General features: G+C 40.7%; 2 protein-coding genes across 6 annotated transcripts; both read left to right on the top strand.

Moving 5' to 3' along the window:
• The first annotated feature begins 42,774 nt into the window (after positions 1-42,774).
• Positions 42,775-108,979, top strand: LOC138741054 (cystathionine beta-synthase-like protein). 4 transcript variants are annotated; one of them, XM_069894533.1, is made up of 16 exons: positions 42,778-42,853; positions 66,380-66,494; positions 70,581-70,687; positions 72,391-72,525; positions 84,352-84,431; positions 86,529-86,663; positions 87,162-87,231; positions 87,355-87,446; positions 94,020-94,145; positions 94,880-94,964; positions 97,868-97,973; positions 99,673-99,741; positions 100,518-100,652; positions 102,152-102,260; positions 106,208-106,292; positions 108,815-108,979. In XM_069894533.1, exons 1-16 carry the CDS (start codon positions 42,826-42,828, stop codon positions 108,898-108,900), a joined length of 1,563 nt encoding a protein of 520 aa, XP_069750634.1. In that variant the 5' UTR covers positions 42,778-42,825; the 3' UTR covers positions 108,901-108,979. The 4 variants fall into 4 exon arrangements, with proteins under 4 accessions (XP_069750635.1, XP_069750634.1, XP_069750636.1 ...); XM_069894535.1 differs by lacking the exons at positions 42,778-42,853; positions 70,581-70,687 and adding exons at positions 43,945-44,053; positions 47,166-47,222; XM_069894534.1 differs by lacking the exons at positions 106,208-106,292; positions 108,815-108,979 and adding an exon at positions 103,595-105,508 and having other exon boundaries at positions 42,775-42,853.
• Positions 74,352-79,041, top strand: LOC138741818 (uncharacterized). 2 transcript variants are annotated; one of them, XM_069896084.1, is made up of 2 exons: positions 74,352-75,870; positions 78,270-79,041. In XM_069896084.1, the coding sequence occupies exon 1, from the start codon at positions 75,040-75,042 to the stop codon at positions 75,685-75,687; it is 648 nt and encodes a 215-aa protein (XP_069752185.1). In that variant the 5' UTR covers positions 74,352-75,039; the 3' UTR covers positions 75,688-75,870; positions 78,270-79,041. The 2 variants fall into 2 exon arrangements, with proteins under 2 accessions (XP_069752185.1, XP_069752184.1); XM_069896083.1 differs by having other exon boundaries at positions 74,352-75,875.
• Positions 108,980-144,179: the final 35,200 nt, after the last annotated feature.

Here is a 144,179-nt window from a genome sequence, read left to right as displayed (position 1 = left end):
CTTGTTACAGTACCTTCTTAAATCATAAATACATTTTTTAATAATTGCCTTTTCACTGAACCACAAAGTAGAGACATTTTGCTTAATGAATTTGCAATGATTCCACTTCTCTTGCTGTACTTATACAGATAAGCAGAAATCAACTTCCTTGAGGATCAGTTCAGTGAGTCAGAGTTAAGTATTTGTCCTTGTTCTTTCTTTTAATTCATGATGGACAACCTGATCACACATTAGAAATACTGTAATCAAAATCCATTGCTCTCAGACTGTTTTGAGCCAGGCTCCAAGACAGGGGTGAATGTTTGATATGTCTTCCCGCCAGGCTAGGCTCAACTTACATGGTGCTCAATTGAGTTCTTGATGTTAATTTTCTACTTCCAAGTAAGCAAGAAAAATGACAGCTTTCAGTCTCATCTGCTGAGGCAGTGAGGGGGAAAATGTTCCCAGAGCAATAAGTGAGCAGTCTCATCCAGGGGGAATTCCTTGGGGTTTTTGTTTTACAAGCTGGGGCTTTGTGCAGCTCAGCATTACTGGACCCAATCTGGTTTAATTACTGGACCCAATCTGGTTTAATTACTGGACCCAATCTGGTTTAATTACTGGACCCAATCTGGTTTAATTACTGGACCCAATCTGGTTTAATGGAACCATTCCTCTTCTTGCCAAAATAATCTGCACGAGGGACTGACTTTATTCTGAATACTTTGTGATGTAAGTCTTATGTTCAGTCTTGAAATATTGCAACATTTAAATTTCCTTCCATTCAGTTTTATTTAAATATATTGGTATGGTGAACAATCTTAATCCAACCTTCCAATTTAGAAACTCATGATACCAAATGTGATTAAACCAATGAGGAGGTGCATGAAACCAATAGCCTATTTCAACTTGAGGGGTCCTCGTTCAATAAGTTAAAGTTATTACAAGCCTCCATAAAGAGTTGTTATTTTTCTAAACTCTCATCTGCCACTTACACCTTGCAAATGATTTTTGAATCAGCATTGATCAAAAGGAATTCCATATTAACCATGTTTTCATGATAAATTGATGCTAAACATTAGAACCATGTTATAATACAATTCTGCATCTATCTCTTAGTGTTCAAAGTGATGTAGAACGTTTGTAAAGCAGTAAACAATAGAAACATACCTTTAGAACACCTGGAAACCAGCAGCAAAATGTCCAAGGTCTACCTTTTTAATTTAACATTTCTATTGGCAGTCTGCAGAGTTCATAAAATAACGAGCTAAGATTGGAAAGACATGGGATAATTAACCTGAGATATTTTATCCATTAGCAAGGCTATGTCACCCCAAGGTCAAGAGACATTTGTGATATGGATGGAAAGGTAAAATGAGTTCCAGCATCAGGAAACTGATAGGCAATTATCTGACTTGAGACGTGAAGGGCACTGACCTATTCAAATAAGAAGTTTGCCTGTGCAAGAAATGTAAACACCTTTTGACATGCTAACTCACAACTTCGTCAGGGTTTCCTCAAATTATTTCATAAACTTTGAGCAGCTATGACTTTTATCCTCAAGATAATCTTGTAAAGATGTTTAATTAATTGTTATATGCAAAATAATATTCTATTTTCCTTCAGTGCTGGATACATAACCGAGAAAATCCAGATCTTTCAAAGCAACTGCAAAAGAAATAGATTGCAATGATTTGAATCAATATATTCTCTTCATATTTTTCTATCTTTAATATATTTCAAATACATTTCTTAAAAATGTCCTCTAACTCCCCTGCAGAGTGAGAATGATTCAAATTTAAATGTATAGCAAAGTTCATAGTGCTTAGAGGAGACCAACCAAAGAAATCAATTGAAATACTGAGATGTTATTGTTGAGTTTCTTTGTACAAATGAATTAAAGAAGTATTATCTTTTCCAACGACTGCATCATTCCCTTCATCAGTATATAAGTGACAAAAAGGCAGCTGGTGGGGTTCCTATTGATTCAATCACACTATCACTGTAGTTGAACAGAAGGGGTGTTTCTGGGTCACCAGTGATGCACTGAATGGCATGTTGATCTTACAGAATTTTCAGAGCCTCCCCTCAGTGGAATCGAAGCTACCCAGCTATGCCTAAGTATATTCCTGATGTCTGTATTCAAGGAGAGAATCTCCGAAGAACAAAGCTTCCTGCTGTGGGGATCAAGCCCCACTGATGGGAAAACCATGCGGAAGTTAAATGCCCAGCACTCTCTCTCTTACACTCTGCTATCCTTTATTTGTAACTAATTCTACAGATGACACATGACAGGATTTGAACAAGAACCCTGTGTTGGAGGTATCTGCAGTTAAGTTTCAAGTCTCGAGAAATAGAATTTCTGAAGCTTTATTGAAAGATTAAACTTTGAAGCTATAAATTGAAAATAAGGTTCTCTTAGTCTACTTGGAGCTAACATCTGGATTCTTGACTGCACCTGGAGCAAATGGTCACAAAATACATGATGAAGACAATGTTTAGAGTTGATATTCTTTTCAGTTGTCCTTTGTTTGGTGTTAATTTTATATACAGGAGTAACAGACATTAATAGGGTGATGAATCATATCAGAATGGCAATCAGCTTCCAAATGCAATTTTGGACCCTGAAAAAGATGAATGATGAATAAGAACAATGTTAGAACCAGGCAGCATCGTTGCAGAGGGAAAAAGAATTAATATGTCAATGAACTGATTGGAACAAGAAATAATTAGAGATAAAAGAAGGAGACAAATAAAAGGGTAAGTCCCCAATAAGGTAGAAATCAGGAAATGTGAGATATCAACAAAAAATGATAATACAAAAAACATCATAGGATTCAAAAATTTACTGTATAGATAGGGTATCTGAAAATTTCTTTTCACCCAAGGGCCGGTACCTTAGAAGATGTTGGATGCAGCTAGTATCAGCACATTTAGGAAACTTCTGGACAAGTACTTCATTTGCCAAGATATAGTAGGGTTTGGACCAGGAGCTGCATATGGGATTAATATTGATAGGTATGATGGTTGATATAGACATGGCCTGTTTCTGTACTGCATGAGTCTATGATGATACCATATGTACTATTCTCATTAGTCCTCCTCAGTACCTCCTGAGAGCAGGACACAATATTACCACAACTAATCCATTCTGTCCCCAATCAATGTGCCTTTTTAAATCGGAATTTCATCCAATAATTTGCCAAGCACTGATTCTAGACAATGAATGAAAATCAAATGAATGGCAAATGCTGGAAATTGGAAAGAAAAAAAAGAAAACACCAGAAACAGTAGTCAGGCAGCATCTATGGAGAGTGAAACAGAGTTACATTTCAGGTCGAAGACAAGTGCATCACTTCACACTGGAATGGATTTCACTAATCACATTTCGTCTGTCCCAACCAGTTCATCGATCTCTTTGTGTAATCCCACCAAAACGCAAGCCCATTCTGTTCAATCTCATAAAATGCTGCCTCAGCCATAGCTGGGGGACAGTAAACAGTCCCAGTCAGTACTTAACAAGATGTATGAAAACCCATTGATTCATGCAGTCATGGAGATGGAGGGTGCAAAAACAGGAACTTTGGCCCATCCATTTATGTCAACCATGGTACTCATATATGCTAATCCCATTAGCCCACATTTGGTTTGTATCCCTTAACTGTTTTCTTATCCCAATACCTGTCCAAATGTCTTTTAAGCATTGTAATTGCATCTGCCTCTCCCACTTTCTCTGGCAGTGTGTTCCATAACCATAATTCTCTGCATGAAAAACTTGCTTCTTAGATCTCCTTTAAATTTCTCTCCCTCACCAAAAAAAAAGACGATCTATAGTATTGATAATTTTATAATCCTTTATAAAAATATTCCTTCATCCTTATTCCCAGTGAGAATAAATGCATCTTACTCAATTGGTACTTCGAAATTCTACTCTGCATCTTGGTGAATCTCTTTTGCAGTCTTTCTAACATTAAAATATCCTGCCTGTAATGTGGTAATCAGGACTGTATTACAATACTCCAAAGATGGCCTGACCAATGGAATCTAAAGAGCAATGTGACACCCCAGTTCTTAGGCCATCATTGCTAAATGCCTTCTTCAGTCCCCCATCCCTAGAGAGCGCACAAAGAAATTTTCTGAAAATTTTGCCTGGATTGCAAAATATGATTTTGAGGTCTGCTCTGTTTTCTTTGCAGGCAAAATGTCAGAGTGCAGTTTTCTTTGAGGTGTATAAAATCATGAATGGTTAAAGAGAATTATCAGAAAATACCTATTTTTCAATACAGATTTAAGGTCTTGATAAGGATGAACAACCCTAGAAACCTGTACATTTTTTTGATCTATATTTTGGATTGCTATGTATACGTGTCGTTTGTGTGTTGGATGTGCACACAAACATGTGCGCACAAACATGTGAGTGCATGTGTGCACTATGGATTTGAGGGACACGGTTTCGACGGGGTATATGTGTATATGTACAATCAGATGACGAACTTTAATAAAAAGGGAAAGAAAATAATATTTTCCACTGTGTGGTGGGAGTTTGGAATTCATTGACTAAAGGTTAATGAGAAGAGAAACCCTCATCCCATTTAAATAGGTACTTGGATTGACTCATGTGTGCTGTAACAGACAAAAGAAGGAATTGCAATGTTTAGATTGTTTTCTTTGCCATCAGGGGCACAATGTCACTCATGTCAATTCCTATGATATCCAGCCACTGAGTGATGAAGGGAATAAAATGGAGGTAAAATATTAAGACTGGAGCATAATTAGCTAAAAAGCAACCATAACGACTTAACTATTTAACATTTAAAGAACTGTTCTCCTGTTCAGATAAAGCACATTCCATTTATCAACAGCTTTAATCTTACCACACTTGGCAATAAACATACCATTGCATTCACCAGCAACAATAGAATGGCGCAAAATACAATATGGGTTTGATTTACACCAAAGTGATGTGTCATATAGTTAAATTGAATTACTATTAACTAATTCAAAATTAATCAGACTGGTCTATCCCTTTATATGGACAATTGCAAAGTGAAATGACCAAATACAGGAAGCTCAGCTACTTCTTCCTCAACTGGTTCTTTCAGTTTTTGCTCTTGCTATAATTGTTTTGGTTTGTACCAGATTGAAAACAGCTATCACATCCTGCCTGATCATTTCAGAGTACATCAGAGACAATCTGCTTATTGGAGTGAGGGCAAATAAAAAAATACAATAATAATCTACGACTATGGTAAATTGTTATGCTTTCTTTTTCCATGTATATCCTCCTTCCAGTTTTAGAGGAAGTGCTTTACATAATTTCAGTTCCAAGGTTAAAAGTAACAACACCTTGGATCATCAAAACCAGGCAGCAAAACTGTTCTCTATACAGAACAGATTTCAATAGAAGTTGAAAAGGCATTTACACTCGTCCCTGATGTCAGTAACATCCTGCCCAGGGGCCCTGAACAATGGGGCATCCAATTAAAGCTGGCAGCTACAGGGAGGTCTAGGAAGGCAGGTGCAATTGGTTGCCTCTTTGTGCTTACTTCTTGGAGCCATTTTGTAAAGGCAAAAGCCTAACCATTACTGGTTTGCAGCAGCTGATAAAATCCTCAGTGTGGCCAGCTTTCCATTAATTGCTTCGGAAATCACCCAACCCTTCTATTTGTCAGCAACATTGCCAGGTGAGTTATTTCATCAGGAACAACCTAAAGAGCAGAGTGCATGAATAGAAATTAAATGGTTTTATTGATCATGTTTGTGACTGGCATTTCTGTTTCAGAAGAGGATTTGGTTGGACATTTATTCCTAACCCTTTGCAATGATGTGGAGAAGGAGCAAATTCAATGTGAAGTATAGGTTTTACTCAATAAATAAGCTTAACGACTGGAGTGAGGTGTGTAAATATGTACATGCAATGTGTATTAGAGACAGCTGATGAATATAGACTATGTTGAATGATTCGATATTAAAAGACTAAATCTTATAAACAGCTCAATTAAAATTTAAATTAAATCAATTAGATACTTCTGGTTGAAAGCTGCAGCCCTCACAAAATGTAAACAACTGTATTCTCAAAAATTTTCAATGAATTTAAAATGGTGCTGGGTAATTTTGCAATACATTCCACTTTTGGACATGCCATTGTAAAAAAATAATAGCATTTGAGGGCTGAGGGATAGCTGATTGTTGCACACTTCTCTTGAGCCAGTGAAGAGATTGTGAAGGAAGTTGTGGGTCTGGGGTCAAGCCTTGGTTTGGGGGGTTGGGGTGGGGGGGGGAGGTGAGGGGGCTGGAATGTAGGGCCAGAGTGTATCTGGTGCAACCTAAGTTTCAGTGAGGAGCTGTGCAGAAGATTGCATCTGTAAAATAGGACCTTATGGGCGGGTGTAGGGATCAGTGTTTTGGAAGGGTCATGACTGAAACCTGGAATTGGCGCTGGACACTGAGAAGGACACGGGTAACTGATGCAAGGGATTACCACCATCTGCAGGTTCCCCTCCACGTCCATATCTGGACTTAGAAATATATTGCTGGCCTTTCATCATCACTGGGTCTAGATCTTGAAATCCTCACAACATTGTTAGAAGTAGCTTCACTAGAAGGATTGCAATAGTTCAATCACTAACTTCACAAGACAGCGATGAGGAATGAGCTGTAAATGCTGGACTTGTCAGTAACATCTGCAACCAAGAAGTTGAATAACTTAAAAGAAATCAGTGAATTTCAAGGGAACATAATTAAATTTCAAGGCTCATGCATATACTTCCACTATTTTCTATTTATCATTCTACTGTCAAATATTTGCAATAATATATTCATTTAGTTTGATTGTATACCATGTTTATATGGCAATAGTACATGAGATGCTTCTTTTAAGTAATTTTAAAAATTGTGGTTTTTTGGTATTAACAATATTTTAACAACTCACAACCTTGTGGTGCAGCTATGTTTTTCATCTAACCCAAACCTGAAACACTCATCTCTGTCTCCCTCTAGTGTTCAGGAGTATCATTGTCACTTTAAGACTCTAGTGCATAATTATGTTGAGTGGAAATATTGGACAGTGCACCTGCCGATGTTCTTCCTGTGTCTTTGAAAGATGTACTGAAGAACTGCATCCAGATTAGGAAATGGATAGAATTTGGAAGTGAGGACAATAGTTATTGTTGGAAAGACGCAGTCGTGTTGGGACCACATCCCTTAGGATTGAATGGTAGAGCCGTGGCACCATACATTAATTACATTGAACATCACAAGCAGATGAAGCAAGGCAAGAAGGGGTAGCACCTTACTTGTTCTTTATGGTTGCTGTATTAATGGACATGACTTGTGATGCGAGTTGGGTGTCAGATAGTCTCAAGAAATTCTAAAAGTTTTTTTTTGGGGGGAAGGGAGATATGGAATTCAAAGCTGCCAAATTGCTCAAGGAGAAGGAAGATAATAGATATTGGAACGGTGAGATGGGTTGCTGGAACTCACTTTGAGGAAAGCTAATGATTAGATCTTTGAATGGAAATGTGAGCAAATGGAATATTTAAAAATGTCAGCATTGGATGATAGGAAAAGTAATAATGTTTAGAAATTGGGTGTTGAAGAAGTTAGTCATAAAGGTGAAGTTAGAGAAGGAAAAGGGAATGTGGAACCAATGCTACAAAATGATCAATAAATCGTGATTTTGTGGAGCAGAAATTTGGGACAAAAATGGAAGCTGAGAGGAATGGGAGGCTATTGGGTAGCTACTCAAGGCAAGGGTTGGAGAAAGTGATGTAGCCATTAGATCATGAAGAATAAGATGCATGGATTGTTCCTTTTCTTCAGGAAGTGTAAAATAATATGACCGAGTGAGGTGAGGTAGAGATTAAAGTGATTGTCACTTGCTGGGTCTGAATGATCATTGATCTTGGGTTCAAAGAAGTACAGTAGGTGACTCATTTTGCATGATTTCTGAAATGCAACACTTGGGTGTGAGGAAAAGAAAAGCCAAGATTCTTTAGTGTCAGTGAATCAATGGAAATATAACCTTGACTCTAAAGCTCCGAACACCATTTTGGTCAAAGTCTTGACATGATGTAAATCAAAACAGAAATTAACTAACCTTATCTTCAATTGACATTATTCACTCCCTGCCTTAATTCAATACATAGCAGTTTCTTATGGCAAACTAAATAGAGTAATGTGGCATAAATAATATTTAAAACATTTTCATCTTGTAACGTAAATATGTGCAACAGCTGTTGCAGATTGTTGCAGACTCGTGATAATTATGTCTCCTTTTACCAACACTGTTGTTCCAAAATGTTTTCTTTCATATCAGTCTTATGATGTAATGGAAATGATTTCCCTCTTGCTTTGTATCTTTTCCTCTGACTTTGAATATGATACAATAGAATACAATCCAGGCTTTGAGTGGAAAATTGATGCCTATTTCCCTCCTATGACTAATTTGGCTTCCAATTTTATGCCCTTTGGTAGCAAGTTTAATTTCCTCTGAATAGAATGTATATAATACTTCTCTATTAGGCCCACATTAACTATAATTTCTTCCCTATTTGTCACTGTAACCTGCTGTTAATTTATAATTGCCTTGATATTTGCTTTCATTCCAAATTCAACTCTCTGTCATAGTTGCAGTTGCCTGGGCAAACATAAATGTACCACTTCACTAAAAATTAGAGGCCAACAGCCAGTAATTATTGCATTTATGATTCCAGCTTTTCAAAAATAAACCTATAGAAGCCCACGCACTTTACCTGGATTTTCTGATGATAAGCTAACTGAATCTGAATTGCAATTGCTTGTTGTGTTGTAACTATTCCTAATTGAGGCTGCCTACATATAGTTAATGCATATTTATATTTTGAACATTAATGTGACTTTTCTCAGATAGATAACTTCTAGTTTGCCCTTAACTTATTGATTCCCGTTATCTTTAGTCAACAGTTCACAGAAAGGGTGAGTCTTAACATCTAAAAGCTAACGTTCATAGTTCTTAACCTCTAAAAGCTAACATACATAGTATGTTAAACACAAATAAATTGCCATTACAGGAAAACTACTGGTATTTGGCACCTATGGGGATTGGTAAATGCCAGATTAGTGTATTTTCCCATTGCTTAAGACTTACTCGTATAATGCTTAATACACCTGCATTAAGAATAAACAGTTTTGAAGATAAGAGACAAAACTTCATTTGCATGAACATATAAACCTTAAAGCATATCACTGACACTAAAGAATCTTGGCTTTTCTTTTCCTCACACCCAGTGTTGCATTTCAGAAATCATGCAAAATGAGTCACCTACTGTACTTCTTTGAACCCAAGATCAATGATCATTCAGACCCAGCAAGTGACAATAACTTTAATCTCTACCTCACCTCACTCGGTCATAAAATTTTACGCATCCTGAAGAAAAGGAACAATCCATGCATCTTATTCTTCATGATCTAATGGCTACATCACTTTCTCCAACCCTTGCCTCGAGTAGCTACCCAATAGCCTCCCATTCCTCTCAGCTTCCATTTTTGTCCCAAATTTCTGCTCCACAAAATCACGATTTATTGATCATTTTTGTAGCATTGGTTCCACATTCCCTTTTCCTTCTCTAACTTCACCTTTATGGCTGACTTCTTCAACACCCAATTTCTAAACATTATTACTTTTCCTATCATCCAATGCTGACATTTTTAAATATTCCATTTGCTCACATTTCCATTCAAAGATCTAATCATTAGATTTCCTCAAAGTGAGTTCCAGCAACCCATCTCACCGTCCAATCATATCTATTATCTTCTTTCTCCTTGAGCAAGTTGGCAGCTTTGAAAACTTTTCACTGTTGCGGCATCTGCAGCTTCCTCTCCCATCGCAAAGCCGTCCGAAAGATGAAAAATAACATTATAGTTAATTAACTCTCTCTGTCCCAAGTTTACAGCTAAAACCTCTGACTGGGGCCATCCTGATGAAACAGGGATAATGAGACACTTTAATAAAGTCACTCCAATGGTGAGCGACATCAACCAGCTCTTCATCCTGGGCATCGCTATCACTGTTTCACACAACTTTATTCAAACAGCTGCTATGAGGAAAGCATGACCAAGGCACTCTGCTGTCTGAATATTTGCTCTTCACTTCACCAAAGGTTTATGTGTTTCTTCAGAGAATGTTTACATTTACAATTTTAAACATACATTTTTTAACCTATTACTTGATTCATATTTATTTTATTTGTTAAAATTTATTTTCCTTGATTGTTTTGTCAGCTACATGAGACTGCTGGTTGCTTGAATTCTGGATACCAGGGGTTTTACTGTACTTCACTCTAAGTATTTCTGTAGAAGACACTGTATATAATTGTTCATATGAGATACAAATCCAAATAAATTGAGAGCAGATGAGTGCATCCCAAAGATGAAATAGTCTCTCTTAATCATTACCTTTCTTCACCTCCTTTCTCAACAGCAATGCAATTTTCACTTAATTAAGCCACTTGATGGGAGGATTGAAACTGCTGGAGGTAGGGAGATAAGGAGAGTAGAAGAAGGTTGCAGATTGGGACGAGAAAGCAGGAAGTTGCACGACTGATTGAGTGGGGAAATCGAGTTCATGAATATTGTAGGTGGGCAAGGTTCAAAGTTCAAGATTCCTCATAATGATGCTTAAAAATGTATTATACATGATATACTTCAATTTTTGTCCACTGTAAGGCAAGGAGTCACCATGAGTATTATCCGATGCCCATAACAATAAGAGAAAGAGAAGCAAAATAGAGAATCCCTTCAGAGTCATAGAGTTTTCATGGATTTGCCTCCATAACTTCTGCAGCCTCACAGACTTCTTGGAAAATGAGATATTTCAGGGATTATGAATTCAGTATGAGGTGTTGCCATGGGAGCTAGTAGGTTATAACTTTAGAACTGAGAACCTCATTTTTGAATATAGTTATTCTTTGCATTATAACCTGTGGTATGGTTGGCGGTATAATTACAACTGAAGAGGTAAAGAGTTTTAAGTTTCTCTGCAGAGATCTCAGCACAATCTCAGTTGATGGTTCAGTGTAATGTTGTGCATGTTCCTGAAAGGCTTGCTGTATTACATCAGAGGTTGTGCTTTAAAATGTACTTTGTTAGCTACAAAGCATTCATGATGGTCAAATGTACTATTTAAATGCAATACTTACCATAAATAAATGTTTTAATTGCATTATAAAACCACATAAATGTGTTAATTTTGCAGTGTGTTAAATGTGTGTATGCATTTCTGTGTCTCTCTTTGAGACCGCCTTGTACTACAGTATGTATCAGGTTTCAAATGAAAATTTTCCTGATAGAGCATTTTTTAAAAAAAAATATTTAAAGTTGAATATCACAAAACATAACAATAGTTACTACAATTTAATACATGTATAGTGTGATTAATCATTTTTATATATAAAAAAATCCAACCTCCCCAATCACCCAACTAATACCCTCCCTCCTCTCTGCCCCAACTACAAACCTTATAGAGCTTTTGTTAGCATATATACAGTGGGGTGCACATACAGCAATGCCTTCATTGGACTCTGTATATAGCATCTGCAACATAACAAAACTGATGCAACCATTTTCAGCCACAGATAAAAATACAGGCATAAACTATAAAGTTCTCTATCTTGGCAAACGGAGAGCAAATCCACAGAGAGAAGAAACCCACACCATTCAAGTAAGAAAAGTCACAAAAACATTTTGTTGTTCCTCATAAGCAGGTCCATAGTTGTATAGTCTTTATTTTTCCAAGATTCCAGTGTGTTCCTGACAGATTGAAATTTTCCTAGACAAAAATATGTGTGAAGGTTATTTTTTGACATTGTACAACAAAGGGCGCCATTCACAGTGTTCAAGAGGTACTGCGAGTAACCTGCATTCCTACCTGAAACAGCCAGTTTTCCCCTTTTGAGTTGGATTCGGTAAAGATGCCACTCCTTCAGTTTATTTGATGAATAAGTGGAAACCAGTTAGGTTAAATATTTTTAAAGAATTGTTTTTCAATTTTTTTTAATATCTTAACTAACTTCTCTGGACATCCCCGAATGAGCCAACCTCCTGAAATATAAACAAAATTTTTTAAAACACTTGACGACTTACCAACAATTTAAAAACTGAGCATCTATATAAAGAGAAAAATAATCACCAATTCAACATGATTTTTTTTTAATGGCAGCAGATCTTTACCTTGAAGAAAGGCCCAGGCCTGAAATGATGGTTATGGTTATATATCTTTACCTCCTATGGATGGCATCTGCAGACTTTCATACTTCACACTAACTGACTGAAGATCAGAAGGGATTAAAATTCATCTAAAATCTGGAATAATGTAATATAAACAGATTCAGGTCAACAATGTTAGTTTTTCTTTAGTTTCACATTTTTATGCTTTAAATCCCAGCTATTATTGGGAATTATTACAAATTTAGTCAATGATTATGGATGCCTGTTTGAACACCTTTTCCGTCTGCTGTTTCCATGATTTAAAAAAAAGTTGTTTAACAAAGGACCAAATTACTTGTTAATGGGAGAAGGGTTAACAATGGCGTGAAGCAAGGCTGTGTTCTGGCACCAACCCTCTTTTCAATCTTCTTCAGCATGATGCTGAACCAAGCCATGAAAGACCCCAACAATGAAGACGCTGTTTACATCCGGTACCGCACGGATGGCAGTCTCTTCAATCTGAGGCGCCTGCAAGCTCACACCAAGACACAAGAGAAACTTGTCCGTGAACTACTCTTTGCAGACGATGCCGCTTTAGTTGCCCATTCAGAGCCAGCTCTTCAGCGCTTGACGTCCTGCTTTGCGGAAACTGCCAAAATGTTTGGCCTGGAAGTCAGCCTGAAGAAAACTGAGGTCCTCCATCAGCCAGCTCCCCACCATGATTACCAGCCCCCCCACATCTCCATCGGGCACACAAAACTCAAAACGGTCAACCAGTTTACCTATCTCGGCTGCACCATTTCATCAGATGCAAGGATCGACAATGAGATAGACAACAGACTCGCCAAGGCAAATAGCGCCTTTGGAAGACTACACAAAAGAGTCTGGAAAAACAACCAACTGAAAAACCTCACAAAGATAAGCGTATACAGAGCCGTTGTCATACCCACACTCCTGTTCGGCTCCGAATCATGGGTCCTCTACCGGCACCACCTACGGCTCCTAGAACGCTTCCACCAGCGTTGTCTCCGCTCCATCCTCAACATCCATTGGAGCGCTTACATCCCTAACGTCGAAGTACTCGAGATGGCAGAGGTCGACAGCATCGAGTCCACGCTGCTGAAGATCCAGCTGCGCTGGATGGGTCACGTCTCCAGAATGGAGGACCATCGCCTTCCCAAGATCGTGTTATATGGCGAGCTCTCCACTGGCCACCGTGACAGAGGTGCACCAAAGAAAAGGTACAAGGACTGCCTAAAGAAATCTCTTGGTGCCTGCCACATTGACCACCGCCAGTGGGCTGATAACGCCTCAAACCGTGCATCTTGGCGCCTCACAGTTTGGCGGGCAGCAACCTCCTTTGAAGAAGACCGCAGAGCCCACCTCACTGACAAAAGGCAAAGGAGGAAAAACCCAACACCCAACCCCAACCAACCAATTTTCCCCTGCAACCGCTGCAATCGTGTCTGCCTGTCCTGCATCGGACTTGTCAGCCACAAACGAGCCTGCAGCTGACGTGGACTTTTTACCCCCTCCATAAATCTTCGTCCGCGAAGCCAAGCCAAAGAAGAAATTACTTGTAAATGAACCAGTAGAAAATCGTAATTTAAAATTTAAAATTTAGTCATACTGGACGATAACAAGCTATTTCGGGCCACGAGACCATGCTGCTAAATTCCCGTACCCCTGAATGACCTAAACCCTCAGTCCATTTTTCAATGGTGGGAGGAAACTGGAGCCCCCGGAGAAAATCCACGCAGACACTTTGAACCCTGGTCCCAACCTTTGGTACTGTAAAGGCATTGCACTAACCGTTATGCCAACCTTGATGCTCTGACAAAGAGTGTGTACAAAAAGCACAGTGGACAGGGAAATAGGCTCTGGTTATAAGCAATTTTTTTAATGCTCTTTGGATATGGATGTTGCTCTAAAGTTTCATGGTACATCCCTAATTACAGCTGAAGGGAGATGGCAGTTAAGAGTCAACTATATTGCTGAGTTTCTGATCCAAAGCCTGACGAGGTGAAGGTATTGACAAGAACTGAAGTGGTTACAAACTTTGATCTATTTTCTTACCATATCGATTTTTTGAATATTCTCCTCATAACCTTCTTATTCTCAGATGCTAGCTGGTTTAGCCAGACTTTTAGGCTTCACTGGCTTTTACTTCAGCAGTTTCAAGGTTTAAAAGCCTCCAATTCCCCTGTAATCTGGTGTCATTATTTTTTCTTGTACCTGTGGAAGGTCCCAGGCCCAAAACATCGGTTACCTTTTACCTCCGATGGATGCTGCATGGCCTGCTGAGTTTCTCCAGTACATTTGTGTTTTGCACTCAACCCCAGCATCTGCAGATTTCCTATTTCTAACTCTTTGCCAGTCCCATTTCACCCTTTCTCCTTCCACTTCCATCTCTACCTTCAATTACAACCACCATCAATTTCTCTACCAAAACAGTTTCTCCTAACATTTGTTCAACTGGGATTTCAGAACCTAGTCAATATTTTAGTCTCAGCATTGATTCTCCCTCCGTAAACTTTTCAAGGACATTAAATGGTTTAAAGTATTTTTCTCAACCTCCTTTATTACTGATCAACATGTTACATCAGCAGGCATTTGACAAAAAAAGCTTTCAATAGCCGGCTACATGCAATTCCTGTCTCAGCTTTTAAGAGAAATGTTTCGGGCATTTGTTCAAACATAATAGAGCAGTCTAGGGAGTTTTTGGTAAAAAATATCAAGGCACCTCTTAACTCAAGACTCCTTGCTGTTCAGGCAGAGAACCCAGTGTCAATTAGCATAGTTGAACTGTTCCAAAATAAAGATTAGAAGAAAGACCAAACCCAGTAACAAATCAAATTCGGAACAAGGCAGAGAATACCACAGCATGGCAGCAATTAAGAGATGATAGAAAACTAGAAACTGGAGCTCATATCGAACTCTGCTCTGCAGGCTTTAATCAGGTTGTAGGTGTGTTCAAGGGGCTAATTGAGTGGCACTTCTAAAAGAGTCGATTTTTATCTGGCTGCTAAAGAATCGGACAATTGAAATGAACAGGTGATTTCCAAATACGGATCTATATTAAACTGTTAGAAATGTGTTGGCTGACAGAAAAATCAATGAAACTAATATTGGCCATGAAGTACTGTTAAATCTAATCCATTAAAACTTCAGGCAGTTAGGCAAGATTGACTTCTTTGGCAGCCTCCTTTCCAGTTATGCTGAACAGTTTAGAGTTCAAATAATCTGCCCTCTAATTTTGATGGAGAGCAAAATAGGACAAACTCGCAGGTACAGAGGGAAATTGAAGCAGGAATAGGACAGCACGCTCCTCAAACCTACCCCACCATTCAATTATTATCATGGTTGATCAATGCTGGCTCCAACTCCTCTTTTGTCCTAGTTCTCCATCACTCTCAATTCAACCTTACAAATATTTATGTATCTCCACCACAAGTAGATCAAATGATCCAGCCTCCATCATCTTCAGGGCAGAGATTTCCAGAGAATCACTCCCTCTGAGAGAAAAAATATTGATCCACCTTCATTGTTTGTAGTTAGGCCCTCTTGCTAGTGGCTCTTCATTCTTGCATTGTGAACTTGGAACATTTATTGCATCTTTGACAAATGCATTGGGTAGTAAATAAAAATGGATTTCTAAAGAAATAAAAGGTAGCTCAGCAGTTAGAGCACTGACCTTGTATACCAAGGGTTGTGAGCCTGTTCCTCACTGGGGCCTCATCCCTGTGAAGGGTGCTGGACAAATTGACGACTGATGTATGTTACATTGTAAATATAGTATTATGTGACAATAATGGAACCTTTACCTTTAAAATGCTAAACAAATGATGAGTTAAAACATCTGACCAGTTGTCCTACCTCAGTTGAAATCTGAGATCACTGAAATGAATTCTAGTTGTACTGATTATGCTCGGTATTGCAAGGGAGAAGTTGGCAAAGACTGCACACTGTGCAGTGCATTACATCAAAACTATTTGCAAGTGAAACATGATTCATTTGTAACCTTGTGATAGGTTAATGATGAAGAAAAGGGAGTATAGAGCATTACAAAAACAAGGCACATATTCATCTAATATTATTGTCTCAGTACAAAGCCACTCAAATAGTTCGCACTGATGTATGAAACATAATGGAAATGCCACTGTCTCTCAACCAACTGTAATCTGAAGTGCCAAGCTTGTAAATGAAGCAATGATTTAGCATTTTAGTGAGTGTGTTATTGCTAATCGGGTTCAGGGGGACCATAATGCCTGAAATATTTGTCAAATCACAAGTAGACTGGCTGCAGCAGGAGAGAGTAATAAAACTAATTTCGACCACATCTCTGCCATTTTCCGGAGGAAGATGGGGGTCAGCATAGGTTGAGGCAACACAAAATGAGCAGCTGTCTCTTCGCTTCTGGGAATACAGATGCAGGGTTTTGGGAAAGTGGAGTGATTTCCCCAGTAGTACAAATGCAAATGTTTGTTGAGAAATTGAAAATCTATATCTATATATAAATACACACAGTCTTTATTTAATTTTTCCACTTCGTGAATGCCCTACCAATATTTTGCCTCCATATTGATTTTTTGCACAGTAAATTACTTATGATCATTGTTACAGACAATTTCCTTTTACTGCTACTGTTTAACTAAGAATTGACACAAAGTGAGGATATTGATTATCGTTTGAATAAATATTTAAGAGTGTATTTCTAAGTGGTGGAGAACCACTGTAGATTGCCAAGGATTGTGACTGAAGAATATATTGACTATTCAGTCCTTCAGGCTTTTATTAAGCAACTTGTAAGTTATATGACTTTCTCCGAAGTGACTAGTGTTAGTGTCATTACTCCAGGCTAGCGGCTACTTCTTATTCCAAATATTATATTATAAGAATAATTTACAATTGTATGACAACTTCTTTGTTGCAAACCAATACATGGCACTCTGGAGGAGAGGAATCAGCTATGAAAACCTTCTCATCAATGTGAAGATTTTTTAAAATTCATTTTTATAGACTTCTAGAATACATGTTTATGAGAGCAGCTAAAGTAAGTTGATGTAACATTACTAGATGCTTCCTTTGTATTGTAAAAGATCTAAATCCTAAAACAGAACACTGGAAGAACGCAATGGCTAAAGCAGCATTGGTGGAGGTAAAATGTGCCAGTTCTTTATTTTTCAGATTAAAACCCTGTATTAGGTTTGCGAGGCAACAGGAAAGATTGCCAGTATACTGCACGAAAAGAGGGAGTTGTGGGTGTGTTGGGAGAATGAGGAGGAATAGATGCTTGTAAAGGATTGATAGGTGGAACCAAAAATGGAGGGTTTGATGGGCAGGTGGAAAATGATGGGGAGGGAGGTAAGACAGGTGGTTGCAAGTGATAGGTGGAACCAAAAAGGAAAGGGATATTGGACAGGGGGAAGCTGATGGGATGTGGGACACAAGCTGGTAGGTGATAGGTGGGACCAAAAAGTGAGGGGTTGATGGGCAGGTGAAACCTGATGGGACAGGGAGGTGGGACAGGGGCTGAGAGGTGGAACCAGATGGCATGCATTAAATGATCTAATTTGCTAAATGTTCTAATTTATTTAACACAGCGGCAAATGCATTAAGCATTTTGGCAGTATAGGCACTCCTGACAAATGTTGATATTCTAAATTGCAAGAGTCTACCTAAATAATGGAGACTACCAGCAGTAATATCATTCTTCCAGCACTCTCAGTTATAAGTGGTTACAAATACAAGGTGACAAATCCTATATAGGTGTAAATGGACCTTTGTAATGGAGATTTGAAAATACAAATTAAATTCATGGCTTTAATTACATCTGTACATGTTGGTCTAATTAACCCCTGGCCTGTAGCCTCCACCTTTCCGGAAGACCATAAATTGGTCTTGACTTGTGTGCATTATTTTTTAAATCTTCATTATGCATGTGTACATTCAGTCTCCTTTTCCTATTGCCATATTTTTGGTCAAATGATTTATATTAGCACTTATCAGTATTAAAGGTTATTCATTGTTCTTTTTAAGTGAAGAAAGCTCCCAATGATGCTGCAATTGTAGACTGTGGCCACCAGATGGAATTTTGGTTCCACCGTCCCCCAATGCCTCAGACAACATCAAGGAATATTTTCTGAAACATCTGTCATTGTATAAATGTGGTGAAGTTTGCTTCATTCTTCTTTATTGGGAGACATGGACTCGTGAACTGAAATGGCGACTTTTACATGAGTCACATGTGATTTTTGGTCCAAAATAAATTGTGGGGGGTGGGATATATAACATGGGATTGGCTTCTTTCTTTCTTTTTCTTCTTTGGCTTGGCTTCACGGACAAAGATTTATGGAGGAGTATGTCCACTTCGGCTGCAAGCTCGTTGGTGACTGACAAGTCTGATGCAGGACAGGCAGGCACGGTTGCAGTGGTTGCAAGGGAAAATTGGTTGGTTGGGGTTGGATGTTGGGTTTTTCCTCCTTTGTCTTTTGTCAGTGAGGTGGGCTCTGCGGTCTTCTTCAAAGGAGGTTGCTGCCTGCCGAACTGTGAGGCGCCAAGATGCATGGTTGGAGGCGATATCAGCCCACTGGCAGTGGTCAATGTGGCAGGCACCAAGAGATTTCTTTAAACAGTCCTTGTACCTCTTCTTTGGTGCACCTCTGTCTCGGTGGCCAGTGGAGAGTTCACCATATAACACGATCTTGAGAAGGCGATGGTCCTCCATTCTGAAGATGTGACCCACCCAGCGCAGTTGGATCTTCAGCAGCGTGGATTCGATGCTTGCGGACTCTGCCAGCTCGAGTACTTCGATGTTGGTGATGAAGTCATTCCAATGAATGTTGAAGATGGAGTGGAGACAGCGCTGTTGGCAGCGTTCTAGGAGCCGTAGGTGATGCCGGTAGAGGACTCATGATTCGGAGCCGAACAGGAGCGTGTGTATGACAACAGCTCTGTACACGCTGATCTTTGTGTGTTTCTTCAGGTGGTTGTTTTTCCAGACTCTTTTGTGTAGTCTTCCAAAGGCGCTATTTGCCTTGGCGAATCTGTTGTCTATCTCTTTGTCGATCCTTGCATCCGATGAAATGGTGCAGCCGAGGAAGGTAAACTGGTTGACCGTTTTGAGTTCAGTGTGCCCGATGGAGATGTGGGGGGGCTGGTGGTCATGGTGGGGAGCTGGCTGATGGAGGACCTCAGTTTTCTTCAGGCTGACTTCCAGGCCAAACATTTTGGCAGTTTCCGCAAAACAGGACGTCATGCGCTGGAGAGTTGGCTCTGAATGGGCAACTAAAGCGGCATCATCTGCAAAGAGTAGTTCACGGACAAGTTGCTCTTGTGTCTTGCTGTAAGCTTGCAGGTGCCTCAGATTGAAGAGACTGCCATCCGTGCGGTACCGGATGTAAACACTGTCTTCATTGTTGAGGTCTTTATTGGCTTGTTTCAGTATCATGCTGAAGAAGATAGTAAAGGGGGTTGGTGCAAGGACACAGCCTTGCTTCACGCCGTTGTCAATGGAGAAGGGTTCGGTGAGCTCATTGCTGTATCTGACCCGACCTTGTTGGTTTTCGTGCAGTTGGATAACCATGTTGAGGAACTTGGGGGGGGCATCCGAGGTGCTCTAGTATTTGCCAAAGCCCTTTCCTGCTCACGGTGTCAAAGGCCTTGGTGAGGTCAATTGCCTTTGTTTTGTTCTCTGCACTTTTCTTGGAGCTGTCTAAGGGCAAAGACCATGTCAGTAGTTCCTCTGTTTGCGCGAAAGCCGCACTGTGATCGGCTATTGCACAAGTATATATGGAAAATGTGGCAAAAAAAACCCAAAAAGATCAATGTAATCCCTGATTAAATAATAAAATGGGAAGATCAGGATGTGTTTGAATTACCTGTACCATTCTCAGTACTTTCTACAATAACTAGTTATTGACCACTTTAATTTAAATCTATGTTCTGGTCGATAAAATCTGAATTTCAAGCTCTAACTCTGGCTAAAACTGCCTCATTTACAAAAAGTAATAACAATAATTATATGATGGGTCCTAAAAGTAGCAGAGTTACCGTTGACCTCTTGTTGGACTTGATGAAGACGTTCCTCAACTGAGTAGTGTGGCTTGAAGAGTCTTCAGGAGTTGTGACTCTTTTCAAGGCAGCAGATCTAAGATCTGCTCAATTAAATGATGGCTCAATTAAAAGTGCAATTTTTGTCATCTGATAAATATTCCTCTCAGCAACATAAAAAGGAAAATTAAAAGACATAAAAAATCAGTTATTTACCCAAGAACAGAAAATAACAGATGATACCCTAAAATTTAATTAAATATTGTTTTTTAAATTTAAATTTAGACATACGGCATGGTAACAGGTCCTTATGGCCCACGAGCCCGTGCCGCCCAAATATCCCAGTTAACCTACAACCACCAGTTTTGATCAGTGGGTGGAAACTGGAGCATCCTGAGGAAACCACAGACACGTGGAGAACATAAAAACTCTTTACAGACAGTGCGGGATTTGAACCCCCGTCCCGGTCGCTGACGCCGAAACAGCATTGCGCTAACCATGCCACCCATTTGTAAGATGGCCAGAAAAGGCAGTGCTACTATGAATAACTTCTGATAGACCTTAGTGATGGAAATACATAGAGAGATCACATTGATAAGCTTCTCATCAGAAGTGAAAGAAAAGAATTATCAAAAATATTGTCCATTGGATATTGTTGCTCAAGTCAGTCGAATGCCAAATTAAAGAGAAATAGTTTGTGGGAAAAGGTACTCACATCTTCATGCCTGCAAAACTACCTCATAACTATTTCTATTGAAAACAATCATATTACAACATAGGATGTAAATCTTACATTTCAATTATTTGGCCCTTGATTTATGCTTGTATATCGGTGATAGGAAATATATTTTAGCGTTCAAGCAGTACGGTGCTCAGTGCAATGTGCAAAAATAGCAAGAGGAGGAGATGCAAATGCAATTGACACTAAAGTTGCACTAAACCTCCCCATCAAGGGCAATAATGGATTAAAGGCTGCTGCGGAGCTACAGTTTTCCTGTCAATATTCTTTATTTCTTCCATGACCCCTATTTCAACTTCTTCACATACCATTAGAAGGAGTCGATTTGCTGTCAATTGCCATCTCAGGCAGAGGCATTAATGCAGGCTCACAAAAAGACTACACACTGCATTATCACTTCACTCCCTTTCAAATTAGAACATAATGCTGGCTCCTCACAGCTTGTGACATGTTAACACTATCAGCTATTTGTTGTGATTGGGCTTAATACATTGTGTCTAAAGATTTCATCAGAGGTTTGATGATAGAAATAAACCAGTGCCCACTGGGAAATTGGACTGATTAATAGAATTAGACATTGTGTGGAATCAATAAAAAAAGAGGTGGCCATGTGAGGCCCTTGGAGATTCAAAGCATCAAGGAGACTTCTGTCAACACTCAAGAGCTGTCAGCCTCTGTAGTAACCTGGAATCCTGTGTGTGTTCAGCTAATGGAACCCTCATTTCTATTCTGTTTATAAAAGCTAAGATCAGGCTTCTGAGACAAAATTTCACGTGCATTCTGGAAAATTTCCTTAGGCACGTAACAGTCCCTCGGAACGATGGTAATTTTCTATTAATGCTAAGACATTGCTTTAAGTGTCATTCCATTTTTTTTCAAGATGCAAGGCATTTTTAAATTTGGTCTTTAAGTTTACCAGGAGTGTTTGACTTAATTTGGATCACAATTCATTTTGTTTCATTGTCTAAATTTGATTTTTCAGCCAGCATAAAAATTTCCATTTGCAAGTTTTCATTGTACATATCTCAAAAGTTTTGTGAGAGGTTTCAGCTTACAGACTGTGTGGCCACAGACTGTGTTTTAAGGGTGAAATTGGATCATTAAAAGTTCCTGAAAATATGTCATGAAAAGTCTCATTATTAATATAAAATTAAAACTGAAACTGCTGGAAGGAAGCATCTGTGGTAAGAGAAATAGTTATAAATTCAAGTCTGCTAGCTGACATCAGATCTGAATCTCATTAAATCCCACTTACCTTCAATCACCTAATGTTCTTTACTAAAAAAGGATTATTGTTGATGTTTAATTCTACTGCACTACATAGTTTAAGCAAGTTTTTTACTGGACGTTCTGACAAATGGGATCAAAAATGGCAAATGATCAGAAAAGAAAAATGCTGAAAATATTCAACTGCGCTGGCAGCTTTTTGAAGATTAGTATTTTGCATTGATGTCCTTTTATCACAAAGTACTGAAACTGTAATTCTCTCTCCACAGATGTTGCATGACCTGTTGGTGGCTTCAAGCACTTTCAATCCAGATTTCTTCCACATGTGGTATTTTGTTCCAAAAAGTCTGGTTAGATTTTTTTTTAATTAACAATGTCTGATTATTTTTATGTTCCTGTTTCAGTATTGTTAGAACCTCCATGAAGTTCTAAATTTCATCTGACAGAGAAGTGCAAAATAATCTTGAATAAGGGAGTCAATTTAAATACCTAGCGATATTATAATATCCTTAAATTTAGTAACAGTAACAGGCCATTTCAGCTCATGAACCAATGCTGCCCAAATGCACCCGATTAACCTACAACCTCTGGTATGTTTCGAATGATGGGAGGAAACCAGTGATCCTGATGGAAACCCACACAGACACAGGGAGAATATACAAACTCTTACAGGCAGTGCAGGATTTGAACCCGGTCCTGATCGCTGGTGCGGTAATGGCGTTGCGCTAACTACTACGTCAACCATGCCAGCCTACATTGTATCATTTAATTTCTATATATATCATTTGAGGATTTATTCTTCTTTGCTTTACCTGGAAAACTGTTCCATATATTGAAGTAAAACATGGAATTCTGCAGGTACCATGGTTAAAGTAAAAATTTAGTGCTGGAGAAACTCAAACGAGTCAAGCGATGAACTTTATACAGCAAAGATAAAGCTACTTAACCAATGTTTCAGAGTTGTGCCCTTCATCAAGGAATGGACAAAATGTGGGCAGGTGCCAGAACAAAATGCTGGGGGGAGGAGTGCAGTCCGACAGGCAAGAGGTAATACCAGCAAACAAGGGGAGGTGGGATGGCCCTGTGAATGGAGAGTGAAGGGGATGGAGAGCTGGAGAAAAGAAGACAGAGGGATGGAGAAGAGAGAGGAAGAACAGGGAGTAGGCTAGCAGAAACTGGAGAAGTCGACATTATTGCCATCTGGCTGGAGAGTGACAAGACAGAAAATTAGGAGTTACTCCTCCAATTTGTAGGTGGTCTTGCTTTGCCGAATGTTTTAATACCAATTCTAAATTCACAATGATTTTACTTCAATGGTTAAGTTAAAAGTCCCATTCCAGGATAAATATTTGGGTACTTCAATATTGTACATTTGCATTTGATTATCTTTTAGCCAGCCTTTCCTCAGCCCAAATAAACAGACTCTTTTACAATTCTAAATCACATCCCAGATTATGGTCATTAGTCTGGGTTCCCTTAAACATTTAATGCTTGAATGTGTCTAAGATTTGCTTTTGAGAAATGAGTGCAGCATTCAAAATGTAGCTGTAGGGCATTAGCATTCCCTCCTCTGGCTTTTATTTTATTGTCTTGCCTCAACAAGGTATTGGGTTTAGAAATCAAAACAGCCGCTGCTAAAATGGGAAGTCTGGAGCATTGGAAACACTCATCAGATCGGCCAGCGTGCGATGGAACATGAAACAAGGTTAATGATTCATTTCTGCATCAGAACTAGGAATGAGCAAAATCAAGTTTGTTTTCGGTAGTAGGGAGGAAGTGCAAGAGGTAACTAGGAAAAGGGGAAATATCTCTGACATTGTGGGATTAGGATACTCTGGTGAACACCACTGAAGTCCTAGCCCCACCCAAGCAGAGATATTCTGCGAGAGACGGTGTCTGGAGGAAGCAGCCTCTACCATCAAGGATCCTCACCACCCTGGTCATGCCCACTTTTCACTGCTGCAATCAAGAAGGAGGTACAGGAGCCTGAAGACAAAAACCCAAGGGTACAAAATCAGCTTCTTCCCCCCCCTCCCCCTCACCCCCCCACCCCCGCCACTATCAGATTTCTGAATGGACAATGAACCAAAGGCACAACCTAATTTTTTTCCCTTATTTTTGCACTAATTTACTTATAATTAAAAATTTAATTTATAGCAATTTGTGCACCTGTAATACTGCCGCAAAACCACAAATTTTGTGACACGTGATCAAGACAATAAATTCTGATTCGGATTCCCCTTGCTCCATCCATCTCTCCCCCACCTCCTCCTCCATTACCACCAAGGCAATTCTTTCCTTACCCTAATACTGACATTCTCTTCTCTATCCATCCCCTATCACCCTCCCCACATTCCATCTGCAGCTTAAAATAGACTTGTTTTCAACGTGGTCAGTTTCTCTCTCCACACCGGCTACCTGAGTTGGGAGGATCATCTAAAGATATTGCCATTTGTTTATTGCTGTTCTGCATTGACAGGATGTTCATTGGCCAATGTACTGACTTCCAGGATGGTTCCTCTTTATTGTAAGCTAATTCGACAGCATTGAAGATGAACGTGGGTGAAGTGTTTTTGCTTCTTACCTTTCCCTTCCTCTCTATTACATTTCATCTATCAATTCTCTGTGGCTATGTCGATATACCCAACGCTGTCCAAAATTTTTTACTTTGTCTCCTTTGATTTAGCTTCTCCAGATAATTTTGTGTCATTTACCAACTTATCCACAATGTAGTCTACTGATAAAAATGTGAAATCTCAGATAAAATAGCAACAATCACAAAGTGAAATTGGGGTCTGAAGTGCTAAGGTAACACAAGTTTTCAATTCTTGTTCTAAGGTTAAGAACAGTTAAAAAAAAACTTGTACAATAGCCTTTCCACACTTTCTCCGTTACAATATTGTTATGCAATTTTCTGTTTTGTAATTTTAATTCATAATGAGATCCTTGCCAGTTCTGCAATTTGATTGATCTCATCCAGAAATGGTATGGATTTAATAGTAGTGTTAAAGCTCACCATGAAAACCAGGAGAAATAAATACTAGGAATATAGTACAAAAAGTGCATTGTATAAAACAGTTAACCTCTGATTGTACAGAAAATTAATATTCAGAACTATATCATATGTGACCAGATTTCACTCGCCTCTTACCTCAGGGAACTGTTATTCCACCTTTAAACCTTTGAAAATAATTTTGTAATTAGGCAGTTACTTTCAAGATTTTTTAAATATGCATTATTTAATCAGGGCACGTTGTTCTTTTTGCTTTGATCCCAATTACATCTATTCTCAATTTATATCACAAAAAACCTTTCTGAGACGATGCAAATAATTGTAAAAGAAGTGTTTGAAAATTATAAGCATGAAATACAAATCCTTTATTAATAGCAGATTTCCATTGACTTCACCAAGGCCAGAAATACATTTTCTTAGAAAGCAAACCCAGAACAAACAAAGAAAGGATAGCTAATGCATTATATAATTTTTTAAAAAATAGTTAATTTTTTTAAAGTTAGGGGTATTGCATGGTAACAGGGTCTTCTGGCCACCAGGCTGTGCCACACAAAAACACCAGCTCACCTTCAAATCCTGAATGCTTTTTGGTATGAGAAAGCACACTTCTGATTTCCAATCAATCAACTGGAAATGAATCATTTTCATGGATTAAACTGCACAGAATTTCAGCAGACATTAAAGTAGATGACATTTTGCAGCTCATTTCAGTGTTTTCTCACCAGCTCAGCCTCATTTAGTATCAGCAATGATAGAGTGTCCTCCACAGTTCTCATTGTGTAATTGCATGTCCTTAACAAAGAAAAAAAACTGTCTATTCTGCACCAAAAAAACATAGTGCTGCCAGAGCTACCAATGGTGTGGACCTGAGGAGAGCAAGGAGCGGAGGTACAACAATCCCCCATGGGGTCCTACTACCCAGTCCCACTGCCAATGGTTTTATTCAGCTTTAAATGGCCAATTAAAGGAGCCGACAGTGTTTTATTTAAAATCCTGCCAAGATAGTGGTGCCTGTGTTCAGCAGCGGTCTCAAGGGGTTGTAGACGCAAGGGGAGTGGCAGACTGGTGAAGAGTAGCAGTACAGGGAGAACATTTCCCATTGAGAAGAAGAAGCAGAGTACTTGACCCGAAGGACAGTGACCACGGGGGAAGACCGGTGAGGTGCTTTGTGGCTGAAGGGCACCCACAGACTGTAAGCTGTTGGTGACTTGCGGGCAAGGATTGCACACATCTGGCAACTTGAGGTCATAAGGCTCACACCAGGCTGTGGGCTACAGGAGAAGTAGGTTTTGGAACCAGGATGTTGAAGGAATAGGGAGCTCCCAAAGAACCCTGGGTGCTGACAGAGGTTTGGATCTGGGCTCGGGTTGCCGATTGTTTGAACTGAACTGGAGTCTTGTGCAGCTACAGAGGCTGTGGGAATGCTGGAGGCAAATCCACGGACACTGGGTGGATAATGAGTAGAGCAGTGGGCCAAGCAAGCATCCTTGGGGAGCACCTGTGTTTAGAATCAATGAGGAGTAGAAGACGTTGTTTCCAATTCATGGTCTTCCAATGAGAAAGTCAAGGGTCTAGTTGCAGAGCGGGGTACAGACGTCTAGAGTTTGCAGCTTCTTCATCAGCAGAGGGAATAATGATATTGAAGGCCGAGCTGTTGTTGATGAAAAGCAGCCATATGTATGAATTACTGTTTTTGAGGTGATCCAGAGCTGAGTGGAGAGCCAGCGATAATGCATCAGCTGTGGAATGATTGTGACAATAGGCAAATTGCAGTGGGTCCAGATCTTTGCTTGCGTGTTAATTCTGGCCATGACCAGCCTCTCAAAGCATTTCATTGCAGTAGAAGTTAGTGCTACTGGGCCATAGTCATTGAGGCAGCTCATGCTACTCTTCTTGGGTACCAGGATGATTGATGCCCTTTTGAAGCAGGTGGGAACCTTTGACTGCCACAATGAGAGGTTGAAAATGTCCGTAAACACTCCATCTAGTTGGTTGGTGCAACTTTTCAGTAAACGTGCCAGATGCACCATCAGGGCCTGATGCCTTGCGAGGGTTCATCCACTTGAATGATGTTCTGATGTCTCCCTCAGAGACAGATATCACAGGTCCTTATCCTTTTCAGAGATTCTAGTAGGCACTGTTTGGTTCTTCTCAAAGTGGGGATAGAAGGTTTTCAGCTCATCGGATAGTGAAGCATCACAGCCATCTGTAGTGTTCACACTCACTTTGTAGGCTGTAATGGCCTGCACTCCCTGCCATAACTCTCTGCCTCTGTCTCTAGCTTCCTCCAGAATTGCCACTTTGCTTCAGAGAAGGCCTTCTGCAGGTTGTACCTGGACTTCTTGTAAAAATCCCTGCCTTAAACTCCCTTGTGCTTGCCTTCAGCAAGATGCAAATTCTCTGATTCATCCAGGGCTTTTGATTGGTGAGCATCCAGTATTGGTGCATGGGCACACACCCATCTGCGCAGGTCTTGATGAAGTTGGAGACACCTGTTGCATACACATTCAAATCTATGGATGAGTTTTTGAATATATTCTAGTTCACCGATCCAAAGCAGTCCTGCAGACAGCTCAACAAAGAAAAAGGCAAGAGAACAAAGAAGAAAAGTTAAAATGGTGGCAGGAAGTTTTGGAGAATACAAAGAATTGGAAGACTGGCATGATTATATGGAAAGGTTTGATATGTTCTGTATTGCCCATAATTCAAGAGATACAGATGTCTATAGAAGGAAACCAGCTCTGCTTCTAAGCAAGGTGGGGAGCAGAACATACAGCCTGATGAAATCTCTCTTGGTACTGATGAGACCAAGTACTAGGTCTTATGAAGATTTGTATGCTGTGGTTGGAAAACATCTATCTCCAAAACCAGTACTGATCATAGAAAGATTACATATTGAGGACCTTTATTGGACACTAGTTCTATGGATAATTCATATGCTGTGAACAAATTCTATAGTCTCTCAGTGTCTCTTCTGTTGTTGTTTTTGCATATGTGATACTCTTGGCTATTTCACTAGAGATTTCACCAATACCAATATGATAGGAGGTTCATCTTGGTGACAGACAACTAACCACTGAACTTAATTTTAGGCCCTAAAAAGGGTATTCTGGTGCTAACTGTGACAAGAATTCAAACCAATGAAGTTTGCAGCATGCGATTATAATTTAAAACATAGACCAGCAAACCAAAGCAGCCAGGCTGATGCATTAACATGCTTACTTCTGCCTGAGGCTGAACAGAGAGAAGGGATTAATTGGACGGTGGAAGTGACAGCTATTAATCAGGAACCACTTCACCTCTTACCAATTACAGTAAAGACTCTCAGCAAATAAGTATGGAAAGAAACTACTCTGTCAAATGTTCTATACTTCACCATAAACGGGTGGCCCAAGGTTGACACTATTTGTCCTGAACCAAAAGCTTATTATACACAACTTATGAGATATCGATCGAAGAGGGTTGTTTATTGTGGGCCACTCATTATCAAAAAAATGGCAAGCAGACATATTATCAGAGCTCCATACCAATCATCCAGGAATGGTTCAAATGAAAGCCCTGGCACACATGCATGTCTAGTGGTCATCAATTGACATAGATGTTGAACAGACGGTGAGAAGGTGTTACATTTGTTATGTAATACAACCCAAAGCATCTCAAGCTGAAGCAAACCCATAGAAATGACCATCTCAACCACGGCACTGGATTCACATTGATTTTGCTGGGTCAGTACTATCACATATGCAACCGACAATAACAGAACAGACAACTGAGAGAATACAGAATATGTTTTCAGCGTATGGATTATCAATAGTACTAGTCTCCAATAATGGACCTCAATTTCTATCCGTTGCCTTTAGGCTATTTCTACATAATAACAATATATGACACATCTTGTTAGCACCGTACCACCCAAGTACCAGTAGAGAAGCTGAATGCTTTGTGCAGACATTTTTTAAAAAGTCATGAAGATGAAATCATTGAAAATATCATGAAATCACAAAATGGAAGATTTTCTATTGATGTATAGAAGCACAACACACTCCACAATGAAACGAATGGCAGCAGAAATGAGGTTGAGGCATAACTTAAGAACCCGGCATTCAGACATGGGCCTTCATATCCAACAATCAACATCTCCAAATAAGCCAACCAGATCACTGGAAACTGGGGATCGAGCACTGGTAAGAGATTACTGAGAAAATAAAGAAATATGGATAAGAGGCATGTTCATAGTCTGTACTGGTGGGAAGCAAAATATGGAAATGACACATTGACCAGTAAAGTAGATGATCCAGTGTCCATTTCAAAGATGGATGATCTCTGAGACACCTCATTTTGGGCACTTTTCAATGGCGACACTCCTAAGATAACTCTCTTACCAAGTGTGGAGGCACCCTCATCATGGGCCACTCAGGAGAGCAGTGCAGACTGGACTCCAGACAGTGAGAGCAGTCCAGACTAGACTCCAGACGGTGAGAGCAGTGCAGACTAGACTCCAGATGGTGAGAGCAGTGCAGACTAGACTCTGGATGGTGAGAACAGTGCAGACTAGACTTCGAATGGTGCCGGCCAACTGCTGAGCTCGCAACCCCTAGAGCCAGCTGATGAGGAGACATTACCTGAAAAGTCGAAGAGTCCCTTTCCGGATTCTTCATCTCCAGGAAGATCCAAAAGGGAAAGATGAACTCCAAACCATCTGAGGGACTACATACAATGACTTGGCATATTTCTTGCCATCATAATGATGTGGTTGTGTGAGATAGTAATGAACTCGATCAGTATTTGTATTCCTTAATCTTATCATAGTTTGTATATTTACTACTTAAGTGCCATTAAGCGAGATATTTATTTTTGAGGGGGGGGGAGAAAGAGTGCTGTGGGTATACACAGGTGTGTGACATCACATAACAGCATTGTATTGTGGGGCTGCGGGGAACCTTTTAATCTTTGGATGAAGAATGAACAAGGCATAATATTTCTCCTTGTACAGGTGTATTTAAAGAAAGAAATCATAATGCTTTTGATACTGAAAATGATATCTATTTTATTCTATGCCTTGGAAAATAAAACTAATCTGCATTGATGCTTTAATTTTTGGCACAGCAATATGATTCCTGCACTATTTCTCTTCCCTCCAAAACTTTTGCTTGGTCCACTGCTCAGAGTATTCTTCGCTGATTGTGTGAGCGTCCGGAAGCAAGGAATTCTGTTATCAACAGATTCAATTATAAATATTTTTTTAAAATATGCAGACAGATAGATGCTGAATTATGGGAACTTTGGCTAAACATCAGGAAGTTTGAGATTTATTCACAATAAAAGAGGTCTGACTGTAAGTTTGCTAGCTGAACTATTCTGGCAGTTACCCAGCTGTTTACTGAAGCTGAAGTCTTTGTGCTCAATGATGTGAGAAAACCAACCCTCAGGATGTGGTCAACCGTTAGAAAACAAAATTTATCTTATGTACATCTTGTGGTGAACTAATATCGCATGTAGCTTCAAATAGGGCTAGCTGATTTATTTCTGAATGACATTTAAATGCAATTAAGTTGCATCAACAATCCTACCGATCACATAACTTTCATTTTATCTTCTGTGGTTATTGAATTTAATAAAGCTCCCCACAGGTGCCCATTATCTTGGGTGTACATTGTAGTTCCTGATCAGACATCGTCATTCATTTAGCCTACAGGATGAAATGATAAAAATTGGAAAGATTTGGTCAGGAAGGATGAGTTTCACAGGCCGCTCTCTCCCTGAAATTGTTCCCTCCTGGAACATAACAGGCCAGTGTGTGAACAGAACGACTGAATAATTTGTTCTAAAATCACATTAACTGCTCCATAACCAATTGCTCAACAGACCAGTGAACTAAATTTCTGTTTGCTTTCCCTAACTCTATCTGAATGAAAATTCAATTTTTATTCTATGCCTTGGAAAATAAAACTATGTAATCTGCATCGGTGCTTTAAATTTTGGTATAGCGATAAGATTCCTGCACAATTTTTCTTCCTCGGTTTGTCCTTGCTGAATCTAGTAGGTGCTTATCACTGGAAATAGAATCTGCATTTGGACTCATCGTGGAACAAGCAATTAGTGCTTAACTGAATGTTTAACTTTGAAAGAGTAAGTAACCAGAAGTCACATAATTTAATTTCAAGCTTTTGATCCCTAGTAAATATAACTTTCAATGAAGGGGCCATCTCATTCGTAATCTATAAGCTTCTGTCTCTACTATGCTGAGAGATACACAAGCTCCTTTTCTGTGTCTAATGATTAAAGAGGCCCTTTGTGAAAAAAATCACCAAACAACAACTAATCCTCATTTTCATTTCTTTAGTAGCAAAGTATGGAAAAGATGAGAAGAGTCTCAGTGCCTTATCTAACTCCAACTTCAATTAATTTTCAGTGGTTCACATCTGATAGGCTTAGTGGGGCCTCGAAAGCTGAGCTTTGACTAATGATGGTTTGGCATCAGAAAGTATCTAAAACCTTTAGCTCATTTGTTTCAGCAAAGATAAAGAAAGCACAAAGCTAATTCTGTTCTGTTTTAATGGGGGAGGAAGGTCGTTGAAAACCTGCATTTCGGTCATATTTTACTGTGTGCAGCACAGGATGCACGCAAGTAAAAGGTACTGCAATATTTAAGAAATGTGAGCAGATTATAAATGTATCTTTACTCTGAGAAAGATGTCTGTATCTCTTGCCTGCTTCTCTCTCTACCTCTCTTTATTTTTCTACTTCTGTCTATATCTCTACCTCTCTCTCATCTCCCCACCTGCTTTTCTCTCCTCTATCTCTTTTTCATTTTGTTTTCTCATTCCCCCTTCTCACTCTTCTGCAATCCATTGCCAATGCAAGCCAAATAATGTTGCAGATGTGCTCATTATCCAAGCTCCAAATATATACATAATTCTCTTGAGGCTGTACTTCATAAATGTAGCTCTTTGGAAATTGCCAGAGGGTGATTAAGCCAAGAGTTCTTAAAGGAACCACTCACTTCTGCTTGGAAAACATGATGTAGGATTTTAATGTCATAGAGTTGCAGATCCACTTTGTTCATGCCCTGCTTTCAGTCTCTCTGCACTATTCTTCTTTGTCCATTTTCCCTAGTAGTCATTTTGCAGAAGAAAAACTGACAACAGTACAAAATACTAGTATGATCAGAGAACTTTAGGTTCACACCTTTATCACTAAAACCAACTTGTGACGTAATAACATTATCATGGCAAGTACAATCTCATGGCTGCAGTACAAAGTCCTAAAAGCATTACTTCTAAATGTTTATGTTTGGAGCCTAATTTAGAAAACAAAATAGTATTTGTAATATTCCAGAAATTAGAAAAAAATATGCATAAGTATTGAAATATAATCCAAAATGCCCACATGTACACTCAATTAAAACATTTTTCTTGTTCTCGGGGCCCCTCTCCTTTCCGAGCCCCTAGGCTTAAGCCTACTCCGCCTAATGGTTAATCCACCACTGGTCCTTCCCTATCGACATCTACAATACCACACATGCCCTCCATCTCTTCAAGAACTTCTAATTTCCTGAACTTGACCATCTCATTTTCACAATGGATGTCCAAACTCTCTACTCCTCCATCCCCCATAGAGAAGGTCTCAAACCCCTTCATTTCTTTCTTAACAACAAACTGAATCAGTCCCCCTCCATCACCTCCATCCTCCTCTGCCTTGAAGAACTTGTTCTTACCTTCAATAACTTCTCTTTTGACTCATCCCACTTTCTCCAAGCCATAGGCACCCTCAGGTGTCCCAGCTCTGCCTGCCTTTTTTTTGGATTTGTGGAGCATTCCATGATGCAAACCTATACAAGCAAGGCTCCTCAACTCTCCCTCCTCTACATGGACAACTACACTGGTGCTATCTGAGGCACCCATGATGATCCACCAACTTTATTCACTTTGCTGCTAACTTTCATCCCGACCTCAAATTCACTTGGTACATCTCCGGCAACAATTTCCCCTTTCTTGATCTCTCTGTCTCTATCTTGGGAGACAAACATTCTACAGATTTTTTACAAACCTATCAACTTCTGCAATAACCTTGACTGCTCTTGTTCACACCCAATCACTTGTAAGCATTTTATTCCTTTTTCTCAATTCCTCCATCTCCACGTAGGCATTTCAAGGATATAGCAGCCAGGGCACATGCCCGGGGGTGCCTCTGTCCTTGCCTCACCCAACTGCCTCATTCTTAGCCCCAGCCGTCCGTTGCCCCCCACATCTAAGTCCCAACGCGGCAGTGGTGGGTGCATAGGGTTGGATTGAATTGTTTACCAGGTTTCATTGCAGACCAGAAATACCAGCTGTTTGCATTGTCAATGAAGACTTGACCTTGACTCCTAATAGGTGACAGAGAGTTTAGGGCACAATGAAAACCTTCAGGAATGTAGAGCTTTGTTGGCGGTGGGGTACAGTTGGTGGTTCTCTTTTTCTCAACACTGCTTTCATAGCAATGTACTGGTGTGTGAGTACACAGAAAGTGCCAAACCAAACTGCAGCAAAGGAACAAAATTAAACTCTATCAACTTTAACAGCAAGAGAACAGCCAATGGCTCTCGTTCCATCCTGGTCCATAACAGCTGGAATGTGGGGGAATGACAGCTTTTCTTTCACTATTTCCACACAGGAAGTTGGTATTCTTGTGAAGAAAACATAAATGGTGTTAGTGAGGTTTTTTTAATTGTGTTTCCTTGATGAGCACGTGGTGGCCTACACAGGAGCTCCCGACGTCTGACTCCGAACCCTCCCCTTGGTCTACTGCGCACACACACACACCAGAGTCCAGTGTGCATGTGCAGTAGTGGGCTGAAAGAAGGGTTTGGAATTGGTGTCAGAAGCTTATAGGTCAACTGCTGAAAGGAGGGTTTGGAGTGGGGCATCGGGAGTTCCGTTGTGTGGACCGGAACTTCTGACACCTGACTCCGAACACTCACCTGTTCCCTGTTGGAGCCAGGGCTGAAAGGTGAATTTAAGTCTGGGCTTCAGCATTTTCCTGCTTCTCTCCCACCAGGTGCTCGGCGCCAAGATTTACCTTTCCACTGAAGGTAAGAGAGGGCACCTGGGGAGATGGTGACAGCCACTCAACACCTTTAACTGCTCTGGCCTGGGAAACGCCACTCGCTGCTTTCATTCAGTGAATGTTGGTATATTACATCGTAGTCACTATGGTAAAGAGACAGGCACAAAATTCTCTAAGAGTTAAAAACACAAGGTTTTAACCTTTACATTCTGGCCCCTAATTGATTAGGATTGAGACGTTCTACTTGTTGAAAGAATTCTCAGGGTGCAATGGTGTGTTCAATCTGATGTTTTCAAATTAAAAATTGTTTTGAAAGAATGGCCTTTAACAGAAGAGGTATTCTTTCGATTGTAACCTCCTTTGGGAATGATGACACCTTTAGTATTAATAGCCAAGAAAGTACTGCAAGAATTATGCAGAAGAAAATTTAGATGGGATGAAACTATATCCGAATTGATCGTACAAAGTTGTATAAATTGGATTGAGAAACTTAAAATGTTAGGAAATTTTGAAGTCAACAGATGTTTAAACCAACAAACTTTGGAATTTCCACATTTGCTCAGTTACACCACTTTGCTGATGCAAGCGAAGGTGGTTTTGGTCCTGTCAGTTATTTAGTACTGCAAAATAACCAAGAGCGAGTACATTGTGGATTTGTAATGGGAAAGGTCAGAGTGGCTCCATTAAAGACAGTCACCATACCTCGAATGGAAATGACTGTGAGCAAAATTGACACTAGGTTAAGAAGAGAATTGCAGATAGAGTTAGCAGACTCTATGTTTTGGACTGATAGTAGTCAGTGCTTAAATACATTAATAACCAAACCACAAAGTCTTGTACCTTTGTGACTAACAATTAATGGAATCTAAAAGGTTTTGCATGCTAATCAATGGGGATACGTTAAAACAGTGGATAATCCAGCTGATATGGCTTCACGAGGGTCAACAGTTCAATCTTTTCTGAAAAGAGCCAACACATGGGTGTTCACTCCCTAATTTATTTCACAATATCAAGAAGAATGGCCTCAAAATCAGGTAGAGTTCAAGGAAATTTCAATGGAGGATCCTAAAATCCAAGACACTAAGGCAAATAAATATCTAATGAAAATTATTCAATCACTCAATCATCATGAGTCTTCATGGTGTCTTAGATTAAAATCGTATCAAGAAAGAGAATCTAAAGACTCAAAAGAGCTATTACCTAACAATCGATGAGTTGACAATTGCTGAATTGGATATAATTCGATTTTGTCAGAAAAAGACAGGAAGCTGAAAGTTTTGATTTCTAACCTTATATTTACTAGATTTTCTTTGTGCATCTGTAATAGTAATTATTATATATTAGCCAATAATATCTAATTAGGGGCTGGAGTGTAAAGGTTAAAACCTTGTGTTTTTAACTCTTAGTTAATTTTATGCCTGTCTCTTTAAGAGAATTATTTTTTGTAGTGTTACCATGGTGACTATGATGTAATATGTCATAATATCAGCCCAGGCTAACAGCTTGCTCCTTTACTCTTCAAGATGTGAAAGATTTCTTGTGCTTACACCTCCCTCACATCTTGAAGAATAAAGTACCAAGCCGTTAGCCTGGGCGGATACTACAACATGTTACATCAGTCACTATAGTAACACTACAAACAATAGTTCTCTTAAAGAGACAGGCACAAAATTAATTAAGAATTAAAAACACAAAGCTTTAACTTTTCCAGCTTGTTCCTATAGAAGGCACAACATGTAGCAAATATTTTTCACCTTAAATCGTGATGGACTGTGTAATTCAATCAACAAAAAGGTCTGGTGCAGAACAGACAGCAGGAGGAATTGAGAATCGTTGAGGGCTATACTACAGAAACAAGCCCCCCAGCCCACCAAGTGCCTGACAATCTTCACACCAAGTGAAGCACGAAAGTCTGCAGATGCTGTGATTATATAAAAAAAACATACAGAAATGCCGGAGGAGCTCCATAGGAGGTAAAGATATTTTGACATTTATAGCCTGAGCCCTTCTTCAAGGTAAAAGCAAAAAAAACAGGAAAGTATAAGAATAAAGAGACTGAAGGCAGGCTGGGAGAGGAGTCCAGACCAACAAAATGTGTTAATTGGATGATAAGAGGAGAGGTGAGAATTAATTATGAACCTGAGAAAAGAGACATAGATAAAAGGGAAAAGAGAGAGAGAGAGAGCTGGAGGAAAGGTGACTGGTGGAAGAAGAAGGGGGGGCAGTTTAATGGAAACCATCTACACTCATCTGGACTAGCCCTTTGTTTTCTATGCACATTCCCATTGTTCCCTTAAAATACCACCACTCAGGTGCACGCTAGTGACGATGCTCAGTGGTCAATTAATAACTAATCAGTGCTTATTTGTGTATATGTCAGAATCCTGAGCATGGGGGGGGGTACTTTTGACACCGGCCAGAAGTTTCCTGGAGAAACTGAACCAAAGAACAAGAGCTGTTACATGTATCTGTAACATGAAGGTGATCGAGATTCAGTAAAGTTATTTGGACATTATTGTGACATGAACTCTTGACCATGAATTTTAAAAAAAATTACCAGCTGCACAGAATATAACTGCCCTGGCCTATTGTGAACCTTTCACCCTCAATTAATTCTTCTGCATTGTAATTGAACTTCCCAGAAGATTTTTGAAAGAGGCTTCAGTGCCACTTTTTCAATTGTGTCCACTTCAATAAGTCTGGAATTAATGACCGCTATCTGGGCAGAAACAGAAAACCTCATTGTGCGGATTCTGAGCAGAGGGAAGAAAGAATGTGGTGATGACTTAACTACTAAAAATTTAGCCATTCCTAGTTTATTTTATGGAGCTTTGACGTATTTTGAAAGTCTCATGAAAGGAGACAAGTAAAAACTTCAAGCGAAGTAAACCATTGGAGAGTTTTATGATAATAGATGTTTATTTTAGTGTTAACAATATTTCAAGCATGAAAACTAGCATTATAGAATAATTGAGTTGTGCAGCACAAAACTAGGCCCTTCAGCCCAACTTATTCATGGTATCCGTAATGTACCTGATCTAGTTTCATTTGCCTGCGTTTGCCTGACATCCAGCTAAACCGGTGGTTTTCAAACTTTTTCTTTCTACTCACATTTCACCTGAAGTAATCCCTATGCTATAAGTACTCTGTGATTAGTAAGGTGTTACGTGAGTGGTGTAAGGTAAAAACATCATGAGATGGGACCGGAGAAGGAGTCACCCAGTACTAAGGAGTAACAGAATGCAGATGTGACCTTGTACACTCAAGATAAGCTTGGCACTAACAAGAATGATGTGCAGCAGACTAACAGAGAAGGGTAGCAACAGTTTATTCATTGGACAATGTAATGGTATGATAATTTACTAAGTACGTATCCTGAGGTATAAAAAAAACACCACTTGCTGATAACGGCAGAATGCGCCTTCTCCAACTAACACTGTTAGTTGCAAGTGTTACAATCCGGCAATAAAGAACAAAGAACCTTGATTTCGACTCAGTCTGGTGTTTGACTCACTCATTCATGAACAAAGCAGACCTAACAGTGGGAAGGTTGAGATTCACTGCTCTCGACCCAATTGTTACTGAAATATTTTGCTTGAGAAAAATTGTCATTGGCCCATTTCCTTTGGAGTTCTCACTGACAAAAGACAAAGGAGGAAAAACCCAACACCCAACCCCAACCAACCAATTTTCCCCTGCAACCGCTGCAACCGTGTCTGCCTGTCCCACATCGGACTTGTCAGCCACAAACGAGCCTGCAGCCGACGTGGACATTTACCCCCTCCATAAATCTTCGTCCGCGAAGCCAAGCCAAAGAAAAAATAAATAAAACTGTACATAATGAGTCAATTAGGTTCAATTAAAACAATGGTTTTCAAACTTTTTCTTTCCAGTCACGGACCACCTTAGGTAATCCCTTCTAATCTGTGATTAGTTTGAAACCACTGATCTAGACTCAATGAAAATCTGGCACAGTCCAAGTTCTTTTTTTGGTTTCTCAAAGGTCAACTTAAATGCCAAATCAGTTTTTCAAGGGCCACCTTGTACGCCAGATCAGCGCAGATTGGATTTTGAGCTAAATTTAAGGTCTCATAAGTATATAAGTTAACCCCCATTTTTTTGAGATTTTTTTGTTTGAGGTTTCACGACTCATCTTATTCACTGAAATATAGGGCATGTGTTAATGTTTTAATTATACATGTACTTAAATTACTATTGACATATTTTATATACCTGAGAAGCTACAGCAGGTAAGAATTTCACTACATCTGCACATTGAGCATGTATATGACAACAAATTCTTTGATCAGTCATTCATATAAAATGATAAACACATTTAATACTTTGAAAATATCACTTTGAATAATTTGCACATCATTATTGAACCTCATGATGCATCTAAAACCATCAGGGGATTTGAAATATTTTGTTCTGCTTGAATTGGATTTAGACACATGCCTTCTAATAGTCCCAGTTGATCAATGCATGAACAAATGCTTCTGTTGTACAATAGCTAATACTGTTCAGAAAGAACAGCTGTTTGTCCTATTACATCATGACAAGCATTGTAAACAAATGAAAGCAAGTTAAAGAACAAAACACTTTCTAGAAAATTCTGTGGGTTGAATAGATAAATCTACTTTCTTGAGTCTTTTACAGAGCAAGGCTGGCCAGCAGAGACTGCAACAGCACAGAACTTCTTGATGAGTTATATATGTTCAATGTTCAGATTGAACAGTAAGCCTGTAAGGCAGTAACATCCAGTTTGCCATTTCAGAGGAGTTAAACTGCCGTAACCAACTGACTCGGGTGCAATCCCAAGGCAAGATCAACTGCTTACAGATTCATGGATATCTTTAATGACTTCATGCAGTAGGCTGTAAGTTCCCACCTGTCTCAAGAAGGACAGTACTAAGAAAAGCATAATATTTGGCTTAAATGATGGCTCTGAGATCCATCATCAAGGAAGCCTCACAGGTATCCTTGAACTACAATCTTCCTGGCCTTACCCTTGGCCCTGGGACATCTAGAGACCAAGAACCACCTATGCCAGACTATTGTTCATTGACTTTATTGGAAGAAGGTTTCCGGTATTGAAGCAGTTTGTTTGTAACATAAATAGGATCAAATTAAAGCCAGTGCTCCTATTTTGTGCTATTAATAAAATTGAACAAGTTCAGTGCCGTGACGTAGCTAGCGGTGCAGGAGGAGCCCACCAGTGCATCACAGGAGACTGAGCAGTGAGGAGCACATTTATAGTGGAGACGCCACTTTTGAAAAGGCGCCACCTTTGAAGAAGGTGCTCGGGGGAGCGATCTGGCCACTGGCATCTGGGGAGGAATAGCTCTGAAGGTAATTATTTCTCCTTGGCTTTCAAATTATGTAGTTCCTTTAAAGCTGCATTTTAATTAAGCTCCTTGTATTTTGATGTTAAATACAAAATAAAAATCTATTGTGGCGGTGCACATCCTCATAGCAAACCGGCCCCGCTTGCACCACCATGTGGCGGGGCGGCCATGGGGAAATGGCATCGTCAGAGGTTTCTCTCTGACTCCAGTATCCCTTCTAGCAGGCGCCCTGGGCAGTGTTATGATGTCACAATGCACCAGATGCCCTTAAAGGGGCGCGCTGAATTGAAATAAAAACAGTCATTAACAACCATCAGTGTGGTAGCAGTGATTTCCTTCAGCTCCTGCAATCGCTACAGTGGTGACCCTGATGAGCCCAGTGAACGATGGACGCAGCCAAGCTGAACACAGTAGCCATCAAACTTCCCCCTTCTGGCCCCATCCCCCATGGATGTGGTTTGGGCAGGCGGAAGCACAATTCCACCTCCGCAACATCTCAGCGGGCGCCACAAAATTTTACAACATAGTGGACGCGCTGGACCAGGACATGGCGGCGTGGGTGGATGACATCATTCACCGGCCACCAGCAGGGGGCAAGTATACTGCCATCAAAAATCTACACCTGGGAAAGTTTGGCCTCACTCCCCAGCAGCGTGCTGCCAGGCTCTTACACCTGGATGGGTTGGGGGAATCGCAGCCCCTCAGCCCTCATGGACGAAATGCTGGCCCTGGCGGAAGATCATGAACTGTGTTTCCTCTTCTGCCAGATATTCCTTGAACAGATGCCAAAAGATATCTGGCTCCATCTGTATGAAGAGGACTTTTACGGCCCCCACAAGGCCACAGCCCGGGCAGATGCCCTCTGGCATGCAAAACAGGAGAACGAGGCAGCCCTCAGCCAAGTCTCCAAGCCAGGGCCCCGCCATCCGCAGGATACCCCCAAGCACATGCCGGATGAAACCCAGTCAACATGGTGCTTTTATCATCAACGATGGGGAGTGAAAGCCTGCAAATGCCATCAGCCCTGCGACTTCCAGTCAGCCCTGCAACTTCCAGGGCTGCCACAGTTGGCCATGTGAACAGCCTCCTTTACATCTCAGGCAAGTCCACGGGCCGCTGGTTCCTGGTGGACACAGGGGCCGAGCTGAGCGCCCTCCTCCCTACAGCACTGGAAACTCGAACCTGGACCCCCAGTCCAACCCTGCGGGCTGCCAATAGTTCTGCAATCAAGACCCATGGCAGCCGTAGGGCACAGAAAACAGATCGGGGATGAAAAGTTCACTTGGAGGTTCATCCCGTCCTCGGGGCACCGCGCTGTTAGGGGCTGATTTCCTAAGGGCTCACGGTCTGCTGGTGGATGTGAGGGGCTGGAGGCTGCCCAATGCCTGCACCTTTCACTTGGTGCGCCTGGGCACGGCAGACAACGACAGACCCAAAATCGCCACGGTAGCCACTGCCACAGATGAGTTCACTGAGATTCTCAGTGAGTTCCCTGCCATCCTGGAGCCACACTTCAACGTCGCCTCCCCATGCCATGTAGTTTTCTATCACATCTCCACAAAGGTCAGCCAGGCAACAGCGCCACCTCTCCTATGTGTCCGAATTTACTACAGACATCCAGCACTGGGCGGCCAAGGACAATGTAGTCGCGGATGTGCTCTCCCGTCCGGCCATCAGAAAGCTAGCTCCTGGCCTCAACTACGCGCAACTAGCGCAGGCCCAGCAGCACTACACCGAAACTCAAGCTCTCTGGACCGCCATCTCAGGTCTCCAGCTTGAGGATATCCAGCTTCCTGACTCCACCCAGCTGCTGCTCTGCAACAGCTCCACCGGCTCACTGCGCCCGGTAGTCCCACAGGAGTGGAGGGCTAGGGTCATCAGCTCTATCCACGATCTCACACACCCCTCAGTAAAGACTATTGTGCGTAGGGTGGTGCAGTGGTGCAGCGATTTGTCTGGCATGGCCTCAAGAAGGAGGTGGCAGCGCTAACCTGCAACTGCATCAGGTGCCGGACATCTAAAGTCCACAGGCACATGCAGGCCCCTGTTTAACATTTCAACTCGGCAACACAGAGGTTCCAGCATATCCACGTCCACTCCCCTCCAGGGAGTCATGGTTCCTGTTTACCATAATGGACAGAGCCACCAGGTGGCCGGAAACCACCCTGGTCCGTGAGGAATCAGCAGAGATCTGTGCTAGAGCCCTAGTCAGCCAGTGGATCTCTTGTTTCGGTATGCCATCACACATCACGAGTGACAAGCGCCCAATTTACATCCACACTATGGTTGCAGCTGGCAAGGCTTTTAGGGGTAATACTGCACCACACCACAGCCTACCACCCATAGTCTGACAGGTTGGTAGAGAGGTTTCACCGACACCTAAAGTCCGCTCTGATGGCAAGAATTTCCGGCCCTGACTGATGGACAAGTTGCCCTGGGTTCTCCTTGGAATTAGAATGGCACCCAAGGAGGACCTGTAAGCCTCATCAGCAGAAATGGTTTATGGTGTGCCACTCTCCCTGCCAAGCGAATTTTTCAGCCCAGAGGCTGAGACGACGCACAATGAAGTTGAGTTGCTAAATGACTGGGCAACCTAAACCCACCACACTCATCGCACCACGGCACCTGACCATCCCATCGACCGAAAGATCTGGATATGGTGCAATTTATGTTCATCTGGAGAGGACCACAGAGAGCCCCGCTGCAGTGCCCATACGAAGGGCCATACAAGGTTCTTTGGTGGTCAGGTGGGACTTTTACTTTAGATGTGGGGGGCAGGGAAGAACCGTTTACTGTGGACCACTTAAAAGCTGCTCATTTAGATTTATCACAGCTGGTGCAGATGGCCGCGCCCAAGTGCGGGGGCCGGCTGCCAAAGCAACAGGACGTGTAGCCGGTTCTGGGGGGGGGGGGGGGGGGTTGTGTGGCAGCGCACATCCTCATGGCAAACCAGCCCCACTTGTATCGCCAAGTGGCGGGGTAGCCATGGGGAAATGGCGTCATCAGAGGTTTCTCTCTGACTCCAGCATCCCTTCCAGCGCGCACCCTGGGCAGTGATTATGATGTCACAATGCACCAGGTGACTTAGCTCATGCTGCCCTTAAAAGGGCGTGCTGAATTTGAACAGTCATTAACGACCATCAGTGTGGCAGCAGTGACTTCCTTCAGCTCCTGCAATCACCACAGTATAATGAATTATAAATTATTTGATATGCGTCATGGACGTGGCATGACTGATGTACTGCTACTGCTGTTCTTTCGCAGGTGTGAGGAAAGCCAAGAACTGCTGCTCTACCCAACAAAAATCTTGCCAGATACTTGTCACCTGTGGTGGTGGAGAGTAGACACATAGAACCTGTTTAGCCCAGGTTGAGGTTTGCTGCCCGTGCTGTTACTCTCCGACCTTTCTCTGACAGTTTCATTTCATATTTAAAGGTTCATTTTAGATTGGACGACATTGGGTTGCAGCTACTTCTTCTTTTTTTCTTTGGCTTGGCTTCGCGGACGAAGAATTATGGAGGGATAAATGTCCACGTCAGCTGCAGGCTCGTTTGTGGCTGACAAGTCCGATGCGGGACAGGCAGACACGGTTGCAGCTGTTGCAGGGGAAAATTGGTTGGTTGGGGTTGGGTGTTGGGTTTTTCCTCCTTTGTCTTTTGTCAGTGAGGTGGGCTCTGTGGTCTTCTTCAAAGGAGGTTGCTGCCCGCCGAACTGTGAGGCGCCAAGATGGACGGTTGGAGGCGATATCAGCCCACTGGCGGTGGTCAATGTGGCAGGCACCAAGAGATTTCTTTAGGCAGTCCTTGTACCTCTTCTTTGGTGCACCTCTGTCTCGGTGGCCAGTGGAGAGCTCACCATATAACACGATCTTGGGAAGGCAATGGTCCTCCATTCTGGAGACGTGACCTACCCAGCGCAGTTGGATCTTCAGCAGCGTGGATCCCGCACAAAATATACTTGCATGGAGGTTTTTTTTTCTTTTCATCTATTTATTTGTTAAGACCAACTTGCACCTTCCTTTCAGTGCAACAGGACAAAATGAATAAAAGATTGAATAAAGTAGCTTTGTAATGCTGTTAACTTTGAGGTGATTATTACATAAGATGTACATGACAAAACATGCAAAATGAGCTGTGAATCTGTGGGTCAGAGTTATAGTCACTTTGAATATTTTAATTAATTCTCAGAAATACTCAGTATGTCTGTGTACATCTACCTTCTTTGAAATATGATTAAGGCATTTAGTAACGATGTATCTTGAATGAACATGTTGCATATTCACAATGTTTCTTCATTTTACATGTCGTTTCCTGTTTTGAGAAATCTTTCCTTGTGATTTGAAATCATTTTAATATTGGAATTGATGTCATGGTTTAGAAATACTGTACAGTTTATGCACTGTGGATTTATTTTGATGATATCAAGCTTTGGTCTGAACGGATCATCTCCAATTTGCGGATGCAAGTGAGTTATTTTATCAAAGACAAACCACATTTTTGTTTCTCAGTCTGAACTTCCATGTTGTATTGTTCACTTTTTCTGCTTTCCTAGATCAGTACTTTAATACGCTGTATTCATTTATTTGTTGTACAGTGTTTTTTCTTGTTGAAAATGTTTGAGCTAAGTTCTACATGGCTCGAGGACAGTGTTTGATTCTGACCATATGATAGTAGAAAGACTTAGAGCTGGGGGAAAAAATGTTTTCCATATTGCAAAATGATTATGGAAACAAATAAATTGGAAGCAAAACCAGAAATGCCAGAAGAACTCAGCCAGTCAGGCAGACGGCTCAAGTCCGAAACATTGGTTATGTATCTTTATCTTTGCAATATAAAATACACAGTTTGACCGGCTGAGTTTCTCTCACATTGTGTTTTTACAATATTGTCAATTGGCTGTCTCATTAAGTTTAGATGCAAATAATTCATTTCAACGCTGAAGTGCATTTTCCTATGCCCTCCCTACGAAGTTGAAGCCAGATATGTATATTTGACTTTGAATTTGCAATGATGAGGCATTACTCCCAGAGGAATATCTTCATGTTGAATCAATGCCTCTTTCAGCTGGTTACTACTGAACTTACTGCAATATTAACATGGTGAAAGCAACTGTATATACATTTATAGGGAATGAAAAATAAATATCAGAGCTCTTCCCTGCTTCCTATTCAATGCACTCTTATGTGTAGGGCGGCACGTTTGGCACAGCAGTTAGTGCAATGCGGGACTGGACCAAGATTCGAAGCCTGCACTGTCTGTAATGAGTTTGTACATTCTCACCATGTCGGCATGGGTTTTCTCCAGGGGCTTCGGTTTACTTCCACCATTCAAAAACATACGGTGGGGAGGGGGGGGGGTGCAGGTTAATGTGGTGCAAATTGTGTGCCACGGATTCATGGAGTGAAATGTAGGTCTCCATTTTCTGTCATTTTATGTTCATCTAATTTGTGTATCTTGTTTTAAATGTTTGCTGTTTCTAATTTGCACTTGGTTCTTGCTGGAAATCCATATTATTAATTTAATCTTTTCTACTGTTTATTCGTTCCTCGGTGTGCATTCCATTTAATTATAAACCCTTGACTTCTATCTTATCGCTCCACCAAATAGTTCAAACACGTCTTCTCCTGTGTCAGCAGAAATGTATGCAGCATTAAAAACTATCCACTTATGTTTATTATCCTTAATATAATTGGCTGTTAGCTTTTTTCTGCAAATCCACCAAATTGAGGATCAAAAAGGTGCAAATAGATATTATAGACCAACTTAATAGTTTAAGGATGTCCTTGTTAAAAGGTAACAGGAATCATCATCTTTCATTGTAGAAATTGATTCTATGAGTGCAAGTGTCTTCACAGTGTGGTTTTGGGAAGTATGAAGGATTAGTTTGAAGAGTCTGTCACATTTTGAATATTGTGCAAGAAAACCCTCCAAGTTTATAAGAACACAACCTGGGCAGTTATCTGGAGTATGATTGGTAATTCAGGTGATATTCCTACTAATTTTACGAGTAAATTCATTAGATAAAATTCAGAGAGTTTTAAATATTAAGGTGAGTAATACTCCGAGAGGAAGAACATCCCTGAAATAATTTGTTTTCTTTAATTATGAGGTTAACAAGGGTTTATATTGAGTAGTTCATGGCAGAGCGGCTCAGACCTGTGGCATGGTCTGTCTGTGCTTCATGAGAACTGAGTTGCCTGGATAACTGGAGTCCTTGAAGCATGTTGAGTTGTAAGTACTGGCAAAGGCATTTTTCATCTGGAGCTGCAGATGGATGCGCTATAAAGCATTGTAATGTTGAGATGACCCAGTGTAACAGGATTAGTGGGGTGGTCGCACCACAAATAATGATAACACAGGGAGAAAGGGAAGGGGGACTATCAGTCAGATCCAGTGGTGGCAGAATTCCCGGTGGCCATCCACCTCTCCAACAGGTCTACTTCTTTTGGACATTATATGTGAAATTTCTGGCAGGATGCTATCTCTAATGTATTGGCAGGAAGACAAATGAAGGGCAGAGCTACTATAATTGGCTATTCAACTGTAATTGGAACAAAAAGACATTTGTGAGGCTGAAAATGTGATTCCTAGGTAGCATGTTGCCCCCCCCCCCCCTTGTGTTAGTGTTAAGGGTGCCATTGTCCAGCTGCAAGGAATGGAGGGGAAAAGGCACAGTATATATCAGTGCATCAGATGAGGTGAATTTAATGAAATAGGAGAGTCAGGCCAATTGAAACCTAAGTAGTCATTTCAACTTTACTTCCAGGGCTATGAACTAGTGAGGGTAGAAACAAGAGAATTAATCAAATGAACATGTGCATGGAGAGATGGTGCAAGAGAGAGAGTTTCTGAAGATGTTGGAAACAGATCTTGCGAAGATGAGATTTGTTCAAAAAAGTACAGGTTCACAATTTGGGTAGCACCAGTGACCTAGAAGGCTGCTTCCTCAAGATTTTGGGAACCTTAAAATTCTAGTGGCAGGGAGATACAGGAATATAAAATTGAAACAAAAGGCAGGAAGGGGCACATAAAAACCAAAGAGGAAGACTGAGAAATCAAGAGTGGAAAAGAATCCAAAGCACAGCAAAAAATAGGTTGAAAATCTTCTCATGGCTTCAAAATCCTTCCAATAATGAAGTGATCAAAATGGAACACAAAGGCGGGAAATCCACCATTAATTGTCCAATCTGCCTCAGTGCTATCTCTGGACATACCTTTGTGATTAACTCTTAAGCACCTTCTAAGACAATGGTTCTCACTTTTATCCATCCAACCTGGCTGTGTACAAAGTTGAGATCCTTCTGGGAGGACCTGGGGGACAAATTGAAATATTTTAAAAGTAACTTAATTCTCATTTTTAAATTTACAACCTACGAAAATTAAAGAGAAGCTAGTTTCAAGTTATTTTTCCATTAAACCTTAAGAGCATGGAAATGCTTAAAAAGGGAAAGTACAAAGTATGAGGATTCATGGGCTGGAGAGTGAGATCCCCCAAAGATAGGCAGCAGCTCCTAGCTACTGCCAGTGCTTTGTTGAGGAATGGCAGAATAAGTTTTAACTTCCCCTTTTACACTCAGATACCTGAACCTTTTTCAAGAGAAAGTCATCAGCTTCGGTGCGTTGATATTCAACTGGTAAGTTTCAGTGTTATTTATTTTTTATCTGATTCTGAATCATTGCTTTTAATTTTAATAATTGCTTCCACAAGAGATTTCAGCATTGACTTCATGGTCCAATTAGTTATTGTATTGGATAAACAAAGGGCATCACTGATTTTGTAATGACTGCCATATTTTTTTAAATTTACATTTAGAAAGCACGGTAACAGACCTGTTCAGCACATGAGCATATGTTGCCCAGTACTTTAATTAACCCCATATATTTTGAATGATGGGAAGAAACCTGAGCACCCAGACACAACTCATGCAGACACAGGAAGAACATAGAAACTCCTTAGAGTCGGCACCAGATTCGAACCTGGGTCATTGGCGCTGTTACGCTGATGCTGTAATAGGTTTTTTCTGTAAGAATGAAGTAAAGTCCATTGATGGTGTTTCTGTAATTTATATGGCAGTCTGCGATTCTATATAAGCTTTATTTAGACCTAAAATCATCCAACAAATTACTGTATTTGTACTAATTGACACCAAAGCCCTGTCATACATCACCCCAATCTACATTTCCTCTCAGTGTAGTAATGCCTCAGCTTTAAAATTCTTATCGTTTTTATTAAATACTGTCTTGATATTGCCAGACCCTTCCATCTGTTTGGTCTTCCAGCTCAGCAACCTTCCAGAGTCTCGATGCTTCTCTGATTCTGGTCTGGATTGATTTTCCTGTTCAAATTTCTCTGCCCTATTCTCCCACTTTAAGGTTCTCCTTAAAACATGTAAATGCCTGGTTACATGGCCTAATGTATCTTGGTGTCCAATGTTTTTCTTTGATGTTACACCTGGAACATACATTTGTTTTTTAAATTTTGTTTTGTTTATTCTGGTAGTAAATGAAACTTGTAACAATAGTTCAAACCTGAAACCTATTTTTAGTTGTGTATGAAGATTACAATTAGAATAGTCTTAACTATTAATTGATCAACCCACCCTCACATTGAATTAGTTTATTTTTGTTCTTTTTAAGCTTTTTGTGAGATTTGAACAAACCCCAATATTGAATCAATACCTCTTTCAGCTGATTACTATTGAAATTACTGCAGTATTAACATGGTTAAAGCAACTGTATATACATTAATAGGGAATGAAACATAAATATCAGAACTCTTCCCTGCTTCCCATTCAATGCACTCTTATGTGTAGGGTGGCACGTTTGGCACAACGGTTAGTGCAATGCGGGACTGGACCAAGATTCGAAGCCTGTGCTGTCTGTAATGAGTTTGTGCATTCTCATTCTGTCTGCGTGGGTTTTCTCTGGGGGCTCCAGTTTCCTTCCAACTTTCAAAGACATACCAGGGGTGTAGTTTAATGTGGTGTAAATTGTGGCCACAGACTCATGGAGTGAAATATACTCTTAGGTGTCCATTTTCTGTCATTTTATGTTCATCTAATTTGTGTATCTTGTTTTAAATGTTTGCTGTTTCTAATTTGCACTTGGTTCTTGCTGGAAATCCATGTTTTTAGTTTAATATTTTCTACAGTTTATTCTTGCTTTAGTCTGCACTCCAGTTAATTATACACTCCTGTTTTCTATCTTATCTCCCCAAGTCCAAATAGTTCAAGCAAGTCTTCCCTTGTGTCAGCAGAAATGTATGCTGAGTGAAAAACTATCACTTATGTTTATTATCCTGAATATAATCGGTTGTTAGCTATTTTCTGCAAATCCACCAAATTGAGGATGAAAAAGGTGCAGACAGAAATTATAGACCAATTGTCTAAGGATGCCCTTGTAAAAAAGATAACAGAATCATGATCTTTCATTTTTCAAATTGGTTCTATGAGTGCAGTTATCTTCACAGTGTGGGTTTTGGTAAGTATGCAGGATTAGAGTGCAAAGTCTGTCATATCTGTGTGGAATCTCAAAACAATGGACATGTGTTCAGTGGGGTAACATTCTTGCAAGTCAGGTATAAGAAGGCTGAGTTTTTGACACTTTAGATTTTGAATATTGTGCAATAAGACCCATCAAACTTTTAAGCACATATTCTGTTCAGTTGTCTGGAGAATGATTGGTAATTCAGGTGAGTATTCCTACTAATTTTACTAGTAAATTCTTTAGATAAAATTCACAGAGATTTTAATATTACGGTGAGTAATACTCTGAGTAGAAGAACATCCCTGGAATAATTTTGTTTTTTTTTAAATAATTAGTTTAACAAGCAATTAATTCAGGCCAGAGTGTCTCAGACTTGTGGCATAGTTTGTCTGTGCTTCATGAAAACTGAGTTGTCTGGAGAACTGGTGTACAGGAAGCATGTCGATCTGCAAGTACTGGGAAAGCCATTTTAGATCTGGATCTGCAGATGGATTAACTAGAAAGTATTGTAATGTTGAGACATACCGGAGTAACAGGTTTAGAAGGGGTGGTCGCACTGTTGATAAAGGTAACCCAGGCAGGAAGGGAAGGGGGATTGCCAGTTAGATACAGAGGAGGGCAAGTTGTGTTGGCAGAATTCCATGTGGGTATCCACCTCTCCAACAGGTCTACGTCTTTTGGATATTATATGTGGATATTTCTGGCAGGATGCTATCTCTAATGTATTGTGGGAAGACAAATAAGGGGGTAGAGCTACTATAATTGGGTATTCAACTGTAATTGGAACAGAAAGATATTTCTGCAGCTGAAAATGTGATTCCTAGGTGACATGTTGCCTCCCTTGTGCTGGTGTTAAGGATGTCAGTGTCCAGACGCAATGAAATGGAGGAGTAAACAGCCATTGAGAGCATTGGATGAGGTGAACTTAAGGAAACAGGAGATGCATTTAAAAAGCAGGAACATTTTAAATGCAGGTAGTAATCTCAAGTTTACTTCCAGGGCCATGAACTATTGAGTGTAGAAACAAGTGAATAAATCAAATGAAAGTGAGCATGGAGAAATGGTGCAAGAGATGTCTGAAGACATTCATGGAATTGCAATGTTCAGGAGGGACAGACAGAAAGGAAACGGAGGTGGGGTAGCATTGTTGGTTAGAGAGGAGTTAAAAGCAATAGAAAGGATGTTTGCTTGAATGATGTGGTATCAATGTGGGACGAGCTGCAAAATGCAAGGGGGCAGAAGACGTTAGTGCGAGTTGTATATAGACCACCTAACAGTAGTAGAGAGGTTAGAGATGGTATTAAACAGAAAAATTGGAAATGCGTGCAACAAAGGCTGGGCAGTTATAATGGGTAACTTTAATCTCCATATAGACTGGATGAATCAAATTGGTAAGGGTACTGATGAGGACGATTTCTTAGAAGGTATACGGGATAATTTTCTAACCCAGTATGCTGAAGAACCAACGAAGGAACAGGCCATTCTAGACTGGGTTCTGAATAATGAGGAAGGTTAGTTAACAATCTTGTTGTGCGAAGCCATTTGGACAAGAGTGACCACAATATGGTGGAATTTTACATTGGGATGGAAAGTGACAGGGTTAATTCTGTAACTCAGGTTCTGAACATAAAGAAGGGTGACTTTGAGGGTATGAGATGTGAATTAATTAAATTAGATTGGCAAATGTTACTTAAAGGATTAACTGTAGAAAGGCAATGGCAAGCATTTAAGGATCACCTGGATGAAATACAATGTTTGTTCATTCCGGTTTGGAAAAGGAATAACTCAAGGAGGGTAGTACATCCTTAGATAACAAGGGAAATCAGGGAGAGTATCAAGTGTAAAGAGGAAACATATAGACTAGCCAGGAAAGACAGAATACCAGAGGATTGGGAGAAATTCAGAGTTCTACAGAGGAAGACAAAGGGATTAATCAGGAAAGGCAAAAGAGATTATGAGAGAAAGTTGGCAGGGAACATAAAAAATGACTGCAAAAGTTTTTATAGATATGTAAAGAGAAAGAGACTAGTAAAGACAAATATAGGTCCCTTGCAGTCAGAAACAGGTGAATTGGTCATGGGGAACAAGGACATGGCAGACCAATTAAATAACTACCTTAATTCGGTCTTCACTAGGGAAAATATGAATAATCTTCGGGAAATAATAGAGGACATGGGGCTAATGTGATGAAAGGACTGGGGAAAATAAGTGTAAGTTATGAGGTTGTGTTGGATAAATTAAAGGGATTAAAGGCAGACAAGTCCCCAGGGCCAGATGGTATGCATCCCAGAGTGCTAAAGGTAGTAGCCCATGAAATAGTGGATGCATTGTTGATAATTTTTCAAAACTCTTTAGATTCTGGAGTAGTTCCTGAGGAATGGAGGGTGGCTAGTGTAATTCCACTTTTTAAAAAGGGAGGGAAAGAGAAATCAGGGAATTATAGACCGGTTAGCTTGACATCGGTAGTGGAAAAAATGTTAGAGTCAGTTATTAAAGATGTGATTGCGGCACATCTGGAAAGTGGTGAATTCATTGGTCAGAGCAGCATGGTTTTATGAAGAGAAAATCGTGTCTGACTAATCTTATTGAATTTTTTGAGGATGTAACTAGTAGAGTGGATAGGGGAGAACCAATGGATGTGGTTTACCTGGATTTTCAGAAGGCTTTAGATAAGGTCCCACACAGGAGATTACTATACAAACTTAAGGGACACGGTGTAGGGGATATGGTATTGAGGTGGATAGAGAATTAGTTGACAGATAGGAAGCAAAGAGTAGGAATAAACGGGTACTTTTTGGAATGGCAGTCAGTTTCTAGTAGGATACCACAAGGCTCAGTGCTGGGACCCCAGTTATTTATGATATATATTAATGATTTAGATGAGGAAATAGAAAACAGCACTTCCAAGTTTGCAGACGACACGAAGCTGGGTAGGATTGTAAGCCATGTAGAGGCTGTTAAGAGTGTGCAGAGTGACTTGGACAGGATGGGTGAGTGGGCAAATGCATGGCAGATGCAACATAATGTGGATATATGTGTGGTTATTCACTTTGGAGGAAAGAATGGGAGGGCTGAGTACTATCTTAATGGTATCCAATTAGGAAAAGGGGAGATGCAAAGAGACCTGGGGGTCACTGTGCATCAGTCATTAAAAGTGGGCATGCAGGTGCAGCAAGCAGTAAAAAAGGCAAATGATATGTTGGCGTTCATATCAAGAGGATTCGAGTACAGGAGCAGAGAGGTATTGATGCAATAGTAGAGCTGGCAGAGTCCACAAGCATCGAATCCATGCTGCTGAAGACCCAACTGCGTCGGGTGGGTCACGTCTCCAGAATGGAGAACCATCGCCTTCCCAAGATCGTGTTATATGGTGAGCTCTCCACTGGCCACCGAGTCAGAGGTGCACCAAAGAAGAGGTACAAGGACTGCTTAAAGAAATCTCTTGGTGCCTGCCACATTGATCACCACCAGTGGGCTCATATCGCCTCCAACCATGCATCTTGGTGCCTCACAGTTCAGCGGGCAGCAACCACCTTTGAAGAAGACCGCAGAGCCCACCTCACTGACAAAAGACAAAGGAGGAAAAACTCAACACCCAACCCCAACCAACCAATTTTCCCTTGCAACCGCTGCAACCGTGCCTGTCTGTCCCACATCAGACTTGTCAGTCACCAACGATCCTGCAGCAGACGTGGACATACCCCTCCATAAATCTTTGTTCACAAAGCCAAGCCAAAGAAGAAGAAGAAGATAGGGCCTTGGTGAGACCACATCTGGAGTATTGTATTCAGTTTTGGTCTCCTTATCTGAGGAAGGACATCATTGCCATGGAGAGAGTGCAGAAAAGGTTTACCAGATTGATACCAGGGATGGTGGGACTTGCATATGAAGAAAGGCTAGAACGACTGGGCTTGTACTTGCTGGAGTTTAGACGATGAAGGGGAGATTTAATAAAAACGTTCAAAATTCTTAAGGGATTTGACAGGCTAGATGCAGGAAGATTGTTCCCAATGTTGAGCAAGTCTAGAACCAGGCATCACAGTTTAAGGATAAAGGGAAAGTCCTTTAGGACTGAGATGAGGAAGAATTTTTTCACTCAGAGGGTGGTGAATTTATAAAATTCTCTGCACAGGAAGTGATTGAGGCTGGTTCCATAGCTATATTTAAGAGAGAGTTAGATTTAATACTTGTTATTAGGGGGATAAGGGGGTATGGAGAGAGAGCTGGAACAGGGTACTGAGTGGATGATCAGCCATGATCAAAATGAATGGCTGTGTAGGATTGAAGGGCCAAATGGCTTATTCCTAAACCTATTTTCTATGTTTCTATAAGTGCTCTTTGGTTAGTAAAGGATTACTTAATGTGGCATGTGAGTGGAAAAAAATTATTTGGGAGCCACTGCTCTAAAATGTCCTCACAGGTCAGTCTAGGTCAATTAGGGAATTAGTGAAATGCTGGGTTTAACTAAGACTCCCATGTCCTCTGTGATTAAAGTTAAGCTGGATACGTTATTTTTCCATTAAACCTTAAGAGCATGGAAATGCATAAAGAGGGAAAGTACAAAGTAGGAGGGTTCATGAGCTGGAGAGTGAAATCCCCCAAAGATAGGCAGCATCTCCTATTTATCTGCTAGTGCTTTGTTGAGGTCTTACAGAATAAGTCTTAAGTCCCCCTTCTACACCCAGAGACCGGTATCTTTTTCAAGAGAAAGTCATCAGCTTCCATGCGATGATATTCAACTGGTAAGTTTCTGTGTTATATTTTTTTAATCTGATTTTGCATAACTGGTTTTTATTTTAATACTTCAAGAGATTTCAGCATTGACTTCAAGGTCCAATTAGCTATTTTATTGAATAAACAAAGGGCATCTCAGATTTTGTAATGACTGCCATATTTTTAAATTTACATTTAGAAAGCACGGTAACAGGCCTGTTCAGCACATGAGCATGTGTTACCAAATACTTTAACTAACCCCATATATTTTGAATGATGGGAAGAAACCTGAGCACCCGGACACAACTCATGCAGACGCAGGAAGAACATACAAACTCCTTAGAGTCGGCACCAGATTCGAACCTGGGTCATTGGTGCTGTAACGCTGATGCTGTAATAGGATTTTTCTGTAAGAATGAGGTAAAGTCCATTGATGGTGTTTCTGTAATTTATATGGCAGTCTGCATATTCTGTATAAGCTTTAGTTAGACCTAAAATCATCACTTGTACTAATTGACACCAAAGCCTTGTCACACATCACCCCAATATACATTTCCTCTCAGTGTAGTAATGCATCAGTTTTAAAATTCTCACAGTTGTTGTCAAATACTCTCTTGATATTGCCAGACCCTTCCATCTGTTTGGTCTTCCAGCTCAGAAATCTTCCAGAGTCTCGATGCTTCTCTGATTCTGGTCTGACACACTTCTTTGTTCATGGCTGTGCCTTTAATTTTGAAAATTTTCTGCCCCCTTCTCCCACTTTAAGGTTTTCCTTAAAGCGTGTAAATGTTCTGTAACCTGGCCTAATGTATCTTCTTATACTTGGTGTCCAATGTTATTCTTTGATGTTACACCTGGAACATATCTTTGGTTTTTTTTCTTTTGTTTATTCTGATGTGTAAATGAATAGACTTGACATAGAATTTTGAAGTTCAACCTGGCACCTATTTTCAGTTCTCCAAGAAGATCACAATTAGAACAGAACAATACAACAATACAACATAGCAAATGGCTCCTTTGGCCCTTCTAGTCTGTGCTGAACCATTTTTTTGTCTAGTTTCACTGATCTGCATGGAGTCCATACCTCTCCTATTCATTTCTCTGTCCAAATTCTTCTTGCATGTTAAAATGGAGCCTGCATTCAACAGTATAGCTATGACTGACCTATCCTACCATTGAAGGAGTTTATTTCTGGTTTTTTTTAAGCTGTTTGTGAAATTTGAACAAATCTCCATATTGAGTCAATACCTCTTTTAGCTGGTTACTACTGAACTTACGGCAATATTAACATGGTGAAAGCAACTGTACATACATTTATAGGGAATGAAATATAAACATCAGAACTCTTTCCTGCTTCCCATTCAATGCACTCTAATGTGTAGGGCAGCACGGCTGGCATAGCGGTTAGTGCAATGCAGGACTGGACGAGGATTCGAAGCCAGCACTGTCTGTAATGAGTTTGTACATTTTCACTCTGTCTGCATGGATTTTCTCTGGGGGCTCCAGTTTCCTTCCAACTTTCAAAGACATACCAGTGATGTAGTTTAATGTGGTGTAAATTGTGTGCCACAGACTCATAGAGTGAAATGTATTCTTACGTGTCCATTTTCTGTCATTTGATGTTCATCTAATTTGTGTATCTTGTTTTAAATGTTTGCTGTTTCTAATTTGCACTTGGTTCTTGCAAGAAATCCATATTTTTAGTTTAATCTTTTCTACAGTTTATTCTTGCTTTAGTCTGCACTCCAGTTAATTATACACTCCTGTTTTCTATCTTATCTCCACAAGTCCAAATAGTTCAAGCAAGTCTTCACTTGTGTCAGCAGAAATGTATGCTGAGTGAAAAACTATCACTTATGTTTATTATCCTGAATATAATTGGCTGTCAGCTATTTTCTGCAAATCCACCAAATTGAGGATGAAAAAGGTACAAACAGAAATTATAAACCAACTTAATTGTTTAAGGATGTCCTTGTAAAAAGATAACAGAATCATGATCTTTCATTGTTCAAATTGGTTCTATGAGTGCAGTTATCTTCAGTGTGGGTTTTGGTAAGTATGCAGGATTAGTGTGCAGAGTCTGCCATATCTGTGTGGAATCTCAAAACAATGGCCATGGGTTCAGTGGGGTAACATTCTTGCAAGTCAGATATAAGAAGGCTGAGTTTTTGACACTTTAGATTTTGAATATTGTGCAAGAAGATCCATTGAAATTTTAAGCACATATTCTGTGTAGTTGTCTGGAGAATGATTGGTAATTCAGGTGAGTATTCCTATTAATTTTACTACCAAATTCATTAGATAAAATTCACAGTTTTTAATATTACAGTGAGTAATACTCTGAGTAGAAGAACATCCTTGGAATAATTTGTGTTTTTTTTAATAATGAGTTTAACAAGCGATTAATTGAAGGGTATTTCATGCCAGAGTGGCTCAGACTTGTGGCATGGTTTGTCTGTGCTTCATGAAAATTGAGTTGTCTGGTGAACTGGTGTACAGGAAGCATGTCGAGTTGCAAGTACTGGGAAAGACATTTTGGATCTGGATCTGCAGATGGATTCACTAGAAAGCACTGTAATTTTGAGACATATGTCGGACTCTGGCTTTACCCTACCCTTAATTTAGTCTATGTGTCATCTGAGTCCAGCGTGTTCGTTAAATGAAGTGATAGGAGAAGGTATTCGGTTCAACAATCAGTTTATTACACAGCACAAGAATAAAGTTTAACAGAGCTCTGGTTCAGTCGTTAGTTCATAGGTCACCTGCACAGTGAGCTATTCCCCAAGACTCACCTCTATTGTCCAGTCTCTACAGTTTATATAGCTCAACCTTATCATACAGAACAAAAGTTGGCTTTCTTTGCTAGACTTTTTGCATAAGATTTATCACAAGTAATTTCCTGCTCTGCAGATATCTGGGGTGTAGAGCTCCCATCTTAATTCTCAAGGCCAGAATATCCTGTTGTTTTGATCGGAAATCAGTTCATACCCCAGATATTTCTAATTATTTCTTTTGTTCTCATCTGGCCATATTCTTCTGTTCTACTCAACACCTCTGTCTTAGCCTTCTTACTGAGTTAGTTTCCATTCTCTTTGTTTCTGACAGTTTCTGTCAGGATTCTTTTTGTTCTTGTCTGGCCATCGTCTCTTGTGCTAATCAACGCCTCATTTTGCCTTAACATTCCTACTAAATTGTTTCATACATATTCTCTCTTTTGTATTTTGGGAGCAGGCAATTCTAAACCTACTGTAATCAGCCAATTTTGCTACATACTGTGGCTGCCCCTTACTTACATTACTCTTTCCCTGCACCATGAGGTAAATATTAAATTGTTACATAGTACTGGATTCAAGTATACAAAATGAATTCTTTGGCTTGGCTTCGCGGACGAAGATTTATGGAGGGGGTAAAAGTCCACGTCAGCTGCAGGCTCGTTTGTGGCTGACCAGTCCGATGCGGGACAGGCAGACACGGTTGCAGCGGCTGCAGGGGAAGATAGGTTGGTTGGGGTTGGGTGTTGGGTTTTTCCTCCTTTGCCTTTTGTCAGTGAGGTGGGCTCTGCGGTCTTCTTCAAAGGAGGTTGCTGCCCGCCAAATTGTGAGGCGCCAAGATGCACGGTTTGAGGCGATATCAGCCCACTGGTGGTGGTCAATGTGGCAGGCACCAAGAGATTTCTTTAGGCAGTCCTTGTACCTTTTCTTTGGTGCACCTCTGTCACGGTGGCCATTGGAGAGCTCGCCATATAACACGATCTTGGGAAGGCGATAGTCCTCCATTCTGGAGACGTGACCCACCCAGCGCAGCTGGATCTTCAGCAGCGTGGACTCGATGCTGTCGACCTCTGCCATCTCGAGTACTTCGACGTTAGGGATGAAAGCGCTCCAATGGATGTTGAGGATGGAGCGGAGACAACGCTGGTGGAAGCGTTCTAGGAGCCGTAGATGATGCCGGTAGAGGACCCATGATTCGGAGCCGAACAGGAGTGTGGGTATGACAACGGCTCTGTATATGCTTATCTTTGTGAGGTTTTTCAGTTGGTTGTTTTTCCAGACTCTTTTGTGTAGTCTTCCAAAGGCGCTATTTGCCTTGGCGAGTCTGTTGTCTATCTCATTGTCGATCCTTGCATCTGATGAAATGGTGCAGCCGAGATAGGTAAACTGGTTGACCGTTTTGAGTTTTGTGTGCCCGATGGAGATGTGGGGGGGATGGTAGTCATGGTGGGGAGCTGGCTGATGGAGGACCTCAGTTTTCTTCAGGCTAACTTCCAGGCCAAACATTTTGGCAGTTTCCGCAAAGCAGAACGTCAAGCGCTGAAGAGCTGGCTCTGAATGGGCAACTAAAGCGGCATCGTCTGCAAAGAGTAGTTCACGGACAAGTTTCTCTTGTGTCTTGGTGTGAGCTTGCAGGCGCCTCAGATTGAAGAGACTGCGGTACCGGATGTAAACAGCGTCTTCATTGTTGGGGTCTTTCATGGCTTGGTTCAGCATCATGCTGAAGAAGATTGAAAAGAGGGTTGGTGCGAGAACACAGCCTTGCTTCACGCCATTGTTAATGGAGAAGGGTTCAGAGAGCTCATTGCTGTATCTGACCCGACTTTGTTGGTTTTCGTGCAGTTGGATAATCATGTTGAGGAACTTTGGGGGACATCCGATGCGCTCTAGTATTTGCCAAAGCCCTTTCCTGCATGAGGTAAATATTAAATTGTTACATAGTACTGGATTCAAGTATACAAAATGAATAGTACATAAGCATATATTCTATATATTTTCTATTATTAATTAACCCCTATATTCCAACACATACTGGAGTAACAGGTTTAGAAGGGGTGGTCGCACTGTAGATAAAGGTAACCCAGGCAGGAAGGGAAGGGGGATTGCCAGTCAGATACAGAGGAGGGCAAGTTGTGTTGGCAGAATTCCCTGTGGCCATCCACCTCTCCAACAGGTCTACTTCTTTTGGACATTAAATGATGATATATCTGGCAGGATGCTATCTCTAATGTATTGATGGGAAGACAAATGAGAGGGTAGAGCTACTATAATTGGGTATTCAACTGTAATTGGAACAGAAAGGTATTTCTGCAGCTGAAAATGTGATTGCTTGGAGACATTTTGCCTCCCTTGTGCTGGTGTTAAGGATGCCATTATCCAGATGCAATGAAATGATGGAGTATACAGCCATTGAGAGCATTGGATGAGGAGAACTTAAGGAAACAGGAGATGCCTTTAAAAAGCAGGAACATTTTAAATGCAGGTAGTAATCTCAAGTTTACTTCCAGGGCCATGAACTATTGAGCGTAGAAACAAGTGAATAAATCAAATGAAAGTGTGCATGGAGAGATGGTGCAAGAGATGTTTTGAAGACATAGGTGCTCTTTGGTTAGTAAAGGATTACTTAATGTGGCATGTGAGTGGAAAATAAATTATTTGGGAACCACTGCTCTAAGATGTCCTCACAGGTCAGTCTAGGTCAATTAGGGAATTAGTGAAATGCTGGATTTAACTCAGATTCCCATGTCCTCTGTGAGTTCATAATAACAAAACAAAAATGACCAGTCATTCTTGCATTTCATTTATAACAAATTGAAATATTTTAAAAGTAACTTAATTTAAAGTGAAGCTGGATGCAAGTTATTTTTCCATTAAACCTTAAGAGCATGGAAATGCATAAAGAGGGAAAGTACAAAGTAGGAGGGTTCATGAGCTGGAGAGTGAGATCCCCCAAAGATAGGCAGCAACTCCTATTTATCTGCAGTGCTTTGTTGAGGTTTTGGAGAATAAGTCTTAAGTCCCTCTTCTACACCCAGAGAAAGTCATCAGCTTCCATGTGATGATATTCAACTGGTAAGTTTCTGTGTTATATTTTTTTAATCTGATTCTGAATGATTGGTTTTAATTTTGATACTTCAACAAAAGACTTTAGCATTGACTTCATGGTCCAATTAGCTATTTTATTGAATAAACAAAGGGCATCTCAGATTTTGTAATGACTGACATATTTTTAAATTTACATTTAGAAAGCATGGTAACAGGCCTGTTCAGCACATGAGCATGTGTTGCCCAATACTTTAATTAACCCCATATATTTTGAATGATGGGAAGAAATCTGAGCACCCGGACACAACTCATGCAGACGCAGGAAGAACATACAAACTCCTTAGAGTCGGCACCAGATTCGAACCTGGGTCATTGGCGCTGTAATGGTGATGCGGTAATTGCTTTTTTTCTGTAGGAATGAGCAAAAATCCATTGATGGTGTTTCTGTAATTTATATGGCAGTCTGCGATTCTGTATGCGCTTCATGTATGCCTAAAATCATCCAACAAATTACTGCATTTGTACTAATTGACACCAAAGCCCTGTCACACATCACCCCAATCTACATTTCCTCTCCATGTAGTAAAGCCTCAGTTTTAAAATTCTCACCGTTGTTGTTAAATACTCTCTTGATATTGCCAGACCCTTCCATCTGTTTGGTCTTCCAGCTCAGAAATCTTCCAGAGTCTTGATGCTTCTCTGATTCTGGTCTGATGCACCTCTTTGTTCATGGCTGTGCCTTTAATTTACCTGTTGAAAATTTTCTGCCCCCTTCTCCCACTTTAAGGTTTTCCTTAAAGCGTGTAAATGTTCTGTAACCTGGACTAATGTATCTTCTTATACTTGGTGTCCAATGTTATTCTTTGATGTTACACCTGGAACATATCTTTGGTTTTTTTTCTTTTGTTTATTCTGGTGTGTAAATGAATAGACTTGACATAGAATTTTGAAGTTCAACCTGACACCCATTTTCAGTTCTCCAAGAAGATCTCAATTAGAACAGAACAATACAACAATACAACATAGCAAATGGCTCCTTTGGCCCTTCTAGTCTGTGCTGAACCATTTTTTTGTCTAGTTTCACTGAGCTGCATGGAGTCCATACCTCTCCTATCCATTTCTCTCTCCAAATTCTTCTTACATGTTAAAATTGAGCCTGCATTCAACATTATAGCTTTGACCGACCCATCCTCACATTGAAGGAGTTTATTTCTGTTTTTTTTTAAGCTGTTTGTGAAATTTGAACAAATCTCCATATTGAATCAATACCTCTTTTAGCTGGTTACTACTGAACTTACGGCAATATTAACATTGTGAAAGCAACTGTACATACATTTATAGGGAATGAAATATAAACATCAGAACTCTTTCCTGCTTCCCATTAAATGCACTCTTATGTGTAGGGATCCTTCAGTTAGCAGTGTAGCCGCCGCTACAATAGGTGACTCCTTGTAATGGAAGATTCTAACATTTTTTTTTACTTTTGCAACCTTTGCTTCTGCAAGGCTGAGAACCTATTTGTTTTTTAGAATCAGCAGACATAAGCTAATTTACACTATGGGGCCCAGGGATGGATATGAATTAGTAGATACACCTAAATTCCACCATGAGGCCCAGAGATGCAGTTTTCTTTTGTTGGTTGCAGACTGTCAGGAGACCTTGAAGATAATTAAATCATTTGATCAAAGAGATAAGCTATGAAGTGAACAACTTTTGGATAATATAAGCCATGGTCCCACTGCTGAAGTTTGAGACTCTCCGAGAGGTGGCAAAGTCTCTCAGCAAGAAGAAGAACTTCTAGAGTCCAGCTAATGTCCCGGGCGAGGGAGGTGGAGAAGCTGCTACCAGCGCCCCGACAACCTACTACAAGTGTACAGTCGTTGCCTCTCTTCTGCAGTTGGGACTAGTCCAGGCATTGATAAGTATAGTTGGGAAGGACTAGCATATTGTAGTTTGAAATCAGCTTTTGAATTTGTAATAAACATTTGTATAAACTGAACTGCTCTCAGTGTGTGTGTCTATTTTCTTTCGGTAGCTCAAACACTGTGACCAATCTAAAACGATCAAAATGAGAGATATAAGTTTACTCAGGACACCCCGATAGGTTCAAATGAATTTGAACCCAACATGAACGACCCTTCGATCAATGCTGTAGCCATCAAGCTTCCTGACTTCTGGGTTCAGGAGCTGGAGACCTGGTTCAGCCATGCAGAGGCTCAGTTTCACCTCCACCAGATTTCATCAGATTCGACCAAGTTTTACCTTGTGGTTGCCGCCCTGGACCAGATCACCACCAAACGAGTGCTGCACCTCATTCAGCACTCACCCGCGGAAGTTAAGTATGGGACCATCAAGCGGGTGCTCACCGGCTCCCTCAGCCTCTCCATGTGCCAGTGTTCCGCTCGGATGCTGCACCTCGATGCATTAGGGGACAGAACTCCAATCGAGTTGATGGATGAGATGCTCGCACTCACGGGCGATCATACCAACTGCCCACTCTTCGAGCACATCTTCCTCAACCATCTTCCTGAAGACATCCGGCTGTTAATGTCCCAGGAGAGCTTTGTCGACCCTAGGAAAGTCGCTCGAAAGGCTCAGGAGCTATGGCTCGAATGATTCCTGGAGGGCTCAGCAGTCCAACAGGTTACGAGTCACAGGCATGACCACGACAAGCCTTCCTCTAGCGCTTTGGTGGAACACCTGGCCCCTGCAGGGGCCTCAAAGAGCATAGCCAGAAGCAAGTCATCCACTTCAGGCCTCTGCTTCTTCCACCAGCGCTGGGGAGCCAAGGCTCGGAAGTGTCGTCAGCCCTGCTCTTTCCAGGGAAATGAGCAGGCCGGCCGCTGTTAATGGCTGCAGTGGCTGGCCAAGAACACAGCCTTCTCTACCTGTGGGATTCAGTCAGTGGCCGATGCTTCCTCATTGATACTGGGGCTCAGATCAGCGTCATCCCGGCCACAGCCATCGAGTCCCGGAACCGGCCTCGAGGACCTCCCCACTATGCAGCCAATTCGACAGAGATCCGAACATATGGCGGATCGGCCAGCGGAAGTTCTCATGGAGGTTCACCGTTTCGTCCCTACCGACCACCATCCTGGGTGTTGACTTCCTCCTCGCCCATGGACTCCTGGTCAACATGCGAGGTAGGCGACTGGTAGATGCCCGTATCTTCCAATATGTTCGCCTCAATGCCTCCTGCACACAGCAGCCACAGATGGCCATGGTCAGCACGCCCAAGGATGAGTTTCAGCATATCCTGGACAAGTTCCCGTCCCTCCTCAAGCCGCAGTTCTCTGCTGCCTTTCCACGCCACGGGGTGTTTCATTACGTCCCCACCCAAGGCCCACCGGTCCATGCCAAGGCATGCTGGCTCCCGCCATATAAGTTCCAGATAGTGAAGGAAAAGTTCACACATCTGCAGGAGCTGGGGATCATTCGACGCTCTGACAGTCCTTGGGCCTCACCACTCCACCTGGTCCCGAAAGCCTGTGGCAGCTGGCACCCCTGCGGAGATTATCGATGGCTTAATGATGCGATGGGAACCTGACCGTTACCCAATCCTTCACATCCAGAACTTTACAGCCAACCTGCATGGTGCGAGGGTATTCTCCACGGTTGACCTGGTGCGCGGATATCACCAAATCCTGGTGCACCCCAAGGACATACCCAAAACGGCCATCATCACTCCCTTCGGCTTGTTCGAGCTCCTACACATGCCATTCGGGCTCAAGAATGCTGCCCAGTCCTTCCAACGCCTTATGGACACAGTGGGCAGAGATTTGAATTTTGTATTCATTTACCTGGACGACATCCTTGTCATCAGCAGAAACCGGGCACAACACAAGTCTCACCTGCGCACCCTCTTCTCCCGACTGGCCGACTTCGGCCTAATGGTCAATCTGGCCAAGTGCCATTTCGGGAAAGAGTCCATGCAGTTCCTGGGCCATACCATCATGGCCGAAGGAGCCACACCTGCCGCTATGAAGGGGTCACTGCAATCAGGGAATTCCCATGCCCAGACAACCTCAAGGGGCTACAGACATTCGCGGGTATGGTCAATTTCTATAACTGTTTCAATTCAGGCACTGCCCTCATCACGGCCAAAGACAAGACACTCACCTGGACTCCAGAGGCCAGCAGGGCATTCGAAGTCACAAAAGATGCCCTCGCAAAGGCTACCCTACTCGTCCACTCACGCACCGACCTGCATATGGTGCTCTCCATCAATGCCTCTGCCACAGCCGTCAATGCCATCCTGGAGCAGCAGGTGAACAGACAGTGGAAACCTTTGGCATTCTTTAGCTGACTTCTTTGTCTGCTAGAGCGCAAGTATAGCACTTTCGATCGTGAGTTGCTGAGCATGTACCTGCCGGTGCGTCATTTCTGCTATTTCTTGGAGGGGAGGCCTTTCACCATTTTTACCGACCACAAACCACTCACTCATGCACTCGCTATGGCAAGCGATCCCTGGTCAGCACGTCAACAGTGTCACCTCTCCTTCGTTCACCACCAACATTCTGCACAAGGAGGGGAAAAAACAACGTGGTCATCAACGCACTCTCATGACCGGCCATTTGCGCGCTGACACCCAGCCTCAACTTCAACCAGCTTGCCCGGGACCAGAATTCTGACGAGGATACATGGACCTTCAGGACTGCTATCACAGGCCTGCGGTTCCAGGACCTCCCGACTCCTCATGGTGAGGGCACCATCCTGTGCGATGTCTCCATGGGCACCCCATGACCAGTGGTTCCCCAGCAGAGGAGCAGGCAAGTTTTCCACCATATCCATGACCTTTCCCACCCTTCCATCAGGTCCACAGTCCGTATGGTGGCAGAACTTTTTGTCTGGCATGGGCTTCAGAAGCAGATTGCGGACTGGGCCAGAACCTCCATCCATTGTCAGCTTTTCAAGGTACACAGGCACACCAGAGTGCCCGTACAAGAATTTGAACACGTCTGGGAACAGTTCAGCCACATACATGTGGACATCGTCAGACCCTTGCCCATTTCCCAAGGTAACTGTTACCTTTTCACAGTGATAGACTGCATCGTTGGCCCAAAGGCAATCCCGATGCCAGATGCCTCTACGGATTCCTGCTCCCGAGCGCTTTTGAATGGTTGAGTTGCCCGGTTCGGCATTCTGAACCACCTCACCAGTTCTCCTCTGCACTCTGGGCTCTGGGCACAGCTCGCCAACAGGCTGGGGATTGAGCTACATCACACCACGGCCTATCACCCACAGGCCAATGGGCTAGTCGAGCGATTGCACTGCCACCTTAAGTCGGCACTTATGGTCCACCTCACCAGCCCCGACTGGGTTGACAAGCTGCCTTGGGTGCTCCTGGGTATCCGCTCGACACCCAAAGAAGACCTACAGGCATCATCAGACGAGCTGGTCTATGGTGCATCGCTAGCCCTACCCGGTGAGTTCGTCAATGCACCTGACAACCCCCAGCAGTCACAACACAGTCTACTTCCCTGCCTCCAGGCCCAATTGGACTCCTTCACATCCCCACCGCTGTCCAGACATGGCACACGGGCTTCTTGCGTCCCCAGCGAGCTGTACTCTACAGAGGATGTTTTTATCAGGCATGGTCCATCCACAGCACCTCTACAAAGACCATACGAAGGGCTGTACAAAGTTGTCCAGCATTCAGGATCCACTTTCACACTGGACATTGGTGGTAAGAGGGAAATGTTTACGATGGACAGGTTAAAGCCAGCCCACCTCGACCCCACCGAACCAGTAGTTGTGGCCCAACCCAAGAAGTGAGGCAACCTGGCAAAAAAGGACATTGATGCCGGTTCTGGGGGGGGGACTGTGTGGTAGTATGCCAATGGACAGGCAAACCGACCCCACTTATCACGCACGCTGCAGGGCAGCCGGCCAAAATGGCACCATTGGGGGTTTCCTCCCGACCTCAGCACCGGGCTCAGAAGCCCGTGCTTGGGAACCCACATGATGCCCTGGTGACGTCGGGGTCCCCCAGCGCAGTTCTCAGCCAGGTCCGGGCTGGGAGTATAAGACCAGCAAGGCAGCCTGCAATAAATTAGATTTTGCTCACTGAACTCAACCCGTCTGGTTGTGGGATCCTTCATTTAGCAGTGTAGCTACTGTTACAATTTATTAATTGCAAAAATAAAATGGAATTTCTCTGTGTTCATCTCAGGATAAATTAATCTTTGGTGTATCTGAATTTATTTCACAAAAAATGTGTATTTGCAAGGAAAAGACAACTCTTATAGAATTCTTAGTCATAATTGTCTGTGAAAGATGCTTGAAAACAAGGATTCTTTCCCTTTGTCATCCACAGTCTTCACCACCTGTGTTGTCATTATTGTAATATTAGAAATGCAATGTCCATTGGCACACGGGGAGCTGCATTAAAAGATAATGGGCTCAGTGTTGGTGGCCAGTGGCACCATTTCCATGCCTAACCACCAGCCTTTACACTCTGTAAATTGCAACAAATTCCAGGACTTCACAGCACACACAATCCAGCACCTGAAGTACTAAAATTCCTAACAGATTCCAGCTGCCTTCTGCTGCTGGTCTCTGCTTGGAGCTGAATGACCTGCTGAGATCTTCCAGCATTTAAAAAAAAATTTACTACAATCACAGTGTCCACAGACTTTTGTGTTTTAATTCCTTGAAGGAGCTCAATCCATCACAGACAGTGAACGTATCATTAACTGAACATGGAAAAAATATTCAAATATAGAAGCGTTAAGAATGAAAATCCAATTCTTTTTATTTTGCTCTTTTCCCCACAGTTGACATGGCAACACGTAAAGAAATGCAAGAGCTTCAAACAAAGGGAAAGAAGGAGCCAGAATGCCTAACGCAGTGCACCTCAACACTTAAATCTGCACCCAGCAAAAACGTGGTGTGAGTACAACATCCAATGAAGGTTCGGTGTATTAGAAGAATAAGACACTTAAAACTGTACAAGTTGAAGCATGACTTTCTCTGGGGAAGTTTTCTTATTGATGTTTTGGAAGATTCTATTCAGATGTCCTACATCTTTAGCTAATACCCAATGATCTTGATAAAGATTGACATGATGATTCAGTTTGAACTACTAAAGTCCAACAGCTTTTGACCTGCCACTGAATACGTTATCAAGATCTTTAAACATGAAACACACTGATTAATTATTCAGGTCATTTACTCTATTATTTTCTGAATTCTCTTGAAGATAATCAATTCTCTACAATAGCTTCAACTAATCAAATTCTTGCCAACTCTCAGAGATTAAATGCAGAATGAATTCCAAGTTTGTTATCTAAACAAGGGGTGACGCAGATCTGATCCTTTAACTGAGATCTGAATATTTTAAGTCCACTTGCAGAATTCCCTAAAATTCATGTTTTATTGTGTATTTAAGCATTTATAGAATACAAATATTTCTGCAAAAGCTATTATTGATTCCCAGTTCCAAGCTATTGATGGGTAAGTGGCAATAAACTGTCTCCATGAACTGCTGCAGACTAAATGGTAAATTGTTAACTCAAAATTTCAAGGACTTCCAACCAGTGATGATAAAAGAATGATGATTTATTTTATTCAATCACAGAACATGAACATCATTTTCAAAACCAGCATTTGATTTTTTTTTACTAACTGCCTTGATGATATAATTTTAAAAATAATTACATTAAATTGAATTTACAGATGTAACACGGTACAGGCCCTTCCAAGCCACAAGCTCTAACATACCCATATAACAGTTTACAGCAAAGAAACAGGCCATAGTGGCCCTTCGAGTCCGCGCTGGTTCACCTGAACAACTCCACTAGTTCCCACTCTCTGCCCATAACCCTTCAACCCTCTAATATCCATGAACACATCCAACCTTCTCTTAAATGACAGAAAGGACTCTGCCACAACTATCTCCTCTGGAAGATCATTCCATTCTTCCACCACTCTCTGAGTGACGAAGCTTCCTCTAACATTTCTCCTAAAGTTTTTCCCCCTTACCCTTAACTTATGCCCTCTTGTTCCAACCTCCCCTGCCCTCAGGGGAAAGAGTCTACTCACGTCTAGTCTATCTATTCCCTTCATAATTTTAAATACCTCTATCAAATCTCCTCTCAAATGTCTACACTCCAATAAATAAAGTCCCAGTCTCCTTAATCTTTCTCTGTACTCTAGATGGTGTTAGCCAGGCAACATCTTTGTAAATCTTCTCTGCATCCTCTCCATCTTACCTATATCCTTCCTATAATTTGGAGACCAGAACTGAACACAATACTCACCTGGCCTCACCAATGCCTTAAACCAGGGGTGTCAAACTCAAATTCACGGAGGGCCAAAATTAAAAACTTGGACTAAGTCGAGGGCCGAACTAAATATTTATTGAAAATTTTCAACAACATCTGCATGTTTTCTCTTCTTTCAACATATGTAATGTTAAACTTTAGGATATAACTTTAGGAGGATAATGTTACAGGTCAGGAGTAGGTAGCTCAAGTTCACCCTTTGCTTGACCTGAGGGAATCATATTTGGTCCCTGTGGAGATGTAGTCAGCATTCACAGGCTGTGTCCATTTTGGCCTGCATCAGGACTCAGCATTTCCTGCTCACTCCTCAGGCTCTAGGCCTCTATTCACCCTCGACCCAACATCCCTCTACCTGACCAGTCCTTTACCCAACCTCTACTCACCCCTCACTCCACTCGCTCTGCCTCTACCCACCCCATCCTATACACGCCCCTCTACTGCCTCTACCCTCAACCTGTTCCTCCCTCTACCCGTCTCTCACCCTCTAATCACCCCTCCCCTACTCACCCTGCCCCTCCCCTTTTACTTCTTCCCTATCCACCCCTCCTTCTGCTCATCCCTCCCTCTAACTGCCCCTCACACCACCATAACTTCCCCTGCCCATTACTCCTCACCTACACCCTCTGCCCACCCCTGCTTACCCACCCACTCAGGCCCAGCGCGCTGCCGATCAGCCTTTGCGGACAGCCACCATCTCTCTCTTCACGTGCAGGGCCGAACCAGCCGTCCCTGGGGTCCGCGTGGGTGCAAGCGCTGAAGGCTGTGGTGACCGAGAGAAGTGCGCTCGCGCTGTGGAAGGGCCGTCCGGTGCCAGTCGCGCGGGGCTCGCATTGCCCGGGGGCCGTGCGCAGCCTGTCATGCCCGTCGCGCCGAAAGGAAATCACAGGCACTCGCCAATCTGCCGCACCGCTCGACAGGTGGGAGAAGTGACTGGTTGTGCGGGGAGCCTTCCAACTGGCTTGCCGGCTGATGACATCGACAGACTTCTCGTGTTACAATTTCTCGTGTTACAATGGGGAAGGATGTGCAATGAAGGGGGAGGATGGTGGGGGTGACATTACCAAAACACAGCATCGGCTCTCGCTGCAGGGCGGGCCACCTCTAATACATTTTTGAAATGATCTTGCGGGCCAAATATAATTATATCGCGGGCCAAATTTGGCCTGCGGGCCAGTGTTTGACATGTGTGCCTTAAACAGTCACAGCATCACTTCCCAGCTCCTATACTCTATGCTATGATTTATGAAGGCCAGCATACCATATGCCTTCTTAACCACCCTGTCTACCCAAATATACCAATTAATCTACTTTTTATTTGGAGGGCAGGCTGGGGACAATGTACAAACTCTTTCCAATCAGCACAGGATTTTAATCCACGATGCTGGTGCTGTAATCTGTTGCACTAACTTCTAGGCTAACTTTGCTGCCCTGAAGTTTAGCTTACTAAAATTGTTTCAGGTAAAGGTGGATGTAGGTATGGACATTCCAGGATGTTGACTGGGATTCTAATAGATAGCACTTCATTTCCAAATCAGGAATGTTCGAGTGTAAAAATTTTGGGAAGATTTAAACTTAATATTAATTAAATTTACAGAAAATTATATTCTTTTTCTTTTGTATTCTTTTACTGTTTATTTATTTTTCTTTTTTATTTTACTTTATGTTTATAGGGGCGGAAGGATAAAGGGGGAAAATGTCACCGTTTATTTTAATAATGAATGTATATATTGTTATTGTAGTAGTTCTCGGTGAAATATTAAATAAACAAACAAAAAAGAAAGGAAGAGGTTGAAGTGTAACTGGTGGGAAATTTGAAGAAGGTGGGATTCATTCTCCTTCGTTGTTCTTGTCCTTCCAGATGCCAGATGTCCAAAGGTTTGGAGGGGCTGTTAAAGAAACCTTTTGTGTTGACTACATTTTTCAATCAATTTGTTACTAAATTCCATGGCAGATATAGTGAGGAATTTTCTGGAGATTAGATGTTCACACTCCTACGCTTCTTCTCTGCTGCTCAACACCAGTAAGGCAAGGAGTGGGACACAAATTTCCTGACCTGAGGGTTTAGATGAATTATTGGCAATTCAGAATTTTATCTGTGCCGGCTAGCTATCCAAATGAAGACAAGGTCAAGAAACTTGATGATGCTTGGACCACCAAGGATGAAGACAGGTTCAGTGAGCTCAGGCTTTTACTTTTGGAGCAATGGAGAATGAGACAAAAATGGATGAAAGTTTAGGGAAGTTGTAGGAGTGTACACTGTGGGTGCCTAGAACACATTGCCAGGGGTAGTGGTGGAGACTGATTCAGTAGAGACATTTAAAAGGCTCTTGAATAGGCAGATGAATGTTAGAAGAATGGAGGGTTATTGGCTGTGATGAAGGGAAGGGTTAGATTGATTCTGGTTGTGTAAGTCAGCACAACACCTGTGCTATGCTCTATCTTAACCTGCAAATTCAACACAGATAGCACCTGAGGTCAGGAATGTATCTAGGTCTCTGCTGCTGCTCCACTAGCTGTGCTATTCTCCTGTCCATTCTAAATTGCCTTTGCGAGCTTCATCATGGTTGACAGATCAAATCAAGAATCTTACCATTGTAGCTGAGATAAAAGCACATGAATTATGTATTTTTTTAAGGAGACTTTTTATCGTGTCTGAAAGCACTGGCTAATTTGTCATCAATCCTCATTGCAGCAGAAATTTGCCCAAGATTTTCCCAAATGTCCTTGATCAAATTGGTAACACTCCTCTAATTCGAATCAATAATATTGCAAAAGAGTATGGAATCAAATGTGAATTATGTAAGTAAATGTTGTTACTGTTTTTCATCTTATAGAGTGTCTTAAAGATGCAGCTTCTTAACATTGGCAGTAATGAGTTAAAGCTATTGAGTTTTTGTTGTTTGTGATCAATCCAAATTATATGAGCTGTCAAAGGGTATATTTTTGAATAGAAATGGTTGAAATATAGGTCAGTATTTGAGGGATTCTTCTTGATTCTAATAAATTTTAAAGGGAAATCTGGATTGTTCAGCTTGTTCATCTGAAAAAAAAAATGCATGTAAAAGTATTATTGAAACTGAGAATGATAAAAATATCCATTCTTAAAGTGGTCATAAGATAATATATATTGGGTGGAATTATCAGCATTGTAAAAAATATAAATATATACATTTTTGGAAATAAAGACTAAAATTTCCCCATGATTATAAAATCACTAATATATAATAGCAAGACATTTTTTTTGTCTTTTTAGCTGGCTTACAATACGAAGTGGGAGGAGGAATAGGCAGGGGAATTCTACCCTCTTCTGTAATTCAGAATGAATTAACCCCACTTTCCTGCAAGATTACCATTTCTCTCATTCTCTCTCATATACATTCATCACAGCATAGAGAGTTCCACTGATTCAGAGCCCACTACACAATTTTTTTTCTTCTCTCCATTCTAAAATTCATCCCATTCTTCTACAACTGTGAGCTACAGTTGTAGAATAAATAACTTGAGAGAAATATACTTCCAGTGTTGATATTTCAATGAGGTGACTTTTAATTCTTCTAAATCCTGAGAAATTTAAGGCTGCTACTAAATACGAGCAGGTGAACCCTTGTTCATCATTTCAAAGACAAGTAAATCCTCTCTTAGATAACGAGACAGAAACTGTGCACAAAGCTCCAGACATGGACTCACCAAATCCCACTGCGTTTCCAAAATATTATTGTTCAACTTATTATATATTGCAATTAGCAGCTTATTCCATAAACCTAGCACCCTCTATGTGAAGAACTTGCCTCTCAGATCCCATTTATAATCCCTCCCCATCTTAAACCGATGTCTTCTAATTTCAGACTCCCCTAACCGAGGAAAGAGACTGTGACTAACCACCTCATCTCTGTCCCTCATCATTATCTGAACCTCTAAAAGGTCACCCTCATCTCCCTTCTGTAAGTGAAAAAAATCCCAGCCTATTCTTTGTGTCCTAATAACTCAAGCTTGCCAGTTCCTGCAACATGGTTGCAAATATTTTTTGCACCCTTGAAATAAAAATAATCTTAGACAATAGTTAGATATGAAACAAAAAAAAAATTCAGAACCAACTAAGAACTACGAATATTACAGCATAGAACCCGGCCTGTGTGGCCAAAATATCAGCGTGAAATATAATGCTCAAATTAAACTAATTTTATTCTCTTTTCACATGACACTCATCCTGTATATTCCCTGTATAATTCATTTACCTCTTTAATGGTAAAGTCATATCTAAGTAATGTTAATTTGCCATTTGATTTGTATTAGGCATTTCTATGGGAAGTTTTACTTGAAGATACAACATCTATAAACCACTTCCATTTCATAACATCATAATAACATAATATTTGTATGACTTTTATATTAAATTCAAAATTTCTCCTATCGGTTCTCCTCTTTACATCAGATGTTGATAACACTTTGAAAAGAAGTCAATTAGAAACACAATGCTGTAACTTTGTTAATAACTGTTCTAGTGGCTAAGTGTGAGTTCTTCAGCGCTGCTGGAAGTACTAAGGATCGCATTGCTTTACGGATGATTGAAGATGCTGAGAGGCAAGGGATTCTGAAACCAGGTGTTGTCATTATCGAACCAACCTCCGGTAACACAGGTATGTAATCAGCATAAAATACACTATTGGATTACATTGGTTCTGTCCTATTTCCTGGACTTTGTTATGAATTCCAGGAATATGCTTAAAGAGAAACAGGATACAGGTTGAACCTTTATTGACTGGTACTCTGTGGTCCAGCAACTCCCGTAGTCCGGCATGTTTTGATTCTGCCACCATTATATAAACTCTTTACTGACAGCATGGGAATTGAACACCAGTCCCAATCGCTGGCGCTGTAAAGGTTGAATCTGCCATGATCAAGACCGCGGTTTGAGTCCCGCGCTGTCCATAAGGATTTGGTACTAACATCCTGATTGCTGGCGCTGTAAAGGTGCTACACTAACCACTACGTTAACTGTGCAGCCCTACAGTATTATTTCCTGTTTTAAGCTTTGTTCTGTTTTTGATATGTTTATAGAGTGGGTTCCCTTAGGAATCAATTTCTGTTTTCCAGTATTTTCTGTGGTCTGGCTATGGCCAGGTCCCAACTTGGCCAGATTAAAGAGGTTCAATCTGTATTGGGGTATAAGTGAATATGAATTGCAAACATTTGTTGGCCTTACAGCAAACATTAAATGACAATAAAAGATTCCTCAGACCTATTTCAATAAAAGGCCATTAAACAAAGTAACATTAATTTATAATAGCATAACCACATTTAGTCAGTGTCCAACTGTATTGGGGACCTTCTTCAAGGCAGTTGATGTAATTTCCAGTGTGTTTGGAGGTACTTGGTCAATTATACTCTGATGTGGAACTCTTTAACCAAGGTGCATTAGATCACAACACTTAAAGCAAAACACAAAACTGCAAATGTTGGAAACTTGAGAAAAAAGCTCATCAAGTCTGATGGAAACCATAGAGAGACATGGTTAGTCGAACAAGTCTTGACAAAGATTCACAACCCAAAATGTTTTTTTTTAATTTAATTGTTTGCATCATTACAGGGAAAAATAAATAAAAAATTAATCAAATATCCATAGCTAATGATACAAAAAATATTTTATATTTTCTCCCTATCCCCCTCCCACCCAAATGTAAGAAAATAAAGAAACACCTACCATTTAATATACAATATAAAATTAGCATATACAATCATTAATTGTTATTAAAAATTACTAATTAAAAGGAGTGGATAAGATAGATGAGGTGGACGGAAAATTACCCATGAAATCCACATATGGTTTCCAAATGCTATAAAAATTTTCATCTTGATTCCTTAAACTATACGTAATATTTTTCAAAGGTATACGATTTCACATCTTATTATACCATCTACTTAATAACACTTCTCTATCATCTTTCCACGATACTGCTATACATTTCTTGGCAGCTGCTATTGCAATACTTAGAAAAATTTTCTGGGTATTTATCCAATTTCAATTTCATATAATTTTCATAAATATTTCCAAGTAAAAATATTTGTGGATCCTTTGGTATCTTTATCTTCATAATTTTCCCTAATAATAAACTCAGTTCAATCCAAAATCTTTCCACTTTTTCACAAGACTACAGTGAATGCAAAAATGTCCCTATTTCTTTCACACATTGAAAACGCTTACTTGAATAATTAAGATTAAGTCCATTTGACTTCTGTAGAGTATAATACAATTGATGAAGAGAGTTATATTGAACCATTTGATATTTAACCAACCCAAAATGTTGATTGACTATCGATTACAAACCCACTGACTCTGACAGCTACCTGTTTACAGCTCTTCCCACTTGTAGTGCCAACTGATGAAGTAGACAAAGACCATGTGGTCAAACAATAATCATGGCTTTTATTAGCAGAAACTTATGGTACAATAATGAAAGACAATAGGTGCATATACAGTTATACCCAAGGGGAGTGTTCGTAACAGTAGGGGTAATGCACAGCCAATGTTAGTACAGCAAGGCTCACCAGAGGGAGACAGGCAGCTTAGCAGAGATTCACCACAGTCTTCCCCTGGCATCTGCTAGGTAAAACTTAAGCAAGAAATACATAGATACCATATTTGGTATTGAGAATTCTGTGACAACCAAAATATGCCAGTAACTAGTAAAGCAATCAAAATATAATGAGATGTTTTATAAATACTGCAGCCTCTCAGGTTGTTTACGGATTCTAGTTGATTTTCTCAGAGGAACAGGTGCAGGTCTTGAACGCTTTGTGTCCTTGGAAACTAATACAGATCCTGGGTCTGTAGTGTGGGAAGGTTGGACTTCTGCACCCGCTCCAGAATCGCCAGCATGAGGCAGTGGAGCCTTAGCATGGCCCTCTGAATGCTTACTAGGGGTCACAGGCTGGGGGGGTGAGTCCAATCTCTCAGGCACTGTGGTGAATGTCTGCCAAGCTGCCTGTCTCCCCTCTGTTTGAACATTGGCTGTTCATTATCTCTACTGTGTATGCACCTATTGTCTTTCATTATTGTACCATGAGATTTTACTAATAAAAGCCATGATTATTGTTTGACCACATCGTCTTTGTCTACTTCATCAACTGGCACTACAATTTTATTAGCAGAAATGGATGCAGCACACAAGCCAGAGCGGCTAATAATCGACCAGTCTGCCACGAGGGCCAGAGAAATTTTCAACCAATGGATTGCTTGTTTCGATTACTACATGGCTCGAAATAATGTGGTCGATGAGGCGATACCATGGGGCCACCTGAATTCCCCGCTGGGTGAAGTCCATTTTTCCATAACTCAAGGAGCTACCACTCTGGCTATAGCCCGGGAAAGTCTGACTGCTTACAACACGGCGCCACGGAACGTGGTACTTGCTCGACACCAGTTGCTGACTAGACGCCAGAAACCTGGGGAAAGTGATGCTGCCTATGCACTGGCCCTCGACTCACAGGCAAACGAATGTGATGTCAGGGCAGTCAATGTGCAAAAACACTGCAATGCCTTAAAGCTGGATGCTTTTGTCAATGGAATCGACTCCAGTTACATCCATCAGAGGCTGCTGGAGACGGAGCCCTTAACCTACGACCGGGCAGTCACTCTTGCCAAAACACTGAGAAGTGCCATGGGGTCAAGTGAAATGCTAGAAACCAAAAAAGAAACATCCAGGAGTGCTGCAACCCTGAAGGAAAAAAAAAGGCAAACTCCTGAAAAATGCTACTTCTGTGATAAGAGCTGGCAGCCCAAACAGAAGTGTCCGGCTTGATTTGCTAACTGCAGCTATTGTGGGAAGCTCGGCCACTTCGCTAAAGCGTGTAAGGTGAAAAGTGCTCCCACTGATAAGAAGAAGAAGAGAAGCATCAAGAAAATGTGTCCTGGAGCTGCATGAATGGAAGACAACTGTGAAAAGGGGGAATCTTCAGACAAGCAGGATCGACTTCAAGTGACGGTGAGGTGAGATTCCCTGTGATAGCTCAATTGACTCCAAAGCTTGGGGGATGTTACGGACTGGAATGGTTGACCATGAAGGGGGAGGTGAATGGTGAGACTCTTGATTGTCTAATAGACTAGGGGAGTACTGACAGCTACATCCACGAGAAAGTTGCCAGAGCCTTAAATTTGCGGAGATATCCAGTGAACCAAAAGATATCGATAGCTTGTGAACTTACAAAAACTGTATGTGACAAGTGTAAAGTTACTTCAAATTTGCAGGGACATTGCCTTGCTGATGTGTGGCTCTTTATTATGCCAGAGCTCTTTGCCCCTGTGTTACTGGGGTTGCATATTCAATCTCAGATGAACAGTGTAGTGTTAAATTTTGATGGGCCACTACCCACACTTACCATCTAGTTACGCGCTAGTTACTGTAGTCTGTCCGCATTAAAGATCAAAGCTCCTTCCCTTTTTAGTGATTTATCCCTTGAGGGTCAGCCAATTGCCACTAAGAGCCGTTCTTACAGAAAGAGGATTGTGAGTTTATCAAAGCAGAGACCCAGAGGCGGCTTAAAGAGGGAGTAATTGATCCTAGTAAGAGTCCATGGCGGGCCCAAGTGGTAGTTGTGAAAAATCACACTAAGAAACGACTGCCTATTGACTACAGCCAGACAATCAACCATTACACAAACCTGGATGCCTACCTCCTGCCACGCATCAATGAAATGATTAATCAGATAGCGCAATACAAAGTGTACTCCACTATCGAACTCAAAGCAGCTTATCACCAAATCCCCATTAAGAAAAGGGATTGGTCCTATACGGCTTTTGAGGCTGATGGGGGGTTATACCAGTTTAAAAGAGTACTTTTTGGAGTAACTAATGGTGTGTCTGTGTTTCAGAGGGAAATGGATAAGATTATCAGGACGTATGAGTTACAGGGTACGTTTCCCTATCTGGATAATGTCAGTATGGGAAAACACAGGCTGAGCATGACAACAACTTAAAGAAATTTTTAGCAACAGCTAAAGAACTCAACCTTACATTTAACAAGGGCAAATGTGTGTTCAATGTGACAGAGCTACCCATTCTGGGCTACATTGTCCGCAAGGGCAAAATCTACCCTGATCCAGAAAGAATGGCTCCCCTTAAAAAGTTACCAACCCCTTAAGAAGTTACCACCCCCAAACTCAGCAAAAGCCCTGAAAAGGTGTATGGGATTCTTTTCCTACTACTGCAAATGGGTTTGGGTCTACGCCATGAAGGCACACCCTCTGTTTGACACTAAATCTTTTCCTCTCTCTCCAATGGCCTTGAAGGCTTTCAAGAGAATTAAAGCTGATATTGCAAAAGGTGCACTCTCGTCCATTCACGAGGATGTCCCATTCCAAGTGGAAACTGATGCCTTAGGTTATGCCTTGGCAGGAACCCTTAATCAAAAGGGCAGACCTGTGGGATTCTTCTCCAGTACATTACGCAGACCTGAACTTAAACATCCTGCCATAGAAAAAAAAGCCCAGGCTATTACTGAAGCTGTTCGCTACTGGAGACACTTTCTAGATGGCAGAAAATTTACTCTTGTCACTGTGGCCTACATGTTCAGTACTAACCACAAAAATAAAATCAAGAACGATAAGATGGCACGCTGGCGAATACAACTCTCAACTTATAATTATGAGATTCAGTACAGACCGGGCAGGTTAAATGATCCCTTTGACGCATTGTCACGATCTGCTGCTGGTGCTCAGTTTGAGGGGCTAAAAGAGATTCATAGCAGAATGTGCCACCCAGGAGCCACGAGGTTCTTCCACTACATAAGGGCTAACAACCTTCCTTACTCTCTGGAAGAAGTCAGGAAACTGACTAAAAGCTGTCCCATTTCCGCAGAATGCAAACCGCAATACTTCAGAGCTCCGGAGGCCACTCTCATCAAGGCAACCCATCCTTTTGAGAGAATTAGCTTAGATTTTAAAGGACCGTTACCTTCCAACAACAAAAATATATATTTCCTTACTGTAATTGACGAATATTCCAGGTTTCCCTTTGCGATACCCTGCCCTGATGTCTCATCAGCATCTGTCATTAAGGCACTTGACAGAACTTTTAGCCTTTTTGGTTTTCCCAATTACATTCATACTGAAAGGGTTCAGCATTCATGAGCACTGAATTGCGGCGAGCCCTGCTACGGAATGGGATTGCCACCAGCTGTACCACGAGCTACAACCAGCAGGGCAATGGGCAGGTCGAAAGGGCTAATGCTACAGCCTGGAAGACTGTTAATCTTGCTTTAAAAACACATGGTTATCATGTTACCCGGTGGCAGGAGGTGCTGCCTGAGGTGTAACATTCTATTTGGTTATTATTGTGTCCTGCAACAAATCAAACACCTCATGAACGTATGTTTGCCTTTCCTAGGAAATCAGGAACTGTGATGGACTGGCCAGCCTGTTTATCTGAGCTTGAAGAGCGATGCTCAGACACATAAAACAGACCTCCTATTCTAACCAGTTCAGCTACTGCATATACTAACCCCGACTACGCTCATGTTAAATTCCCAGACGGGAGTATTGACACTGTACTCCTAAGAGATCTGACCTCGCCTGGTTCGCCCCTTCCTCACACCCCTACTCAGAGTGTGCCTGAAAGGTTGGACTCACCCCCCCAGCCTGTGACACCTAGTAAGCTTTCAGATGGCCATGTTGAGGCTCCACTGCCTCACACTGGCGATTCTGGAGCGGGTCCAGAAGTCAGTCCTTCCCACACTACAGACCCAGGAACTGTACCAATTCCCAAGGTTGCAAAGGAGCCACCTGTTTTGAGAAGAAGCACCAGAATTCATAAACAACCTGATAGGTTGACATATTCATAAAACATCTCATTATATTTCGATTGCTTGATAGATACTGGCGTATTTTGGCTGTCAGAGTATTCTCAATCCCAAACATGGTGTCCATCTATTGCTTGCTTTAGTCCTTCCTAGCAGCTGTCCTTTTGATTTTAACCCTTCTTCTGCCGGGGGGAGACTGTGGTGAATGTCTGCCAAGCTGCCTGTCTCCTATCTGTACTAACATTGGCTGTGCATTATCTCTACTGTTAAGGACACTCCCCTTGGGTATAACTGTGTATGCACCTATTGTCTTTCATTATTGTACCATGAGTTTCTGCAAATAAAAGCCATGATTATTGTTTGACCACATCATCTTTGTCTACTTCATCAACTGGCACTTCAGGCTCACTCTGAGTAGGGGTGTGAGTAAGGGGCGAACCAGGCGGGGCCAGATCTCTTAGTGGTACAGTGTCAGTGCTCCCGTCTGGGAATTTAACATGAGCATAGTTGAGGTTAGTATGCAGGTAACTGAACTGGTTGGACTAGAGGGTCCGTTTTACGCGTCTGAGCGTGTCTCTTCTGCAGCACGGTTCCAGGCTCAGATAAGCAGGCTGGCCAGTCCATCACAGTTCCTGATTTCTTAGGGAAAGCAAACATACGTTTATGAGGTGTTTGATTTGTTGGAGTACACAATAAAGACTGAATAGAATGTAGTGCCTCAGGCATCACCCCCTGCCACCGGGTAACAGGGTAATCATGTGTCTTTAACACAAGGTTAACAGTCTTCCAGACTGTAACGTTAGCCCTTTCGACTTGCCCATTGCCCTGTGGGTTGTAGCTCGTGATACGGCTGGTGGCAATCCCCTTTCATAGCAGTGCTTGGTGTAGCTCAGCACTCATGAATGCTGAGCCTCTATCTGTATAAATGTAATTGGGAAAACCAAAAATGCTGAAAATTTGTCAAGTACGTTAAATACAGACGCTGACAAGACGTCAGGGCAGGGTATCGCAAAGGGAAACTTTGAATACTTGTTGATTGCTCTAAGGAAATGTACATTTTTGTTGTTGGAAGGTAACGGTCCTTTAAAATTTAAGCTAAATCTCTCAAAAGATCGGGTTGCTTGATGAAAGTGGCCTCTGGAGCTTTAAAGTACTGTGGTTTGCATTCTGCGCAAACAGAACAGCTTTTAGTCAGTTTTCTGACTTCATCCAGAGTAAGGAAGGTTGTTGGCCCTTATATAGTGGAAGAACCTCATGATTCCTGGGTGGCACAGTCTGCTATGGATCTCTTTTAGCCCCTCAAGCTGAGCACCAGCAGCAGATCGTGACAATGCATCAGATGGATCATTTAACTTGCCAGCTCTGTACTGGGTCTCATAATTTTAAGATGAGAGTTCAATTCGCCAGCGTGCCATCTTATAGTTTTTGATTTTACTTTTGTGTTTAGTACTGAACATGTAGGCTACAGATTTCTGATCAGTGACCAAGGTAAATTTTCTGCTGGCTAGAAAGTGTCTCCAATAGTGAACAGCTTCAGTGATAACCTGGGCTTCTTTTTCTATGGCAGGATGTTTTAGTTCAGGTCCGCGTAATGTCTGGGAGAAGAATGCCATCGATCTTCCCTTTTGATTAAGAGTTCCTGCCAAAGCAAAATCTGAGGCATCAGTTTCCACTTGGAAGGAACATCATCATCAATGGATGAGAGGGCAGCTTTTGCAATATCAGCTTTAATTCTCTCGAAAGGCTTCAAGGCCATTGGAGAGAGAGGAAAAGATTTAGTGTCAAACAGAGGGTGTGCTTTCATGGCGTAGTCACGTACCCATTTGCAATAGTAGGAAAAGAATCCCATACACCTTTTCAGGGCTTTTGCTGCGTCTGGGGTTGGTAACTTCTTAACGGGTTTCGTAACTTTTTAAGGGGAGCCATTCTTTCCAGATCGGGGCAGATTTTACCCTTGCGGACAATGTAGCCCAGAATGGGCAGCTCTGTCACGTTGAAAACACATTTGCCCTCGTTAAATGTAAGATTGAGTTCTTTTGCTGTTGTTAAAAATTTCCTTAAGTTTTTGTCATGCTCAGCCTGTGTTTTCCCACAGATAGTGACATTATCCAGATAGGGAAATGTACCCTGTAACTCATATGTTCTAACAATCTCATCCATTTCCCTCTGAAACACGGACACACCATTAGTTACTCCAAAAGGTACCCTTTTAAACTGGTATAACCCCTAATCAGCCTCAAAAGCCATATAGGACCGATCCCTTTTCTTAATGGGGATTTGGTGGTTAGCTGCTTTAAGTTCGATAGTGGAGTACACTTTGTATTGCACTATCTGATTAATCATTTCATTGATGCGAGGCAGGGGGTAGGCATCCAGGTTAGTGTAATGGTTGATTGTCTTGCTGTAGTCAATAGCCAGTCGTTTCTTAGTGTGATTTTTCACAACTACCACCTGGGCTTGCTATGGACTCTTACTGGGTTCAATCACTCCCTCTTTAAGCAATCTCTGGGTCTCGGCTTTGATAAACTCACAATCCTCCTTGCTGTAAGAACAGCTCTTAGTAGCGATCGGCCAACGCTCAGGGGATAAATCACTGAAAATGGAGGGAGCTTTGATCTTTAATGTGGACAGACCTCAGTAACTAGCATGGGGGATGGTAAGTGTTGGTAGTGGCCCATCGAAATTTTACACTACATTTTTCATCTGGGATTGAATATCCAACCCCAGTAACACAGGAGCGCAGAGCTCAGACATTACAAGAAGCCAAACATCAGCAAGGCAATGTCCCTGCAAGTTTAGAGTAACTTTACACTTGTCCCATACAGTTTTTGTAAGTTCACTACAGGCCATCGATATCTTTCGGTTCGCTGGATATCTCCGCAAATTTAAGGCTCTGGCAACTTTCTCATGGATGTAGCTGCCATTACTCCCTGAGTCTATTAGGCAATCGAGAGTCTCACCATTCACCTTGTAATGCGCGTCGAAAGAACCAAAGACTTCTTGATCCAAACCAAGGCTTTTATTAACTAAAAGTCTGAAGCATATCACAAGTAAGTCGACCAGTCCAGAATGACCTGGTCTGGCTAGGAGCAATCCTTTAAGACCTGCCAATAGGTGTGGCTACACTCTCAGCCAATCACAGTCATCCTACACTACTATCTGTACATTAGTACATTTTCACATTGGTGATAGAATTTGTACTATCACACAACTCCCCCTTCATAGTCGGCTGTTCTAGTCCGTAACATTCCCCAAGTTTTACAGTTAATTGAGCTATCATAGGGGAAGTTTGTGTTGATCTCACCTCAACGTCACTTGAAGCCGATCCAGTTGCCTCGTCTGAAGATTCCCCCTTTTCACAGTTGTCTTCCATTCCCACGGCTCCAGGATGAATTTTCTTGGCACTTCTCTCCTTCTTCTTCTTATCAGTGCGAGTACTTTTCGCCTTACACTTTTTAACAAAGTGGCCGAGCTTCCCACAATAGCTGCAGGTAGCAAATTGAGCTGGGCACTTCTATCTGGGGTGCCAGTTCTTATCACAAAAGTAGCATTTGCCAGAGGTTCACCCTTTTCTTTCCTTTGGGGTTCCAACACCTGGGTGTTTCCCCTTCAGTTTCTAGCATTTCACTGGACCACATAACACTTCTCAGTGTTTTGGCTAGAGTGACTGCCCGGTCGTAGGTTAAGGGCATCAGCAGTCTCTGATGGATGTAACTGGAGTCGATTCCATTGACAAAAGCATCCAGCTTTAAGGCATTGCAGTGTTTTTGCACATCGACTGCCCTGACATCACAATCGTTTGCCAGTGAGTCGAGGGCTAGTTCATAGGCGGCATCACTTTCCCCAGGTTTCTGGCGTCTAGTCAGCAACTGGTGTCGAGCAAGCACCACGTTCCGTGTGGCCTCGTAGTAAGCAGTCAGATGTTCCCATGCTATAGCCAGAGTGGTAGCACCTTGAGTTCGGAAAAATGGACTTCACCCAGCAGTGAACTCAGGTGGCCCCATTATAGTGCCTCATTGACCATGTTGTTTCGAGCCATGTAGTAATTGATGCAACGCGCATGCCTGGGAGCGTCACCGACAGTGCAAGCGTGTCTTCCGACACTGCACTAGACCACCAGGCTGTACAGCAGGCTCACACGACTGTCCAAGCTCGGCCAACCCTCCAACATGCCCAACTTCATGGGCGCGCGAATCAGAGCAGAACAGAACCGGTGCCATCTTGCGATTGCGAGATCGGCACCAGGGTTATACTCAGCCAGCCTGGAGTATGTTGAGGCTTGGGGGCTCCTACAGATGACTCCGTGGCTTCAGCTTGATAGCTAGGCCTCAATTCTTCAACACATTTATAAGGTAATTTCGTTTGTAACTGTGTTGGATTTCTTCACATTTGTAGTCATTTTGAATCTCCACTGTTCAGAAGTCTATAAAAACTATTTTTAACCACTTTCACAACTTTTAAATTCGGGTATTAATAAGTCCAACTGGGGGAAGGTGGGACTACATGTCTTCTTTCTACGCCATCTTGCCGCGCCCCGTTTGTCAAACTTGAAGGTGAAATCAAATATCACACCAAGGGATTTGACAATAGGCAATAAGACAATAATTTAGACATATCCCCTTTATGTTGTCTTTTATCAATCCTCATGAGGATCTTACAGTTGATTTTCAAACACTTGAAGTCTTTATGAAATTAAATCTTAAAGTATGAGAAATACTCGATAGTCAGAGAAGACCAGTAGAGAGAGACGAGAGATATTCTTTATCTTCCAGATATCCAGCAGTGTTTAGCATTTGACCTGCAGTCTCTGTCCTAACTTTTGACAAGTGTGTCCAGTTCTGTGACTGGATTGTTTGTACTCATTCTTCCTGCTCTGGTCCTTCTGACCTTGGAAACCACTCACTCCATTAGTACCTACAAGCACGTTCTCCTCCTTCTTCAGATTTCACCAGCAAGTTTTTTTGAAGAGAAGTCTAAGTTTATCAGCAGCACGTTGTCAACCATCTTTGACTCTGACAAAGACATTGGTTGATTTAGAAATTCTGCGGAAAGTTATGCCACAGTAGCCCTGAGGGAAAAGCAACTTAGAAAAAAATGTTTTTTATGAATGATTAATTTTGAATATCCTTCAGTTTTATGCTTCCTTTTTTAAAAAAAAATCCTGATGGAAACTCAGATGAAGATTTAAATTTTTTTTTGCGGTACAACATGGTAACAAGCCCTTGTGGCCCATGAGCCCTTGCTGTCAAAATACACCAATTAACTGACTAGCCTTGTATGTTTCTGAAGCGGGGAAACTAGGGTATCTGGAGGAAACCTCCCTTGACATGGGGAGAATATACAGACAGTGCCAAATTTGAACACAGATCCCTGGAACTGTAATAGCGTTGTGCTAGCATTGTGTTGTCCATCTCAGTCAACTCAACATTGGTTCATCAAGAGTTAATTGCTTTGAGATGCAGATTTAGCTGTAGTTGGTCTAGAAGTAAATGACTCCCACTTTAGGAAGCATATTTGCCCTTTCATACCAGTGAACTAAGGTAAACCATGGCACAAAGTCAAATGTAGGATTATCCTCAGCATTCCAGAAAACAGGTAATGAAAACAAAACAGATTATAACTTTGGATGGAAGGTTGGAAGATGATTATAATATGTTTATCTTTACACAGGACTTGGTCTGGGGTTAGTGGCTGCAGTGAAAGGCTATCACTGCATTATTGTCATGCCAGAAAAGATGAGCTTAGAAAAGGTAAAAATGGCATTTTGTCCATATATGAAAAAAAGTTCCTTTTTTAATATTAGTTTCTTTGAGACAGTGACTCTTGTGGTTGCAAATTTTAAAGCAAAATTCTAATCTTTACTGATGTACTTAAAGTTTTCTCTCACCGTCTCTGATCTTCCAAGAGAATCGGCTGAACATTACACATAAAGCTGTAACTTTTCTACACTGATAGGAATTGGGCTGTGCTCAGCTAAGGTATGGCCTGGTATGTGCACCATGGTTCAATGAAATGGTTTCTTTGCCTGCCTGTCAGTGATATGTATAAAACCTGTGTGAAACAGGGACCATGACCTACATAGTTTTTCAAAAGCCAATAGAGAGTGAAATGTGCAGCACCACTCATTCAGTAAATGACAAGGGTTGGATCTGCTCTTTAACTTCTGGCACCATCTTTTCTGTAAAGCTTAGCTGACTTTCAAAGAGCGAATACATTGTGCAGGTTTCTGCATATGCTGCAGTGACAGTAGTAACCTTTAAGTGTTGTTCTATGTGAACTGTGCACTGACAGAATGAAGCTGTGGAGGGTTCTTTAGGAACCCACCAAGTGACAAGCGTATTGCAAATTGTAACTTGATCTCACTTCCTTTGTGAAGTTGTTGGTCTTAATACATGACTAGCTGACTGTTGTTACACAGTGGGAAAGATTCCCTAAATTTCCATGAAGTGCCTTAATCAGCTGATGACCATGCCACATTGAGGATCTCTTTTGTTGTTGTTCTTAGATGAGCTAGAAAAGGTTTCCTAATCTGAAATGACCCTCTGCCAGTGATATTGCCTTAATTCAAAAGGGATTCATCCCATACTGTTTTATTCATGACAGTTGTCTTTCTTAAATTCATCTTTCAGCCTGTGAGTATCACCAGTAAAATGAACATTTGTCCTGAATTGAGTGGCTTGCCAGGTCACTTCACCGAGGACTGGAGTTGACCACATAGATGAGTCTTGAGTTACATGAGGTTCTGATCACCTACATCTGGTTCTCCCATGAAGGACATATACCTGATCATTGCCTTCATAAGTGTATGCTCTCCAGCAGAGGACCAGCAAATTGGTGGAGACAGTTTGGTGGTTGAAAGGGCAAGGGTGAAATACCTTGTGCTATTCTTCCTTATTAAATATGGCTGACTCCCCCATACTCTGGGTGCCTTTGAGCATCTTTGGATAGAAAGCAAGTAGGAGTGGTCAGACTGGGAGGGCAACTTAATTATCCAACTTTAATCCACCTGTCTGTAGCTTCCTGCACTGTTTCATGAGGTCCAACCTGACCTTAAGAAATAATACCCCTTAGAACAATAGCACATGAACAGGCTCCTTGGTGCAAAATATCTTCCAGACTCAATATCAAGTTGTCCAACTTGAAGTCACTTGCTTTATCTATCACAGCAAAGAATTACACATTTCTGCTGTAAGTTATCCATCTGTGATATTAGCTCAATTCTTTTTCTCCAATTATACCAACTGACTGTCTTAAAGTTATGAAGCATAAAACAGGCCCTTCAGCAAAACTAGTCCATGTCAACCAACATGGCATTCTCAGCTTATCTAATTTGCCTGCATTTGGTCCACAGCCCTCGGAGTTCCTCTTATCCATAAATGTGTTCAAATGTTATTTAACTGTTGTTATTGTTATTGAACCTGCTTCTACAGTTTTTTTTTCTGGCTACTCATTCCAAAATACGCTACACTTACTGAGGGGGAAAAATGCATCTTGTGTCCCTTAATCTGGGCAATTCTCAGACCCTTGCTATCAGTAACACATAACATGGACAACTGCCCCCATTAGTCTTGCCTCACCTTATTACAGATATTCACTTTGTTCTAGCCACAATAGAAAGCTTTTCATAAGGGAGTCTAGATGTTCTCCAACATACATAAGTCATTTGCAAGTCAAGTAAAATACTTTCCTATATTGCAAGAGAGATGGATTTAAAAAGAGGAAGCCATGCTGCGTTTGTATAAAGTGAGTGTTGTTACAGAAAAAAAGCTGGGTATTTTCTAGCTTCTAAATCTTTTCTTGAAGTGTCAATGTTTTGTTCCATTTTCTTAAATGTTTTCTTTTTACAGGTTGATTTGTTAAAATCCTTGGGGGTTGAAATAGTGAGGGCACCAGATTCTGCAAACCACAATGGCCCCGACTCATATATTCAAATGGCCTGGAGAATGAAGAAAGAGATTCCAAACTCATGCGTGTTTGATCAGGTGAAAATTCATCTACCAGATTAACTATTGGCAGCCAATGCATCACATCAACGTATTGTTGAATAGATATGTTTTTAAACAGAATGCTGTTCTCCTCAGCAAGAGGCAGGCAATTTTATTTCAAATAAATTATGGTGACATTTTCAGAGAGATTCTCTTCATTTTTTTAATAAAAACACGCCATAATGGAACAATTGGTTCCATTAGCGCAACGCCTTTACAATGCCAGTGATCATGAAAGGGGTTTGAATCCCTCTCTGTAAGGAGTTTGTACATTCTCCCCATGTCTGCATGGGTTTCCATGGGTGTTCAGGTTCCCTCCCACCATTCAAAATGTGTAAATTGGGTGGCACGGCTGAAATGGCCTGTTACTGTGCTGTATTCTCTAAATTCTTTTAAAAAATTAAATGTTTCCCAATAAAATTGTAAGGCTTGGCTATGTATGTTTTGCTTTCAACTAAACAGAAAGGTTAATGCCAATATTTGTTTTGTCCTCAGTATCAAAACCCAAGCAACCCATTAGCTCATTATGACACGACAGCAGAGGAAATTCTGGATCAATGTGATGGTAATGCGCAAAGGATTTTTTTTTTTTGCAGCAGAATATATAAAGTATGGGGAGCTAGAACTTGTTGAAGTGAATGCAACCATATAGTGACACAACATTATGCAGTTCATTCTATTTCCTTAGGTCATGTTGATGCTTTGGTAGCAGGATCTGGAACTGGTGGTACCATCACTGGCATTGCATGGAAGTTCAAGGAGAAGTGCCCCACCTGCAAGGTTTGTCATGTGGAAAGCAAACAGCTGCTGAGTATGTTGAGTAATGTTGTCTTATTATTGGCCATTATGCTTTGATTTTTAAAGAATACCTGAAGAAGCCTACATTATTGACAAATTTTTAGTCTATTGAAAGTGAGAGCACTGGTGTAAAAAGTAGCCCAGTCTGCCTGCAGGTAACTTTAATTGTTGATTAAAAGTGAGTGATTAAATCAGATTTATAGAGGAAATGATGTTCTCTATCTCGGCAATATTCCTGAACCTAAGATAGGTTTTATTGCATTTTATTGTGGATAAGATAGGGTTAAACTTTTTATTCATTTATAAAGAATAATACTAAAAGAATACTAAGAGAAGGTAATATACTTTTTAATCACCTCAAACTCCCACAATAAAGGAGGAAACTATTCAACCCTAATATTGCCAAGCTAACTTCTTTGGTATCAATTTTCTTACACCACACTGTTAATTCAAAAGATCTCCAGAGTAAGGCTCCCAATTTAATGTTAGTTTGATACTTCATTTTCTCTTTCCATTATAGTCTGCCTCTATTCTCTAAGAATAATAAATCATGGAATAACTGTGGCACAGAAGGAACCCATCAACTGAACATTGAAGCCATACTGACAACAATTTTTCACTATCAATCTGTTATGCATTCCCTATGGACCTGCCCATTAGTTCTCAATGTCCAATCCAAATCCATTTTTGAAAGATTGAAAGGTTTGATGATATTTATTTCCACCACATTTATTTACTGTGAATTTCAGGTCATAATCAAGATGTTCCAATAACACCACCTACTCCAATCTCATGTTGGTGAAATCTTTCATCCTTTCCAGTTTATCTCTGCTGTACCCTCTCTCGGAACTTCACAACCCTTTTCAGGCATACTGACTAGAATTGAGTGCAGTACTCTGACTGTGAACTAACTAGTTTCTTGTACGTTCAATGTATCCTCATTGCTTTTGTACTCTGCTTTTTTACACTGCACCCATAATTTCTTTGTAAGTGCCTCTCTTGATGTGCCCTGACATTACAAAAGATTAATGGACATATTGTGCCCTCCATAATGTTTGGGACAAGGACATCTTTTCCTTTATTTGCCCCTGTGGTCCACAGTTTTACATTTATAATCAAACAATTCACACATAATTAAAGTGCATGTTCCAGATTTTATTTAAGGAGCTTTGTATATATTTTGATTTGACCATGTAGAAATTACAGCACTTTTCATGCATAGTCCCCTCATTTCAAGGCCTCATAATATTGGGGACATTTGGCTTCACAGATGCTTGTGAGTACCAGGTATGTTTAATTGCTTTATTGGTGCAGGTATAAAATTATAATTTTGCTTAGAAGCTTTGATCACTTTTGGAGTCTGTAGTTGCCATTTTACAACATGAGGACCAGAGTTATATCAATGAAAGTAAAAGAAGCCATTATGAGACTGAAAAATAGGACGGGACTTTGCCCAAACCTTAGGATTACCAAATTCAACAGTAACATCATTAAGAAGAAATGAGGTTATTAATCACAAACAAATTGGTATTCCAAGGAAGACCTCCACTGCCGATGACAGACTACAGTTTGCAGAAGACCTCATGAACAGAAATACAGAGGCTACACTGCAAGATGCAAACCATGGCAAATGTGATATGCTTTGGATTTTGGTCATTTCCTTTACATCTCCACACTTTGCTCTTGCCATAATTCTGATACAGGTTAATCTTAGTCTCATCTGTCCACAAGATCTCTTTGAAGAATTCTGCAGGCTTTTCTAAATACTTCTTGGCAACTGTAATCTGACCATTCTTTCTGTGGCTAACTAGCAGTTTGCATTTACAATGTAGCTTTCTGTTAATGAAGTTTTCTACGAGAGTAGTCATTGACATATCCAGACCTGCCTCCTGAAGAGTGTTTCTGTCCATTGGACATATGTTTAGGGATTTTTCTTCATTATGAGCTTACCAATATGCTCTTTCTTCTTAATGATGTTCCAAACTGTTGATTTTGGTAATCCTAATGTTTGGGCAATGTCTCTTACCTTTTCATTCTGGTTCTTCAGCCTCATAATGGCTTCTTTTATTTTTATGGAATAACTCTGGTCTTTTTTAAAATTTTAGTTAAGATTTTCAAAATACATAAAAACTCTACAAAAAAAATATTAAAATAATCTAAAACATAAACCCATCCCACCCTCTCCCCTCCCCACCCTCAGCATTCCCTGCAAGGGGAGCCAAAAAAAAACCCATCGAATACAGAAATAAACTATATAGTATCTTAAGATATTTCTAAACCCATACATTTCAAATAAGGTGACCACATTTGAACAAAAAAAGTATAATTATCATAGAAATTATATGTTATTTTTTCCATGTAAATACAGGATTTCAATTCATTGGGCCAACGATCTATATTTACTTCAACATTATCTTTCCAAGTAATCACAATACACTTCCACACTACTGCCAGTGCTGGACAAACAAAAGCTATCTGAAACTTATGCAACCCCAAACCAGTCAATGAGGCAACATAACACAATTAAAAAAAATTCTGGATCGAATGGTAATTTAATCTTTAATAATTTTTCAAAAAATACTCAAACTTTTTCCCAAAATGGTTTGACCTTATCACAAAGCCAAACTGAGTGGAAAAATCTTCCAATATGCTGTCCACATCTAAAACATAAATCCAAACTACTAAATCCATATTTTTTTCAATTTCTCAGGGGTCAAATACAACTGATGCAAAAAATTATAATTAACCATACTACCTCACTGACAAAAGACAAAGGAGGAAAAACCCAACACCCAACCCCAACCAACAAATTTTCCCCTGCAACCGCTGCAACCCTGTATGCCTGTCCCGCATCGGACTTGTCAGCCACAAACGAGCCTGCAACTGATGTGGACATTTACCCCTCCATAAATATTCATCCGCGAAGCCAAGCCAAAGACTATATCTTACATTAAGTAATTTTGAGTATAAATTAAACTGGGATAAAAGTGAAATACTGCCAATATCAGATGGGGATTATAGTGAGTGTAGACAGATTACTAAATTACGATGGTCTGATAGAATTAAACATTGAGGAGTTATGGTTAATGCAAAAATACCAATCGCTTTATAAATTAAATGATGTATCATTAATGAGAAAAATTAAGGCAGATTTAATTAAATGGAAAGATTTACCATTGTCATTAATAGGTCGGGTAAATTGTATTAAGATGAATATTTTTCCTTGTATTCAATATTTTTTTCAGTCAATTCTTTGTTTATTCCAAAAGTATTTTTCCAAGATTTGAATACTGCAGTACGGAAATTTTTAACTTTTGTCTTCTTGTTGAAAAATGGCAACTGCAGTCTCCAAAGATGATGAAAAGCTTAGAAGCAAGTATAGTTATCTTTTACTTGCATCATTGAAGCAATTTGACATACCGAGTACTTACAAACACCTGTGAAGCCAAATGTCCCATACATTATGGGGCCCTGAAATTAGGAAATATGCATAAAAAAGTGGGGTAACTTTGACATGGTCATGTTAAATCTGCACTTCCTGTCCATGTTTAAAATGTACAGCAGAACCACAAAGTACAAAACACAGATTTTATTGAGTCACACCAGAGGGAGTGAGCTGTATTAGAGGCAGATGAACAAGGTCACCTTATTAATACTATTGATCCTCATTCAACCGATCCAGTTGAGGCATACAATATTTAAGGACCATTCTTGTTTACAAATTAGAGAGGTAGCTCTTTGAAAGTATTGTTATAAGTTAAGGCGTTACAGTCAGTATTTGCACATTTCTAAAAACAGGAAATGTTTGATGTCAATTGGCTTTTTACATGTACGTTATAATTAAAAGATATGAATTTGTGGCATATACAATGGAAGCAGTCTGGAAAGCTGTTTACAATATACAGTAATTTCCCATGCTCTGAGTGCCTTGCAAATGCCAGTGCACCCCCCCCCCCAAACAGAGGGGTGCAGTGCTAATTTTTTTAGGTGCCAGAGCTCACAAAAATGGCAACATGGAGGTGCCAGAGCTGTCCCATGAGTTGCCTGGAGAAGTCCCCTGAGGTGCCGAAGCGGTGCTCCAGTGAGCTCCGGCAGCATTACACCCCTGCCTAAACAGAAAACCATTGATACTAATAATAGGGAGGGAAGCTACTAATTTAAGGTCTGTGGCCTAGGTCTCGTTGGTGCCTTCATTGTGGCTGTACATGCATCCTGCGTCTTTTGAAAGCTAGATTGCGTCTGACGAGTAGTAGAGTCAATCAGCCACATTTGGCTGGGAAGCTGATTTATGAATGGGAGTTTGACAGTAGTGGAATTGGTCGGCAAGGAATTTAGCATCTTTGCTTTAAAGACATTATGTACTCTAGAGCCTGGTGATACTGTGATTACTTTGAGATGATCAGGGCAGAAGAGATGATCGATGCTAATTTCCTGTCAGGAATGTTCCTTGGCTTAAAACTTATATCTCTCCCTTCCAGACTGTTCTCTGGAAGCCTGTGACTTTAATTCTGTTACAGAGGAAAACCTGTGCTGGTTTTCTCATAATTGATATTTCTAGAGAGGCTACAAACACAAACTTCTACAGTCAAACCAAAATGTGTACAAATAATCTTGAATAAAATCTGGAATGTGCCCCTTAATTACATGTGAATTGTTTGATTACAAATGTAAAACTGTAGTGTACAGGGGCAAATAAGGAAAAGAGTGTTTTTATTTCAAACATTATTGAGGGCATTATATACACCAAAGTCACCCTGCTTCTGTGTGCCCTTTAGATTACCATATATTATCCAGTCATTAATGATGTTTTGTTAAATTTTATAACTTCATGTTTCTGTGTTAAATTTCACCTTTCACTTGGCAGTCCAATCTGGTAACTCTTCCAATTTATTGCTACTTGTTTACTCTTTACAACATAATTTTGAAAATCTGGTAATTTAATTTGTATCCCAAGATCTAATTCATTAAAATGTAGATATATTTAAAAAAAGAATAATTTCAATCTAGTCCTGGGGAGCTCGACAATAGAGTAACGCTATTACTGCGTCGGTTATCTGGGATCGAATCTACTGCTGCCTTTAAAGAGTTCCTACATTCTTCCCATGTCCACATGGTTACCTCTGGGTGTTCCAGTTTCCTCCCACATTCCAAAGTCATATGAGGTTAGCATGTTCATTGGTCACGTGGCTGTAATTGGGCAATGCAAAATTGTGGGCCGGAAGGGCCTATTACCATGCTGGATCTCAAAATAAAAATAATTTAAAAATAAATCTATGATTTCCCCAGACTGAGGGTGACCTAATAATCTTTGAAGTGATCAAGGACTTAGAGTAAAATTAGAAAGAATGTTTCTGTTTGTAGGTACACTAAAATCAAGATAGTAAATCTAAAAATGTCACAATAGAGAATTAAGAGAACACTCTATTCAATAACCAGGGATAATGTGGGTCACACAATCTAAATATAGAAAGAAGAGATAAGATGAATTTAAGATGCTACAAGTTAGAAACATTTTGTATTAATAAGAATGTGATGTCTTGGCTAAATGAGCTAGCGAGAAAAGAGGCTCATATTGATCTTTAACTTGTTGTCTTGAGCGGTCGGTAGCTTTGTTAATGGAGAACAAAGCAGTATCGGAATCAGGATTTATTGTCAAGAACAAATCATGAAATTCAGTGTTTTGCAGCACCATCAATAATGCAAACATTCATATTATAACCATCTTATGGTATTACTATATAAAAAAAAACTAATAGTGCATGAAAAGTAAGGCAGTATCTTTGGTTCATTGATTAATAAGGAATCCGATGGCCGCAGGGAAGAAGCTGTCCTTGTCTGCTGAGTGCTCTTATTTAGGATCCTGTACCTTTTCCCTGATGTAAAGAGGGCATGGCCTGGGTGGTGGGGGGTCTTTGAGGATAGAGGCTGCTTTTTTTAAGACACTGCCTCATGTAGATGTCCTCAATGGAGTGAAGTCTGGTGCCTATGATGTCACAGGTCGAATTAACAACCCTCTGGTGTTTATTCTTGCCCTGAGATTTGGCACCTCCATACCAGGCAGTGATGCAACCAGCCAGAATGTTCTCCACAGTTCACCTGTAAAAGTTTACGTGAATCTTTGGTGACATACCGAATCTCCTCAGACATTTCGCAAAGTGTAGCCGCTGGACAGATCCTCGGAGATGTTGACACCCAGGAATTTAAAGTTCTTGACCCTCTCCACCACTGTGTCCTCGATGACGATTGGATGAGGGATGAGCATGAATGCTTCCATCATTTTCTTCCACTATCAAAGCTTTTCTTTCCATCATTTTACTGAACTTGAAGGAAACACAAAATATTCCTGGGAAAACATTGGTTTAAAATACTCTATATGGTAACACAGCCATAAACAAAACAATAAAATTTAAAGAGCTAACTAATCCAATTTTATGGTAAGGGTGGAGGACACTATCTTATAGCAACCTTCTATAATCCATCTAAATTTTATTCACAGATTCAAAAACTTATGAAAGAGTATTTGGAAATTATGATATTTTAATTTCCCATTATTAGATCATTGCTGTTGATCCTGAAGGCTCATATGTGGCTGAACCAAAAGAAATAAATCAAACGAGTGTGACTTCGTATGAAGTGGAAGGAATTGGCCATAACTTTATACCTGCAGTACTCGACAGGAAAGTATGAACTTGCATTTCAGACTGTGATAACCCCTGTAACTTCTTAATAGTCCCCAGGCTGAGATTCTTATCAGAAGGCAATGTGGCATTTGGGTTGGTTCAATTTGAACCTAGGTTTAATTTAAAAATAAATGAGGGTGAATTTGTTTGAAGATAACTATGAAGTTTCTGTAAGGAATGCAGCATTCTGTGTGGCTTGAATTCTCACTTTGATGCTAAATCACCAATTCAAGCCTCAGACTGTTAAAGCTCTCTGAATATGAATTATAAGTGGGAAGTACAGTCAGCTTCATCCTTCCAAGAAACAATATATAAATTACTATCAGAATCAGAATTTATTGTCATGACCGTCTCCGAAATTTGTTGTTTTGCAGCAGACTCAGAAAATAACTCGTCATCCAGAACGTAGCAAAGTGCCAACTTCTGCTTCATAGCAGTCATGAAACTTGGTTGTGGTACTCACTCTGTGCATTCTTATTTTAAGCAAATGACCTTTTTATTGGATATAGATCTTTGGGAAAGTTTCCTGTGGACCCCACATGTAACAATTAGTTGCCAGATCAGACATCAGTCTTTAAAGATACTATGAATAATAGTCTATTTTTGCTTTCCACTAAGTAGTCCCCGAAAATTTCTCTGGGACTGAAAAAATTCAGAGAATGTTGATTGATATTTAGCTTAATTGTTCAAAGCGTAGCCTACACAATCGTATCAAAATTACTCTCTCTTGATCAGGTAATTGACAGATGGATAAAGACTAACGATGAGGAGGCCTTTGCAATGGCTCGGAAATTAATCAGAAAGGAAGGATTGCTTTGTGGTAAACGATGCTTTCAATCATATTTCAATTACTGTTTTTTTTTTCTCTTCTTGTGCTTATCTTATTATTTACCAATCAACCTGTATATTTTCTGGAGTAATAATGGGAAGAATATTGAATGTAGGGTTTAGTGCAGATTGACCAAAAGAATATTCTAATATCAGTATTCTAATTTTTGGAAATGTAACCAGGATATGTGAATGAGGAATGTTTTACACGTAACATTTTTGTCCCAAGTCATTCTTTAATAGTTACTGGTGGCATTTATATTATTAATTTTAAAAGTGCATGCCATTAAAGCAATAATAATTGGAAGTAAGGAAGTAGCTGAAGAATTAAGCAAATCCAAAATGTGCAAAGCGTGTAGCAATAAGGGGAAAAGGGGATTTTGAGATGAAGAGATTTAGCGCAATTGACCACCACATGATGAAGAAAGTAAACAAACAAAATTGGATACATTTTTGGTCAATTTCTACTACTGATAAATTGTTTCTCAGGATGTTGAGTTTGCTGAAGAGCTACAGTAGCAACCATCTTCCAAAATTTAATTTTCATCAGGATGGTATTTTGCAAGTGTAACAGTAATTTAAGGAAGGACAAAGTGAAATCGATAGACAATTAAGGACCAACTAGACTGCCATTTGTTGTTAGCAAAATGCTGAACCTTATCGTAGAGAAACTTGATAAGATATAGAAAATCCTCGATGAATCAGAAAATGCTTGCAATGCTGAGCAAATGAGATTGTATCTTTAGAAAGATAGTAGACAGATAATATTTCATGTGGGTAAAAATAAATAGATAGACGTGCTGGGTTATACAGGACTTTGAAGAAGCATCAGATTATAACATTTTGTCTTGGCTTCCATATATTACAAACTTGTGTGGGATTTAGTGCAGTAGAGATTTACTTGATAAATTCCTCAGTGAAAGTATTGTCAAATGAGAGGAGCGTTGCAGATTGATTCAAAGTTGATGGAATTTTGAAGATAAAAACATGAACTTTATGAGATAGATTCCTAGGATTAAAAGATTAATTTCTGAAATACTATTTCAATCAGCTGGACACTTCAGAACCAACTATTTTTCAAGAGTTTGCACTGAGATGAAGAGAAATATTTTTGCAGGGGATCATAAATCTTTGGAATTCTCTACCTCATCTGTAATGCTGAAACAAGGGCAAGTGTAAGTCTGAAATCATGAATTTTTCAGACTAAGTGGATCAGAGGATTGATTGGGAATACGGTCAAGGAACCATATTTTATTGAATGGAGCAGTCCCTGCAGAAGGTGGAGAGGGAAGATATGTCTGATGATGGGATCATGTAGAAGGTGACAAAAATGCAGATAATGATGTTGGAGGAAAATTGGCTGGCTAACACAGAATAAAGAGCTGGCATGAATCAATAATTTTCTGGTCAATAAGATGGGTAGAATGGAATACTTCAGGGATCTGTACTGGGACCTCAAAATTTTATAATTTGTATAAATGACTTTGGTAAAGGCACTAAAGCACCGGTTATTAAATTTACTTAAAACAGAAAGATAGGTAGGAAAGTGATTGCAAAGAAGACACAAAAGCATTCAACAGAAATAGATACAGGACAAAGATCTGACAAATGAAGTATGACGTGAAACTGTCCCTTCCTGCAGGAAAATTTCAATCAAACATTTTATCTGAAGCTCTATTTCACAATTAGCATAGCAGGTAGTGTAACACTATTTGAGTGCCAGGGTTGGGGGCCAGGGTTCGAATCCTACGCTGTCTTTAAGGAGTTTGTATGTTCTCCCTGTGTCTACATGTGTTTTCCCCGGGGGCTCTGGTTTCCCCTCACCATTTGAAACATATTTGGGGGGGGGGGGGTGTAGGTCATTTGGGTGGAATTGGGTGGCACGGGCTCATGGCCAAAAGGGCCAGTTACTGTGCTGTATGTCTACATTTAAAATCAAATTAAATTATTAAAATTAACAATCCTAATAATGGCAAGTATTTAAACAGATGACTGTTCTTATTGTTAAAGTGATGAGCTATTTTAAATATTTCTGAACATCAGAAGCAATCATTAAGTTATGAAAGCCATCAATAATGAAATGAAGAGCAAAAACAAACTTACATAGTTCAACACAAATATATACATATTGTACAATCAAAATGGCCAGAGCAATAAAACAGAAATCACAAGGCAAATGCAGCTTTTCATCCTCTCCACCCCTACCCTTCCAACCTGACATATCCATTACAATTAATGGCTTGTGGGTTTTGTAGTTTCATCAACAGGACCCATTCTGCCCAGCATATGTTTCAAATTTTGGACAGCATCTTAGTTATTTCCCCCACCCCCCACCAAATCCCTGCTGTGAAACTTTGGACTTTGAACCCCAATCCTCCCCTGACAAAATGAAACAAGAATGGCTTGATTTCTGCCTTGTACTATATATAGCACAGCCCGGCTCTGGATTGAATTGAGTAGCGTCAATATTTCTTCACTGGAGTCTCCCTCCTGCACCCCCACCAAATTAATTTATCAAGATCGTTGTATTAAGAGGGTGCACAAAATCACTGAGGACCCCTTCCGCCCTGCACACAGCCTCTTTCAGCTGCTCCCATCAGGAAGGATATGCAGGAGTATCAGAGCCAGGACCAGCAGGCTAAAGACCAAAGAGACTTTAACTAACCATTCAAGATGCTAATATTTCCAAAACAATATTTATTTATTTGGATATATGAATATTTGTCCTGTGTATGCAGTTATTTGTCTGGAGGCTTGTAATGTCTGCTTGTCTTACACTAAGGATCGGAGTGCACTGTTTCGTCAGGCTGTGGGTTTACGGTTAATTGGACTCAATGTCTGATTTACACAAGGGGCCATGAGAAACTTTGAGTTTCCATCTTTCTTGCAATGTAGGGGGAAGTTCTGGCAGTGCCATGTGTGCGGCTGTAGCTGTGGCAAAGGATCTGAAAGAAGGACAACGCTGTGTTGTAATACTCCCAGATACTGTTCGGAATTACATGTAAGTCATCGAAGTAGTTTGGACCTCGTGTTCATCTTGCTCACAATTGTAATATTCTGGCAGTTGAAAAATACACCACAGGCTTCCACTGATGCCAGCCTTGCTGTGAAACTTTGGAGGAATTTACTTTCATTTTTAGCATACTACATGGCCCACAGCCCACACGGCCCCAATCACATCCACATGACCAATCATTTTATCAACCCTGTGCATCTTTGGAAGGTTGCAGGAAACTAGAGCACCCAAAGGAAACCCACGTGGATATGGGGAAACCATTAACAAAAACCTACAGCACAGAAAACACCTCATTTGGCCCTTCTAGTCTGTGCCGAAACATCATTCCTCTAGTCCCACTGACATGCACCTATTTCATAGCCCTCCAGACCACTCCCATCCATGTATCTATCCAATTTATTCTTAAAACTTAAAAGAGAGCCCACATTTACCACATCAGATGTCAGCTCATTCCAAAATCCCACCATTCTCTGAGTGAAGGTGTTTCCCCCCAACGTACAAATTCCTTGCAGTCAGCAGTGGAATCGAACCAGGGTCACTGGTGTTGCCCACACTGCTTCAAACTCATCTAATTAATATATTACATACAATGTGTCAGACCATTTCTAGAATCAGATATTATGCTCAGTTGAATATTATTGCAAAATATAGATATGTTTAGCACACTAAAATTAGATGCAACCCATCTTTTAGCATTGCATTTTTTTTAAATTCAATGATTTTGAAACATTGTTTAATCAATTTTTGATTGTTCATGACACAGAGTATTCAAAACTATCAGAAACATTCAAAATCCTTAGCCTTGAAAGCCAGCAAGGCATGGAACAGGGCTTATCCAGCTTCTTCCTTTCAACTATTTGACGTATTTAGGCTCACCCGTGTGATGATACCATTTTGCTCAATGAGCCACACCATTCATTTGCTCTTTGGAGCAGAATAATATTCACTAGTAAGTCAACGCAGGGAATTGTTGATGGTAAGTTCATATTTTGCCACATGTTAGTGGACAGAGTGGGTAGTTAGACACATAGTCTCATGCACTGCCAGACTGAAACCACCAGCAAATTGGAGATGCAACACTTTATCTTCTGTCTTGGCACCCTCCAACTGGATGGTGTTTACACTGACTTCTCCAGTTTCTGTTAATCCTGCCCCCTCTTCTTCCCCCTGACCTCTTTTCCCCAACTTGCTCTCTCTCTCTTCTCTTTTCCCTGTCTCCTTTAATAGAGCCAAAATCAATTCTCAATTTTCCTCTTATCATATCCAATTAACACCATGTGGCCCTTGGTCTGGACTCCTTCTCCTCCCGCTCTTCCCCATTTCTCTCTCCAGTCTTTATTCAAACACTTTCCTGTTTTTTGATAATACGTACCTCGAAGAAGGGCTCAGGCCCGAAACATCAGTAATATATCCTTACCTCCTATGGACACTACGAGACCAGCTGAGTTCCCCCTGCATTTCTGGGTATTTTTAGGTGACTCCATGTCAACCTGAAACACTAACCCCAAGCTGATAAGGGCTGATAAAATTATTAATATTAATAATGAGCCCAAATGAAGTTTCAGGAAGATTTTAGATAACAATTGATAATCGATACAAACACCCAGGATTGAATAATTCTGAATGTTAGAATTTCAGTACTTCATTTGAGGATTTGTTTAATCTTTAATCTTTTCTGATATAGGTCAAAATTTCTCAGTGACAGTTGGATGGAACAGAAAATGTTTCTGCATCCAGATAATGCACAAAAAAGGTACAGTTTTTTGAGATCTTTTTAGGAAGGAGTTGTGGTATATCAGATGTTTTCTCTTGTGTCAAAAGTAAAGAAGTAGAGTGTATAGTTTCAGAAGAAGGACTTGCCTCAAATCAACAAAGACCAGGAGGGACAGGGGGAAGAAGAGGGGGGAGGATGAATGGAAACTGGAGAAATCAATGTAAATGCCGTCTGGTTGGAGGGTGTCAACAGAAGATGAGGTGTTAAGATTTATCTCCTTGGGGAGGGGGTGGAGGGGGGGGGGGTGGAGGCTTAATCCTTGCCATTCAAGGCCAAATTCAGCAGATTTCAATCTCAAGGGAAATCATTGGTTGTAGGAAGCATGAAGGAAAATGGAACTCAAAACAAGATCAGATCAAGCATGATCTTATGGAAAGGTAGTGCAGACTGGAGGACAACATGTTTGAATCCTTCTTGTACTTCTTTTGTTCTTATGGAATACTTCTTAAAAAGAATACCAGCTTGTGAAAATTATATACAAAGTATTAAAGAAGAAAGTCTGAATAAAGGAGGGGTGGTTTTTTTTTAGATAGACCACCTTTGGTTTCCACATTTGTACTGCATTAGAGGGTATGCATTGGAAACAGGGTCATATTTTGGTCTTGGAAAAGCACTGTTGATCCATATTTTGAGGTCATGATGAAAAATTGTTCCAGACACCAGAAAATTACAAGAATACTAAACTTAAGGTGGCAGAGAGAGCTTTATTTTATTGACAATTGGTTTGTGATTTTTTTTTCTTTAATCTTTTGCAGTTGGTGGTCTGCACCAATAAGTAAGTTTAAGCTTCCAGCAGTTGAGACCATTACCTCTACCATCTCATGCGGAGATGTTATCCAGACTCTTAAAGTAAAGAGCATGGCCTGTGCAGTCGTTACTGACCCTTGTGGGTACGTATGTATTGTATGTATGGTGGGTACAACAGGATCGAGTATGCAATGAAAGCAACAATCATTAAGGAAGGAATAATTAACTGCATAAAACTCAACAGATTCAGTATTAATAAGGACTTAGAAGAGCATAAAAATGGGAGCAAAAGTGGAACATTTGACCCCTCTGATCTGTTCTGCCATTCATTAAGATTTGGCTTGACACTACATGTCATCTTCTCAGTTTCCACTATGCCAATCCCCTTGGGTGCTTGCATGTTTCAAGAAGATCATCTCTTATTCTTTAAAACTCCAAGAATAAATCTAATGGATCTCCTCCACAATTCTTTCTTAAAACGGGAGTTCAAACCTGTGCACAGAACTCCAGGTGCAGTTTGCATAAAGTTGCCTCTAAATGTCTATATCCTTTGTAGAAAGATCAATTTTTTCTCTTATGAAGAGAGGAGAGATTGCAGATGCTGTACTCTGAAGCAAAGATCAGAATGCTGGAAGGACTTGGGTCAAACAGCATCCATGGAAGCAAATGTTGTAAGTCCAAGATTTCTGTTGAGACACTGCATCAGGACTGAAAGGGAAGAGGAAATATATTTGTGTGTATAGCCATACAAAGTTGGGGATGCGGAGTGGGAAAGAGACTGGTAAGTGGGAAGTGAAACTTGATATGGAGTAGATGATACTGCTCCACTTGTACTACTATATAATGGCAGGCATTCCTCTTACCTCTCATTCTTGATGTAGGGTCTCTGACTGAAACATTTCTTCAGCCTTTTGACATCACAGTTGTCCTTCCAGCGATCTGTTCAGTATTCCACCGCCATCCTAGTGACTGCATATTTCATGTATCAGGACCCAACTGATTCCTCTTGATTACTTGGTACCAAACATCTTGATGTCTCATTCAATTTAAATAATTATTTGTTTTCTCATTCAACATTCCAAAATGGATAACTTTACATTTTCTCTCATAATATTCCATCTGTTATCATCTTGCCAACTCACTAAACCTATCAGCATTCCTTCGCAATCAAGTCACTCAAATTAATAGAAGAAACCGTTCACGAACACAGAGCTCACGTTCAACTTTTACAATTCAACCTTTACAAAACACTGAAAAGGTGGTAACTAGAGGATTGGAACTCTTACCCAGCACAGATTAGGAAGGATGTGAAAGATCCAGAGTGGGGACAAAAAACAGTGATAGGTCTTCAGTATTGAATTCCTCCATCCTGTAATGTTTATAAAACTCCATGACTCTACAACAAACCCAATTGGTGAGACTTCAGGAACTTCGAATGGATAAACTTTGATTACTTAATGTCTTGCCAGATCCAGGTTCCCAATTCATCCACAGAACAAGGGAGACACATTTTTAAATCTCATTTCTTCCAAACTTTTCAGAAGTGCAAAGTTAGATTCGTGCAGGAAAAAAAGCACGCAAACAGACGACAATGGCATTTTGGCATGTAACCAAATAATTAGTACTTTTAATTTTTATGCAGTGTGATACAGGGTGTAGTCACACTAGGAAACATGGAGTCATCAATTAATGATGGGAAGCTGCAACTCTCTGATCCTGTGACTAAAATCATTTATAACCGGTTCAAAAAGGTAGGGCATTTTCCTTATATATACTCCATGTTATTTTGTAAGCTTGGCTTAAATTATATTTATGAAACCTGTATACCTTGCAATAACTTTTACTTCCATGATGATTGACTGACGATTGATTAGGTTAAGAGAGGAAATTAAGATTTATATCCTACAGGTTATATTTTGCAATAATTTGAACTTTAAAATTCTGACATCTGTAAAGTCCAGTGCAGATTAAAGAGTTAGACAGAGTTAAAGTTAATTCTCTTCATTGCAAATAACTCTTTATTGAAAGATTAAATGAGTCAAATCGACACAAGATGTTCTCTTAATTTATGTGCATTAAGGTTATTTTGGTAACATGAGATTCCTTTCTATCTGAGCATTTTTAAGCAATACACAAAGGTTCTGGAGAAACTCAACAGGTCATGCAGCATCTATAGAAAGTAAAGGGTAACCAATATTTAGGATGTGAGTCCCTTGTCAATGTTTGAGCAAAAAGCAGACAGGCACCAAAATAAAAAGCTGGCGAGAGTGGGGAGAAGGAGAGGAGGGAAGAATAGGCAGAGGGAGAGCACAGGTCAAAAGGCAAGAGGTCATAGGTAGATATGGGTGTGAAGGTAGATAAGAAAAAAAAGCTGAGGTGGTAAGGGAAGATAAGAAAGGGAATGGGAAGGAAGAAGAGGAATGGGGAAGAGAGAGAGAGACAGACAGACTCAGGTAGTGGGGTTTAAAGGAAGTTGGAGAAGTTGCTGTTAATATCATCTGGTTGGAGAGTGCCCATAGGTAATATTAGTGCTGGCAACAAGCAAGCCCTGGGCCTCTGCATCTAGATCTTTGACTTCCCCATTGGAAGACCGCAGACTGTATGAATTGGAAACAATGTCTCTTCCTCATTGATGATCAACACAGGTGCAACTCAAGGATACATGCTTAGCCCACAGCTCTACTCATAACTGTGTGGCTAAGCATAATTCCAATGCTATCCGCACATTTGCTGATGACACCACAGTTGCCAGCAGAATCACAAACCTCAATGAGGAAGCATGCAGGAGGGAGATAATCAGCTAGTTGAATGATGTCAGACCCACAACCTTGCACTCAACATTAGCAAAACCAAGGAGATGATTGTGGACTTCAGGAGGAAGTCAGGAGAACACGAACCAGTTGTCAGAGAGCTCAGCAGTGGAGAGTGTTAAGATCTTCAAATTCCAAGGTGTCAACATCTCTGAGGATCTGTCCTGGAGTCTCCATATTGATGCAATCACAAAGAATCCTCACCAGTGCCTATACTTTGTGTAGAGTTTGAGGAGATTTGGTATGCGACTGAAGGCTCTTCAAAACTTCTGCAGGTGTACACTGGAGAGCACTCTGGCTCATTGCATCATTGTCTGATTGGATGTGCTAACGCTCAGGACAAGAAAATCTCCGGGGGTTGTTAACTCAACCTGTGAAATCAAGGGCACCTGTCTTCACTCCATCAGGGACATCTACAAGAGGCTTTGTCTTAAGAAAGCAGCTTCTATCCTCAAGCATCTCCACCACCCAGGCCATGCCTTCATCACTCTGCCACCATCAGGAAAAAGGTACAGGAGCCTGAAGATGAGTGCTCAGCAACACAAGGACAGCTTCTTCCCCTCCGCCATCAGATTTCTGAATGAAAAATTAACCACAGAGAGTGCCTTCCTTTTACTTTTTCTTGTACTCTTTTTATTTATTTTGTCACGAGGTTCATATAAATGTTTGCACTGTGATGCTGCCGCGAAACAACAAATTTTGTGACATGTTCATGACGATAAATTCTGATTCTGTACCTCCAATTTATGGGTGGCCTCAGTTTGGAAGTACATGAGACCACAAATGTACATGCCTTTGTGTGAATAATGTGTGGAATTAAAATGGTTGGCCACTGGGAGGAAGTGGTTATTAGGCTGACAGAGCAAAGTCGCTCAACAAAATTACCTCCCAGTCTGAATCCAGTCTCGCCGCTGTAGAGGAAGCCTCAATAAGAACATCAGATGCAGTAGATGACCCCTGCAGATTCACAAATGAAGTTTTGCTTCACTAGGAAGGGCTGTTTGAGGCCCCAAATAATGGTGGAGGAGGTTTGATAAATTAGATTTACACACAGAAAGAGGAGAGGACTAAGTGTTTTCTCTAAAGTTGCTGGGTTGTCTGGGACATTGTGATGAAGATCCAGTACCTACATGCTATAAATGTTAATGCAGCATTCCATTTATGTACTATTATTTTACATTTGTACTTTTAAATCATTTTTATCATTATGCCACCAGGTGGAGCATATAACCAGGGTTTGGGGATAGATCAATGACTGGAGATTTTGCTACCTCTTACCTTCCTTCCTTTTAAAATATTTTAGAAATCTTATTATATTTCTTTCTCTGCAGTTGTACTCTTCATTTTATCCATGATATAACATCAGAACATTAAGAGCGGCACGGTTAGTTTAGCGGTTAGTGCACCAGCGACAGGGGATTGAAACCTGCACTGCCTCTAAGAAGATTGTACGTTCTCCCCGTGTCTGTGTGGGTCCCCTCCAAGTGTTCCAGTTTCCTCCCACAATCCCAAAACATGCCAGGTTTTAGGTTAATTGGGTGACACAGGCCTACATTTAAAATTTAAAACATAAGAGAGAGCTTCTACTGAAGTGGCCTGGTGAACCTGCTCCATAATTTGCCTCACATATAAGGCTCCATTATGTTACAATGTGATGAAGTAATATGACCACGTAACAAAAAATGATAAAATGTCTAAGAAAGCAGATACTGATAATATAATTTGATTATTTTTATTTTGCTTTTTATTTCTCAGGCTATTTGAATTTAATTTTTGGGTGCAGTTAAACACACATTAGGGTTAGGGTGTCAATGTGCATGCAGCAGGATAATCATCCCTCTTGTGTTCACTCAGTCTCCCTTCCTGGAGGTTCTGTGTCACTGTAAACTGCCACCTTTTGTCAGCCCATGCTTTCAGGGTTAGGGTTAGGCATTTTATCAAGATGGGAACTTTTCCAGTACATTGTAGCGAAGGGAATCATCTTCCCTCCAGAATTTCCCTTTTCTTCCAAATCCATGTACTAAATTTCCAGCTAAATTAATCATGTATGGTGCTTCCATTTACCAACAGGAGAAACATGATGAGTATTCCCTGTCCATTTCAATTTTACTCATTGGGTAAATATAATGGCTCAATCTGTAAGAATTTCTATAAATAGAAAATTAGCTGCAAAGTACGTTGAAATATTTTATTTGTAATGATTTTAAAATTGAAGATTTAGCATTTTTATAAAGTTCCAATTTGATTTGATTCTTTCTTTGCTCTGTTTGGAATAAGTAAATCAGCTGATTTAAATTTGTCCGGGCTACAATCTCATGTAGTGCCAAAAGAGCGATACTGATCAGATGAAAGGATGCTCAATGGTTATTGATGTGATGGCATGCTTGACTCTCGAAAAAATGATCTGTTCTACTAATGTAAAGAACTTTTCTTAATTATTTTCAGAATATATAAGATTATTGGATCCCATTTTATGGTTTGGTGGTCCTTTCTTTCACACAGTAATGGAACATATATGTTTAATCATAACTTCTCAAGGGAAGGGTTAGATTAGTAGAATCATTTTTGTTTTATATACATTTTGGGTTTTTTTGTTTCTTTCATAGGTTGTTTACAGGAATTTGTTAATATACATTTTGATGTGTATATATATATATATATATATATATATATACACACACTCACACATATGTATCTATGTCAATATCTATGTCAATATCTATATCGATATAGATATATAGATATATATATAGATATAGATCTAGATAGATATAGATATATAGATATAGATAGATATAGATATAGATAGATATAGATATAGATAGATATATATATATACATATATTGAATTCACAGTCCTTTTATCAACTTGTTTCTCTTTCTTATAGATAAGTTTAAATGACACCCTTGGAAAAGTCTCTCAGGCTTTGGCACTTAATCACTTTGTGCTAATTGTTCTTGAACAAGTTCACGGTAAGTCATGTTTGGTTTCATTGTCTTGTTTGTAAATGCAACTGCAGAAAACATTTTAAAACTACCTAATTGAAAGCTTAAGGTCTCTCAAATCCACTCCAGTGGATAAATTGTAGGGCCATAATTTAATTCTGTTCTTGAAATTCTGCAGTGATGTTAATTCAGTGGAGCATCTGGGTTTCTGCAGAATTTAAAGCTTATTTACTTCCAATTGTCCCAATTAATTTTTAAATTTAAAATTACAGTACAGTAACGGTCCATTTCAGCCCTCGATTCCATGCTGCCCAATTTACACCTGGTATATTTTGAATGGTAGGAGGAAACCAGAGCCCCTGGGGAAAACCCAGGTTGACACAGGGAGAATGTACAAACTCCTGACAGAGAGCGCAGGGTTCGAACACTAGTCCTGATCGCTGGCACTGTAAAGGCATTGCACTAACTGCTAAGCCAACCATGCTATAAAATGAAGCTATAAATTGAAGATGCATAAATAAAGTGTAATAATTGCATGTTAGTACACCAACTTATCTCAGAGGAGTAAAAGTCAAATAGATTCCACTGTATTAGTAGCAGAAAATGCTGGATATACTGAGCCTGAGATTAACGTTTCAGCTCAATGTCCTTTCATATGGACTGGACAATAATCCTGAACTGAGGAGAATTTCCAAGATAATTTTATTTCAAGTTTCCAGAACCTGTAGGTTTTTGCTTTTGAAATTAAATTGCATGTCTGCTTTATAGCATGTATACATTCATAAATATTTATCAAAATATACTGCAAGTATTTAGGAAGAAGGCTTTTCAGTGTAGTGATACTGCAGAAAGAGCATTGCAGATGTTTAGCTTGCTGAGTTGGATTTGAATTAATGGCTCAGTTAGTATAGTCGTTAGCAGAACATTATTACAGCATCAGTGCATATATATATAACCATATACAGCACAGAACAGGCCAGTTTGGCCCTACTAGTCCATGCTGGAACAAATCCCCACCCTCCTAGTCCCACTGACCAGCACCTGGTCCATACCCCTCCAATCCTCTCCCCTCCATGTAATTATCCAGTCTTTCCTTCAATGTAAATAACGTCCTTGCTTCAACCATCTCCGCCGGAAGGTTATTCCACATCCCAACCACCCTTTGCGTGAAGAAATTTCCCCCTGCAATCTCAAACCATGGCCTCTGGTTTGAATATCCCCCACTTTTGACTCAGGTTCAAATCCAGAGCTGTCTGTCAGGAGTTTGTACATTCTCCCTGTTTCTGTATCAGTTTCCCCTGGGTGGTCTGGTTTCCTTCCACATTCCAAAGTGCACAGGGTTAGCAGATTAATTGGTCACATGGGTGTATTTATAGGCAGAACAGGCTCTCATGGGCCAGAAGGGCTAGTTACTGTGCTGTATCTCGAAATTAAATTTATCTAAATTTAATTATATACAAGATCACAGCTTTAAAGACTTCATTCCCAAGCTAGAAAGGTAAGAATGTTTTATAAGGTAAGATTAAAACTAGAGAAACCCCTATTAGGAAGTTACCTCTGGTTGAAATATTAAACCTTCTTGATCAAAAGATGTACTTTTTTGGGCATTGAGATGGAAACAAAATAATTTCTATCTTCATCTAACAATTTCCAAACTTCATAGATATATTTTAATATATTTCCTCCAATCATTTTCCCCTAATTTGGTTGATTTTTGAGAAACCCATAATCCATTTTCTAGATATTTATCTTTTGGTACCAATCAAATGGGCATTTATCGTAATGGTCCCCTTGCCTTGTATCCACATAATCTTTACCATCATGGGTCACATGAGGATATGTAGTTCCACAGAGGCAAAAGACACAAGAACAGAAAATATAGATAACATTCAGTAAGGTAGACAGTCTTGGTGGAGAGAGAAAAACAATGTGATGACGATTGTTCTTCAGAACCGGGAACAGTTAGAGCATTAAAAAAAAAGCCTTAAAATTCAGGAAAAAAAAACTGTAAGACTTCGATTGTGCTTTGAAATCAAAGAGAAGGCCCTATGGTAAGCCAAAGTGATTAGAAGGCTGATGCATTCATCCCCATCATTTCTATTCTCTCCCTCATCCTCTCACTCCACCTCAGTCACTGTCCTTCTCTGTCTCTTTCTCTTTCAACTTTGCCTCATCTCTTCCTTACTCTTTTCATTCTCCCTTGCTTCTCCAGTCACACTCAGTCTGCTTACATGACCCTTGTCCACCTTTTTCCCATCCTCTCCCTCATATTACCTTCTTCTACATTCTACTTTGGACCTCCTCATTTCTCTCTTGCTCGAGCTACAACCCACAGTTTATCTTGCTGCCCCTTAATCATTGGTACTTGACCTTATTTTCCTCATTACTTTCTGACAGAGCTATTGGTGAGGAAGAGAAGGACAACCAGATGCCAGGTTTAGCAGTGCCATTGCTTGGCTGCTGGCCTTACACTCAGCATGATAGAATTTAACCATGGCATCATCAGTGGCTTCAAAACATTGTCTTAATTTCTCCCATTTGTCTTTTAGATAAAAGCAGTGGTGAAAGTGAGAAGAGAGAAGTGGTTCACAGTGTTCTCACATTTATGGACCTGATAACCCTTATCAGCACCTAAACAACAGAGGAAAACCAAGCCACAGATATAAAAAGATGTGAATCCTCCATTGTAATTAAATCTGTTAACATGGAGTTGACATCAGAGTCTTCAGATGATTATTCTTTTGCTACAACAGTAATAATTTCATCCTCAACACTTTCAATGAAATATACTTCGAACTCATCATTTATGATCCGCAAATCTCTTGATTTTCAGGACTTTTTGAAACCTTAGTCAGCCGTAAAAATCTAATTTAAAACATATGGAAATTCCATATGTTGGAACACCTTCCAGCGACTGCTGTGTAGTGCCAGTTGATGAAGTAGAAGAAGACGATACGGTCAAACAATAGTCATGGCTTTTATTGGCAGAAACTTATGGTACAATAATGAAAGACAATGGGTGCAGACACAGTTATACCCAAGGGGAGTGTCCTAAACGGTAGAGATAATGCACAGCCAATGTTAGTTCAGCAAGGCTCGCCAGAGGGGAGACGGGCAGAGCAGCTCAGCAGAGATTCACCAGTCTCCCCCCGGCAGAAGAAGGGTTAAAATTAAAAGGACAGCTGCTAGGTAAAACTTAAGCAAGCAATACATGGATGCCATATTTGGCATTGATAATTCTCTGACAGTCAAAACACGCCAGTATCTAGCAAAGCAATCAAAATATAATGAGATCTTTTATAAATACTGTTGCTTCTCAGGTTATTTATGAAATCTAGTTGATTTTCTAATTGGAACAGATGCAGACTTTGTCGGCTTTGCAACCTTGGGAACTGACAGTGTTGATACAGGCTCTGGGTCTGTAGTGTGGGAAAGTCGTTCTTCTGATGCACTCCAGAATCGCCAGCGTGAGGCAGTGGAGCCCCTGCATGGCCATCTGAAAGCTTACTAGGGGTCACAGGCTGGGGGAGGGAGTCCAATCTCTCAGGCTCACTCTGAGTAGGGGTGTGAGGAAGGGGTGAATCAGGCAGGGCCAGATCTCTTAGGGGGTACAGTGTCAGGGCTCCCATCTGGGAATTTAACATGAGCATAGTTGGGGTTAGTATGCAGTAGCTGAACTGGTTGGACTAGAGGGTCTGTTTTACGCACCCGAACGTGGCTCTTCTGCAGCACAGTTCTAGGCTCAGATAAACAGGCTGCCCAGTCTATCACAGTTCCTGATTTCCAAGGAAAGGCAAACATATGTTCATGAGGTGTTTGATTTGTAGAAGTACACAATAAAGATCGAATAAAATGTAACACCTCAGACAGTACCTCCTGCCATTGGGTAACAGGGTAACCATGTGTCTTTAACGTAAAATTAATAGTCTTCCAGACTGTAGCATTAGCCCTTTCGACCTGCCCATTGTCCTGTGGGTTGTAGTTCGTGGTACGGCTGGTGGCAATCCTCTTTCGTAGCAGGGCTTGGCGCAGCTCAGCGCTCATGAATGCTGAGCCTCTATCTGTACGAATGCAATTGAAAACCAAAAATACTGAAAATTCTATCAAGTGCCTTAATGACAGACGCTGACGAGACGTCGGGGCAGGGTATCGCAAAGGTAAACCTTGAGTATTCGTTGATTACAATAAGGAAATATACATTTTTGTTGTTGGAAAGAAACGGCCCTTTAAAACCTAAAGGTTGGGTTGTCTTGATGAGAGTGGCCTCTGGAGCTTTGAAGTACTGTGATTTGCATTCTGCGCAAACAGGACAGCTTTTTGTTAGTTTTCTGACTTCTTCCAGGGAGTAAGGAAGGTTATAAGCCCTAATGTAGTGGAAGAATATCATGAACCCTGGGTGCCACAGTCTCCTATGGATCTCTTTTAGCCCCTCAAGCTGAGCACCAGCAGCAGATTGTGACAATGCATCAGATGGATCATTTAACTTGCCAGCTCTGTACTGGGTCTCATAATTTTAAGATGAGAGTTCAATTCACCAGCGTGCCATCTTATAGTTTTTGATTTTACTTTTGTGTTTAGTACTGAACATGTAGGCTACAGATTTCTGATCAGTGACCAAGGTAAATTTTCTACCGGCTAGAAAGTGTCTCCAGTAGTGAACAGCTTCAATGATAACCTGGGCTTCTTTTTCTACGGCAGGATGTTTTAGTTCAGGTCCGCGTAATGTCTGGGAGAAGAATGCCATCGGTCTTTCCTTTTGATTAAGGGTTCCCGCCAAAGCACAATCTGAGGCATCAGTTTCCTCTTGGAATGGAACATTCTCGTCAATAGACAAGAGTGCAGCTTTGGCAATATCAGCTTTAATTCTCTCGAAAGCCTTCAAGGCCATTGAAGAGAGAGGAAAAGATTTAGTGTCAAACAGAGGGTGTGCTTTCATTTGCCCTTGTTAAATGAAAGGTTAAGTTCTTTAGCTGTTGCTAAAAATGTCTTTAAGTTGCTGTTGTGCTCAGTCTGTGTTTTCCCACAGATAGTAACATTGTCCAGTTAGGGAATCGTACCCTGTAACTCATATGTTCTAACGATCTTATCCATTTCCCTCTGAAACACTGACACACCATAAGTGACTCCAAAAGGTACCCTTTTAAACTGGTATAACCCGCCATCATCCTCAAATGCCATGTAGGGTTATTCCCTTTTTTTAATGGGGATTTGGTGGTAAGCTGCTTTGAGGTCGATAGTGGAGTACACTTTGTATTGCGCTACCTGATTAATCATCTCATTGTTGCGTGGCAGGGGGTAGCCATCTAGGTTAGTGTAATGGTTGATTGTCTGGCTGTTGTCAATAGCCAGTCGCTTCTTGGTGTGATTTTTCACAACTATCACCTGGGCTCACCACGGATTCTTACTGGGTTCAATCACTCCCTCTTTAAGCGATCTCTGGGTCTCAGCTTTGATAAATTCACGATCCTCCTTGCTGTAAGAACAGCTCTTAGTAGGGATGGGCCGACACTCGGGATAAATTACTGAAAATGGAGGGAGCTTTGATCTTTAATATGGACAGACCGCAGTAACTTGTGAAGGGAATGGTAAGTGTAGGTAGTGGCCCATCAAAATTTAACACTATACTTTTCATCTGAGATTGAATATCCAACCCCAGTAACACAGGAGCACAGAGCTCAGGCATTACAAAAAGCCAAACCTCAGCAAGGCAATGTCCCTGCAAGTTTAAAGTAACTTTACACTTGTCCCGTACAGTTTTTGTAAGTTCACGACAAGCCATTGATATCTTTCAGTTCGTTAGATATCTCCGCAAATTTAAGGCTTTGGCGGCTTTCTCGTGGATGTAGCTGTCATTACTCCCCGAGTCTATTAGGCAATCGAGAGTCTCACCTTTCACCTCCCCCTTCATAGACGACTGTTCCAGTCCGTAACAACCCCCAAGCTTTACTTTCAATTGAGCCGTCACAGGGGAACTTTGTGTTGATCTCACCTCGCCGTCACTTGAAGCCGAATCAGCCTGCTCATCTGAAGATTCCTCCTTTTCACAGTTGTCTTCCATTCCTGCAGCTCCAGGATGAATTTTCTTGGCACTTCTCTTCTTCTTATCAGTGGGAGTACTTTTTACCTTACGGACTTTAGCGAAGTGGCCAAGTTTCCCACAATAGCTGCAGGTAGCAAATCGATCCAGGCACTTCTGTCTGGGGTGCTATCTATTATCACAGTAGTAGCATTTGCCAGGCGTTCGGCCTTTTCTTACCATCAGGTTTCCAGCACTTCAGGATATTTCCCTTTCGGTTTCTAGCATTTTACTGGACCGCATAGCACTTCTCATTGTTTTGGCTAGAGTGACTACCTGGTCATAGGTTAAAGACTCCATCTCCAGCAGCCTTTGGCGGATGTAACTGGAGACAATTCCGTTGACAAAAGCATCAGCTTCAAGGCATTGTGGTGTTGTTGCACATTAACTGCACTGACATCGCATTCTTTTGCCAGTGTTGAGGGCTAGTTCATAGGCGGCATCACTTTCCCCAGGTTTCTGGCGTCTAGTCAGCAACAGGTGTCAAGGCAGCACCACGTTGAGAGGAGTCACGTGATGGAGTAGTGGCCAGTAGGAGAATACCAGCCCTCTCCAGAAAAGAAGAAATAAAGTGAAGAAAATGCAAAGCTCAAGAAACACAAAACACAACAAATAAAAGATAAAGGTGTGGAGAAAAGAAAGAAAAAGGCACCTAAGAAGGAAAAAAGAAAAACAATGGGAAAAAAAGAAGGAAAGACACTGGGAGAGAAAGGAGAAGGCCTTACCAGCATGAAGAGGCAGGGATCCACCGTGGGCAGAGGAGCCCACTTCCCGAGATTAGTGGAGACCCCGCAGGATCATGACCTCCTGACCGCGGGACTGCAAAAGTGGCTCACTGAGCCAAACAGAAGTGCGCAATGCGCACAACAAGGAAAAGGAAAACTCCGATTGGAGGGGGGCCCATCTGTGGAGTGAACTTACACAGCGCGACCAGCTGAGAGATGCCCGACAGTAGGGTTCTCAGCTGGAAGAAGAGGAAAGCAACAGGAAAGGGAGTGATAAGAAAGAAAAACAGCAACAGGAAGCCCAAAAGATAATTAGCCCAGAAGAAGAGGACCAACAACAAGAAGCCATGAAAAAAAACACCCAACAAACTGAGGCAAGCAGCTCAACAAGAAAGTCAGAAGAGACACAGATACAAGGAAGAGAAGTAGAAGATGGAGGAGAAGAAACAGAAGAAGGAGGAGGAGGAATAGAAGATAAAATAGATGGACAGTACATTGATTTTTTTTAAATTCAAGAACAAATTAAAGCATTAAAAGAATGGTTAACGCAAGAACTTAGTGAAAAGTACAGAAGAAAAAGTGAGTAGAATAGAGCTGGTCATAACAGAAATAGGGAAAAGATTAGAAAATGTAGAAGAACGAGAAACGGCTGTAGAAATGGAAGTGAATGACAAGAATAAAATTGGAAGAATGTGACAAAAAAGTTAAAGAGTCACAAGAGTTGTTAGCTCAGAAGATGGATATAATGGAAAACTATAGAGGTGAAACAACATAAAGATAGTGGGCCTAAAGGAAGATGAAGAAGGCACAAATATGAAAGAATTTATAAAAGAATGGATCCCAAAGGTCCTGGGAATGCCAGAAATACAGGAAGGAATGGAAATAGAAAGGGCACACAGAACACTAGCCTTGAAACCAAAGTCACAACAAAATCCAAGATCCGTTTTAGTAGAATTTCTGAGACACACAACAAGAGAAAATATATTGGAGAAGGCAAGAAATAAAATTAGAGAAGACAAAAAAACCATTGGAGTACAAGGGTCAAAAAAATGTTTTTTTTTAACTCAGACATAAGTTTTGAACTCCTAAAGAAGAGGAAGGAGTTTAACACAGCAAAATCAATCCTATGGAAAAATGGCTATAAATTTATGTTAAGATATCCAGTGGTGCTTAAAATAGTTATCCCAGGGGAGCAAAACAGACTGTTCTCAGATCCTGAGAAAGCACGAGAATTTGTTGAATGCCTGCAGGACAGAAAGAGAGATGAAGAGATGTAACAAGAACGAAGAATGACGACAAACTACATATAAAGATGTAAAAATAATGTATAAGTAAGAACTAAAGAAGGGAAAGAAAAGGGAAGTAAGGGAGAAGGGGAAAAAGGAGGGGAAAAAAGATGAGAGGGTGAGCTTTGTTTTAATGTGAAGATAAAAGTCTTTTCTGGAGGGGGTTGGGTGGGACAGAATAACAGTCACTGCGAAATCAGTTGACACTTGCGAATGGGTTTGCAATCCAAATGGAGAGGGGAGTTGTGGTTGCCCAGCAAGGGACAAGGGACAACTCAGAGAGGGGGGGGAGAACACTTGGAGTTAAGGGAATTTTAGATGTGGGAGTGGTTGAAGTTTTTTTTATGTTTTAGAAGTGTTGTCATACATTGAGTTCAAAAAAGGAAAACTGAGAGATGAAAATAAGGAAAAGGGGAAAGGTGGTGGTGAGGAAGAGGAAATTAGGTATAAACAGAGTATGAAATGGCCATCATGAATTATATGACTATAAATATTAATGGAATACATAACCAAATTAAAAGGAAGAGGCTATTGAATTTACTGAAAAAAGAAAAAAATAGATATAGCATTCGTGGAGGAAACACATCTAACTGAAGTGGAACACAATAAATTAAGGAGAGATTGGATAGGTCATGTAACGGCAGCATCATATAACTCAAAAGCCAGAGGAGTAGCTATATTAATCAATAAAAATGTACCAATCAAAATAGAGGAGGAAATAATAGATCCAGCAGGGAGATATGTAATGATAAAGTGTCAGATATATTCAGAATTCTAGAATTTGGTCAGTATATATGCAACTAATGAAGAGGATCAAAAGTTTGTGCAAGATATTTTTTTGAAGATTGTAGATGTGCAGGGGAATATATTGATAGGAGGGGGTTTTTAACCTTAATTTGGAACCAAAGGTGGATAAAACTGGACAAAAGACCAGCAAAAAGAACAAAGTAGCCAGATTTATGGTTAAATCAATGCAGAAAATGCAACTTTTGGATATATGGAGGAGGCAATACCCAAAGGAGAAGGAATACTCATATTATTCGTGTAGACATAAAACATACTCAAGGATTGACCTGTTCCTGTTGTCAGCCCATATCCAAGGGAGAGTTAGGAAAATGGAATATAAAGCTCGATTGTTATCTGATCATTCACCCCTGTTATTAGCAATAGAACTGGAGGACATCCCACCAAGAACATATAGATAGAGATTAAACTCCATGCTACTTAAAAGACAGGAATTTAGAGAATTTATTGAACGCCAAATTAAAATGTACTTTGAAATAAATAAGGAATCAGTGAAAGACAAATTTATATTATGGGATGCAATGAATGCCTTCATTAGAGGACAGATAATAAGTTATGTCTTTCTTTGGCTTGGCTTCGCGGACGAAGATTTATGGAGGGGGTAAAAAGTCCACGTCAGCTGCAGGCTCGTTTGTGGCTGACAAGTCCGATGCGGGACAGGCAGACACGATTGCAGCGGTTGCAAGGGAAAATTGGTTGGTTGGGGTTGGGTGTTGGGTTTTTCCTCCTTTGCCTTTTGTCAGTGAGGTGGGCTCTGCGGTCTTCTTCAAAGGAGGTTGCTGCCCGCCAAACTGTGAGGCGCCAAGATGCACGGTTTGAGGCGTTATCAGCCCACTGGCGGTGGTCAATGTGGCAGGCACCAAGAGATTTCTTTAGGCAGTCCTTGTACCTTTTCTTTGGTGCACCTCTGTCACGGTGGCCAGTGGAGAGCTCGCCATATAATACGATCTTGGGAAGGCGATGGTCCTCCATTCTGGAGACGTGACCCATCCAGCGCAGCTGGATCTTCAGCAGCGTGGACTTGATGCTGTCGACCTCTGCCATCTCGAGTACTTCGACGTTAGGGGTGTAAGCGCTCCAATGGATGTTGAGGATGGAGCGGAGACAACGCTGGTGGAAGCGTTCTAGGAGCCGTAGGTGGTGCCGGTAGAGGACCCATGATTCGGAGCCGAACAGGAGTGTGGGTATGACAACGGCTCTGTATACGCTTATCTTTGTGAGGTTTTTCAGTTGGTTGTTTTTCCAGACTCTTTTGTGTAGTCTTCCAAAGGCGCTATTTGCCTTGGCGAGTCTGTTGTCTATCTCATTGTCGATCCTTGCATCTGATGAAATGGTGCAGCCGAGATAGGTAAACTGGTTGACCGTTTTGAGTTTTGTGTGCCCGATGGAGATGTGGGGGGGCTGGTAGTCATGGTGGGGAGCTGGCTGATGGAGGACCTCAGTTTTCTTCAGGCTGACTTCCAGGCCAAACATTTTGGCAGTTTCCGCAAAGCAGGACGTCATGCGCTGAAGAGCTGGCTCTGAATGCCCATTCAATAAGTTATGTAACTAAGATGAAAAAGGACTACAATTGGGAAATAGAACAGTTGGAAAGGGAAATAGTAAGTACAGAAAAAGAACTAGCAACAAGGGAAGATACAACAAAAAGAAGAGATTTGGCGGACAAAAAAAAAATACGAAACATTACAAACATATAAGGTGGAGAAGAACATAATGAAAATAAAGCAGAAGTATTACAAGCTAGGATAAAAAATGCACAAAATACTAGCCCGGCAACTTAAAACAGAACAAGCTAAAAGAATTGTAATGGCATCAAGGAAAAAGGACAAACAAATTACATATAACCCAACAGAGATCAATGAAAACTTCAAGGAATTCTATGAACAATTCTACTAAGCTGACAACGAAGGGAAAGACGACAAAATAGATGAGTTGTTAGCTAAAATTGAACTACTAAAATTGCAAGAAGAGGAGCAAAACAAATTGATAAAATAATTTGAAATAGAGGAAATACAGGATATATTAAAAAAGCTACCAAATAATAAAATAGCTGGAGAGGATGGACTCTCAATAGAATTTTATAATACATTTAAATAGTTATTAATTCCTCCTCTCCTGGAAGTAATGAACCAGATAGAAGAAACACAAAACTTGCCAGATTCATATAATACAGCAATAATTACAGTAATACCAAAGACGGGGAAAGATCCACTAACACCAGCATCATATAGACCAGTATCTCTATTTAATTCAGATTATAAGATAATAGCAAAACTATTAGCAAACAGATTGGCCGACTGTGTACCAAAAATAGTAAAACTAGATCAAACTGGATTTATTAAGAAAAGACGAACAACAGACAATGTCTGTAAGTTCATTAACTTAATCCATGCAGCACAAGGAAAATAAGATACCAACAGTGGCTGTTGCTTTAGACAAAGAGAAAGCCTTTGACAGGGTAGAATGGAATTATTTATTCAAAATATTACAGAGGTTCAACCTACCAGAAAAATATATTAATTGGATTAAAGCATTATATAAGGGACCATTGGCAAAGGTGACAGTAAATGGATATATTTCAAACCAATATAAATTAAGTAGGTCAACTAGGCAGGGATGTCCATTATCTCCCTTACTGTTCGCTTTGGCAGAACTGATAAGAACAGAAAATAAAATAAAAGGGATAAAAATAAAGGAGAAGGAATATAAAATCAGTTTATTTGCAGATGATATCATAGTATACTTAACAGAACCAGAAATATCAATAAAAGAACTACATAAGAAATTGAAGGAATATGGAGAAATATCGGGGTACAAAATCAACGCAAATAAAAGTGAAGCGATGCCAATGAATAATGCAGATTACACAGAGTTTAAAAAAGAATCACCATTTAAATGGCAAACACAAGCAATTCGATACCTAGGTATTAGATTAGATAATAATTTAGGCCACCTATACAAATTAAAAATGATCAGCCATTAATGAAGAAATTACAGGATGACTTAGAACATTGGAAAGAATTTCCACTAACACTGATAGGGAGGGTAAATTGCATTAAAATGAATATCTTCCCAAAGATACAATACCTATTTCAATCGTTACCAATTCCCTTAACAGAGAAATTCTTCAATGAACTAAAGAGAATAATAAGGAAATTCTTATGGAAAGAGGGGAAACCGAGCATAGCACTAGATAAATTAACAGAATGGTACAAACAAGGTGGTTTGCAGCTACCAAACTTTAAGAATTATTATAGAGCAGCACAATTAAGGTATCTATCAGATTTTTATCAAACAAGGGAAAAACCAAGATAGAACTAGATAAAATAGGGGAGAAGGCAGCAGAACATATACTTTATAAATGGGATGAAAAACTGGTGCAATATAGAAGTTCACCAGTACTGCACCATTTACTCAACATATGGAAGAAGATTCACGTAGAAAGGAAAAAAAAAACAAATGACCAAATACCATAATTATTATTAACGGAAAATCAACTAATCCCTCTCACAATAGATAGCCTTTCCTTTAGAGAATGGGAGAGAAAAGGAATTAAAAGATAAGAAAATTGTTTTTTGGGAAATAATTTATTATCATTTGAACAAATGAAGTACAAATATATAATAATTCATGGTACATTGTTTGCATGCCACCAGCTGAAAACCTACTTAAAGGACAAATTGGAAAGCAGACTGAGATTACCAGAAGGAAGCAGCTTTGATTTTACACAATCATTGATAATAAAAAGATTTATAACAAACATGTACATCAAGCTTCAAGAGAAGGAAAATGCTATAAACCCAAACAAAAGTGGAAAAAAGATTTCAACATAAAGATAAAAAATGAAATATGGGAAAAGTTATGCTCTGGAACTATGAAAAATATAATAAATATGAGGTTACACATTATACAATATAATTGGTTACACAGGCTATATATCACACCAAAAAAGTTAAATAAATGGGACCCAACAGTATCAGATCGATGCTTTTACTGTAAGAAGGAAACGGGAACAACAGTAAATGCAATTTGGGCATGTGAGATAGTGGAAAAATTTTTGGAAAGATCTAAATCAGGTATTAAATAAAATCACAAAAAGCAACATACCAAAAAATCCAGAGATCTTTCTTCTAAGTAATATAAGAAGTAAAGAATTAGGCCTCAAAATGGATGAAACACAAAAAAGATTTATTATGTTAGCCTTAGCTGTAGCAAAAAAAGGTATAATGTCAACTTGGAAATCAGAAGAGAGCCTGAGAGTACAGCAATGGTACATAGAAATGAACAAATGTATTCCATTGGAAAAAATAACATATAATTAAAAAAATAGTCACATTATTTGAACAAATTTGGGAACATACATGGAACACAACAGAGAGGACCTGCCTCGGACCTCCATCCCCTAAAATAATAAAATTACTTGATCCAGTGTGTAAAAGTAGATGACACAATGTTCTTGTTTATTTTCATTGTGTGATGACATTGTTTAATGGGTTTAATGTATTGTATATGTTGAATGTTTAATGAGTTTGGAAGGGGGTGGGAAGGAGGGAGGGAAGGGAGGGGGGGAAAAGGGAGAAAATGCCACTGTGTATATTCAAGAGGGAAACGTTTGTGTGTATTTTGATTAATATGGTTCATAGTGTGAAAATTTTTTTTTAAATTTAAAAAGGCAGCACCACGTTCCATGGCGCCGTGTAGTAAGTAGTCAGATGCTCCCGAGCTACAGCCAGAGTGGTAACTCCTTGTGTTATGGCAAAAGGGACCTCACCCAGCAGGGAATTCAGGTCACCCCACTATATCGCCTCATCGACCACGTAGTAATTGAAACAAGCATTCCAGTGGTTGAAAATTTCTCTTGCCCTCTGGGCAGACTGGTCGATTGTCGGCCACTCTGGCTTGAGTACTGCATCCATTTCTGCTAATAAAATTGTAGTGCCAGTTGATGAAGTAGACAAAGACGATGCGGTCAAACAATATTCATGGCTGATATTAGCAGAAACTCATGGTACAATAATGAAAGACAATGGGTGCAGACACAGTTATACCCAAGGAGAGTGTCTTTAACGGAAAAGATAATGCACAGCCAATGTTAGCACAGCAAGGCTCACCAGAGGGGAGACAGGCAGCTTGGCAGAGATTCACCACAGAGATTTATTTAATTTAGTTACAGCCAAGATGCTTTTGCTCTAACCAATTCATCATCTTTGGCTGAGAGTCTCTATTTTGATGGGGACAGAAAATGGAATTAAAATGGTCATTTAATTGCTTTGGCATTGTTAATCCACCTTGATTTTTTTTTAAAGGGATTTTTTTTATTATTAAAATGAATATTTAATTGCATTGGCTTGCCCAACCTAGGTTGTTTCCTTCTTCAAGCCCCTTTTACCACATAATTATCCCAACATGTTAAAGAACTGGGTGAAAAAGAATAAGCCAAATGTAACCTGGAACAAACTGGATGAAATGGTATGAAATGTAATCAGATGAAACAGTTGTCAGCCACAACAGGTATTCTGTAACTACATCAGCATAGCCCACCTGATAATACTTACAAAGAACAATTATCATACACATAAGAAAATCTTTCCTTCCACATGCATCCTATATGTTTAGTGTGAATTTATTTTTCGCATCCAATGTATTGCATCATGGGAAAATTTCTTGTTGGAAATTAGGAATCAAAAGCTCCATGCTAAAAGAATGGCAGTTAGCGCCATCCTGTCACAGCACCAGCAACTGAGGTTCTAAAGTGGAGTTTGTACGTTCTCCACATGTCTGGTTACATTTCCTCCAGGTGTTCCAGTTTCCCCCCACTGTTCAAAAACATACTGGGGTTGTAGGTCAACTGGGCAGCACGGGCATATGGGCTACATGAGCCTGTTACCGTGATGTATGTCTAAATTTAAATTTAAAATGGATAGAGGGCTCACACAAAATGTTGATTGACCATTTCTTCCCTTGAATGCTGTCTGACCTGTTGAGTTCCTCCTTTTGTTAATATATTCAAGTTTGTCGATGATGCAAAGCTGGGTACTACTGTGAGTTGTGAGGCAGTAAAGAGTCTTCAGGGTAATTTAGAGAGTCATAGTGGATAAGTAAATAAATATTGTGTGGGAAAATGTGATATCATCTACTTGATAAAATTGAAAATCAAAGCACTTTTAAAATGGTGAGATTTAAAAAAATGATTTTTTTTTCCACAGGGACCTGCAAGTCTTGTGAATATAATACTGAACTTTAACATGTAGGTGAAGTGAACAATTAGAGAAATAGATCCAATCGCAAGATTTTCAAATACAAATGTCAAGATGTGAAAATCCGATACTATAAAGGCCTGTTGAGACCACATCTGAAGTATTACGTACAACAGTGGGTGAATTTCGATGAATATACAGATTAATTCTGGATATTTTGCTTGTCTTATAAAGAGAGATTGGGTAGTGATTGGAGGATGGTAGACAGGTTTAGGAGTTGCGAAGAATGAGGTGCAATCCTATTATGAGTCTCTGATATCTCAGTGGTTAAAGCACTGGCCTTGTCAACCAGGGGTCATGAGTTTGTTCCTCACTGGGGCCTCATTTCTGTGAGGGGTGCTTGATAATGTGGCGACTCTCTGTCTTCCTTACGGTAGACAAAGTTAAAGAATTTCATATATGTTACATTCTAAATGTAGTATTACTACTTTAAAGCAGACAAGGGATGTGAGGATGATTTTAATAAGAAATAGGAACAAGAGTAGGCCATATGGCCTGGTGAACCTGCTCCATAATTTGATAAGATCAAGGCAGATCTGGCTATGAATAGCTCTACTTAAATAACCTGCTCTCTATAACCCTTAATTCCCATAATAACCCTGGCCATCACCACCTTGCCATTGGGAACAAAATTCATTTTAGTGAGACCATGCACTGCCTAGTTCAAGAATAGTTTCTTTCCCACTGTTACCAGTCCTGATTGAGCCACACACCAGCCCTCTTCCAATTGACCTCTCTCTGTAACTCTGTATTGTATTTTTACTGCTCTGCTATGGATGGATTAACTAGCTGGACTGCTCAAAAAACAAACATTCTCAGCACAGCTCTGTATATGTGACAGTAAACTTGAATGAAAAAAAACTTTAAACTTTCAATTAAGCTGTTGGCTATTTGAAGTTTATGTAATCTTAAGATGGCAAGAAAAGTACAAACACACTCACTTCAACCCATATCAATAAAAAAAAATACTTGAAGCTGTGTCCTATTTGGTGTTAAAAATTCATTGAAAAATTATTAAAATAATTTTGGTGGAAGTAGTGTTTGCTCAGCATTTCCACTGATTACGTTTCGTCAAAAGAGAAATTCTGAGGAAAATTCCCTCTCATGTCAGCAACATTGTTAAATTCTCAGTTCATAAGATATTCAGCCGTGACCTTTACATATTTTCCATAAGAATCCACAGCTCCATCTATTCTCTCCACCTTCAACTGAAACTACTATTCACTTCCTGTAAAAACATTTGTCATGTTATTTGTTATCATTTCTCCGCACTATAAATCTCCAATTTGAATTCATTATTTTCACCCTTTTTACCTGAGTGATCATGGTAAAAGTTTCTAACGTTATGGCTGGATTATTCCTTGATCTTTGAATCTTCCCAACTTGATCATCTTCCACCTCTTGACTCTGAAATTTTTCTCACGTTGTATTCCTGCCAAGCAACAAAGAAGAATGCATTTAAGAGAAAAGCCATTATTTTGTGTCACAGCTTTGGTATAACAAACCGGGTATTTCTTTTCCCCTCACTTTCCTTGCATTTCCCTTAAAAACCAACAACCCCATGTTTAATAAAAACAGCTTTTCAACTTGTTCTTCGACATTTAGTTTGTTCCAAGTCACTCACTCCCTCTCGTCCCTTTAAAATTTCTTAATTTATTTCACACAACTTCTCTTTGCCTTCCAATAGACATTGCCTTACACTTTTCTCTATTCAATGTCCTTTGCATTATATCCTCCTAAAGCCTACCATTTTCTTTGCTGCTTTCTTTGTTCATGACTTGGATCATCTGTAGCTTAAAAATGTTGTCTCTCTATATGCAAGTCCATATCAATATATGCCTGGCAAGCACCTGCTCTATTTTTACTCCCAATCTTAATAACAATGAGTCAGTTGGACTGTGTGATCAATCTCCAGTGTTGGTTCAGAGTCACTTGTCACCATTCATATTCTGAGCTCGAGGCAACTCAGATTAGAATCAGTCAAGTTTATTGTTAGCTGATTGTAAAAGTACAACCCGACGAAAAAGCGTTCTTCGGTCCTTGGTGCAAAATATACAGGCATACAACAAAACATAACACACATGCAGACAAGTCAAGTTTATTGTCATCTGATTGTACAAGTACAACCTGATAAAACAGCATTCTCTGGTCCTCGGTGCAAAACATGCAGACACACAACAAGACATAACTCACAAACAGACAAACAATACCTTTGCAGGACAGGTATCATCTGTGGGAAGACACTGTTCAGGCTGGTGGTGCTGGCTCTGATACTCATCAATTTTGCGCGCCCTCTTCAGAAAATGATCTCAGTAGATCATGTCGATGAGGGAAAGAGAAACTCCTGTGATCCTCTCTGCTACTCTTATGGTCCTTTGGATTGACCTCTAAACCATTTTTCTCCAGCAACTGTACCACATTATTTTGCAGCTGGCCAAGATGCTCTTGATAGAGCTCCTATTGAGGGTTGCCATAATGGTGGCTGCTAGCCTTGCCCACTTCAGCCTTCTCAGGAAGTGTAGTGACTGTTGCCCCTTCCTGACAAGTGAGGAGATATTGAGTGTTCAGGTTAGGACATTAGTTGTGAACTCCAAGGAAATTGGTGCTCTCTACTCTCTCAACTATAGAGCTGTTGATGTGTAGTTGAATGTACTCATTCCTGGTCCTCCTGAAGTCCACAATTATCTCCTTTATCTTGTCCACATTGACGCTCAGATTGTTGCTCTCACACCATTTCATGAGGTTTTCTACCTCTTGCTGATGGTGATGAAGCCAACTACTGTTGTGTCATCTACAAACTTGATGACACTGTTGGAGCTGAATCTGCCAATGTAGTTGTGGGTCAGTAGTGTGAACAGGATTGGGTTGAGCACACAGCCCTGCTTGCACCAGTGGTCAGTGTGATGGTGCTCGATGTGCTGCTACTGACCCGGACAGACATGCCTGGACATTCTGCTACCGATCGAGACAATCAGAATCAGGTTTATTGCCATGAACATAGATCATGAAACGTGTTGTTTTGTAGCAGCAGTATTGTGCAAAACAGAGTGCAAAATTACTATAAATTATACTTCTGTAAATTTAACAAGATTTAAATATTCATAAACAACTCATGAAAAAAATGAAGTAGCATCCATAGGCTGTTTAGAAATCTAATGGCAAAGGGGCAACATCTGTTTTTGTAATGTTGAGTGTATGTCTTTAGGCTCCTGTAACTCCTTGAGAAAAGGGCATGCTGCAAAGGGATAGAGGCTGCTTTCTTGAGCCATCACCTCTTAAAGATGTCCTTAATGGAGTGAAGTCTAATACCAATGATGGTTCTAGCTGGGTTTACAACCAACCCTGTTTTGCCTATTCCTGTCCTGTGCATAGACACCTCCAAATCAGACAGAGATGCAACCAGACAGAATGCTCTCTACAGCAGTCTGGTAGAAATTCGCAAGAGTTTTTGGTGACATACCAAATCTCCTCAAACTCCAAATGAAATAGCCACAGTAATTCTCAACCTTTTGTCACCCACTTCGGCACAGTACAGGCCTTCGACCATTAATAGGATTTCTCTTTTATTTTGCTGAGAAGTAGTCTGAGCATTTCTTTTGTCATATTTGCAACCATGTTTAACAAATTACATCTTTGTTATATCACCAATATTTGTCTGTGCCTCTGACCACATGTTCAGAAATGCAAGATTACAGCATTTAAACCAAGGCAGCACATTACATTACACTTCCATTACAGTTCAGATGCATCCCAATTACACAGCTGTTATTTACATCATCTTTTCATTAGTTAGAGGGATGAATCTTTTTTTCTGTAAACTTTATTTTTGATTTTAAAATACATATATATACAAAAAAATACAACTAAAGTAAAATAACATAAATAAAACCCACCTTTCCCCCCTCCCATCCCTCTCCCACAAAAAAACCCTCACAAGGGGAGCAAAAAACATAGATCAGTTAATTAATTACATACATTGTGCGAAATTTCAAGCTTACAATATATTTAAAAATTAAGATACTTTTAAACCTATAATTTCCAAATAAAGTGACCACGTCTGAACAAAAAAAGAAAAATTATCATATAAATTATGTGTTATTTTAAATACAAGATCTCAACTCATTAGGCCAACGAGCTATATTTAATTCCACATTATTTTTCCAAGTAATCGCAAAGCGTTTCCACGCTACTGCCAATGCTAAACGAATAAACACCATCTGAAACTTATCCAACCCTAAACTAGTCAAAGATACGGCATAACACAACAAAAAAAATTAACGGATCTAATGGTAATTTAATCTTAAATAATTTTTCCAAAAAGTATCCCTGTGACAAATAACTATTCCACTTAATATAAATTGATGAACTTGAGGTTCAGAAATATAAACCATTCCAATTTTCACCCAACTATAAGGTTGAGAGACATCAATTTCAGATGTGCAGCTTCATAATAATTCTGAAAATGGGGCAGTTGAAGTCCACCTAAAGCATCTTTCCAAATCAGTTTCTTCAATGCTACCCTAGCTAATTTACCTTTCCACAAAAAACGTCTCACCGCAATATTCAATTCCTGAAAAAATACCTTTGGAAGCGGACATGGAATTGATTGAAAAAGATATTGAATACGCGGAAATATATTCATCTTAATACAATTCACCTGTCCTATTAATGTTAAAGGAAGATCTTTCCACTTATTTAAATCCAATTTAATCTTATTTTTTTAATAATGGTATATAATTTAATTTATATAAAGACTTATAATTTACATCAACAATTACTCCTAAATACTTAATTTTATTAGACCACCACAATTTTTTAATCTGTTTACACTCAGTATAATCATCATCTGAAACTGGTAATATTTCACTTTTGTCCCAATTTACTTTATACCCTGATAGTACTCCATATTGCTCCAAACACTTATGCAAATATTTCAAAGATCATTTTGGATGTATTAAATATATCAACACAACGTCAGCAAATAAATTAATTTTATATTCAACCTCTGCAATTTTTATTCCTTTAATATTCTTGTTTTGTCTGATCTTGAGCAATCACCAATGCAAATAAGGCTGGTGACAATGGACAACCATAATGCATTGATCTTCTTAATTTAAATGACAAAGAGGTTTGACCATTCTTCACCATCTGAGCAACTGGATTTTTATATAATGCCTTAACCCAACCAGTAAAAAGAGGTCAAAACTTAAAATTTTCCAGTACTTTAAATAAAAAATTCCATTCCACCCAATCAAATGCCTTTTCCGCATCAAAAGCGACAATCATTGGTTGGTTGGGCTGGTGTCTCGATGCATTGATCAAAGTAATCAATTTAAGAATACTATCTGAAGCATACCTATTTTTAATAAAACCTGCTTGATCAACATGTACCAATTGTGGTAATTATTTAGCAAATCTATTTGCTAATACTTTAACTATTATTATATAATCTACATTTAATAAAGAAATTGGTTGATGCAAAGCTACTTTCAAAGGATCTATATCTTTCTTTGGAATTACTGTAATTATCACTTTTGAAAATGAATCTGGTAATGATTGCTCCTCTATTGCCTGTTTAAGTACGTTCATAAATACAGGAGACAAAACTTCATAAAATTCCTTATAAAACTCTACAGTAAACCTATCATCTCCGGGAGATTTCCCATTTGGCTTAACTTGTATAGCCTCCTTAATTTCAAAGTCTGTAAATGGAGACTCCAATTCTTTCACATCTTCCTCTCTTAAAACCGGAAAATCTAAGACAGATAAAAAAACAACTCAATAGAACAATTATCTTGAATCCCTTCAGAAGTATACAACTTTTGGTAAAAATAAACAAAATTGATTGTTGATTTCCTGAGGTTTATAAGTAACCACTGAATTCTTTCTGACAGCACTAATAGTCCTGGATGCCAGTTCAGTCTTCAACTGCCAAACCAATATCTTATGAGCTCTATCCCCTAATTCATAATAATGTTGTTTAAATCTCTGTATTAATCATTCATATTGACATGTTTGCAACATATTATAACAAAGTTTCAATTTAGTCAAAGCTGCTTTTTTTTATCTTCAGTAATATTCTTTTGAAAATCCTTTTCCAAAACTGTTATCTCCTTTTCCAACTTTAAGCTCTTTGCCAAAAACTTTCTTAACTCTTACTGAATAACTAATCATTTGACCTCATAAATACACTTTTAAAGCATCCCATAAAACAAAATTACTCTGTACTGAATTAGTGTTTATCTGTAAAAACAAAATAATATGCTCTTTAATATAGCTAATGAATGTCGGCTGTTTCAACAACATTGGATTAAATCTCCATCGATAAGTTGTCTCCATAACTTCAGAACCAACACAAGGTATAAATAACATAGAATGATCAGACACTGTCCTACTCTTATATTCAGCTTGAGTAATCTGGGCCTGAAGATGTGCTGATACTAAAGACAAATCTATTCTAGAAAAAGAATCATGCCGTGGAGAATAAAAAGAAGTCTTTTTCTGTTGGATTTAATCTTCTCCAAATTTCAACCAAATTCAAACCTTTCATTAAAGATGGCATCTGTACAGTCATCTTAGATTTCTTTATAGTTTTTGGAGATTTATCCAATAATGGATCCAAAACACAATTAAAATCTTCTCCAATTAAAATATTTTCATTAGCCTGATTCAAAGTCAAAAAAGTTTCAGATATAAATCGTTCATCATCCACATTAGGCGCATACACATTCAATAACGTCCATGACTCTGGAAAAAAAATTACAATTCTCCATTAAAACTCTACCAGCTGTTTCAGAAAATGACTCCAGTTCAAACGGTATCCTCTTTTGAAACAAAATTGCCACTCCTCATGCCTTGGAATTAAAAGAAGAAGCAACAACATGTCCAACCCAATCTCTTTTTAAAAAGAGATTTAAAAAAGGATGAATCTTCTATCTTAGTGTGCAACTTCAGGCTCCTGTACCTCCTTCCTGATGGTAGCAGTAAGAAAAGGGCATGGCCTGGTGAGGGTCCTTAATGATAGTTGCTGCTTTCTTGAGGCATCGCCTTTTAAATATATCCCTCATGGAGTGAAGACTAATGCCCATGATGGTGTTACAACCCTCCATGGCCTTTTCCTGTTCTGTGCATTGGCCATTCCATACCTGACAGTAATGCAACCAATCAGAATGCTCACCATGGTCCACCTGTAGAAATTCACAAATCTTTGGTGAGATATCAAATCTCCTCAAACTCCTAATGAAATATAGCTGCTGGCATGCTTTCTTCACAATTGTATGGACGTGATGACCTCAGGAGAACTTGACATTTAAGAATTTGAAGTTCCTTACCTTCATCAAGGATCCATTTGGAGAGGTTCGTGTTTTGAAGCTTTCTGACTAGTACTGAGGAGCTGATGGCTTTGAAAGCTGAGCTGTAATCGATGAAAATTAGCTTGATGTACCTTCTGCTACTGACAAGGTGATCCAGAGCAGAGCAGAGAGCCAGTGAGATTGCATCAGCTGTGGAACGATTGTGGTGAATGGCAAGTATAAAAGCTCTCTCAACTGAAGGGAGAACACATGCTTTTATTCGCTTATAACAAAGGGTAGAGTCTTACAATGGTCTTCAGTAGGGCTCAGGGTTTAGGCGGGAATCCTGGGTTACATATGTGTAGATGGGGGCAGAGCCCGGGGGAGGAGCCAGCCATCAGCACAACCCATCTTCAGTGAATCTCAATTCATTGCATTTACCCCTTCCTGCAGAATTAGGGTCTGTGGATAAAGAGAGTGAACACAGATTCAACAAGAAAAAAAAATCAAAATACGTACCATTATTTACAGATTTAAACGATCCGAGGGTCTTGAAATCCTGGAAGAGCGCCTCAGCACCGGTGGGCCTTGGGCTCATTGGGTCTCCTGGTCCCCTCATGGAGGAAGTACAGAGGGAAGTAGGGTCTCTGGTTCTGACAGAAGGGGGTGACTCTTCCTCCTGAACCAAATCCCCTGAGGCCCTGATTGGAGGTGCTGAAAAAGATTTCTGGAACTTGTGGGTCACCTGAGGCAATAGACTCTCTGCTCAAGCAGTGGCCAGGTCCCTGAAAGAAACGGTATCTTTCTTGCCATCTGGGTACTCCACATAGGCATAGGTGGGCTTGGCATGGAGTAGTCTTCACCTGGATGTCAGTCTTGCTTCGCCTCACATGATTTTTTGGAAGGACCAAACCTGATGTGGTGAGCCAGGTTGGGAGTATAGTTCCTAATGCCGATCTTCTTACAAAATTGAATGAAAGCTCGTGAGGAGTCACATTGGTCACTGTACAGAGTAGCAACCTGATGGAGTGGAGGTCATGAGTAGGACATCCTGCCAGCATGAGTCTGGGAAGCCTCTTGACGATGGCCAATTTAACAGCCTTCCAGACTGTGGCATTTTCTTTTTCAACCTGCCCATTTCCCCCGGGGGTTGTAGCTACTAATCCTGCTGGATGCAATGCCCCTTGCCAGCAGTTACCGACATAGCTCCTTGCTCATAAATGATGAGCCCCGGTTGCTATGGATATAGCCAGAATACCCAAACAGGGTGAAAATAGAATCTAAGGAGGTGGTGGTGTCTGGTCATAGGATAACAAAAGGGAAGCGGGAATACTCATCAATGATGGAGAGAAAAAATGTTTTCCTGTTTGTGGAGGGGAGAGGTCCCTTAAAATCGACACTGAATTGATCGAAGGACAAGGATGACTTAATCAGGTGCACTTTAGCAGGGCGGTAGAAGGGTGGCTTGCACTCTGCACAGACTTGGTAGGACCTGATCATTTCCCTGATATCTTCCATTGAGTAGGGCAGATTACATGCCTTGACAAAGATACCACTGGATAGCTGAGCTCATTATGTAGAGATTGTAGTTGTCCAGTGTGTGCTGAGGCACAGCTTCTTCTGGAAAAGGCATCTGGAGACTTATTAAGGGCACCTGGCCGATAGGTGATGTCATAATTGAAGGTGGAGAGTTTGATCCTCCACCAAGTAATTTTATTATTTTTAATTTTGCCCCTCTTGACATTATTAAACATGTGACAGAACACTGGTCAGTGAGGAATGTAAACTTCCTACCAGCCAAATAGTACCTACAGGGCCCAATGGCCTCTACAATGGCTTGAGCCTCTTTCTCCACAGAGGGATTCCAGAGCTCGTGGCCTTGCAGGGTCCTGGAGAAAAATTCAACCAGCCATTCTGCCTGGTTAAAGGTCACAGCCAGAGCCATGTCCGAAGGTACATTCTCGTCCACTGCGTGTATGGTGGCTTTAGCAATGTGGCATCAAACATAGGTGAAAGCCATTTGGGTTTCAGCTGAGAGGGGAAAAGTAGTGAATTTTTAAAGGGTGCAAACCTTATCGGCATTTTGAGGGACCAACTGGGCATAATCTGAGAAAAACCCCAGGTATCTCCTTAAAGTTTTCATGGTCCTTGAAATAGGGAGCTCTAACAGAGGGCGCATCCTAATGGGGTGAGGGCCAATAACACTATTCTCCACCATGCAGCAAAGGATAGCCAGTCTTTTAGTCCAGAATGCATACTTGCTGGAGTTATAAGTGAAGTTCAGGGCTTTTGCTGTGTGGTGAAAGCTCTGAAGGTTGAGATTATGATCCTCCAAGGTGTTGTTATCAAGATAAGGAAGTAGCCTTCAACCTCTACTCATCCACCATTCTATCTATGTGTCTCTGGAAGATAGAAACCCCATTGGTAATATAGGAGACCCTCCAGAATTGATAGAGATGGCCATTTGCCTCAGATGCAGTATAGTGACAGTCCTCAGAACGGATTGGCAACTGGTCGATGGTCGAATAGACCCGATACTGTGCAATATCATTTACCAGGTCTGAAATTTGAGGAAGGGGGTATGTGTCCAGGAGGGTGAAACGATTGATTGTTTGGCTATAGTTAATTACTAGCTTGGACTTATTTTCCTCTTTTACTACCACCACTTGCGCTCTCCACGGGCTAGTGCTAGGTTCAATGATTTTCTCATTGAGCAGGCATTGAGTCTCTGATTTTATGAACTCACCATCCTTCTCTTTACAGCAATGGGTTTGCAAACCAGAAACAGATTTGGGAAGAGAAGTGCAGGGTTGAGATTAAATGTGGAGAGGCTGAATGTGGGCTCTGATCTTAATGGCCACATTAAGGGAAGAAGGGGACCATAATACTCCAAGGTCACACTTTTTAGGTGACACAAGAAGTCAAGACCCAACAGTACCAGAGCACACAAATCATTAAGCACACACAACCAAAGTTTACAAATTTCCCCCCTTCAAATAACAAATGAACAGTATTGTTATGAGCCCAGAGGACCCCAAAACACAGCAGCAATAGATATTCACCAAGATAAATGGTTACTTAAACAAAAGTCGTATTTAATTATCCTTAAACATGAAAACAGGATCAAACTTTAACTTATCACCATTAACTTAACACTGTTCTAATTCTAAGCACACATCTATGTAATATGTGTTTAAGTTTAGAAAAGTTCTTTGATTCAAAGTCCAATCTCACTTCTCATACCTCCAAGTTTACTGGTTTGCAGGCAATTCTTATACTGTACACAGAATTTAACATTTATGAAGCTCACCAGGCTTTGATGCTTGAAAGTTAAATGGCTACCACTCAGCAGGTTCTTGTCAGTTTTCAGAGAGATTTGTTGTTCCCGGACACAAACTGATCCCTTTTAATCAGCCCCATCAGTTTCTTTCAAAGAAACTTGCCCCATCTGGGTTTTCCAGATGATAACCTCTTTCTTTCAGGTCACCACAGAGTTCATTTTTGTTTCTCTTAGTTCAATTGAAACATTAGGCAGCCAGTCCTCTCCTCTGTATGAAACACAAGGGCCTTGACCAGAGTGAACTGAGCACTCACAACCCAGCTTCAAAATGGGGGTTTTCCACTAGCTCACTAGCTTGTCCTGTTCCAGTGCCAGCTGCTGCTGCTGACTGTAAAACTGCAGAACTGAATTCTCCCTCTCTCTCTCTCACCCAGAGAAAAAGCCTGTTTGACTCTCTCTGCCCACAAAACCACATGACACCTCAAAACAGCAAGTCACACTTAGACAGCCTGTGGCTCTGAACCACTCCTCCCATCTCTTTCATCTGTTGCTTTCAAAACAACAATCCATTAGTGAAGTCTCTTGCACACTCCCCAAATCCCTACAAAGGCCCCCAGGAGCCGCCCTCTCCGTCTTGAGCAGAACTCCAGCACTCCAAAGGAGATCTGTTTTGAAGTGTTTGCATGTGACCTACACTAAAAGACCGGCCCCAATTTATCTCCCAAAAACATTTCTATAATCTGCCACAGTATAATGTTCTTGGATATGAGTAGAGTGCGAATTCAACGCTAAGCATATACGGTAATTGGAAGGATATAGTTTAAGTTTGTATTCCTGAACAGTTTGAGAATCTATGAAACTTTCAGTAGATCCAGTGTCAATTAAGCATCTAGTTGAGTGTCCACTTACCTTGACAGTCACCATAGAGTTGCTGAGTTGATGTGGTCTATCTTGGTCCAGAACCATTGATGCTAGGACCACAGAGACTCCATAGTCCTCCTTGCTTGAGTAGCCACCTCCTTCCTGATGCGTTGGCAGGCAAAATGGCATCAACCTCGTGATGCGGCAAGACGGCCGCCCTTCTTCCTCCTCTGATTATGATGGCACTAACTTCAAATCACAGCAACATGGCCGCCAAAACTTTTTGCGCAGTTTTCCAACTGCCACCCTCCTTTGGTGAGTAGTGCAGCAGGAAGGCTCTGGCCAGTTCAGAGCTGAGGGTGATGGCTTGGGGCTGGAGTCGGAGCTGGGAGCTGTGTAGGCTGTGGATTTCCCAGGGGGTCCCTTCACGAGGCAGACACACGCCCAGTCTCAGTTCATTGCATGGCGGTAGGCAAATTGTTGTGGGTCCACCTCTTTATGTTAATTCTGGCCATGACCAACCTCTGAAAGCATTACATCACAGTAGAAATTAGTGCTTCTGGGCAATAGTCATTTGAGGCAGCTCACTCTGCTTTTCTCAGGCACTGGGATGATTGATGCACTTTTGAAGCAGGTGGGAACCTTTGACTGCTACAATGAGAGATTAAAAATGTCCATGAACACTCCAACCTGTTGGTTAGCACAAATTTTCAGTACCCTGTCAGATATGCCATCAGGGCCTGGCGAGAGTTCACCCTCTTGAAAGATGTTGCTTTAAGGCCCCCATTTGGCTCCATACTCATTGGTGATGAGTTAGTGAGAGAGTAATTGAAGGTAGGTGTGTCGGTTAGTGATTGCAAAGCTGCACCACTTCTGCACCAGTTCTCTTATCTCATTTGCATTTACTGAGCACTGATTGTGAAAGTGAATTCAAGCGAAGTAGGGCACTTGTACCTCATCTAGTTATGTTAGCATTGATTTACTCCAAGCACATGATGCAATGAAGCTTAGCATAATATAGCCTTAAGAAGGATATTGACCCAAATGAGATTTTGTCAGGTTTCTGACTAAGTTCAATGCTTGTCCCATTCTGTATATTAGCAATCTTAGATGACACAATGCTGTCGGCTGCCACATTCCACGTTACAGCAGTACATGCTGAAGGATGCATTGAGGCTTGGCGCAGCCATTACAAGGGCACTGTGGGGATGGGCCACAGTCTAGAGTTCTTCCGTTACCAGACGTTGAGGGGCGGAAACCAAGGGGAAGCCCTTCAATTAACACAAGGGGGAGTAATGAAAAGGTGGCTCAGTGGAGGCATTGAAGAAAGTGAAATAAATGAATACAACAATATACAATGATAGAAATGTATTGATACAACTCTAAGGGTGAGAAGAGACTTTGAATGGTTTTCATTTTCATTCCCAGACCTTATGACTCTGAATGAGCCTACCACGGGGCCCATTCTATTTTTTCTGAATATTTTATTGAAGTTTTAAGAAAATACAGAATATAGGATTCAATTAATATAATAACAATAATACATTGAATATAAAATCATAGAAAAAGCATTCATAAGGTCTAAAATAAAGGAAAGGAGAGTCCCTCTTCTCTCAGCGCCTTCTCCCCAGATTTGAATAAAAGAGGGAACAGACTGCAGGGAAGAGAGGGAGAGAAAAAGAAAGAAAATAGAAAAGAAAAAGCAACAGGAGCAAGGTTCGACATCTCAGTGTCACATCATGTTACAAGTATAAATTTCTCATAAGGAGTATACTCGTCAACAAATATCAAAAAAAATCATGCAATCTGGGCATTTAAGGGGAATACAAATTTGCACTTCCATGTTCCACTGTTCAATACGAAGTAGGGAATTGGATTTCCATGTTACTGCTATACATTTCCTGGCTATTGACAGTGCAATTTTAATAAATTTAGATTTACTTCTGGAGAAGTTATGTATCCATTCTTCAATGAAGGGACCAACCCTTGTGCAGCAGTCCAGATATGGTTTCAATAGTAATCTGTACAATTGGAATAATGTTTCCCTAGTGTTAAACCCCGACCTTCTTTCAATAAAGATCAATATGGCATTTGCTTAAAGACTTGTACCTGCCTACTAACATTTTATAATTTATGCATAAGAACACCAAGATCTCTCTGTAATCCACTCAAGTGCTTTCCACTTAAAGTGCTTTCATAGAGTGGTTGAAATATGCGGCTCGGAGACCGCCTCCGCACATTCAGAAACGTAGGTAATTTTGCGTTTTGGTGGAGTTTCTCCGCCTTTACATCTCAACTTTTGGGCTATCGGGGGCTATCTGACATGGCCTATAGACATCCACAAAGCCCATTTGTCATGGAAATGCAGGAGAAGGCAGTTGATTTCCATCATTACGGTATTTGTGCTTTTCAATTTGATTTTCTCCCTTTCTATAGGAAATACCTTTCTTGCAACATAAGGAAATTAAAAGGTTAAGCTGTTTTTTTTTATCTCTACCCAATTACTAACTGTGGTTTTAAGTGCTTTGCCATCTAACTGCTACATTGCATTTCCAGGCCCATTTACAGTAAATGTGCCTTTTGAAAGAGCCTTTCCTGTTTATTTACAATGAACCCTTTGGTTGTTAACTGGTTTCTGACCTTGCAATGTATCGTTTATATTCAATAACATTTGAAGTGTATGAAGTTTTGCAAACATATAGCCTGTTTCCTTTAGGGTTATGCAAAAAAATCTCATTTTTGTGCAGTGAAAAGTTAAGGGCAGCATTATTAGTTTAGTGGCTACGCTAACACTATTGCACTGCCAGTAAACCGGGTTAGAATCCGGGGCTGTCCATAAGGAGTTTGTACGTTCCCCCCGTAACCTACATGGGTTTTCTGCGAGTGCTCCCCTTCCCTCTCACCCTCCAAACACGTATGGGATTGTAGTTAATTGGATATAATTGATGGCTGGAATCAGCTTGTACAGTATTGTAAAAATAAATTAAAAATGTGACAAGACTGGATGAGTTTGAATACCCACTGAGAGAGTCATGGGCTCTTGCAGCACAGAAAAAAAAAAGTGCTTCCGCCTACTGAGTTCATGCTGACATTATCAAGCACCAAGTTAAACTCATGTAGGCATGATCAGCTCTTAACATTAATGACTCTTTGGTCCGCAGGAAAACAGGTTGTCTTAGACCCTGGAAAGACAGGTTAGGTAACATTAATGTCCGTTAAGAATAAATACAACAATCCCTGCAGCAGCATATATTTTCAACATGCTACTAACATTTTCCACAATATCATTGTCCCCAACAATAAAGGCGAACAATATTTTGAATGTCCAGTTCTACTACTAAAAGGCAGTATATACTTCTATAAAGGTCTACAATGAATGTTAAGAATCTTTAATGAGATGAATCCGTACAGTCAATGTAATATTCACTATCAATGATTCCAAAGGCTGAGTGAGGAACACATTAGATTTCAGCTGGCCAAATTCCATGTGCTCGAATGAATGGAAGGGTGTAGGAAGGTCGACCTTTATGGTCAGGTCACAGGGGGAGGGCTTAAAGGAGATTGAGTTCATCAGTGGGCGGGCCAGCCACTTATACCCAGAATAGCAAAGAACAGTATATACTTATCTCTACATTCACCCTCTCTTTAGAAGCACGACCCAGTCCTTGAGGTTCAGCCAGTGAGGTGGCTTCCTTTGCTTCTGTGACCTGCGCAGCTCCGCCAGGTGTGTGATGGTTGGTTCCGTTGCTGGGTGGGTGTTTTGAGGCGGGGTGGAGTCAAGGCTGTGGCTATAGGAGGTGGGGTTTGGTTGTCTGTCAGGGTGGTCATAGTGGTCGGCTTGACTGGGCGAGGGTCCCGGGCATGTGGTGTGGGAGCCCGGGGGAGCGTCGCAAGCCTGCACCAAGTCCCTGTAAGGGATGATGTTTGTGCATGTGGTGGCCGGGGCCAGGGGTAGGTGGGTGTCTCCAGCTCGCGCCAGGTCCTGGCAAAGGACTGAGTCCTCTTGGCCGTCGGGGTACTGGACATATGTGTATTGTGGGTTAGTGTGCAGGAGCTGCACTTTTTCCACCAACAGGTCGGTTTTATGGCACCTCACATTTCCTTGGCAAGACAGGTCCCGGAGATGGATGCCAGGGCAGCAGAGTGGTTCCGGTCGATGACCTCTTGGGGAAGGAAAACATGCATTCATGTGGAGTCATATTTGTAGCAGTGCATAGGAGAGACTGAATGACATGGAGTGCCTCTGGCAGGACTTCCTGCCAGTGAGTCACCACTAGGCCAGGAGGATTGCCTTCCAAATGGTGGTGTTTCCTCACTCCACCTGACCGTTTCCCATGGGTTTATAGCTTGTGGCCTTACTAGTGGCTATGCCTCTAGCCAATGGGTACTGCTGTAGCTTGTCTCTCATGAACGAGATCCCCAATCACTATGGATATAGTCCGGGTACCCGAAGAGGGTGAATATGCTTCAGAGTGTCCTGATAACTGTGGCAAAGATCATGTCGGGACAGGGGATGGCAAATGGGAACCTGGAGAACTCGTCAATGATGTTAAGGAAATAGACATTCCTGTTGGACGAGGGCAAGGGTCCCTTGAAATTTACACTCAGTCGTTCAAAGGGGCACGTGGCCTTGATGAGGTGTGCCTTGTCGGGCCTGAAGAACTGTGGGTAACATTCCGTGCAGACCCGTTAGTGTCTGGTCAGAGACCTGACATCAGCGATTGAGTACGGGAGGTTCCAAGCTTTTATGAAGTGGATCAACCTCGTGACTCCAGGGTGGCAGAGGTCATCGTAGAGGGACTGGAGGCAGTCGAGATGCGTGCTGGCATATGTTCCCTGGGATAGGGCATCTGGGGATTATTGAATTAGCCTGGCTTGTACAAGATATCATAGTTATAGATGGAGAGTTTGATTCTCCAGCTCAGGATTTTATCTTTCTTGAGTTAACCCTGCAGTTTTGCATTAAACATGAAGGTGATGGCCTGTTGGTCCATCAGCTGGGTAAGTCTTTTCTTGGAATTGGATGGATTCATCCACGGCATGCATCATGGCTTTAGCGATGTCTCCTTTTATTTGGTCGAATGCTGCCTGGGTTTCTGCCGATAAGGGGAAGCTTGTGGACCTTAATAAGGAGTAGGCCTTGTTGGCATAATTGCGGATCCATTGGGCATAATATGAAAATAACCCTAGGCACCGTTTCAGCCCTTGAAGTTGTGTGGTATTGGGAGCTCCATAAAAGGACGCTCGAGTTCGGGGGCAATGACACCATGTGCCACGATGCATTCAAGGAGGACCAGGCGAGTGGTACTAAACACACATTTCTCCTAGTTATAAGTCAGATTCAGTGACATGGCTGTGTGGAGAAATTTCGCCAGGTTTGCGCCATGGTACTGTTGGTCATGGCCTCAGATAGAGACATTGTCAAGGTAGGGGAACGTTGCTGTCAATTTATGCCTGTCTACCACCCGATTCTTCTCCCTTTGGAACACTGAGACCCAGTTGGTCACTCTGAAGAGCACACTGAGGAATTGATAAAGTCTGCCATCCGCTTTGAAAGTGGTGTATTTGCAGTCCCCTGGGCAAAGGTGGAGTTGGGGGTATGCCTTCAGGTCAATCGTGGAGTACACTTTGTACCGGGCTATTTTATTGACCATATTGGATATCCGGGGGTGGGAGGCAAGCATCCAGCTGAGTGATGTGATTGTCCGTCTGGCTGTAATCAATCACTATACAGGGTTTGCTCCTACCCCTGACCACCATGACTTGGGCTCTCCACGGGCTCAAAATGGGAGCTATGATCCCCTCTACCAGGAGTTGATCCACCTCAAACTTCATAAATGCCCCGTCCAGGGTCATGTTCTCAAATAATGATGGAGGGTGGAGAGGCCACAGGTGGGGGCTGGCTGCCAGGGGGAGGGGGCTGTGAGTCGGGGGTTGTGTACCTCCAAATGCCATGAGAGGTTGTCGTCCTCCAAACACCATCATCACACTTCTAAACTGGCTCTGGAAGTCAAGCCCCAGGAGTATCGGCGCACAAAGCTGTGGCATCACAAGCAAATGAAAGTTATCATAACAATCACCCCCCCCCCCCCGTTAACGACGTTACAAGGTACCCCTAGATCTCAGCGGATTGGTCCTTTGCAGCCATAGAGATGGTGCCATTCGTGAGTCTGACAGAGAGAGAGTTTCTGGGCAGTGTCCGGGTGAATAAAGCTCTCTGTGCTCCCACTGTCAAACAGGCAGTCGTTCTTTTCCCATTTACCCTGATCTCCATCGTTAAGTGGGTGATTGGATGAAGGCTGCCCTGGTTCAGTCACAGTGGCCAGGATTGGGTCGCCATCATTGCTGTCGGAGGGAAGGCCTGACCGGTAAGGTGGCGGTCTCCATGTTGACCACGCTGTTACATCGGTGGAAGAAGGTGGAAGTGACATCATCAAGGACGGCGGAGGAGACGCTGGGTAAGATGGCGACACTGGAGTCAGGCACATGGTTAAGCCATTCGGAGCTCGACGTGACTTCAGCATCATGCTGCTTGAGAGGGAGGGTTTGGACCAACAGACATGCTGGTAATGTTCCTTCTTCCCGCGTCCCGAACAGATCACCTCGTTAGCCAGACAGAGTCATCAGGGGTGCTTCTGCAGGCCGCAGAAGAGGCTCCTTGGGTGTCTGATCATGGTGGCAGTAGGGTTGTGGCTCGCTATCGCAGAGGCCGTCTGTGATGCCGAGTCCCAACAAGGCGGCGCCTGCAGTCCACATGTGGAGGCCCCGTTCTTACTCGCGATCTCGTCAGCATTGCGTTGGGCCAAAACAAAGGTTCTGGCAAGCTGGAAGGCTCTCTTCAGGGACAGCTTGTCCTGCTTGAGCAGTTACTGATGAATATAGACAGACCTCACTCCAGCCACACAGGCATCTCGGACCACCTTCTCCACACATTGGGCTACAGGCACAGGGGCTCTAGCAGTTCCCCAGCAGTCTCTCCCCAGGTCATGAAGTGCTTAGAGGAACTCATCCATGGACTCACCGGGTTGCTGTCTCCTCGAAGCCTGCCAGTACCCTGAGTACACTTCGTTCACCCGGGGTTGGTAGAGGTTGAGGAACTCAGCCATGGTCTCTGGGTAGGTCGTGGAGTTCTGGATCACCATGTATGCTCGGTGGCCAACTCTAGGTTGCAGGATCTAGAATTTCTTCTCATCAAACTCCATCAGGCCTACTGTGACTTCGAGGAAGTTTGTGAAGCAGGTGATCCACTGCTCGTACCGTTCAGGAGCTCCAGGTGTCCGAGGATTGATTTCAAGTCTGTCGCGTCTCAGCAGCTTGTCCATCCAGTGTGGAAAATTAATGTGTATTAAATTGATCCACACTATCAATGACTCTAAAGGCTGAGTGAGGAACGATAGGCTTTAATACACATTAGATTTCAGCTGGCCCAACTCCATGTGATCGAATGAATGGAAGGGGGCAGGGAGGTCGTCCTTTCTGGCCAGGTCACAGGGGGAGGGGTTACACAAGATCGAGTCATCTGTGGGCGGGCCAGCCACTGATACGCAAAACAGCACAGCATATACATATCACCTCACAATGGTTGAAGAATGGCTGTGAATTAACACCATGGATTTTTGATAAATCTCTGAGAGAAATGGCGGAGGAGGTGGAATGGAGAAGACCCTTAGATCCATGCTCAGCTGCAAGTAGGAGGAACAGTAACCCTCATTATTACTTGGAAATCTATCCCTTTAATATGGATACAGAAATTCAAATGAGAATGCTTAATGCTCTCTTATAAATTGAGTGAGTTCACTTTCCAATGATATTTCTTACCAAAGCTATAAAAATCCTCACATACTGCCCAGTTCACTGCACTCTCATCACTCCTTGACCAACAGGTCTCTTAGTCAAATATTTTAAGCGTAACAGAGGGATTTGATTAAAATAAAACATAACAATCCCTATCACCAAGGACATAACCTGCTACAGAACCAAAACTGGTGCAATAGGAGACAGCAAAGCTTTACTCCCAAATGATCATTTGTTTTTTCTAAAGAAACTGGGGAAATTATTTTAGAGGTTTATTATCCTTTTGGTTCTGCAGTGATCTTTCCATTTTAGGGACATTCCATGGACTCACCACTAACCCAATCAAATGTGCACACACACACACACCATCATGCATGTATACACACACACGTACACACACATACACAAGCAAACACAAATACTCACATACACACACACGCTCACATGTGCACGTATTAAAAAAAATGCACAATCTTGCTAAGCTTGGGTCAAAGAAGGGCCAAATTGGAATTCAAATCAATAACCGGATATACCTTTCTCTGCAACCCAGGAGAAAGTTTTAGCTTATATCACACTGATAGCCAGACAAGCAATTTTATTGAAATGGAAAGATGACTCTTCACTTACCCATACACAGTGGTTACATGATGCAATGACCAATTTAAGCTTGGACAAAATTAGATACAACATTAAAGATAGAAAGTGTCAATTTGAAAAGATGTGGCCCATTCATAGAATACTGACATGATTGGAAGATAAAGAAGTTTGGATGCTCCAGAGTTTCTCTGTCTAGTGTAATGGTTCTCAACCTTTTTCTTTCCACTCATATACCACTTTAAGTAATCCCTACGTCATCAGTGCTCTGTGACTAGTAAGGGATGGCTTAAGGTGGTATGTGAGTGGGAAGGGGAAGGTTGAGATTCACTGCTCTCGACTCAATTGTTACTGAAATATTTTGCTTGAGAAAAATTGTCATTGGCCCATTTTGGAGTTATAAAACCGTGCACATAACAAGTCAATCAGGTATGATTAAAACAGTGGTTTTCAAACTTTTTCTTTCCACCACATACCACCTTAAGCCATCTCTTACTAATCACAGAGCACCAATGGCATAGGGAATACTTAAAGTGCTTTGTGAGTGGAAAGGAAAAGGTTGAGAACCATTGGTCTAGAGTCTGAAGGTCACTATGAATAGGTTTTCAATTTACATTTATATTTAATTTGTGATATGTATATGATATGACCCATTATCTGTTTTATTAGAAGACTTTGTATGTAGGATTTATATGCTAAACTCATTTTAAAAATATTTACAAAAGAAAAGGAATTCAAATCAATGACAGAAGTGAACAATCAGATTTCAGATCTATTGTCAGAGTACATAAATAACATCACCTATAACCCTAAGATTCTTTTTCTGCATGTGAGGCAAAATTACCGCTTATTGGTAATGTAAAAAAAAATGTACACAGCTTATATGTGTAAATAAATAACTGTAAACAGATAACAAATGTACACAAACTGACTGTGCAATACAGAGAGAATTAAAAATCAATAAAGACCCCTTTAATGAGTCCCTGACTGAGTTTGTCATCGATAAGTTTGATGGTGGCAGGATAGCAGCTGTTCTTGAACCTGGTGATGCGAGTCTTATGGCACCTATACCTCTTTCCTGATGGCGGCAGCAAGAACAGAGCATGTGCTGGGTGCTGAGGGTTTTTGATGATGGCTGCTGCTCTCCGATGGCAGCGTTCCCTGTAGTTGAACCATCCCTGTGGGGTGGGTTTTGCCTTTGATGTCATGGGCTGTGTCCACCACCTTTTGTCCACCTCCTTATATGCTCATAGGTATTAGTGTTCCCATACCAGACCGGGATGCAGCCGGTCAGCACACGTTCCACCACACATCTGTAGAAATCTGTCAGGGTTTCTGGTGTCATACCAAACCTCCACAAAATGCTGAGAAAGTGCTTTCTTCAGGATGCCATTAGTATGTTGTGTCTCGGAGTGATCATCCAAGATAATGAATCCCAAGAACTTATATTTGCTCACCCTCTGATCTCCCAATGATCACTGGATTGTATACCTCTGGCTTTCCTTTCTTTAGTTTTGGTTACGTTGATTGCAAGGTTGTTGCGGGTACACCATTCAGCCAAGTTTTCAATCTCCCTCTTATATGCTGACTTATCCCCTTTCTTTATATGACCCACTACTCTTGTATCATTGCCAAATTTGTAAATGGTGTTATTATCGTACTACATCACACAGTCACTTGTGTAAAGTGAATAGAACAAGGGGCTAAGAATGCAGCCCTATGGAGCTCCAGTACTGATGGAGATTGTAAAGGAGATATTCTAACCAATCTTCACTAACTATGTTCGAGAGGTGAGGAAATCCATGATCCAATTACATAGTGGGGTGTTGAATTCCAGGTCTTGGAGTTTGCCGATCAGTTTTGTGGGGAAGATGGTATTAAATGCTGAACTGTAGTTGATGAAGAGCATCCTGATGAATGAATCTTTATTGTCCAAGTGTTCGAGGGCTTTGCGTAGAGCCAGTGAGATGACACCCACCACAGACCATTTCAGGCGAACTGGTGCGTATCCATGCCACCGCTCAGACATGAGCTGATATGCTTCAACACCAGCCTTTCAAAACGCTTCATCTCTGTTAATGTAAATGTCACTGTTGACTCCAAAATCTGACTGACATTTCTGGGGCAGGGAGAGATGAGAGGTAGGTAAAATGTTAACAGTCTAGACACCAAAGAAAAAAATATTCAGCCGCTCACCATACATAGTTCAAGCTGCACAATGGCAATGTCACTATGGGCAATATAAGCTAAGAATCAATCAGAATCGAATGGGGCAGAACTGTGGCTAGAGGTGTGGACCAAATAGAAGAAGGAGAAAAGAACATGAGTTCAAACCCGCCCACAGTACTTGAGGAACTTAAATATATTTAATCAATGGAATCTGGAATGAAAGATCATCTCAGGGTTATTGACCATGATCCAAAGCCATTATTGTAATTTCCATATGGTTTATTAATTGTAGCTAGCTCAAAATATCACCCATCCTTATTAAATTAAATCAAGTTGATTGAATTGAATCATGTGCACCAAGATAGTGAAAAGCTTCATTTTGCATGTTATCCAGGCAAATCAATTCAAACAGCAGGTAAATAAATAAACAACAGCGTAATAAATAGTGTCCAAGTCAGTCATGTAGGACAAACTATTGGGGAAAAGCAGAGTTAAAAACAATGGAAGTGCATCATTCTTTCCCAGTGTGAAATCTACTTATGAGTCAGAAAACAGCAGGAAGTAAACTTTCGTTGAATCAGGAGGTTCATGTTTTCAAGCACGTGCATCTTCTGCCTGACAGAAGAGAGTGTGACTGGGTGGGTGGGTGCTTCAATGTGCAAGCTGCTTTCCCAGAGCAGTGTCCACAGAGTAGTGGTTGGTTTTGGCATGACCAGAGCTGCCTTTACAACTGTCTACATAGAGTGCACTATCCTTTTATCACTCCTCACCTACAG

Source organism: Narcine bancroftii, chromosome 8, assembly GCF_036971445.1.
Source record: "Narcine bancroftii isolate sNarBan1 chromosome 8, sNarBan1.hap1, whole genome shotgun sequence".
Lineage (NCBI taxonomy): Eukaryota > Metazoa > Chordata > Chondrichthyes > Torpediniformes > Narcinidae > Narcine > Narcine bancroftii.
This window is presented reverse-complemented; position numbering and strand designations above follow the sequence as displayed.

Excerpts from the sequence above, each read along its gene's own strand:
- LOC138741054 (XM_069894533.1), top strand. The coding sequence starts at position 42,826 with ATGTACTGCTACTGCTGTTCTTTCGCAG. Across the intron at positions 42,854-66,379 it reads CTACTGCTGTTCTTTCGCAG|TTGACATGGCAACACGTAAA; the intron begins GTGTGAGGAAAG and ends TTTTCCCCACAG. Across the intron at positions 84,432-86,528 it reads AAAAGATGAGCTTAGAAAAG|GTTGATTTGTTAAAATCCTT; the intron begins GTAAAAATGGCA and ends TTCTTTTTACAG.
- LOC138741818 (XM_069896084.1), top strand. The coding sequence starts at position 75,040 with ATGGATGCAGCACACAAGCCAGAGCGGCTAATAATCGACCAGTCTGCC.